General features: G+C 37.0%; 6 protein-coding genes across 12 annotated transcripts; 4 read left to right on the top strand and 2 right to left on the bottom strand.

The window, feature by feature from the left end:
- The first annotated feature begins 1,683 nt into the window (after nt 1-1,683).
- On the top strand, nt 1,684-7,926 carry eevs (2-epi-5-epi-valiolone synthase). Its single transcript, XM_079629685.1, has 5 exons — nt 1,684-2,031; nt 3,271-3,904; nt 4,642-4,878; nt 6,123-6,375; nt 7,439-7,926. Exons 1-5 carry the CDS (start codon nt 1,790-1,792, stop codon nt 7,522-7,524), a joined length of 1,452 nt encoding a protein of 483 aa, XP_079485811.1. The 5' UTR covers nt 1,684-1,789; the 3' UTR covers nt 7,525-7,926.
- Nucleotides 7,927-8,391: 465 nt separating this feature from the next.
- Nucleotides 8,392-27,379, bottom strand: mitfa (melanocyte inducing transcription factor a). 4 transcript variants are annotated; one of them, XM_079629689.1, is made up of 12 exons: nt 27,226-27,369; nt 26,185-26,293; nt 23,343-23,455; nt 22,825-22,955; nt 12,774-12,995; nt 11,584-11,679; nt 11,368-11,482; nt 11,128-11,220; nt 10,585-10,641; nt 10,393-10,468; nt 10,081-10,228; nt 8,392-9,719 (listed from the first exon to the last, which is right to left on the bottom strand). In XM_079629689.1, exons 5-12 carry the CDS (start codon nt 12,843-12,845, stop codon nt 9,324-9,326), a joined length of 1,053 nt encoding a protein of 350 aa, XP_079485815.1. In that variant the 5' UTR covers nt 12,846-12,995; nt 22,825-22,955; nt 23,343-23,455; nt 26,185-26,293; nt 27,226-27,369; the 3' UTR covers nt 8,392-9,323. The 4 variants fall into 4 exon arrangements, with proteins under 4 accessions (XP_079485815.1, XP_079485812.1, XP_079485814.1 ...); XM_079629686.1 differs by lacking the exon at nt 22,825-22,955 and adding an exon at nt 13,344-13,464 and having other exon boundaries at nt 27,226-27,365; XM_079629688.1 differs by lacking the exon at nt 22,825-22,955 and having other exon boundaries at nt 27,226-27,379.
- A 1,989-nt stretch (nt 27,380-29,368) lies between these two features.
- On the top strand, nt 29,369-86,268 carry frmd4ba (FERM domain containing 4Ba). Of its 3 annotated transcripts, none has more exons than XM_079627501.1 (24): nt 29,369-29,744; nt 49,256-49,321; nt 49,406-49,500; nt 49,975-50,067; nt 50,322-50,406; nt 52,211-52,267; nt 52,728-52,750; nt 62,329-62,412; nt 63,303-63,368; nt 63,821-63,878; nt 64,204-64,290; nt 72,786-72,862; nt 73,470-73,608; nt 73,765-73,906; nt 74,003-74,136; nt 74,236-74,352; nt 74,449-74,677; nt 74,895-74,942; nt 75,436-75,559; nt 76,155-76,319; nt 77,414-78,123; nt 78,822-78,945; nt 83,668-83,860; nt 84,996-86,268. In XM_079627501.1, exons 2-23 carry the CDS (start codon nt 49,256-49,258, stop codon nt 83,834-83,836), a joined length of 2,892 nt encoding a protein of 963 aa, XP_079483627.1. In that variant the 5' UTR covers nt 29,369-29,744; the 3' UTR covers nt 83,837-83,860; nt 84,996-86,268. The 3 variants fall into 3 exon arrangements, with proteins under 3 accessions (XP_079483627.1, XP_079483626.1, XP_079483628.1); XM_079627500.1 differs by lacking the exon at nt 83,668-83,860 and adding an exon at nt 81,584-81,814 and having other exon boundaries at nt 29,413-29,744; nt 84,996-85,112; XM_079627502.1 differs by lacking the exon at nt 83,668-83,860 and having other exon boundaries at nt 29,413-29,744.
- A 4,973-nt stretch (nt 86,269-91,241) lies between these two features.
- Nucleotides 91,242-93,241, bottom strand: arl6ip5a (ADP-ribosylation factor-like 6 interacting protein 5a). Its single transcript, XM_079627538.1, has 3 exons — nt 92,941-93,241; nt 91,751-91,968; nt 91,242-91,526 (listed from the first exon to the last, which is right to left on the bottom strand). The coding sequence occupies exons 1-3, from the start codon at nt 93,117-93,119 to the stop codon at nt 91,351-91,353; spliced, it is 573 nt and encodes a 190-aa protein (XP_079483664.1). The 5' UTR covers nt 93,120-93,241; the 3' UTR covers nt 91,242-91,350.
- A 604-nt stretch (nt 93,242-93,845) lies between these two features.
- Nucleotides 93,846-100,569, top strand: trnt1 (tRNA nucleotidyl transferase, CCA-adding, 1). Its single transcript, XM_079627535.1, has 8 exons — nt 93,846-93,974; nt 94,053-94,199; nt 94,543-94,736; nt 94,889-95,027; nt 95,160-95,286; nt 95,407-95,600; nt 97,039-97,292; nt 98,584-100,569. Exons 2-8 carry the CDS (start codon nt 94,061-94,063, stop codon nt 98,830-98,832), a joined length of 1,296 nt encoding a protein of 431 aa, XP_079483661.1. The 5' UTR covers nt 93,846-93,974; nt 94,053-94,060; the 3' UTR covers nt 98,833-100,569.
- Nucleotides 100,570-100,639: 70 nt separating this feature from the next.
- avpr2b.1 (arginine vasopressin receptor 2b, tandem duplicate, 1) lies at nt 100,640-103,404 on the top strand. Of its 2 annotated transcripts, XM_079627537.1 has the most exons (3): nt 100,640-100,774; nt 100,862-101,745; nt 102,723-103,404. In XM_079627537.1, the coding sequence occupies exons 2-3, from the start codon at nt 100,878-100,880 to the stop codon at nt 102,926-102,928; spliced, it is 1,074 nt and encodes a 357-aa protein (XP_079483663.1). In that variant the 5' UTR covers nt 100,640-100,774; nt 100,862-100,877; the 3' UTR covers nt 102,929-103,404. The 2 variants fall into 2 exon arrangements, with proteins under 2 accessions (XP_079483663.1, XP_079483662.1); XM_079627536.1 differs by having other exon boundaries at nt 100,656-101,745.
- Nucleotides 103,405-144,179: the final 40,775 nt, after the last annotated feature.

Genomic DNA, 144,179 nt, shown 5'->3' on the forward strand with positions numbered 1-144,179 from the left:
TTATTCAGCCAATAAAGTGTAGACCTGTGTATTTCATTGAACATTATGTCTAGTACTATATAAATTACAATGGTTTAATTGGCATCTTTATTTCAAACGACCCGACCGACCGCGACCCGAATATCATTAAAAATATTTTTGGATGACTCGCAACCGCGGGTGACCGCAGGCACTCGCTCATTTTGGATCATCCCGCGGATCACTAATTCACGGGGCCTATTTGTAAACCGTTATAGTAAAAAAAAAAAAAAAAAAAAACGGACTTCCAAAATAATCCGGCGGGCCAGAAAATATTGCTGGCGGGCCAGTTTTGGCCCGCGGGCCGCCAGTTGCCGACCCCTGATTTAGTGCTTTGTAAGTGATCAGCAATATTTTAAAATTTATACGATGTTTAATAGGCAGCCAATGCAGTGGCTATCAGGTGAAAAGGTATTTCTCATGCCATTGCCTAAAGATTAATGTGCAGTGCATGTTTTCTGTTTCAGGGCTAAAATGTGATTAATGTGGTTATAGCCTATATTGACTTTTTTTTCTCGAGTCTAAAATATTATTTTAGACATTACCCTTAGCTACCCCCAAAAAGAAAAAAACACATGAAGTAAGCATGAAAGTAATTCCAAAGTTCCAAAGTATGTTGGATAACTTGACATGGGATGAGCAAAGTTCAAGTCAACTTATATATTTTTAAATTTCTAAAGAAGTTGCTGCCTAAACTTTTTAAGTACAATCAACTGGACTGTGTAAGTCATTTCAACTTCAATTATATTAAAGTGAAAAAATGCTATGAATCTTGTATAACTTTTACAAAAAGTAGAAAACTGCTTAACTTATTTTGATGAAGTTAAAGTCATGTAAAAATATGTGTTGTCATAACTTATTGATCATATCATTTGTACAGTCTAAATAAAACTCGATATCTTAATGGATTTGCTAGCATTACAAAAGTTAGCAAATAATGCACTATCTACCCCCTTCAAGAGCAAACACGAAAATTGGCTACAGTAATTCCAAAGTGCATGATGGGTTACTTGATATTTTGGAATGCAAAGGTCAAGACTGAGGTCTGCACTAACTTTGCTTAAGTGTGCACGTGGACTTGTTGCTTATCAAACAGAGTCAAACCTGTTAAACCTGCTTAACTTTATGCCTTGACTTCAACAGGGCCCTTTCCCGATCTTCCTTATGTTATTCCTTGTTTTAGTTGAATTTAAGATGATTCAAAATTTTCTTATTTGTTTGTGTGCGCCAGAAAACGGTCTAATAACTGGGATAAAAAAGAAGATGCGTATGATCGTTCTCCATGCATATTACGCAATGACAGAAACAAATCATTGGCATTATCTTCGAGTATCATCACATAAAAGTTATCGCCTTCTCTAAACACGGACGTTGACATATTCCTCGGAATCAATGAATACACCTGCACTGGTGTCCAATTACTTTATTTTTGTAAATCATTAGAAATAAAAGAGGCATAATTCCCATTTATTTACTTTGTATTTTTTGTGAGTCATAGCCTATAATTTTTTTTTAAACAACTATAATCTAGGTACTGTAGCATGAAAATGACTTTTATCATTTACATAACTTTCCATTTAGCTCTCATAACGTTTCGACATATTTCATAATCCACTCGCTTCGGGGCATTTGGTGCACGTGTGGTCATCATCATATGTAACGAACGTGAGTTGTGTAAGTTCAAAGTATGTGAGACATGGTTTTGGAGAGAGAGAGAATCTTTCATAAGTTTTCCTCGCAAGCTCCTCCCTGATTCCTGCTGTTGCACCCCATGACATTATATATCGACTCTTCAAATATGGAGACACCTGATGAACCTTTAACAGTTAATACACCTGAAATTCGGCAGTCAGCTGTTCCTTGGCACCCATCCTTGCAGACTTCGACGATGGAAAACCTCAACAAACAGAAGGAAACCGTATTCAGCCTGGTGCAGGTGAAGGGGACGTGGAAACGCAAAGCAGGGCAAAATGTGAAGCAAGGAATGAAAGGACGAGTTTCAGCTGCTAAAATGTGCGTATAAATCAATACGTATTCTGAACATTTACAGAAACACGTATAGCTACTATTTTATTTCTAAGAAATATTGTCAGGTGTGTTTTATGTGTAACTTTTCAATGAACTAGTTTTATTCAAGTCAAAGGTTGAATCAACTTACATTAGGGTCAGAATTTCATCACGTCCAAATAACTCCTATTGTATTACGATTATTCTATGTATTACAAATATGTATATATTTACTACAAAGTAAAGAGTTGAGTAAAAATGTATGTTAAAGACCTATTTTCCTGGTTAATTGTGATTACTTTTGGCATTTCATAGCATTTAATGTAGGCTACCGTATTTTATAACAACACCTGTGTTGTTATTACTAAATGGACATACGAACAGAGCTACAATTTTAGTTCATACATATTTCTCTTTACTTCACACTAAGTCTCCATTAAACAGGAGGAGTCAAATGCAGGCTCTGTTTGCATATCCACAACTTATGCAAAGAAGGTTGTGTCAGGATTACAGAAAAGTGCTGTAGTGGTTTATGTTGTTACACAGTGTTTAGGAGAAAACTACATCCAAGGGGTCTTTTACACCTAAATATTTGAAAGATATTACAAAATTAAAACGTTTCTCATACAAATAGATAGATTTAGAGAAATCTGCAAACAACATGCTGAAAGGGCAAGGGCGAAAGGCCATAACTGGTTACGCGAATATGGGTAACATTTGACAAATTAAAATGTAAAAATTGTTATTACTTTTAGATTAGTGCTGTCAAATTGATTAATCGCATCAAACATAAGTTTGTTTATATGTGTGTGTATATATGAATATATTATTTATATATCAATTGTATACATTGTGTGTGTGTGTGTGTGTGTGTGTGTGTGTGTGTGTGTGTGTGTGTGTGTACATATACTATACATATGTCACACACACATATATAAGCACAAACTTGTATGTAAGATGTGATTAATCGCGATTAATCGATTTGACAGCACTAGTCAAGATATTCTTGACTATTGTAGTCAAACTCAGGATATAATAAACGGATGTAGTATATTCTTGACCTGAATACAATAGAAGGATTATTCTGTATTTTTACTGAAGTAATTATTGTATATTTTTATTAGTTTGAGAACAGAAATAATGCAGTATGGTAGCACCACTTTTTTTGCAATATATTCAATTTGACATATTTTTTAAAATCAAAAACAAGCTACAAAAATGAGTTATGAGCTTTATATGTTGCAGTTACGAAAGCACCTCCTCTAGTGGCACCACCTGGACAGTGGTCACCCCCATCACCTTCACTTATACAGTTACTCAGACCAAAAACCTTCTTGACCCCAGCAATGACACTCTGCTTTTGGGCCACATCAGAGACACTGAGCAGCTTGAGGCCGTACGGTCCAGCACCAAGCCCTTAAAACGCTTCATAGTCATGGATGAGGTAGTGTACAATCTCTATGGTTCTCAGGTCACCGACTACCTCGAGGCCAGACACGTCCTGTACCGGATCCTGCCCTTGCCCACGACGGAGGAGAACAAGTCCATGGAAATGGCTCTGAAGATCCTGGAGGACGTTCACCAGTTTGGTATCGACCGGCGCACGGAGCCCATCATTGCCATCGGCGGTGGGGTCTGCCTGGATATCGTGGGCCTCGCAGCGTCCCTCTACAGAAGGCGCACTCCGTACATCCGTGTTCCCACCACCCTTCTGTCCTACATCGATGCTAGTGTCGGAGCAAAGACGGGCGTGAATTTTGCAAACTGCAAGAATAAGCTAGGCACCTACATCGCACCCGTCGCTGCATTCTTGGACCGGTCGTTTATACAGACAATTCCTCGCAGGCACATATCTAATGGACTTGCAGAAATGCTGAAGGTACAATCAAAGTTTTGTTGTTTTTCACTATATTTATTATTGCCTTTTTTACAATCGCCAGGACCGGTTTCTCAATACTAAGGTCACCTTTTTAAACGCTCATTGCTTTCTCACAAAATACATTCAATTACAATTTCTATCAAATTACATGAATTGTTTCCTCACAACCCTCGCCAAAACTCAGGCCAAAACTATTGAACATAACTGAAAACTGTTCAAAACCTAACATATTACAAAACTGAACAAGACAGCAATTTTGGTAGCACTTTATTTTACAGTCTTGTTCCGCATGTACATACTATGTAGGCCTACTTATTATATTTATTATGGGTAACTACTTACTGGGTAATAGATAATAACCCTGAACCTACCCCTAAACCTAACCCATGTAGTTACCTTATTTTACCCAGAACCTTTTCTTAGGCAAGTACACTGTAAGTACACGCAAGTGCACATACTGTAATTATTACTATTGGTATACTTCTACCTGTTGTTCGTGTTTTTAGGTCATGAGTGAGAAAGTGTGTTTGTTGGGTGACAACCTAGTGTTATGGAAAAACAACTTGATTTGAGAGATGTGTTTTGGCACTTTTAATGTATTTTGAATGTGAACTGAACTGCTCTGCCAAGCTGAAGAGTTTTAAGAAAAGTCACCAACCTAAGTATTGAGAAATATGTCCTAGCAACTGCATTTGTTAAACAGATCTGAATTAATTTATATATTTATATTGTTGTAGATGGCTCTCATGAAGCACAGAGGGCTGTTTGAACTTCTGGAAACGCAGGGACAGTTCCTGTTAGACTCCAAGTTCCAGTCCGCTAAGGTTTTAGAAGACGACAGCATTGATCCTGCTTCTGTTTCCACCCGTGTTGCTATAGAAACCATGTTGGAAGAATTAGCTCCAAACCTGTGGGAGGATGATCTTGACAGACTGGTCGATTTCGGTCACCTGATCAGTCCAGAACTAGAGATGGTATCTACTATTACTTCTTCAACTGCACATTCTACTATTTTCAAAGGGTTGGGTGGGGTTATAAATGAAAGGTTTTCACACATGATTAATCTGTTTCGCCTTAAGGCTTTCAATATTCTTTTCTTGGGTGAGATACATTTTTCTAGGAATGTAGAGAGTCTGAAAACCGTTCTCAGATTTGGATGCAGTTTTTCCACATTAAAGTACCTGAGACTGTTCCTTACAAAAAAGAAGTATACTTCATGTTCATTTTATGAAGTATATTTTAAGTATACTTTATGTATACTAATATCAATGTACTAGAAGTATAACTTGTGAGTGTAGTGTGTCAATACTACTTGGGAGTAAGTTGACCCACTTTTTAGTCTATAAAAGTTTTTTTAAGTGAAGTGAGTAAGTTGAACACTAAGTTTTTCATTTGTACAGCAACTATATTACAAGTGAACTTGTAGATACTGATAGTTTACTAGTAAAATACTTGTAGCACATTTTTTTAGTTTATGAAAGTACACTTCAGTAAACTACTAGTTTAGTTGTTTTATAGTGCAGATTTCATTATGTTAACATAACATATTACAGTTTACTATTTATTAATATATTATTTTTGCACTTTTAGCATACTACTATATTCCTATTTTGGTATTAACTTTGTATACATATGGTATTTATATACTATTTTTATTCTAGCTTCATGCATCGTTTTTAATCAACACTTGAATATGGGTAAGTTTCATAAAAAAGAAAAAGAAGAAGCAACATTTTAAATAAAAAGCTGAGAAAATCGAATTTTACCAAAGACTTCGTCCGGATCGGTTCAGAACGATGATCAAAACATAGATGGAGTAGGTTGAGTTCATCAAAACATATGTGTTTTATATTTTATTTTTTATAAATCAATATTTTCAAAGAATGTAAGTTTATAAGAAAGGATGTAAACGTATGTGGTATTTAAATTTAATAGGCTATACTCAATCAAAAGACTAAACACAACTACAAGCCAAATATACTTAGAATACTTAATTATACTTTTACATTGTACTCAATTTACATAGATTGAGTACAAGTATAGGCCAAATATACCTAGACTTGTCTGTCAGTATGAGTATACTTAGGCTAAGTGCTATTTTAAGTATATTTCTGAGAAGTAATACTTTAGTATACTAAAGCACACTTGAATAAAATTATTTTTCCTAAGGGGTGTTTTGCATGTGAAATACTTAATCATCCCTTTTTCCATGTTTTAGAAAGTCCTACCAGCTCTACTCCATGGTGAAGCAGTGAATATTGACATGGCATACATGGTGTATCTGGCACGTGAGATGGGGTTGCTCACAGAGGACGAGAAGTTCAGGATCGTCTGCTGCATGATGGGAATGGAGCTGCCGGTTTGGCATCAAGACTGCACTTTTGCTTTGGTACAGAAATCTCTAAGTGACAGACTACAGCATTCTGGAGGACTCGTGAGAATGCCTTTACCAACAGGCCTCGGAAGAGCAGGTAATACAATACAACTAGTGTTAGTCCAAAACAGACCGTTGTAGAGGCTGAAGCAATTTCATGTATTTTAACATTGTTTTAACAAACTAATATTTTGTTTGAATTATTCACTAAATGAATAAATTACTTAACAATTATTTTGTAAATTAAATATAGATAAATCATGATGTTTTTACATGTATAAATGAGACACCTACCCTACCTGAAACTTGTCAGACTTGGGAAATGACATGAGGTTATTAAAAAGAAAAGATAAAGCACCTAAGGGGAATTTTTAAGTAATTTTTCCTCTGTCTTCGCATGTCTGTCAAAAATGGCCGGATGTTTTTTTTTTTTTTACAGTGAAATTGTTCCATATTTTAGTTCAATGTTTTTTTATTTAATATTTTTAGGGGACTTTTTTATGGTCTTAAATTATATTTATGCAGTCTGTTAATTTAGTTTTTTAGTATGGACCTGAAAATAAAATGTCTAACTTAAACTGTCATAAATCTTGAATGCTTTGGAGAACAGACTTAAGTTTGGTCTCTTTTTAAACACAACACTTGGCAGATTATTGCTGAAGTGAAAAAAGTTATAAAATGTTACACTTATTGCCATTTTAAATTTTTATATTAAATGTAGGCTATATTTCACAAAACACATTTACTCTGAAACTGTGAGAAAATAAAAGCCGTAAATCTAAACAAGTTGTGTTCCAAATTTGAGGTTGATATCTCAAAAAATGAGCTTTCAGTAAGAACTTGTTTGTGCACAGTACCAAAGGTTTCCAATAGATAAAATTCGTCTCCCATCCATTTCCAATGCAGTCATTTTTGACCACGAACTACAAGTGTGACTCTCTTTTTCAGGACCATTTAACCTTTTCGAATCATGTCCATGATTTTTTGTGTGTTCACACAGCAAGTGCCAAAACCTTTTCCAAGTTAACTTTCGTATAATTCTGATGAAGTAAACAAAAATATTGTAATGAATTTTTAGTCAAAAATGACTGAACAGCACCAGAAGGTTAAAGTTACATGATTTCGAAAAAGTAAATATACTTTCCTCATTCCTCTCTTAGAAATCTTCAACGACACTAATGAAGACACTCTGTTCCGAGCGTATGAGAAGTGGTGCGATGAGCTCAGCACTGGTTCACTTCAATGAGGTCACCTCACAGATGATCTGACACCAATGTTTACATATGGGGATCCTCTTAGCTTTAACAATTTCTACTTGTGTACTATTCTATGACAGCTTCTATTTCTTTTTTATTTTGTATACAGAAAACATCATGTACATCATGGGCATTTAAGTGTTTTACATTTAAAACAATTGCTTTTCATTACTGTTAATGCCATTTTTGTAAATGGCCGTGAATAGAAGAAGGCTGACTTGATATGTGAAGATCTTTCTATAGTTGTGTTAAAGGGGGTTCTTTCCCACCATTTCATATTAGATAAAGGGACATTTCGGTTAATCATGAAATCATGTATTAAAACTGTAATAAAGTCGGCCTAATTTGTTTGATGTAATGCATGCAAGTTTATAATAAACAATGCACTTATTAACAACAAGACTGTTATGAAGAGAAATATATTATGTTTGAGAGTCTAGATACCATATATATGTTTGGAAAACATGACACCATTGGTTTGGTATTCAATGAATGTATATTTCTCTTGCTTTTGTCTTCATTAGCCTTAAAAACAAAAACAGCACTTCATTCAGGATTTTCAGTAAGCACTTACCCTATAGTGTTATCAAGTCAATTAAAAGAAAAATGACAAAACAATGAACCTTTGAAATGAATACATTAAGGATATTACAGTACTGTATATTTAAAAATGACCTCCCAGACAGCAACATAGTGCATAGATCTGGCCAGACACTATGTTGATGTCTGGGCTAATAACAATGCATAAATAGAGATTGAGAAAACTACTACATTTGAATCTGATAATCTGAAATAAATGTTCACTCCTGTCAATTATTTGTTGCATAAATAAAACTACACCACTTTTAAGACTTTATTTGACCATTAAAAAATTGTAGTAGACTTCCATCAATTGCAGTAAGACTGCCAATGAGCTGATATAAATATAAAAAGGCAACGATTGTAATTTAGCTGTTTGAGTCATTCATGTACATTATTATAAATCAGGATTTGGACATTAATTTTACTGATAATGTTAGTATACTGTCTAAGTCGTCCTCATTCGTCATTCCTTAAGTCATCCAAAACTAAGTAATAATCACAGATTACTGATTAAAAACAGTGCCTGACTGATAAAATCTACAATGCTGTGCAAAAGTACATATTGTACTGAAATCAAACCATACAGTGACAGTACAAATCTAAAATGTTCAAAATTTCCAACAACTGTCTCATGGTTAAATTATATGACCATTAGATGGTAACCACTGGCCAAAATGTTTCATTTCATCATCAACAGACATTTGTTGAAAATAATTCAATGAATGGATTCTACCGGTTGAAAGTACTACTATCAGACCTCTGTGTTTCTCTTGTAGAGATGTCTGCAGTCCTGTTTTGAATTGAACTGTGCATGCCTAGACATGTTTTACTGCTTACTCCACCTCTGGAAAATGTACACCCCCCAAAAATTAGGTTGCATTTGTAGACAATATCAAGCCAACTCTGAAAATTACACTTTAGCTGTTTTTATTCTAGCTATCCAGTAGAAATCCTTTATAAATCAAGAAATTGTTAAAATCAGTCATTCTTAACTAGTAAACTCCAATATGATATATGAAAAAAAAAATATATACACACTAAATATTCAGAAATACAAGATAAGTACTGTACTTAAAAGTGCTCTTAATGTTACACGTGATCTGGATTGTAAGGAAACCACCTGAATGTAGCATTGGTACTGCAACATTTAATTTTATAAAAAACATCTAATCGTCTAACTTTGGTTCATCGAAGTCTGTCTGCAATGCTAACAGCCGTTTTCATGTTCATCCATACTGCTGCTGTCGCTGCTGTTAGACGGGACGGGGGAGCCGGAGGACAGCAGGGGGTCACTGCTGCCCACTGGAGACAGGGTGTTGTCCAAAAGCATGTCGTCCAGCTTGGTGGAGGTCTTGTTGGGGCTGCCGTAGACCCCCGGTTCCTCTTCCTCCGTGGGGCTGTCGTTGTAGCTGATGGTGCCGCTGTTGAGGTCCAGAGTGGTGGGGCGGGATATATCAGGACTGGGGAGGTGCGAGTACAAATCGGATGTGCAGTTCCCCATTCCGGGCTCTTGTTTGATAGCTCGAGCCACCAGGTCAGAGGAATAAAGGCTGGTAGAGGGTAAAACGGCGAGTCCATGAGCACGGGCTTGCATCTCAAGCTCCTGGACACAACCAGAAACGACAAATACACACACTTTAGGATAACACAGCGTTACTCTAAAAAAATGCATGGGTGCATGAAAAGTTGTGCGTGTAAACAGTAGGGACTTTGTGAACCAAATGCCATGTGTCAAAATGAGGGAAATTCCCCATAATGAATTACTCAAGTGTAACTTTTGAATTTCATGCAGCTGAAGCACTAAGCATAATTGATAAGCTTTCAAAGCAATGTTACGCTTGGTGTTTTGCCATCGCATTTTGTCAAAGGGCATGTCGAAACATACTCGTCTGCAAAAATCTGACTAGTTGCCATGAGCTTTTAACCAATCGCAGCGAGTAGCTTTTGTTTATCAGTTGGTTTACCTGAATACGAAGCAGGAGGTGTCTGTTTGCATGTTCTAGTCTCTTTTGTCTGTTTTCCAGCTCTTTTGCTTTCTGCTGCTCTTTCTGCAGTTTCCTAATATAATCCACTGAAGCTTTCAGGATGGTCCCCTTATTCCACCTCATGTCCCTGCAAAAACCAGAGCCAGACAGTTACGCTGGCATTTGGCATCTATGTGTAACCACAACATTTTCTGGTATAGATCATAGATGTTTAGGCTGAATATATGAATACAGAATATATGTAATTGTAAACCAAAGTTTATTTTAATTTTAATCATTTTACGGACTTACGGATCATTTGACTTGGGAATTAATGTCCCCAGCTCCTTAATTCTGTCATTAATATTAAAACGCCTTCTTCGTTCAACTGTATGGATATAAAAGCCAATAAAGATATGGTCATATGGTCATTATACATAAAATTGTAAACATTTTAGCACACATTTCAGATGTTTATGCATATAAAGTGATGATCGAACTCACTGAGGTTGTGGTTGTCCTTCTTTTGTCTCTCTTTTGCCAAGGCTCTGACCTCTGATTCTGAAATGCGTAGTTATATTAAATGAAACAATAATAATAATAATAATTATTAGTCAACTTCACAGTTTTAACATCAAGAACTTTCTATTACAGATTTCCCAGTTCCTTCCCTAGTGTGCCAACGTATTCTAATGTGTTGCTGTTCACTAGAAATTCTAAAAAGTAGAAAAATAAATGTAAGAATTACTGTATTTTTAAATTAAACTCTTCAAGTTTCAATGTGAGTGTGTAGCATATTTTACAAGTGTCCATATTGTGTGCATATACTGTCTTAAGTACACAGGTGATTTTTAACACACCATCTGTGCATTTTGAAAATATTTTTTCTTGACTTAATGTGTGTAAAGGTAATCTCAAATGTACACGCATGTTAGATCATCAAATAATATCATTTTATAGATATTAATGTACTGTGTCTGGACAAAAAAACAAAAACTCTTTATTCATGCTTACGACCTTTTAGAGGCCGAGGAACGGAAAACATACCTACTGGAAAGCCTTCAGGCCTTTGATAAGTGTCAAACTTGCCACATGGTCCAGACTTGTCCATTATGTGCATCATGCCAGGTGCTGGGGTAACTATTTAATACAATATATCTTTCATTATATTGTGCACTCAAAAGTGCACACAATATGGATACTTCCATTCCTAAGCACAGTGGGCTGTGAAATGGTAACCAAAAATTATTATTTACTCTAATGATAGATAAGACAGTGTGAATATACCGGATAATTCCCTTTTGACGGATGGCAGGTTAGAGCAGGAGTTGTTAATGTTAACCCCGGCTGGAGAAAGAGCATGATTGTTGTACATGTCCAACAGGTTTGCAGAAACTGGAATCTGAAAAATTAAAACCAAAAAGATTTCAGTGCATGTTCTGACTGTTCAGGTGATTATATGAATCTTAAATAACATGGCACTACAATCCTGAGGGCTGTTACCGCATTAGTCATTTGAAGTCCTGCATCCATGAACCCAAGAATATCATCGTTGTAGCTCGATTCCAAACTTATGATGTCTTCAATTACGTCATCCATCTGTACCAAATCATATTTTAAGAGCACAATGTGTTCACATCACCTTGTAATAAGTGCTTCAATCCCAAATAATTAATTAGATCCATGTTAGTAAGAAAGCCACAATGGCTAATAGAAATGCTAAATTAATATGATAATGGACTCTGTGGACAATGCAAGATGATCATACACCACATACATGAATAATGTCTTAGAACCTTTTTTGCTGTTTTACCCAGCTGTCACCTTTTACTTTCCTCAAAGCCCTTGCAGCACTTATGTACACTACAGTAGTCCATCAATCACTCATAGACATAGAAATGGTGAGAAACTATTTAGTCGTGCTACTTACACAACTTGCTTTTTTTTGTTGTTGTTTAAACAGGCCCCGCCATGCAGTTACTTATTACTCATAACAATTTTCAACCTTGGTAGAGTGATGTACACTACCGTTCATAAGTTTGGGGTCAGTAACATTTTGTTTTTGAGAGAAATTAATATTTTAATTCCGCATGGACACATTAAATTGTTGAAGTGAATGTCAAGACATTTATAATTTTACAAAAGAATTCCATTTCAAATGAATGCTGTTTTTTTTTGCACTTTCTATTCATCAAATAATCCTGAAAAAATAATAATGATGGTATTCACAAACATATTAAGCAGCACAACTGTTTTCAACACTGATAATAATAAGAAATGTTTCTTGAGCACAAAATCAGTGTGCGTAATGTCTGCTGAAAATTCAGCTTTGCCATCACATTAATTAATTGCATTAAAAAAATTCAAATATTATTTTACAGTTATTTTATATAGTAAATATTTAAATATAATAAAAATATGACAGTTTTTACTATTTTGATCAAATAAGTGAAAAATAATTGCAAATCTTATTGACCCCAAAGTTTTGAAAGGTGAACAATATGATGAATAGGTGAATAATATGAACAAAATCTAATGCTTCAAGGGATTCTTGTTTACCTTTGCCCTTTTGCTTATTTGTCTATGGACATTATTCACACATATTCTCAGGAAAACTCACCACATTTTGACACCATACTTTGGCAAAATCTAATCTAATTGGCACAACTGGCAATGCCAGGTTTTGCATGTACCTCTTTCTCACAGTTGAGGGTGAGAAGGGCCATAGGGCTATTAGGAGCGCTGGCTCCTGGTCCAGGGGGCATGCCGTGTTCTGTGGGCTGGCTGGGGCCGGGCCCTGTGTTGGCCTGTGGGCTTAGCTTGGCTCCCAGTGCGCTGGACAGGTAATGCTTCACCTGCTGCCTCTGGGTCTGCTGGATGTGGTATTTCGATGGGCTTTCCAGGTGGGTCTGCACCTGAGTCACAAACAGAGAGGTGATGCCAATACTAATACTGTATGCTATCTGTGCATTCATGCAAAGATAGTCCTGTTTTTTTTTCTTCTTAGAAAAGTAAGCGATTTATATTTTGAACATATCACAGACTGATTCTATTGAATACATTAGATTGTGTTATAATTGCTCTGTGTACTGCAAGCATGCTTTTAAAAAAAAGACAAAGCACAGGCTTGGCTGTGAGGCTGATAAAAGTAAATTCAAGGAACACACTAGTCTAAACAGAATTAAAGCAGACCAATCAATGCTGCAATATGTTAAAACAATATAATCGATATTTTCAAGTCAATAAACAAAGTCTCATCTCACCTGGTAATGACTGTACTCTAGCATCTCCAACATATTAAACAAGACTAATTGTTAGCTTAAATATATTCCCTTTGTGGATTCAGTTTGTGATGTGCAAGAACTGACCCGTCGTCTTAGCCAGCTGAAGATATCAATGCAAAAGAAAAGAGGAAAAATTTATTTAAGGGGCTGGGAGGGGATTGCTGTTCTCATATTGTTTTTTAACCCAAACGAAGAATTTATGCCTTTATAGAGTTCATTTGACGTCATCAGTCGAATTACACAAAAGGCTCTTTGAGATGACGGGTTACTAGTGTCTAAACTGAAACTGGCTTACGGCTAACTAACGTTTCATCTTTAGTTCCACTCGTTCTGCATAAAACATTGTTTGTTCTCAGCATCCGGCATACAATCAAAACCACTGTTAGTCTAAAAACAAGACAGTTTAAGATGGAGTTATCTCTAAAATGTTGAAGGGGGAAAGAAAGGAAAGAGAACTTTGTTGCCTGATGGGCCTTTGGTAATTGCCTTTTTTTTTTAGTTGAAATATTGTGCACACGTATGTAAGTGCGCACAAAGAAAGTCACAGACGTACAAATTCCTGTCCGATTGAACCACTGGATTAGGACCTACAAAGTCATTAAAAGTTGAGTGTTCTGTTATCTGCATACAAAGAGCTGTTCCCTAGTAAAAAAGTTTCATACTAAGACGTACTCATACATAAAGTACGATTCCAGGGTGTTTATTTTAAGTATATAAATATGTAAATGTATTAGTAGTATACTTACATAAAATAATTGTATTTCAAATACATTTTGGTATATTTCTTTTTCACTAGCGTTGGATATACTGTATGTTATGAAAACTTTCAAAGCAATAATCCTCAACCAAGCACTTCTCATGTTTTAGTATCTTTTGTTTTCATACATTTTCACAAAAAGCTAAGAAAATAAATGAAAATATAAACAAATGCTAATATGCATAAACAAAATGGTAAATGCATGGATTCTTGAAATATTGATCAAAACATTGTTTAATAAACGCAAAAAAATGTTTGTGTAACATAACATTTAGCGAGTCTGCACAAAGCATGTGCATCCAATACAATACGTATCCAAACACAAATTAAAATTGTTTGTACATGCCTATGACCTGCTTATAAAAAGCATGCCTCAACACAAGAGCCTCGGGTACTTTTTAATTTCATAAGTTTAATCTGTTTAACCACATAACTGTTGTCAATCATTTAAAAATCAATAACTGAAACAAGCCTAGGATCCTTGCACAAGGTTTATACACAACCGTGTCATGTTATTATTCTTTCTTTTTATCTTATCTCTTGATATACAAAAAAAACATGATCAAGCAAAAACGAACAGCATCTTTCTGACGGACCCTTCATTCATCTACATGACTTAGTATTCATTGCATCCACAGATGATCACAAGTGTCATATTCATTGTTTCTGTGAAAAATTACTTTAAAAAGAAAATATAACGCCCACTTAATTAGCTACATGAACTGACTTCTACAAAAATAGCATTATTAAATTTGCATATATTACTAATACAAACTTAAAGAATACTTACAATGATTGAGCATTATTAGCATGCAAGCACAATAGGATTGTGGTGAACAATTATCTAAAAATAAGTAAATGGCTCAATCTCACGCAGATGATGTCCATATTATATTAACATTAAAAAACTGCTCTGAGACGCAGGATCCAAACGCAGAATTTATTAAAAGGGTCAAACAGTGCAAACAATAACAGAGTCCAGGGCAGAGGCAGAAAAGAGAAATCCAGGGGAACAGGCAGATAATCCCCAAAAACAAGAGACATGAAACCAGGGAGAATCCTCAGAAATGCAATACAGACACATACAAGACTTAGCAATGAATGACAGAATTGACCAGGCTTATGTAGGGTGAAAAAACTAAGTAAATGAGACACAGCTGAAAGCAATGAGTGCAGATGAGATCCTTAACTAAAAGTTTCAAAGACAGGGTTAACAATAATCCAGGATTAGGCCATATAAGTAGCTTTTTCATACACACACAGGCCTTGTTATGATCCTCTATGGCCCTTTCCCAAATGGCACCCTAAACACTCGCGGTCGTCCTCTGAGTGCGCACTTTCGTGATGTAACAGCATTTTGACTGTTGGGTAGAAGTCTGCTGAGGAGCTCACATTAGTGTGCATCGAGGATACATATTATCGACCGCAAAGGGGGTGCTCGTGACACCCGTCTGAAACCTAAAATGACTAAATGGGACACCCTACAGTCAGCCATTGTAATTCCACAAACCCGAAAGTGTGCCGTTTGGGAAAGGGCCTATGGTACAACCTGGACCTATTTAGAGGAGGCCCTGTCCCGGCCCTGTAAATCTCATTTCCTGATTGGGAATCAGTTCAGCATTTCACACTATTTAACTTAAGACATGCTTTCAAATCAGACAAGCATAGCAAATTAACAAGATGCATGATTTATTAAAGATTGTATAAAGTATTGATAGTTTATACATTATGACACCACGAGACACAAACATGCTGATCATTATAGGGACAGTATTTGTCAAAACAATGTGACGATTGTTTTTCAGAATCCCTGCAGCAAAGGAAATAATTCCTGAATTTTTATGGATGTATAGATTCAAACAGGCATTTGCAGAACATGTACAAGTGGAAATAGTTAATACTTTCATTATTTTACATGCCATTTTGTTATCAGGGAAGTACCAAAATAATGAATGAATTTATATATGCATTCATATTTAAAGGTGCAAACATCATAAAAATGTGTCACGCGTGGATTCCGTGGACAAAAGCGAGCTCTGGACCATAAAAACTTGAGTCAGACCACATAAGAACACTCTTCTTTTTCTTATAAGGGAAAGTCTTTGTGCTTTTCTTTACTCTCACTGGTACTTTCCTCCTTCGGCCCAAACCCCCTGGGTTCAATAAAGAGTTCCTGCTGAAGAGAAGCAGTATTCTTTAAATGCCAACAGCTACTGTGTCTATAGAGAGATTCATAAATTCGGAGTAGTTTTATCATATTCCCATAGAAGAGTGGTTGAGTAAGGTGATAGTAAATAGTCAACCGTGTCCTTTAGGGGTTTGTGACATTTTGTTGGGGACGCAAGGCTGCTAAAGCGTTATTATCTTGAGTGCTGAATAGATGTTTATCAAAAAACGACAGACATATAGTAACACTATATACATAAAAGCAACAATTAAATGCTTTCAAATTATTATAGTAAATTAATTTAATTATTTTTTGAAGGCAGAATGGTGTAATTGACTAAACTAAATAAAAATCCCAATACTTCAGCAGAGCTTCAAAACAAATGCAATGCATTTCACTGCAAAAGGATGTAACAGTCTTTTAGAACAGCAAACTAGCAGAAGGTTATTAAATATATAAGATGTGCAAAGTTTTGAGTAACACCCACCTGTCAGTCTGAGTCATATGATTAGCTAGAATGGAACGTACTTGTTTGATAATCTTTTATGAATTATTAAATAATGAAATATCAAAACACTGGCATTGGATTGCTGACCAGCAGTAAAAATGTAACATGCAAGGTATGGATTACCTGAGGCTATAAAATTGACATCAAGTAATTGTTCCAAATACAGTATTATGTGCATTCTTTATTGAACACACCAAACCTAAAAGTACTGCAAACTATCTATATAATACAAAGAGCGATTATTTTCATCTAATTCATAATGTTTGATTCACCCCTGAATATGGACAATTAGGACTCAATTAGGACTAATTATAAATTAATTAACTTCAATTGTTTTGTCTATGAGTATATTAGTAAAGAATATTTTTTTTTGCAAAAGAGCTGCACAGCCTGAAACTGCAAAAAAAGGGGGGAAAAGAAAAAGTAAAACCAAACACCATTGATTCCACACCACATGCTGACATTAACTGATCTGTAGCCATAAGCTCATAGTAAATTAGAACTTTTATGTCAACTTAAAGACCATAAAAGATCAGTTATGGGGTCAAAGTTGAGACAACTGCCGTGGCATCACTGACAATGGTGAAAGTGGGGAGAGTAGAATTAGCTGAACCACACACAAAATGTGCATGACCAACATCCAGCTTGTTTAAGACAACAGGCACTTTGTATGAGAGAGCATTTGTAGAAAAGAATATGTGTGCATTTATAAAAGTGCACAAGCTTGTACGATGCATGTGCATAAGCGTAAAAGAAAACGTAAGTGTGTCAAACTAACAAACACAACACCAAATGGCATTTATTTTAAAAGAAAGTTAGCACAAGGACACTTTGCAAACAAATTCACCAAACTTTGATAGATTTTACATTATAAAACAACAGATAACTATTAGAATCATACAAAAGGTATTTAGGCAATTTCTGTTTGTGGAATATGTTCATAGTTAATGATAGATTACACATGGAAACTTCAGAAGAACTGACTTCATACATTCACAAAAAAAAAATCACCTTGGGACCATTTGATTAAAAAAGGTTATAAATAGCAAGATAGTGAAGTTAATTCTAATGAACATTTTAATTGATCGCAGATGCCTTCGCTTGATATTTTGTTATCTAATGCATTAACATTTATATATTTTTTTAAGCATAGCTTATGCGTCCAAATTCTTTTGGGGCCACTGAAAGCATGAAACAATTAATTTGGCAGTGTACTGTATCTTGCTATACACAAAGTGTTTAGTGTGTGTGTGTGCATGCTAACAGCCATTAAGTGACTATGGTTTAAAAGCATGCCTGAGGGGTGTGAATTAGCATTTGCCCTTAGTGAAGAGACATTCACATTACGCATAAAGGGCAATGATGAAGACACGCAGCTCAAGAGGAGGGGTCTGAGACAAAAAAGCAGCTTTTTATCCATATTCGTGCAATGTGCTTTTAAGCCTGTGGCAAGAGGCATCGACAAAAATGTCCCAGCTTCGGACCACAATGGGCAACATTGGACGATTTACAAGGGATTACAAAAATGCCCTTGCTTACATGACAGACAATACTGCTTATGTGTGCAGCTGGGCTACTGTCCCAAGTCAAGTCTGATATAAATTCATTAGAAATCTGAGACAGACCGGTTATGACAGTTGGGGGGCCAGGGCAAAACTGAATACACAGTGTACCATAATGTGGGTGTTGAGAGCACAAATATTTGTTACGGTGTCAGAGGTCGAAGAGGCCACACAGGCCAAAAACAGAATGAATGATGGCTTTATATTCAAACACATATGGAAATAAAAGGCAATTAGTCACTCTAATGAAAGTACATAATACACTGCTTACAAATCTAAGATTATCCTGCAGATTTACACAGACAGTTTGTCAGTTAGGAGACTCTTTATAGACAAAAATGAGCAAAAACCTTGTTTACTGTATGTTGTAATGATGGCATATTAGATGTTTTGACATAAAATAGCAGAAAAAAAGATTTTTTAATTAAAATATATAAAAATACATTTTAAAATGAATTAAAATAAATAAATGGGAGAAACGTGTTGCAATGTGGCAACTCATGTAACAAAGCAAATTTTTTTTTAAAAAAAATGATCTAAATTAAATCTCTGATTAAATTATTTTGTAGCTCTTTTGCTTACCTTTCCATAGCTGTTTGCATTTGTTTGGAACACATGACAATTGGGTAAAAAATACAAAGATACAGTTACATTATTATAAACACTTCCAAAAAACAAATACCTGAAATAATCTGAAAAAGTTAATTAGGATATACATTACTGTAATGCACCGTGGTACAGAATTCTAATTTCTCAATTTCGTGTTAATATTTGTGTCACGCTGTTTAGTTCAAACACTTGCTGGGAGCAGGAATCCAAATCCACGGACGTGTTATTTAAATTCAAAGACAGAAGACTAGGGAAACGCAGGAGAAAACAACGCAACTCAACAGCTTAAATAACGACAAATACCAGAACAAAGGGTGAACCAATGCTGAATCTGAAATCACCCCCTATACCCTCAAATAGGGCATTTTTGAGGGGACAGAAATTGGTAGTGGTGACCGAAAACATTATGGGCGTTATTGTCATTCTATCCCATATTGCACCGCAATTACGAGTGTACAGCCGATGTACGCAACAACTGTCCGAATTTGCTCGCTCTTTTTCATTCACTCCTTCAAGTGAACAGTATCAGTGGACAAACGTAGGGAATAGTGATTGAGGGTTTAGGGGGCGACTTTGGATTCAGCCCAAGACTGAGTATGTGTGATTGTGCAACCAGGGGTAACCAAATGAGGAGCACCTAAACTGAATGATTGAGACAATGTGTAACCATGGTGATAAAACAGGCAGGGAACAGAATATGAACAAAACGAATTAACCACTAGAAAACTAACCGGTAGGACAGGAAGGCGGTACCGGCAATATAGGGGGCCAGGGAGGTGCCGGTAACTCAGGGAGCCTGGGAAATGCCGGTATAATGCAGGGAGCCAGGAAGGTGCTGGTAGCTCATGGAGCTAGGGAGGTGCTGGTAGCTCAGGGATCCTGAGGGATGCTGGTAGTGCGGGGAGCAAGAGAGGTGCCGGTAGCTCAGGGATCCTTGGGGATGCTGGTAGTGCAGGGAGTCAGGGAGGTGCCGGTATAGCTCAGGGAGTCAGGGAGGTGCCGGTAGCTCAGGGAGTCAGGGAAGTGCCGATAGCTCAGGGAGTCTGGGAGATGCCGGTAGTCCGGGGAGCCATGGAGGCGCCGGTAGTTCAGGGAGCTATGGAGGCGCCGGAAGTTCAGGGAGCCAGGGAGGAGCTGCCTCCGTGGCCCAGACACACATAGAAGATGCAACATATATGGAAAAGACCACGTCTTTGATCGTGCCAGAACTGACAGGAAGAGCAGGCTCTAGAATTTCCCTCTCTAGAGCAGACTCTGAAATGTTACTCTCTGAAGCAAACTTGGGAATTTCACTCACTGGAATGGACTCGGAAATTTCACTCCCAGGAATGGACACGGGAACCCCAGTTTTAGGGACGGACTTGGATGGACTCTGAAATTTAACTCACTGGAACAGACCCACTCCACAAAGGTCCCCAGAGGACCATCAATGGGCAGGCGTGTGGTCCTCGAGGGTTCTTCCTTGATGTTTCAAGCAAAGCAAATGAACTGCTGGGAAATCGGTTTAAGGGTTCTGGTGTGTTAGATAATGTTAATTTTTTAAGTGTTTTATATTATGGAAGGCCCTGTGCATGTGACAATAAATTTGCAAAATTCATCAACTGTTTCATCTTGCTTCATTACAAACCCAAAACCTTTGAACGAACAATTGATTCAACTCTGCAAACCTGCCAGTAAACCAATACATACTAGCTCTCAGAAACAGACCAGCCCCTTTTTTCACAGAACAAAAGCTCTTTTTCTGCTGTCTAGGTTTTGACAGAGTACAGTGCCTCGAGCCTCATTATCTCCAGGAGCTGGTAAACAAAGCCGGAGTTGTGTATGCACACGGACAGAGTCCTGAAGCATTGCAGTTTGAAAGGTCACCCCAACCACCAACGAGCCAAGTAGACAACGGCAAGCCATTCGCACGTGGAGCTGAAATCTGATGGTATTAAAGTCATCTGTTTTTGGAAAACATTTGCAGGGCTATCTTAAAGAAGCAGTAATTACAATGGTAGCATGCAACAAGCTTTAATGCATTTTATTCAGTCACATGAAGCTATGAGAACGAATCATTGTGCCACAAAGCGAAATGATGGTCTTACTGATAATACTTTTTTTTTTTTGCCTCTCTTGAAGCAAATGCTGTTATCCACCACTTTTTGAACACCAATAAAAAAACAGAGGCTTTAGTTTCCGCATTACAGTAAGCCTCTATAATGAAATCAACTTAGCAGAAAAAAAGTTTCAAAGTGAATTGTGAGCTTTTATTTCCACATTGTTGATCATGACGTTAAACCCCGTAGACAGGATCCTGTCCTGTCACCATTTCAAAGCAGTCCGATTTTTCCCCCACGTAAATTATTTGAAGAATGGGAACGGCAGCCCTAATTATGAGCATTCTTGCTTGAATTAGTGCTGAGTTTGTGTGTGGCAGAACTGTGTTTGCCTTTGTCTTCATATCTGAGCTGATTCTTTGCTAATTTCTGGTCGGGTCAGAGGTACTTCAGCTAATTAAGGGTTCACACAATCTTTGGTCAAACCCATCTGAGCTTAATGATTTAACTTTTCTGCTTCGGCAGGCTCTGCCTGGTACCTCAAAAAAGTGTGTCTGCCTTGTAGAGACATGGACTAATCTTTAGCCTACAAAAGAGCTTGGTCTGCTTTAAAACTCTTGCCAAACATTATTACTATATTTAAGGGTACTGTGTGTGTGTGTGTGTGTGTGTGTGTGTGTGTGTGTGTGTGTGTGTGTGTGTGTGTGTGTGTGTGTGTGTGTACTCTTGTTTATGTGATTTATGAGGACACGAATTTGTATAAAGACATGCGTATTACAACTTAAACGTGGTTTATGAGGACATTTCATGAGTCCTCGAAATTCAAATAGCTTAAAAAACATAAAAAACTATGTTTTATTAAAAATGTAAAAATGCAGAATGTTTCCTGTGATGGGTAGGTTTAGGGATAGGGGCAGACACAATGTACCCACAAAGATGGCAATATCAGAAATGATTGTCCTTGTGGGGAAAAAATGTGGTCCACATGAGGAAAACACCTTATAAATCATACGAAGTGATTTTGTTTGAAAATTTACAAATGTATATATTTTTTCTGTGATAGGTAGGTTTAGGGATATGGTTAGGGTTATGGAATTGCATATACAGTTTGTACTGCATTACAAACAGTAAATATAAATAAGTATTTCATGAGCAATAATAAATAATCATATATTGGATCCAAGATCAAATTCCTGGTTGTCCCCACTAGACGTCCAATGGACGTGATTTCACCAAGTGCAACATGTTCCTGGATCAACATCTTTGTTGACAACATTTCAATCAACCAATCAGATTTGAGTGACAAGTTTACAGTTTGTCAAGTTTTGGTTTACAACAAGGTTTAGGTGCTTCTAGATCAGTATTATTCACCAATTATTTTCATCTGATTTTAGGGATTTGTTATGGGTAGGGGTTAGGTTTAGGGGTAGGGATAGGGATAGGACTACATATTTGGACAGAAATGTTTGCAAAAACAAAATATGTTGATCCAGGAACATGTCTTACTTGGCAAAATCACTGTGACCTGTGACATCCATGCTGCCATGTAATATGAGCATGTAATTGAGAAAACACAAGCACACTACTGATATTGTTAGTGTGTACTATACCAACGAATTGTCTTAAAAACATAACAGGAAGTTTACAATTTGAAGTTAAGTAACTTAAAACTAAGATGTAGTAATTTATGGCCTAACCTCCCAAATGTGTATTGAAATTTTTAACAGCCGTTTATTTTGGCATTACATATAAACCAAGTTTAAAATAAACAATGTAGTATATTCGCTACAAATTTAGACACAAATTAGAAATCCTTACCAGATCCTTTCAGCTAGTTCCTTTCTGCCAGAAGGGTCATTTTTGCCGCCAATGAAACCACTTTGTGTCTCTGTGCATGAGATTCGCACTATCCCCTTGTGTAGTCCACTCAGACCAACCAGAAATCAAAGCTATGAAAATACGTCAGTCTAGTGGAGCAAATAGGATTAAACATTTTGAACGCCAAAAGTCTGGAAACGCAGCACAAATTAGGGGAGGAATTCACTGAGTACAGATAATCCCCCCTATGGATTTAACACAGTTTAGTCTTTAAAACCAGTATTCTTTAGCCAAAGACAGAGCCCATGGAATTTTCTCTGGAGGCTGAGATCCTACAAATGGGATCATCACTGAATACTCAGTGGAATATAGCACCATTGTATCTCAAAGATCAAGACAGCAACTTTTTGTGTGCTATATTACGTCCATGTCAAAAAACGAACAACTGAACCGGATGTTAATTTAACAATCACACTTGTTCAATGGTCAAATTAGTCCTTATCAACAGAAGGCCTCACCTTCATGCTTCAATGGGAAGTCCATTGTCCAGTGTTGGGATTTATCTGGTAGAGGGCGCTCTAACATGAAGTTCTCTGTTCCTGGCATCGGGGAGTTATGGTTGATGATGGCACTGTTAATGACATACACACATACATGAGTACATATAATGGTTCGAATGTACAAAAAAACACATGGTATAGATTTAATAAATTTTTAATTAGTGACTTTTAGAATGATAACGTAAATCACACAAAAAAGGAAAATCCTCCACCTAATGAGCCAACATCCTTTCAAGAATGTCTCTAACAGTCTTAAACTCAGACTGACAGCATAAAGCATAAAATTAAATTAAATTCAAGCCTGAATGTTTTGAAAAGTTTGATAACATTGAAGAAACAATCTAACATTAATGAAGGGGCAACACACATACATATACAAGTGAGAATTATCTAATGGCAAACACATTTTTTTTTTTTTTTTTTTTTTTGCAACATATACAAACTTATTTACATGCAAAACGGCAAAAACTTATTTAACTGGTCTCGGTGAAATGAGGTCACATGCAGCAAAAGTATTTAGATTAGGCAAGAGGTTATGAAAACCAACAGAACCTGTCCAAACAACCTGTCAATACAAACTATTTGCATCACATCTAGCTGTAATGTACAAAAAAATTAACGTAAGGGAAAGACTCCTGGCTCAGGAGTGGAAAATTCCAGTAGTGGTTATCCTGAGTATACTCTTTGTCAGAACATCCGTGCTTGTGATGAGTATGAAATACAGTAGGAAGGATGGAGCATGACATGTGTATCCAGGCTTTAAATGAAGCTGAAAATGTGCCCATTTCTGTAACAAGTTGCTGCATGTTCTTTCTCCTCCCTGAATATTACAAAGCCAGACATTGGCCTGGAACCAGAGAAATCTGTGTTAGAGGAATGCTGCAGTGTAAAAACATGCAGATGCAGATTAAAGTAATGATCAACGGTCATTGTACTTTTGCAACCACTTTGAATAACTGAACCAATTCAAAACATGACATGAAACATATTTAAAAAATGGATTAACAAAATGACCACATGGTTTAAGAATTTTGTGATTTTGTGCTGTTTTTAACTTTCTATTTCTAGCGAATTTGACTCTTACAAAACTATTGTTGGTGCAACCTGATCTACTGATGTTAAATAATAAAACCAATAATTAGTTATAAATTAAGTAAATTTTTGTACAATTTTCAAATTCACAAAATTATATTTTCTAAAAATGCACTTACCGGTACATATTTTTAAAATAATAAGTAAGCTTACATATGAAGTGAAAAATTATTTTGATTTCACATGAAAAAAATGTTTTTGGGAAGTAAATATTTGATATTCAACAAGATAATACATGTACCTTTACAGGCAAATATTGTTCTATATTTTAATTTTTTTAAATAATGAAAAATAAAATCATTTATAGTGAGACCTTGAGTGAGGCTGAGGCAGCAGCCAGTTTGTCAGTTTTTACCATAAATTTAATACGATTTTTTTACAGCGAGAAATTTTCACAAAGCAACTGACATGTAAAATCAAATTGACAAATGATGATAATCTATGTATGATATGAGCACTTATCCACTTTTCTAACATGTGCATTATGCATCTTTCTTGAGGGCTGACAGGAACATGTCTCATCAGCAACCCAACCTAACGGCAAAATCCATAACACTTACAAAACCTTCACTCATCCAGAGAGACATAGACAGCAGAGAAACACCTGAGAACCATGAGCTTACTGGGGCTATTGGGTTCAGATATGTTACAAACAGCCTCAAGGAAAATACCTCAAATGAAACAGTGCTTTTTCAAGCTGAGGAGAGCAGCGCTCCCAAGCTGCAAGCTACTTGCACAATCGCCTCAATGAAAGATCATGTCAATCAAAACGGTGGACTTACATTGCTTGAGACATTGCAATAATCCCAGCTAGTGTCAGTGTTTGGCTTAAAGCAAGGGTGTTTCTCTAAAACTACTCAAAATTGTTTTAAAAAAAAGTGTTGGGTGAGTCAAAATACCAAGAATTTAAAATAAATAAAAAAATTACAAAACTTTACAATAAGGTCAAATTACTTAACGTTACTTAAACATAACTTAACTATGCTTTTACGTTTTGTTCTACAACGTAAATTACACACACCCATAGGCTAGTTAAAACGCGAATTTTGAAACATTTATGTTAATTTTTGTGTGCAGTGTACATTGTAGAACAAAACATCAAAGTATTGTCAAGTTGTGTTAACCACAAGCTTTATTTTACTCATAAATTGAAAAACTACATTATAAAACCACTATAGAAAAATCTCGAAGGAACCAAAGGCGAATTAGACTTCCGGGTTCTGACGTCATACCTGCACCACTCTATTAGGGTGTGTTGGTGTAGACTGTAAAATAAAATGGATGACGTGTCTCCACTTCCTCACACTATAGAAAAATTAAGCCAAAATATCCCAGAAATAACCGTTGACATCTAAACCAGCCTGAGTCTGTGCAGTAGTGATTGTAATAATTTTAAGATATTCTGCAGATTTTAAGATATTCTCCTGCTATTTTAATACTTTTATTTATTTATTTTCTTTTAGGGAATAGGAAAGGAAGATATAAGCTCAAACCGTTCTGTGCATGTTAGGTTTTGTAGCACTGAATTGCAGTTACTGCTTACTATTGAAATAATGATTTTCCTGTCTACCTGTCCGAGATGATCTATACCCAAGTACAGAATAAAAATAGAATAAAAATCAATCTAACTTTCATGCTGATTCAGATATTTATACTTGTTGTTGCCTAACATTTGCCTAAATTTTACACAAGAAGAGAAATCACTTACTTCAACATTATGTATGTGTCCGGAAGATGGCCTCCAATTCTGGAATGACCCACCTGCTCCACATCCACACCCATCTCCTCCAGACTCTGCAAACCTAGCACATGTACGTCTGCAAGATGTCTGTTAAAGATCACTTCATCTGGAAAGCATCTGCTGTTTACTAACATCTGATAGACATCTTTAAGATGTCAGTTTAACATACATCCTAAATCATTACATCTTAAAGACATCTTCTAAACGTCTATTTGACATCTGACAGGAAACGTCCTATATATTGCAGATGAGCAAACACTCTAAAAAATACGTCTTTCAGATGTAAATACGCACATCAAATAGACATGATGTACGTGCTATCTAGTAGTCAGAGTGACATGGAATCGTTCTGTCTACAAAGGACATTCAATAGGAGTGTGAATGGACATAAATAAACATATAAATAATTAGAATAGTTAATTAATTGATGAATTTATTATTTTTACTTTGAGCTCATTTAGAAACTCACATACACACACACATTATACATTACTGTGGTGGGAAATGGGTCATTCTTCGCAAAGGAACTGTAAAGTTTTCTGCAAGTAAATTCTGTAGCACAGACTGACAAAATATATAGGGAAAGGTCATTCAAATATTTATTTATTTTAAAAAAATAAAATAATTTCATCATTTTGTGGTAGAGATAGATAGACACACTTTATCTCACGGTGGACCACCACGGGAGAATGGTGATGATTTGAGCATCCAAGAAGAGTAGGCTACAAATTTGAAGGATGGAGAGACGGAAATGATACTTTCTCTTCCTCAAAACAATAATAATCAGATGTTTTCTGGCACTTCCCCGTGATTAACCCAACTTCAGTAACTTTAAGGCCCAAGGGTCTTAGCTGACAGTATGCTAACCTTACAACAGCAAACACAATGCTAGTAGGCCTAGCCTACCTAAATGAGTTGCATGCAATGTCGCTTTTCGTTATTTAGCTAATACATAACGTTACATTAATTAGTTCATTGTTTAAATAGTTAGCTTAATAACAAACTTGCCTTGACCAAAGTATGTCCGTGGTGTTCTTCATTCATCGAAAAAAATGTATAACCATACAGCAAAAACAACTTCTAAAACCCAAAATAATCCAAAAATGCATTTGCTGTGGCACAAGCTTAATGGATGCGCACGTCATAATGCGCATGCGTGCGTGTTGTACGTTGATATAAACCGATATTAATCTAAAAGAGGGGAAAAAATCTCTCATTGTTGAAATATTTCTGGTTATAGATTCGTTCAGTTTACAACCAAAAACAAATGTGTGTTGAAGAACAGACACCCGCAAGTTTATACATACCGTACCTACCTAGATAATTAACAAGCATTGCCGTTTCTAAACAGACACAATATAAAGTAAGTTGAATAAAAAGTCCCTTTCAGTCTTTTATTGAATGTTTCTCCAGTAGATGGTTCTAAACATTTCTGCCAGAACAGTCAGAGATGTTTTATCCACTAGATGGCAGTAAACCATAGCTTATTGTGAGGGAATGGAAGCAGAGATCCATTGTCATTTTATAAGGGGACCAGCATACAAAAATACAACTGCATAAATGCACCTAGTCTTTCATCCTATTTTATCCTTTTCATTAGTCTTTCTTCTGGTTGTTTAACAAACCAAGACTGAGAATCCAGGAACATATTCAGTGAATTATGTATTTCAGAAGGCATCAAGAAAATAAAATATATGTAGCCTATTCATTTTATTTGACAATACAACAATAACGGTTACAGAACACTGCCGAAAGAGAGGTGGGGATGTAAATTATATGTGAAACAAATGACTGCAAAATCCATCATGTTATAATGTATTTTCCCAAAAGCCACAATTTTTCTTTTTCTTTCTTTCCTTTTTTTCATTTTCTGCTACTAGGCATATTGTGTGGGTTTTTTTTGGAGAGCTTTTCTATTGTTTTGAGCACTGACACTCCCTTCCTTCCCCATCCCTCTCCCTCCCTGTTTCACAAGTCCTCTCACTCTCTTTTGCTCCCTGTGCTTTTTCAGCTTCCTGTTTTTTTTCTTTTTAGGGCATAGCCTACAAATACATTTTAAATTGGGAAACCTCTATACAGAATTTACAGTATTGTGAGGATTGGAGACTATTTGATAAACTGTGTGCTTGATGTTGGTTCAATTTGTCATTGATGTCATCAGTAAGACTGTCTACATTTTGATAAGAAAGCCCCACATGGGGTTACACTTTGACTTCAATAAAAATGAAGTTCAAAATGACATGTCCTTCATCAGGTCTTAACAAACGCGTGTTGTGAAAATGTCCACTTATTCGCTGAGGAGAGAAGTGAAACTTTTCTCCAGTGACAAGCCCAGAGAACTCATTAACCCATCTTAATGGATAATCAACGGAATCAAAATGGATGTGGAAGAGTGAACAGGCATAGTAGTGATGACTAGCCATGTGTGAAATCACAGAGCTGGACAAGAGGTGGCAATCTCACACTCATCTTTTTCTATTTCAACATAAGATACAGCACAAGTCAAGAAAAGGTTTAAAGTCATCATGAAATCAAAATGGACCATTCTTATTTTTCATGGACTATTGCTTTAATAAAATGATTTATCCACAAACATCATTGTTTAAAAAAAAAAGAAAAGTTTAATCAAAATAACTTCCCCATCCCACCTTCTTGCAGCGAAATCTCATATCTTCTCTGATGACGTGTTCTCCGGTGTGAGGGCGGGACAACCCGTCACTCACATGAGATCACAGCAATTGCAAACCACAACCACACAGCCGTCCAATCAATTCCCGAACATGTAAAATCAAGTCCCGCCCTATACATTTCTTCTTGTTTCACTCGGATATACATCACACAATAGCAAAGCAATTTTACATATTTGTGTTTTTACATATTTAGCCTACATATTTGTGTTTCTTTGGACCACCTAGTCAGAAAATGAATATTTATATTATATATAGAACATTTATATTTTCTGATGGCACAGAAGAGGAAAATACTTTTTACCATGCAAAAACATAATAATACATGATAATTTTTATATAAAGTGGATATAACAAACATTACAATATGATTTTGTAGGACTGCATTAATCATGACAAGAAAATTTAACACCATTTATTTCCACTCCATAATTATTATTAATATTATTAATATTTATTAATTTAATTTATTGTAATTTATTTTGTAGGCACTGTAGGTTCAGCCCGCGCGCGCGTCAGTGGCGTTTGTATCACCAAGGTAACGGCAGAGGGAAATTCGTCTGCTCAGGCAGGACCGACTGTAGGGATCAGATAGGGGCGGAGGAGGGGTAAATCAGTAAACGGACGGCACTCTACAGACAGAGCTTGTGTCCTCACAAAGCTGACATGAACTGTATCACCGGCTGGCTGTATTTTGCGCATCGCTTTTCCTTTTGTGTTCATGACTTTGGACGCGAGATCACGGAGACAACAGAGTCATTTTAGGCTCCGGTAACAAAAAAGACAAAAGATTTTCGCAAACCTGGGGCTTGAACACAACAATACCGACAATAAAGAGAGGTGAGTGCCCCTTGTTATTGAAAGGTCTGCGTGTTCAGCATGTTTTTTTCCTCCTTTTGTGCTTTAGGTTAATGGATTTGCAATATTATAACAACTTGAGGATACAAAGTTGGGTTTCTTTGATACACGGTAACGTTATTGATATGACGACCGTACGGTACGTAAAGCTTGACCGATGTCAGAAACTTCCCCTCACGCGTGCTATTTGTGAAATACACCAACAAATTACTTTCTCCAGGATCAGAGAGACAGCTTAGATTCAAACTTTGCGGAAAGTGTTTTCTGTGGTGAAATACAGTTAATATTGTACAGTAATATTGACAGGAGCACCTGACTCCTCTTAAATGAGCCTTCAATGGTGAATGCAAAGCCCTGTTTACTTGATAGTATTAGTTGATTCACATAGTTACTCAGTGCAAAGTTGTATTTTTTCCACAAATATAAAAACTTTAAGTTGTCATGCCTTGCTCAAACCTTGAACAATGATACTCAATGCCAAGGGACTACCTGGAGCGAGAACATGTGCATGCTTGTTTCCTGTTGACACATGTGTGAGAGCTGTTGATTAGAAACCATGGCTCATTTTAAAAGACCAAGGAAGACAGAACTCCATCAAAAAGCCATTTTCCCACCGTTCCTGCAGACGCTGATTCTGAACTTCCTGCTTCCTGAGAAAGACAAACAATAGGAGACAGAAACATGTGACATCCTGATAGTGTATGAGGAGAACGGTGACGCACTTCAGTCCAAATTTAAGGAGGATAAGCAATGCTTTCTTTGTTTTTAGGGCTTCTTTTGGGAGCAGGTGATGTTATTAAATCCAAATTTAAGGGATACGTTGGTTGTATTTTTAAAGGCAATGACTTTGTGTTTTGTGCATGTGGTTCAACAATTGATGTATGCCACAGTGGGTTATACTTTTAGCTGGTTTTATGATAAAAACACATGCACACCTTCAAACAGACATGCATAGGAAGCATTAAAATAGTTTCCCCAATTAATTTAAGCTATTAACTGATATAGAAAATTCTGTGTCTGATGGAGTCATTTTCCAATCAGGGTGCTTTAATGGACTAGGAGAAACTAGGCTTTTAATGTTCAACTATCATTAAAAGCCAGGCTTTTCTCTCTGGAGGTTTTTTAGGGTAGAGTGCTTAATTGAAGCACATTTAAACACTTCCCATCCCCCTTCTCCTGAATGCATTTCTGTCTATATGTTTTTATCTTTCTACCCAGTTGCTTTCCTTTAACACCGCTCATGATGTTGTTATATGATATAGTTGTAAATCCAGTATGTTCACCATGTGTAACCTGACAACTAGCTCACCTTCCTGTTGCACAACAAAGGAAGGCTGACCACAAAAGATAATATTCCTTGCCTGCATACACGCTGATTGCTGACGCTTCCAGAAGTGTTACTTGAAAATGGCCACTTTAAGGAAGAGAGTTTGGGCTTTTTTAGAAGGGTGTTTTTAAATGATTTCCACACTTGATTCTAGCTGAATCTAAACTTGCTTTGAGATTTAGGGATTTCATTGTCAGCTCTCTCCGTGGTTTGGCAGTTATCTTGGAAGTACAAATCAATTCAAAGCCTCTGCATTTAATGTAGCTGGCAATGCCTCAGAGGGGTATGTGGATTCAGTTCAATTCAATTAAACCAACTCAGTTACAGAGCAAGTGTGACCCGATGTCGTATAATTGATCCCTTATTGCATTAAGGACACTGGTGTCAGTCCAATTTGACCATGTCCTTAGAAAGGCATGCTGGCAAATACGGCATCAGATGGTTGAGATGTTGAAATGTACAAAGTACATTTGTTGAACAGATGAAACTAGATAATGTTTGCAGATGTGTCTAGTAATGGGTGCCAGTTTTCTCAGTAAGAGTCATATGTAAATCTGAATGTTTGTGTCAAATTAGTGTAAAATACAAAATGTACCCAAAATTTAAGTGGGTCATTGTTTTTGTGTGTTTAATAGCTGTTTCGGATTTAACTGGACTTAACTCTTAACTGGGGTATTTAAATTGTCCCGTGGCAGCTCTAAAAAACAAAGGGCTCAAAACTATAGACTTGGTTGTCTATAGACCTACTATAGACCTGTCCTCGGGATGTAAAAATTTAAAGACCTATCAACCAATTGCTATTTATCCATATTGCCCCTTAAAGGCTCTTAGAAAATATAATAACTGCTACAAAGCTAAATGTTTTTATTATGTGATGCTGTTCTGTTCCTATAATTGAACTTTAGCTTCCATGATGCCCTGCTACTGTTCTCCAGGGAAAGCCGAAAATGATCCCTATAGTTATAACTCATTTTCTCTTTTCCACTGGCAGGCATATGTTCAATTACATTCCATCAATGCCCGAGATGAGAGCGACTATTAATATCAGTCCACCTAGACACAGAGAGGAAGAGCTCATGATAATGGGCCATCCGCTGCTGTCTCGCCTACCACTACTGTTGTATGTGTGTGTGTGTGTTTCCTCGCTCTCAAGAGACCTTGGTATGGTAACATCCTCGCTGAAAAATAGACATGGCCTACAGTCTGGATGGAAATCAATAGAGTTGTATGGTGCTGCTCCACATAAGTGGTAGCGCTGGAGGGAATCATGGCTTTTCTTCAACATTTCTGTGTTTTATCAAGGGATAGTGTACTGTTCTTTTCAAGGGAGATGGCTAGAGTAAGTGCAATACCCTGTAATATGGTAAACATTATCAGAACGATGTTTCATAAATATTGGGTTAGGTTAGTAGCACATATACAGCCCTAAGGCCACAGTGACAATGAACTGCAGGCGGGACATGGGACACAGGTCAGGAGCCCTTTTCATCTAGCAGATGGTAAAGGAATTGCTTTTCATATTACTATATGAGTGACAATCAAATCCAACACATGCCCTATGCTTGTTTAATGATTATTCAGCCTTAAAGGAACATAATTTTTAGTAACAGATATGTTGCATTATTAGTTGTTCATTTGAATAATCCTCTAACTTGATGTTAGAGTTGTAACAGTTGTAGACTTCAGTTGTAGGCTAATTTGTTCATGCTACAGACATATGATACTTTAAACTGTGTGGTGTTATTGAGGAACCCAACTTATGATTTTCCAACCTGATCCCATGAAAAAACGTGACAATTTCACGAGGTGACTATTTCGTATCAATTTATTTAAATTAATAGTTCACTTAAAAATGAAAATTCTGTCATCAGATCTCAAATTATTGGCTTTTGTATCTTTGCCCCTACACTCTAAGCGACCTTGAGTTTGCAAAAAGGTGCTATATTATAAAATAAATGTATTATTATTATTAAAGCTGCAGTCCGGCACTTTTTTGGGTTTAAAAATATCAAAAAAGACATTTTTGAAAAAAAACGTAACCAGCCAGTGTTCAAAACGATCTGCTTGCCTTACCTCGATTCAAAACGGTAAGCTTGTAATAATGATTTTAATTCCAGTGGTACTGGTGGATTTCCGCGGGAATTTCGAGCATGTCTTTGCGTCATTACATCACTTCTGTACACATAGAGAAGGAGTCCCCGGCTAGCGTGTGTGGATGATGGAGGTGGAGATTTAGCTTAGCACTTGGTATGGCGGATCCCGAAAGTTTAAAGCGACAATCACCAGTGACAACTGGAGATTCACCAGTTGTAAAACCCAAAGACTTCGGACTTCAGATTGGCTACAGAAAAAAAATATTTTTCACGTTTTGACGTGATATAAGCAATCGTTAGATTTAATCAGCATGATATAGCTACTGCAATGCTTCCCCCCACCCCCCGAATTTGGTCAGAACAAAAGTGAATGTTACTTACTTGTTCAGATGACATTTTCAGATGAAAATTCTAATGTTGACACTTTCAAAAAGTATACTCTGAGATTGCTGATGACAGTAGCGACGCGGCAGCCTCAATACATTGTGTTCATCCGCGCTGTTTCATGCCGATTTACTACCCACGCACAGTTAATAATTCCGCGAATAACTGCAATTGCAGATTTCTAACAGAGATGGCGACAAAGAGGAAAAACGACGGACTGCAGCTTTAACTATGAAAACATTCCACCTTATAGAGACTTGCTAGTAACCACATTGAACACCCTAGCAACCACCTAACAACAACCAGAAACACCATAGCAACACACTAAAAACTAGCCTATTCAATGTAAAAATGATTCATTCTCAGAACTGTCCTTTGAACACGCTCTAACTTCTCTGCTACTGAAGATGACCTCTGCTTGGATAGAAACTTGATACTTTAGCTTTAGCCTTCAAACGCTGAAATATGGATGACTCAAAGAAAGAGAGATCTGACTTTTGTCACTGTAAACTGACCGCCAGGTGACTAGCCTTGGGGTGGGGGAAAGGACTTGATAAGGTCTTGACAAAAGACGATGACCTTCTCATGCCACCAATGACCAGCAAGAGGTGAATGAATTGTTGCCCAAAGGGGTTAGTAAAGCATTACAGGATTTTGTGACTAAGCCTGTTGTCATTTCTTACATCATCAGCAATTTACAATGAAGTCTTTATCTTTTTTTCAGAGAATGGTGGCAACTTTGCTGAATTTTTTTTCTTTTCTTTTTTTTTCTAAACAAAGCAAAAGATCTTTTATGACTGGATCATTGTGATACGACTGAGCAAAGAGTGCAGGTGTCATGTTGTGATCCAACTTGTCATGTCTGTGAATTACTTGCTCATGCATTTGCTTACCCCGCTGTGCCTGTCTTGTGTATTTGTTCTGACACATGGCATGTGTCTGTGGGCCATTTACCCGCATGAGAGAGGATAAAGATCACAGTTAAAGTAATTTGATTGTTCTATCCCTCTGTTTCCTGTTCGTGGACTCAGTAGAATTAAGGCAATGTTCAGAAAAGCATTTTATTGTTCTATTTTTTTTTTCAAACGTGTATTCTGTATACATAGTATGCAATTTTGCATATTGTTGCTTAAAAATGTTACATGTGTCTGCATAATACATTGTTTCACATATTATTTCACACAATGTTTTCTTGTATACTTCACAGTATTTATTTAGTAATCCATAACAGCCTAAATGAACACAAATGTTCTCATCCACCACATGTTCAAGGACTGTGAATTATTACAGGATCATTTTGCACATGTTTGGTCAATTCCAATACCAATTCTAGTGTTAAATGAGATATAAATAATTTTCCGAGAGGCTGAGTTTGTGTTCCTTGTCTAAAAAACACTTACACATGGCCTTTTACAGCAGTAGCCTTAGCTTGAACCCAGCCTGTTGTGCTGCAATAAAAATGTTATACATAACTCATCTGTATTTATTAAAACCGATTCTTCCATCTCCAAATATTTTTCCATGTCTTTTAAGCCAGAAAGGAGGAAAATTGTCCTTTTAGCGCATGGCTGAAATTAAGGTGAAATGTCACACTGATTTTGAAGGATATGATAAGAGACAAGGACATAAGGTTCAGTACAAATGTTTTTAAATGTTAACAGTGGTAGTTTGCATAATATATAGTTGGAGATGCGTTGTGAAGCGGGAGAGAACATTAAACATTAATAAGGACAAGAGCCAAGAGAGATGAAATAAGCTAAACACTTCTTATGCTTTAGTAGCACTAAGATTACAAATTCACAAAAATGCGCATGTATAAACATATCAGGGTGAGGGTTCATTCAGCTATGGACTTCAGAACGTTTTCTGTATAGTGACCGTGAGTGTGTACATCATCTTATAAGAAATTTTCAATAAATTGTGACACATACGAGGGAAAATGCAATAGGCTATGTCAGTGCTAAATGCTAAATATAAAATGCAACTAACCATATAATCAAATAAAAATGGTATTATCATTTGGGATTTGGGACATCAATGTGATGTGAATTGATTCAGAAATAATAAATAAATCATACAGGTCTGTGATTAATAGCATGAGCACATAACACTAGCCACATGAAGTGGGGAAAAACAAAATCGTAGCCTCAGGAAGAGAATAATTGAGACTGCATTAATTACGTTAATTATTTATATGCAGACAATCGTAAGCACAGAAATGTTGTGTTTTTTCCAGTCCTAGAATTTTTATTAGGAAGTCGAACATTCTTCCCATTACTTTTTGGGTTTGCATCAAAGTCTGTGCATCCATTCAAAAATAGTATTTTGGTCATCAAAAGTAATATATTAGGTGCTTAGTAGTACTATGGTACCGTAAAAATAGTTTATTTTGTCTTTGATTTCTTTATCTTTTTCACTGCTCTTTCTTGCTCTCTGTCTCAGATTTTCTTCTCTGCCATTGTCTACCCCCCCTACAGTGAAACTAAGAGAATCCATTCATGGTTTTCAGCTCTTGCAAATGATATTTAAACCCAGCGGCCCCACGTTCTCAATCTACCGTTCTGCAAAGTCCCTGCACCCACAATCCCGTGGGGACCTTATTAGAGGGGGCAGACAGACAGTACGCGCTGGGCAGAAGCAGCAGTGACCACCTCCCCCGTCTGCTCCGTGGCATCTGTGTTATGCGCACACACACACTCACACCCATCCTTTTTGTCATGGTTCAGAGGTTTCAACATAACCCAGCTCTGTGTGCTATGGCCTATATCAGCCCCAAATCCCAATCAAACAGACACTTCAATGGGCTCTCTGTGACAACGAACTACTAAAGCCCCATCACGACACATAAAGCAAAGACTTACTGTAATCGAAATGCCTCGAGGCTTAAATATTCATGAAGGCATATGCTTATATGTTTTTTAATCTTCATAAAGATATATAAATATAGCAAAGACAAAAAGATTTTTACATTTTCTGAAGAAAAAGTAAGTGGTGCTAGGTGATGTGGGTGGTTGCTAGGGCGTTGCTAAGGTGTTCTGAATATTTAGTGTTATGTAGTTTTCTAGGGTGTTCTGGGTGGTTTCTTGGTTGCTCGCTATAACCCAAGTCAAAAGAGTCTATTAATATTCATCAGATACACTACTGTTAAAAAATACTGTAAAAACAGTAATATTATGAAATATTACAATTTCAAATAACTATTTTAATATATTGTAAAATGTAATTTATGATGGCAAAGCTGAATTTTCAGCATCACTCATATTATTCAGTCACATGATCCTTCAGAAATCATTCTAATATGCTGATTTATTTGAAACAAAAACTTTTTAACATGTTTTTACTGTCACCTTATTGTTCCCGTTTTAACACCCACCAAGTGAAAATCATATGTTTGATCGTTTATGAAAGATTTAACGTTTTGAGGTATAATTTTATGATCAGCACAAACAACGTGGGATGAGTTAAATGCCAAATGCTAAGGGTTAAACTCCATATCAGAGCCCTATGTTTTTTTCCCCAAGGAATTTTAAATTAAAATACAACAGAGCTGAATTTATTAAAGCAGCCTGCTCTGATTTTGATCTCTCTGTGTTATGAAAAGCATTATTATTTTTACAGATTGTCTGATATCAGAACTCTTTTATTTCATTTCAGAATATTATTGATTTCCCTCCCAACAATCCACCTGTCAAACCATCTGTAACCCAACAGAGACCTCAGTCAGTCAGTCAGTGGGCTGGTCAAACAGCCGTTTGGTGTTGGCTCTGTACAGTGGCATCCCAGTAATGAAAGTGTAATGCAGACACTGCACTTCTCAAAGCACAGTCGTGCACACTTTTGGGGTCATCAGCTGTTGATGTGCACGCTTGTACTTTGGAACAGCTGCATACCCATCATTTCTGAGTGTGTGTGCCCTCTGGATGCATAAAATGCCTTCCCCTTTCAGCCAATTAAATATGCTCATATTGCATTTGGTAATTGATGTCACATTATTGCTATGCTGGGGGAGCGCATAGGGTGATGAGGATGGCAGTTCTGTGCCGCCCTCCTCTGGGTTCCTAGTGGAAATTAGATCATTAATACAAATCAGTGTATGAATGGAACCATGGGAGTTTGTCTAGGCACTGATAAAAAGGAGATAGATAAAGCTTGAAACAAAGAGGAAAAAAACCAGAAAAAACAAAACATTTTAGTTAATAAGAATACTCTGAATCTTAAAGATGCATTAAGGAATAGTTCATTAAAAAAAATCCCTATTTTATTTATTTAAATGTATCATTTATTCAACCTCATGTAGTCCCAAGATTTGTAGGTGTAGACTTTCTTTTGCTGAAAGACTTCTTTGACATAATATTAGGGCTCCTCGATATCGAAATACCGCAAATGTACATATCGTAGCGGCTTGCGATAACTGCATGATTTTAATACTCTAAAATATTACAAAAAGCAGACAGAGAGTAGACTGGACACGTGACTACTACATACGTGTGACATTCTTAATATTATTAAATGCAATAAGTGAAGTATTCACACGCACAAACATTATCGAATATTGCAATATTTAACTAGTTAATGCATATCACATTTTTCCTAAATATTGTGCAACCCTACATAATAGTATCATTATTGACATATGATGGTATTTTTACAAAGCTGATAACACACAAATTTGTATACGCACGGCTAGTGAGTAATAAATATTAGTAGCCTACTTTTCATTATGATTGTAAGAATGCAATTTTTTAATTCAACTGTGAATTAAATGACCACCTTTTGGCCCAGTCTATGTAATTGCTGTTATTTGAAGGACTACTTGACTACTGACGTCATATAACACAACATGCAATTGTCCTGTTTGTTTTGGAAATACAATAGGCATTTAATTACTAGCAGGGTGCCATCAAGCGTCAATGCCATTAAAATGAATAGGATCCTATGTCACAGAGAGCTTGAGTTTATGCACATGACACTGGACAATTGCCAGTGAGGTCATCATTTAAAGCCGAGTTGAAGCTGTAATTGTATCTCCGTTTCTGTGGCAATAACGTGTAACGTTTGTATGTAAAATGTATGGCTCGCAGACCAAAGCGCAACTCATCACTAACTCATAGGGCAGTTCTCCCAGATGTTTTTGCCTTTTAAACACAACATGTGGAAATTAGACTTGCCATTTGATGTTTTCCCCCCACATTGATGTGAAAGTCTTTGTTTTAGCTCACAATGTGCTTTCTTTTGAGTTTCGGCCTAAAATATGTCTTCAAAAGCTACAGCTGTGTTTACTTTTAAAGGTGCAGACAGCATGTGAACCTTGGTTGCTCTGTGTGTTTGTGAATAAAGGCAATTCTTCATTTTTTTTCGTAGAGAAGCTCGAACCTTGTGTTGTGTATGTCTTTGTGTGTTTGTACTTGCATTTCATTTTTACAGCCTGCATTTCGGAGCATTTTATGTGATGTGCATTTGATGTGTTTGTTTTTGTTCTTGCTCTCTCTCTCCCACACACACCTGAGAGGTTTAACTAGATACTTTTGTCAGATGTACCCAGAGAATTACCCAAGACTTCCATTGGGAATGACTTTCAACATCTTATTCCTCAGTGTATTCTATGCTGAGCTAAATTTATAATGTAGCCTACTAGGATTCATTAATCATCAAATTATATAACAGGAGAGTTTGTGTCACATTCACACAACAATAAAATATTTCTCAGTTTTTCAGTGCATGTGTATTTGAACTATAGGGGTATTATAGGGATAATTGATTTTGAAAATGAATATTTTTTTTCAAATATCACAGTTATACATTTAAAACATATATTTAAGGGTAATGTAGTAAAATGTTCATACAGATTTCTTATATTTATTAGTATTTTATTTTAGTATTTTTTTTAGAAATGATGTGAGAATAAAAAACTGATGCAACCATATGAGAAATTGGTTGTACAGCTTAACGGCCATTATACAGAGATATTTGAATAGAGAAATGCCTTGTTATTACATGTTAGACTATTATAAAATGTTTTTTTAAAAACTTCTTATTTTTTTGTGGAATTTGAATTGTTTTCAGCCTGGAGTTTTACATTAAGGTTGAGGGGGGTGTAAGATCGATGTAAGACTGCAGGATGTCCTGTTTCTAACCCCCGTGTTTGCTCTTACCAATGCCACAGGCTCTCTGAATTCCCAGAATGCACTTAGGCTAAACCCTTGACTCTTTGCCTCTCAGCATCCTATCAGCGCTTGACATCAATGGTTGCTCTGCTCCGTGAGGGAACTTTTGAGCAGCACTGGTCTCAACTTTGTCAGTCATGGTTAGAGGCTCTTTACACTAATGCCTTTTAATCAACAGCTTGTATTTTTTGCCATATTGCCCATACACAGACATGCATATCCTAGGAGCTTTTAATGTTTTTGAAAGAAGTCTTTTACTCTTTCCAAGGCTGCATTTATTTAATCAAAAATACAGTAAAAACAGTCATATTGTGAATTAATATTATTAAAAGAACTGTTTTCAATTGTAATATATTAAAAAATGTTGCTGAATTATTACTCCAGTCTTCAGCATGGGCCGGTTACCGGTTTCAAGGTATATCGCGATTTGTAAAAGTCCACTCTATTTTTCCGTTATACCACTCCTGCGTATGAGCTTTTTTTATGTCTCGTCCATCGACTGCATAAAACAATGGACGTACCGGTAGTGTCCTTGACGTAGGTTTCTGAAGAGCATTTTTGAAGCCCAAAGTGGGCGGAGCCAGCCATCGCCATCTTGGCAGCGCATCACTCCCATATAAACGAAAATGGGCAAAAAGGCGGGATTAGCTGAGGTGATGTGACGGCTAACAGCAGACAAACGGGTAGTAGTAACGGCAGCGGCAACCCACCTGTCACTCAACAGTGGGGGGTCTATGGGATTAGAGCCTTTCTTTTGGAGCCTGTCTCTAGCGGCCAATCGATGAATTGCAGTTTAGATCACTTCCGTGTTGGATTCAAGAGAGAGACCGGAAGGTTTCCGCTTGGTCTCGTCAAAGACAGAAAGTGCATGAATCCCTAAGGTTGTGTGCAGCGTAGAGAGTAACACGACCCCTTCCCCTCCGGTTGGTTCGAGCACGAGCAGTCTGTGTGTAGGATGGCCAAAAGAGGTGAACCCCTGGAACGTTTTCCCTAGTCGAAAAAGACGAAGTGGTGTGGCTGCCTGTAACTGTGGTGATTGAAATCGCAAAATGACGATTTCTATTTCAAGAAAATGCTGTTCTTTTGAGCATTCTATACCTATTCATCAAAGAACAGCCTGTCTTGCAAACATGCAGCCTGCAGTCTTCCTTCTCTCTTTTTTATGTAGTATATATTGATTGGCCTATATTTCTTAGTAGATTGTAACAATGGAGCTACCACTTAACTGAATTGTTTACTTTTTTGATTTTCCATTCTCTCTATGGTCTTTGTTTGCGTCATTTTGAGATTGTGTATACCTCTTGAAATTAGCAATTTTAGCAAGCTGTATCCAGTTCATGTGTCATATAGCTATTTTTCACTTACTATTAAGAGCCTGTTTGCAGCAAGTCCCTTTATATCTAATGCATTCGTTGTTTTAGAAGATTGAAATCTTTCAAACATGTAGTGACACATAAACTTCTCTATGTAAACTACTGCCAGATACGACAGCTGTGTGTGCATGTTCCTCTTTGATTTGTCAATTTCCTGCCAGAAGGACCCTTAAGGATGAACTCAACAACAATATGTGTAATGCAAGACCCTAAACTCATGCACAAACAGGCAGCAGGTGGAGAATGAAAATTATTCTTTTGTAATGCTACAAAATGAATAAATGGAAGCTTGTTTCCGCTACGGAGTAAAAAATTAAAAAAGGTTGTTACAACTTTTTATCTCACAATTCTTACTTTTTTCTCGCAATTGCGAGTTTATATCTCACAATTCTGAGAAAAATGTCTAATTTGCCAGATATAAACTCGTAATTTAGAGAAAAGTGGAAGCGGGCTTCCATAAATATCTGACATTTTGAATGTTATCTAAACCGATTTGGAACAGGAAGTGATGCTGTGGAAAAACATTTATTCCATTTTGTCCATGAAGACCTTTGAATTTCCTCTATAATTTGCTGTCGAGTTTGGCCTTTAGTCATAACACATCAGCCTCTTATATTGCGGATGGCTCAGTGAGTATTTTTATACGTTTTTCCTTTATGGAATATGTCGGGTGGAGAAGTGTTGCGTCTGGCGGAAACTACACCCTTAACATACACACTTTCGCTCGCAGGCTTCATACAGAAACAGCTAAAGGAAACCCTTACCTTCCCAGGAAAGAAGGCAAAAATAGAAAGCTGTGTTTTTATTTTTAATCGCTATGACTACCAAAACATTGTCTTTTGATTGGCCTTACATAAGTGTCTGTAAAATTTTGATCACAAAAGACATAAGCTTGTAAAAAGCCCAGAGAAACCACAACGTTTGTTTACGAGAAGGGACTGGCACGGCTGGGGCGGCCATTGTGTACAATTTGCGTAAATATGTGTGCGTATACGAGTCTGCACTTATTTGTGGTCACATTCTTTTGTTTATGAGTGTGTGTGCACTCACTGTGCATCACTGAAGTATGTCTATGTATGTGTCTCAGTCACTGTGTGTTATGAAGCCTCAGTAGGCTTGTCTCGGACTGTGGATTGTTTGTGGCCTGCCCTCTCTCTGTGCTCTCTTCCAAGGGGGAAAGTCTTGGACAGAAGCCTATATAGTATATACAGAGCCTCAAACCCAGCCAGTGGCATTCCGACCCTGGCTCTTCCAGGCTCCAGTTAGGTTACATCAGCCTCTGAGGGAGCACAGCTTCCCAGTGTGCCAAACAAACAGCGATGGCACAGGGCTTATTTTGTGGCATTGAGGATCTGCTGGCCTCTGGAAGTCAGTTAGTGTGGACTCTGACTGAACAGGTGCTGAGGAGATGCTATAGTGATGGGCTTGTGCCCTGTAGGAGGTTCCTGCAGACATGCTGTCATCTGGGAGATGTCTATCAGGTATGAGACGAGTGATGACACTTTGTTTTATAGTTTATTTGTCATAAATATTTGTCTGTACACTACCATTCAAAAGTTTGGGGTTAGTTCTATCTTTCTATCTATCTATCTATCTATCTATCTATCTATCTATCTATCTATCTATCTATCTATCTATCTATCTATCTATCTATCTATCTATCTATCTATCTATCTATCTATCAATAATATTTCATAGTATTATAATAATTCACTGTTTTACTGTATTTTCGGTCCAATAAATGCAGCACAAGAGACTTCTTTCAAAAACATACAAAAAAATATTTCTGACCCAAACTTTTGAACAGTACAGTTTATGTAAATTAAAGGGTTAGTTTAGCCAAGAATAAAAAATCTGTCATCATTTACTATGCCTTATTTTGTTCCAAACCTGTATGACTGACTTTCTTCTGTGAAACAGAAAAGAAGACATTTAGCAGATTGTCATCTGAATTTACCATGTGTGCTCTACCATTAATAACAAATAGAGCAATTAAAAGCATCATAAAGTAGCGTACAGTATATTAATTATGCGCTATATTAAGGCTTATGAAGCCATGTGATGCAAACTGAAATTATTTATCAAATAAAAATCACTTTATATAAAAGAGCAGCTTAGACATTCTGTTTTTTAATAACTCCTTTTTGCGTCATGGAAGAAAGAAAGACAGTTTGGAACAATATGAGGGTGCGTTACTGATGACAGAATTTGAATTCATGGGTAAATTGTACTTTTGGACTTGTCAAAGCACCATCTGCTCAATTCACTTAGCGTTCATGCGTGCAAGTGTCACTGTTGACTAAGGATGTTGTTCTTCTCTTACTGTTGTCAGAGCTGTGGTCTGTCTGATGTCATTGTGTCTAAGGAATGTTGTTCTAGTAACCTTAAAATGAATTCAGTCATTCATGACATCTAATATACCTGCTATATCAAAGACAGATGTGTTTTTCCAAGTCAAGCTGAACAGATGCTTGTTTACCTCTCAGAATATTAGTCGTTTGTTGTGTTTTTTGGGCACAAGCCCATGGTTTCCATTCACTTTCATTTGTCCCAAGCTTTACAAACTGGTTTTACAGCAGTGATGATGTCAAACGCTCATTGGCTCTCACTTGCTTCGTCACAGATTGCGACATGCCGTGTTTTGTGGGTGTGCATTTGAATGAGAAATGGATAAGATTCTCAGCAATTAACTTAAATTCTGCTCTGTACCTCATACAAAACTATTAGGCTATATACCGCCAGAGAGGACTGCGACTGCAGCACATTGTCATTTGAACTATACTTTTGGTAGGCCTACCGCTTTTGACATTTTTGCAATAAATACATAAATTGGGATTCCACTTATCTGTTAGGTTTGTCTTTATGCCTATATTTTATAGATTATAGATTAGCAGCTCAAAATGTTGTTTTAATGCTAATTAGGGCTGTAAAATTACACAAATGCCACAATTTGTACATTTGTCCTCCCATTGCATAAAAAAAAACATGTTTTTGTATTGTAACAAATCACGGACAAGTCAGTTGAGCATATGAATGCAATGACCAATCAGAACTTCTGTGCAGTGCGCACTGACAGCACTGCAGCAAGTGTCAGTAAGGCAGCATTGAAATATTGTGAAGATGCTTGCCAATCATGTGCATATATATATATATATGCCATGCAGTTTCCCCCACAAATATTTTGATGTACATTCATATGAATTCTATGAAAATGCATTACTTTAATAATTTTTTTCAGAATGGGCAACCCAAATTTACATTCAGAAAAATGGAACTTCTGTGGTTGACTAGCAACATTTTCTGAAGATAAAATACTATTTGTTGACAAAAAAACAATTGTCAATAAACTTCTGTCTGCAGAGTTTGAAAAAAGATGTGGTAATAATATTCCACTGTGACTTTACATACTTAAATTTGGCATGAAACGGAAGTTGTGACAGTTTTGTTTTCCCTATTGTGATGTCGGCCTATATCCGAGTTCTCGCACAAGAAGAAATGTAGGGCGGGATTTTGATTATCAGCAATTGATTGGATTGTTGGATCATTGTGGTTTTCTGTGCAAGATCTGTGATCTTATGTGAATAGCCCCGTTTCCATTACCCTTCAAATTGCGCAAATTGTATGTCCTAACTGCACACATTTCTATGTGGATATAGGCTACATCATACCCTTGTGTATGATGTAGATGATATAACGATGTGAATATGTGCTCTAATAAAAATATTTGAAACAAATTGCGCAAATTGAAATTGCGAATTGAAAATCCGCTCAATGGAAACGTGTCAATTGCGCAAAAAAGTTTTTCGCAAAACAGTTTTTACGCTCACATGAGGTGTTTTTTTCAGGCAATTCTAAAAAAATATTTAGCAAAACTGCAATGAAACTGTTTTTGCGCATTTACAGGTCACCTGACGTAGATAACGCAATGTGTTTGGACAGAATACGAGACAGAGTTTATTAAATTCATAAAAGACAAAAGAGTTACAGGAATACTGGATTATAAACCTCAAAGAAATGTCACAATCAAGACCTCGAAGCAGATATGAGGGAGAATATATTGTATAACACGCATAAGTCTCCTTCGATTAATAATAATGGCTATTGTGGTGGCTGGGATATACATAAACCTACCAACGTCCGTTGCCATGATTTTTGGAATGACTTATCACGAGAGGAAAAAATTACGTTTTAGCATTGAAGTTTTGTGCAAATCTGTAATGGGAACGCACCTAATGACAGGTTGTCCCGCCCTCACGCCAGTAAACACGTCATCAGAGAATAGAAGAGATGTCGCTGCAAAAGGAAGGGGAACCTATTTTGATTTAAGATTACGAGGGCACTTGCATTTATAAAAAAAAAAGATGTGCATGATAAATTATTTATTTTACAAAAACAAACATAAAAGAAGTCAATACTATTTCAAGTTTTTTTGATAAGCCATATGATGAATTTGAGTAAAAAAAAGGATAAAAATGTAACCAAATTTTATTTCTTTAAACAACTTTATTTAGAGTCACTCCACAGTTGAGTGATATTTATATCCAGACAGATCTTCTCTCCAGAGGTTTTCTCTCCAGAAGTTCTTTGCTGTAGTTTTTTTTTAGAGCTGGTAGGTCTGAGTCATTTAATCTTTTTGTTTTTCTTGTGACTCCCTGAGATTGCATTGTTTGTGTAAATATTGGACTTGAAAATCACACTCAAGCATGGTGGTTGAGGAGGTTTGGAGCTAGTGGTATATCATTTTTAAAATAGAGATAAAAGCATGTGTGTGTGTTTTTGGAGAGGGAGTATGGGGCTTTGTTTGAACTCAGATTATAATTCAGGGTGAATGACCCTTATGTCAAGAGCATTGTCACATGACATGACCCTCTTTTTTTTTTTTTGCATGATCAGTGGTCACTCATTCCCTGCCCCCATAGGCACATAGGCTTAGTTCATTCACAAATACAAATCAATTATGCTCCTCTTCAGATACTAAAGCCACAAGTTTAAATATTAATTTACAGATCCCAAACTTTATACTAACTCATTTGTCTGTGTTCATCCACAACATGAGTTAACAGACTAATATAGCGGCCACTCTGTGCCTGGCACAGTGATGACCTTATAGTCTGACAGCACACAAAACAAGAGAGATTTCTGCATGAGTAAATCTATACCAGACAAGCAGAAAACACACAAGTGGATGTTTTTTTCAGGGATAAGTGGAGGGCTTTTTAGGGGGGCAAGAAAGTATTATGGGGGCAGGGAAGTGATGCCGCATTAAGCTTAAATAATGCTGATGCTGAGTCTGGTGTAATGCACATTCAAGTGCATTGTTTTTGGCAAGGTAAAGTTTAACCCAAAGCCAATGAGGCTTCCTGCATTGCTGGTGGAGCAGATGTTTCTAATGTATGAAAATCAGTATTGACTCTTGTTGTATTGTTCTAATCAAAATTAAAATATTAAACTAAACATTTATCTAAGCAAAACATTGCTTACGCATGAATTCCAAATAATGTTGACTGCAACATCAAAAAGATCTATTGTTGCATGCATGTTTAATGTGATCTTTTATTTTTTATTAAAGCATGCTTGAATCATTTATCAGGCTGCTAGTCCTTTAAATGGTTTCTATAGTGACTAATCCAAGCTTAGACAATGGAGCCTGTGTAATTAACAACACCAATAATTCTCTCCATTAAGACGGCTTAAATGCAAGTCCTTGTTTTTTTATAGCGACTAACGCTCTGCTTTTTTTTCTCTTATTTATTATTACTTATTATAACTCTTGTTTAGTCACAATTACATTTAAGAAATGTTTTCTCTTCTAGAAATATAATTATATATATAATTATTATATTATATCAATCATAAGGTGTGAAATTTGGTTAATTCACATGAGAATGGCTGAGAATTCTGGTTAATTAATCAACTGTTATCAGTACATGGCCACTGGTGGATCTGGTGAAGAGAGATAGTTTGGTTGGTTCTTCCTAATTAAGCAGAATGACTCATGACTGTTTTAATTCATGAAATAGAAAAGTTAATTGTGTGTGTGCAATTGATTTAGTGCAGTATTAGAGATAAGAGGGCAGATTGATTATACAGTTGTGATCAGAATGAATGGCTCCCCTGGTAAATATGATAAATAAATCTGCATTGTTTATCCTTTAGATCTTTCATTCAAAAAATGTGTTTACTTGTTAAAAAAATTTTTTAATCATTTACCAGGGGTGCCATTAATTCTGACCACAACTGTATATAATTATAGTTGTATTATTATGATAAAGCTTATCAGGAGGCATCTTTCAACAATGAAAAGATTTGCAATTTCACATGGCTATGATTCACTTAGATTATATTAAATTATATTAGGGCTCAGTCTTGGGCTTTCTGCTATGTAGCAGCACAGCCCTTGTGTAAGAAAGAATGATGTACAGTAAACCGCCAAAAATAAATATAAGTGTTGTATTGCACATGGTGAAGGGAACAATGTGACCTTACAAGTTTAGGTTTGCATCAGTTTAAATTTCTTTAGGCCCTCCTGTTTAAGTCTCTCTTGCACATTGGATGCATCTGAAAACTTAGGCAGCTGATTTGCCTCACTGCCTTATCGGGCAGTGACTTTGTGGGCTGTATTTGCGCATGAAAATACCTCATGAAACTGATTTCGGACAGACTTCTAAGGCAGTGTAATGGTTTAATGATCTACAGTTGAGCTTTGGTGATAACTAAGCAAATATTTAATTACAACAATCGTAATTACACGCTATAATAACATCAGAGGTAGAAAATTTTGGTCAAAAACGTACATATACACACAAACTGACCACCGACCTCAACTTTCAGACAACAACTGTCATTGTTGGATTGTGGGATATCAAAGGTAGCCAATGATACATCTATGCTGCCTTCAAAAAATCAATCAGATGAAGGTATCTCAGGAGGAGTCAGGGGGTGCTTCTCATTTCTTATTTGTGCATTCTTGATTTCTTTCCTCAAGTCTCAGCTCCAGCCCCTTAGGATGCGAGAGAAGGATACCGGTCTATCCCCGATCATGACTCCTCAGAAAGCTTCCTCACTCCTTGTTCCTCGCAGTGCTATTAGAGAATTGAGATGCCCTTTAAGATGGCTGAGTTTGATCAGTTTACGGGTCACGGGATGGAGGACGGAGGAGCGAGGAAACGAGGAAGCATCAGTTTGAGTATCGAGAAGCACCCTTTCTCTCTCTCTCTCTCTCTCTCTCTCTCTCTCTCTCTCTCTCTCTCTCTCTCTCTCTCTCTCTCTCTCTCTCTCTCTCATTCTAAATCAAGTGCTACTCTCTAAGATTAATACATAATTAGTACTTCAGTTCAAATGTAGGATATTAAGAATAAAGATTCTGTACATAATTAAATAATAATTGTGTTCATAATTTAACTGTTTAACAGTTTTCTCTGACGTTGTTGAATACTAATACTAATGTGACCCTGCCAAGAGGCTGCCAAGATAACATCTAAATCCAGCTGACTGTACACAGAGATCAATCTTCCCAATGGGGAAACCAATCCAATTTATCAACCCAGTATCAGAGGACACACTCTCCTGTCTCCTCACATCATTAGATTAGTATAAGTATAGCAGTAGGTTATGATTGTGTCTAAATCTGTATTAAAGGTCATGGAAGAGTGTGTTCAATATATACATGCACTTACACAGTGACACATACATACATTGTCAATACAAATGTTAAATTCACTCCTGTTCAAAAGTTTGGATTTGAAAGTTGCTTATGCTCACAAGGCTGCATTTATTTGATCAAAAAAAACTATATTGTGAAATATTATTACAGTGTGAAATAACTATTTTCTATTTTAAAATATTATTTATTCCTGTGATAACAAAGTTTAGTTTTCAACAGCAATTAATCCATTCTTTAGTGTCACGTGTTGAAAATGTTGAATATTTTTTATTTAATAGAAAGTTTAAAGGAACAGCATTTATTTGAAATGGAAATATGGTAACATAATAAATGTCTTCAATTTAATGCACCCTTGCTGAAAGTATTCATTTCTTTTTCAGTATTCAAACTCTTGAACTGTAGTGCACACTATTTTATACATGACAATATTTATGTGAATCATTTATTGAATATAATAAGATGAACTGGATGTGTGTTTGACATTGGCAGATGACGGAGGGCCGGCTGTGTCAGGTGCTTCTGCTAGATGACAGGCAGCTGGAACTGCTGGTCCAGGTAAAGCTAACTCACCACACTAACTCAAACTGTAGATACAAAACAGACACGTTATTAACAGTAACACCCGTTTCCCTAATACAGCCAAAACTGTTGTCCCGAGATCTCCTGGATCTGGTTTCATCACATTTCAACCTAAAAGAGAAAGATTATTTTGGGATCTCCTTCACTGATGAGAGGTAAGTTAGTGATTTGTTGTCATTGTGTAGAAATACGTATTTATTATTGCTTATAGCATACTTCACAACTACAGACTCCCCCAGTAGATCTTCAGTTACAAAAATAAACTAAAATCCCTGTTCATACACACATTGAAGAAGTGATAACCAGACTCCCTCAAATAATAAGTGAACTTCTAACTGCTATAAGTCTGTCAACTCGCAAGCTTTCGAACAAAAGGCTTAGATTGGGGCTTCAGAGGTATTCCACTTTTACAAGGAGCCTACTGTTGTTTTATGATTTTTTTTTTTTTAAATACTTACTTGCTTTTGATCATTCATTCAGTCAAACAAAGCACATATAGGATCATACACAACATGTGAGGTTTAATTATGTACAACCATAAATAGTTCTTACAAGTCTTTCAAAGACATTATTATGTTTCTTATGTGATTTAGCCCAAGTATTGAATTTGACTTATTGCCATTTATCAGGGGTCAAAAAAACTGGCTTCAACTGGATCGCAGGGTGCTGGACCATGACTTTTCCAAAAAGACTGGACCACTTGAGCTCAAATTCCAAGTCAGGTTAGTTCAGATTCACTCATTTGCATGTCCAATGGCTAACCAATAGGGGGCGCCACCAGTACAGCATGAGGCATGCTGGTGCAACTTCAACATACAAAAGCAAGACATACAAGATTTGGCATTGAGATTTACTATAATTTCTCATTCATAACTCTTTATATTACTTTGTATTTTATTCTATATGCAATGATTGTTAGTATTGGTTTATCATAGGAGTTCATATGTTCCTCATTGATTGTCGCTGTTTTCTGTAGGTTTTACATCGAGAGTGTTGCATGTTTGAAAGATGCTACCACTGTCGAACTGTTTTTCCGGAATGCTAAGATATCTGTCTACAATGTAAGTGATCCAAGTATTAAAATCATGTCACAGATCAAAACATCCAAAATCTATTAAAGATTACAATACTGTTATTTAGTAGTGCAATGTAGTGCAGTATTCTTATGGTTTAAACTACAATTGTCTGTGGATGATTTTTCCCTTTGATTTTTTTTCTTTCTTTTGTGAGGCTTTAAAAGAGCTTGGCAGGTGGCTTCCATTAAGTTCTTTTTGATTACGGGCATTTACAGATGACAGCCCTGGCACAGCAGGATGCTGCTGGGTTGGCTGGTTCCTCTGTAGCCTCTTTCAACTGTAAAGGCCATTATTGAACCACCAAATCTAACTCAACCTAACACATTTGATAAAGAAAGAAGGTAGTATGAATTTAGCTTGCTCTGACAGACTTCCTTTTTTTTTTTTTTGTCTAAATAGAAACCATTAGAGTTCACATAGGCTAATTCCAAAATAATCATATACGATTACTATCTTATACTGCTTTCTGATGCTCTTCAACTTCAACAACAAAAAATAAAAATAAAATAATGAGGTGGAAAATACTAATGATTTGTTACTGGAGCAATTTGGAAGCAATTGGGTGTATATGCAGTGTGATTTTGTTCTGATAGCGTTTACTATTCACTTATCTTTTACAAAGATAGAATTGTTTACATCTACTTTCTGTAAATGGGAATAAATATGGACATTTATGAAATGTCAAAAATAAAGAAAACAATAACTAAATGTGGCATTTAATAAAATGGGTTTATGTGAAGATTGTTTTAAGTTGCCCTAAATTAAAACTGTTATATTTTTTAAAGCTTATTAAATGGAAAAAACAATAGATTTCAGTTATATAGTGTTGGATGGCTGTAATTACACATTTAATCCCCAGAAATTTAGCTCTTTTTTAAATTTATTTTTTTATAGAGACATCAGTAGCAATATTGATGATACTTGCCTTCATTCCTAGTAGCTACTTAGTAAAAAGATGCCATCAAACAAATTAAATGTGTTGTTGTAATAAAAGTTATGTAGCCTATACAATATAAAAAATATATTACAAATGTTAATGTTAGGAGAGATTACTCGTGATTACAGAATTATTTAGTTATGTTTAATCGACTGACATCACTATATAAGTAAATATTTGCAATATTGCTGTTAATCCGTTCTTTGTGGTGTAGATGGTGTGAGGGGGCGCTGCATATCATATCATGGAGTGGTTGAGGGATTTTCCCCCTCGTTGCTGTACAGCGCCCCCATGTTGACTGATTAATCTACTCCTGTAGAACTGTAGTACTACAGCCACAAACTTCTTTAGAATTCTATTTAAAATTAACCCTGCGCGAAAGTGTGGCGAAAACCATTTTTTAACCATATAGTTTTTTTATATAATCATTTGCGTTACTCGCGAAGAGTAACTTCTTTTGATGCAAGTTGTTGAAACACAAGAGCGCTGAACCTGCTCCCAGATTGTACCATGTCATCCTGGGGTGGTCCAAGTTATGTTGCACTGCAGTCATATTAAATATTAGTGTCTTTTATGTTTTTAAAATACTAAATTCATGTGTTATCATAATAATATGTTAGTCGTGTAATGATACAGTGCGTGTAAGGTAGATAAAGTGATTACTTTTGTACAAACACCCCGTGTCTGTTTACAAAGATGGTATCGTCCACTGTGGAACCTGTCCTGTGTACTGGTGGTGGAACTGGAAACGGTTGGTGGTGGGATAAATAGTTAGATTCGGTGTGTCTGCCGAAAGCCTTACGTGTAAAGTGATTTAATAATTTTTTACTCCGTTCTTTTTAATACTTACAGGAAAACATTGAAGTGGAGAGTGAGATCGTTTTTAAGTTAGCTGCATACACTGTTCAGGTGAGTGAGAATTTGAGTTCTGTGGGTTAGTTTTGACAGACTCGCTGCGAGTAATTTTCACACGCAATTTGTATCTCCTGAACTGATTTTAAGCTGCTTTGAGAATAAACCAGTCACAACTCGCAACGACATGGGTAACGTTACTGATGTTTTTTTACGCCAGAATTTGCATTTATCTTTTCGCTAAACTAAGTTATTATCAAACGACGTTCTTTTGTTGCATGTTTGTATTTGTGCGTTGAAGTGCTTACGATGCAACTTAACTGAATATATCAACATTTCATTATTTGGCAAATGTCTAATAGTACAAAGTTTAGAGACTTGTGGTCTGTAGTAAACCCACTCTGGAGTTAAGCTTCTTACCGCATTGACTCAAGCATGTAACTTAACCTTAACGTTATAAAGGTTCAGTCTGACTCTGAAATGATTAATCAACAAGCACTTTTTTCTCTTTCTTTAGGAGGCAAACGGAGACTACACAAGGTAAGAGAAAACTTAGATATTGAAGACATTAGATCAGGGGTAACCGACCTTTACAGTCCCAGATATAAATAGTTATCTATCTTATCTATTTACCTATCTAGAGTTTCTAAAGTTTTTTTTTTGTTTGACTTTGAATAATTAATAGATATTGTTCAAAATGAAGACAACTTTTATATATCAAGTTTATTTATCACCTAGTAAAAGTAACACTTTTTTGTCTAACTTAACGGAACAGGCACCTGATAGGACACCTGTGTGAAGTTGAGGGAAAGTTTAATCTACTAAAATGACCTTGGAACCAGGTGGTTAACAGAAAATGCAATATTTGAAAGTTGAGGTTGATGAGATGAGGTTAAGGATAATTTGTAGGGTTAAAATTTTAGGCGCATGTAGGAGTGTGGCTGAAGTTTTCAGTGATGATACTTTTTGCCTCACTGTACACACTACTTTATTTTGTATTTATATTTACTGATATGTCTTGTATTTGTTGGGATCAAAACGTTAGTTTTAAGGTTATGTTTGACATTGGTATTACTGTCACCATAGCTTAAGCTTTCTGTTCTTACAGTTTAGCCTTATACAATTTAATAGAGACCATTAATCAACAGCAAGTAACAGGCGTAGGGGGGTTACAAAGCTAAACTCTTTAGATATTTAACCCTTGTGCATTGTTCAAATTCCCATCCTTTCGTTATGTTCGTGGCTGAAAACAGCCACTACTTTAAACTGCTGTAAAAATTGATCAGATAAATATTTTTTTGCCATTTTTTTTGCATAAATCTATTAATCAACATCAGTCCTGTTCAAAACTACTAAATGTTTTTAAAAAAATCAAGATTTTAACTCTTTAATTGCCAAATTCATAAATTATGTCACTGATTTGGGAGGGAAAAAAACACAAAATTACTTATTTTCAATATAAAATGTGATTGTGGACTGGATTTTTTTTAACCTTTTATCACAGTCTTGGACATGTCAAAGATTAGAAACAACATTGGTTTTGATGCATTGTTAGTTTTTGTGCAGCATCAGATTTTAACGTTTTCTCCCTCATTTACTGTTCGTGGCTGTTTTTGCCCCATTGACTTCCATTATAACCACATTTTTTGATTGCAAAGCCATGACACCATAAAATCATGCATTTTTGATTGTTGGTGGTTTTCCCTGTTGGGAAGAGGTAAAATTAGTAATTTTTACTGTTGATAACCAGGTGGCACCATTAACCCTTTAGGTAGGTCTGTGCAAAAAAAAGCTTAGTTTCTGGCTTTTACATGGAGTTATATGGAGTATAATAGCATAATAAAGTGTGTGTGTGTGTGTGTGTGTGTGTGTGTGTGTGTGTGTGTGTGTGTGTGTGTGTGTGTGTGTGTGTGTGTGTGTGTGTGTGTGTGTGTGTGTGTGTGTGTGTGTGTGTGTGTGTGAGAGACCTCACCTTGATGCGTCTGAGAAAATCAAAATATGCACCTCAGCTCTCAAAACTACATGGAGTAAACAAAAACAAAGTAAGTGTATTTATGCATCTGCCTTTTGATGGTGAGAAATGCAGACTAAACAAAAACTAAGCAAGTGTATTGAAACACTTGCATGCAAGCCTGCTGGTCATTTGATGATGAGAAGAGCAGCAAGCAACATGAGAAAGGGCTTGACTTGTAGTGAAGTTTTAGAGATGATTATGCATGTCTTCTCCCTCTGACACCACAGACTCAGGAGAGGCAGATCCTGATTTGGATGTGGCACCCTCATCATCCTCTCTAGCTTCCACTGAAGGCAAGGAGGATTCGGAGGATCCTGGGTCTGGGTGGATTGGGAGAAACGGCGAAGTGTGGTTTTCCACCAACCCGGAGACAACTCCCTTTCTTCAGCCTGCCAGAGTCGTGACTTCATGGCCGACGCGCTATGCCATCGCAAGGGTCCAGAACATTGATTCTGTGTTCAATCTGTTTTTTACGGGCGCCGCACAATGAGAAACTGGACCGGGGTGGACTCCACAGATCTCCGTGCCTACATGGGGCTACTGATTATGGCCGGTGTCTACAGGTCCAGAGAGGAGTCCACACGTTGCCTGTGGGATGATCGCAGTGGTCGTGCGATTTTTAGAGCCACCATGTCCCTCTCAAGATTCAAGAAATCAGCAGAGCTCTGCGTTTTGGAGGTTGGTCATGCTGACAATGAGGTCAATCATCTCGTCGGCCATGAAGTCACGCCTCTGGCAGGCTGAAGAAAGGGAGTTGTCTCCGCGTTGGTGGAAAACCACACTTCGCCGTTTCTCCCAATCCACCCAGACCCAGGATCCTCCGAATCCTCCTCGCCTTCAGTGGAAGCTAGAGAGGATGATGAGGGTGCCACATCCAAATCAGGATCTGCCTCTCCTGAGTCTGTGGTGTCAGAGGGAGAAGACAATACATCCTGCAGCTCGCTGGAGGGTCAGGCTGCAGAATCATCTCTAAAACTTCACTACAAGTCAAGCCCTTTCTCATGTTGCTTGCTGCTCTTCTCACCATCAAATGACCAGCAGGCTTGCATGCAAGTGTTTAAATCCACTTGCTTAGTTTTTGTTTAGTCTGCATTTCTCACCATCAAAAGGCAGATGCATAAATACACCTTTTTTGTTTTTGTTTACTCCATGTAGTTCTGAGAGCTGAGTTGCATATTTTGATTTTCTCAGACGCATCAAGGTGAGGTCTCTCTCTCTCACTCACTCACTCACTCACACACACACACACACACACACACACACACACACACACACACACACACACACACACACACACACACACACACACACACACACACACACACACACACACACACACACACACACACACACACTTACTTTATTATGCTATTATACTCCATATAACTCCATGTAAAAGCCAGAAACTAAGCTTTTTTTTGCACAGGCCTACCTAAAGGGTTAATGGTGCCACCTGGTTATCAACAGTAAAAATTTTACCTCTTCCCAACAGGGAAAACCACCAACAATCAAAAATGCATGATTTTATGGTGTCATGGCTTTGCAATCAAAAAATGTGGTTATAATGGAAGTCAATGGGGCAAAAACAGCCACAAACAGTAAATGAGGGAGAAAAAGTTTAAATCTGATGCTGCACAAAAACTAACAATGCATCAAAACCAATGTTGTTTCTAATCTTTGACATGTCCAAGACTGTGATAAAAGGTTAAAAAAAATCCAGTCCACAATCACATTTTATATTGAAAATAAGTAATTTTGTGTTTTTTCCCCTCCCAAATCAGTGACATAATTTATGAATTTGGCAATTAAAGAGTTAAAATCTTAATTTTTTTAAAAACATTTAGTAGTTTTGAACAGGACTGATGTTGATTAATAGATTTATGCAAAAAAAATGGCAAAAAAATATTTATCTGATCAATTTTTACAGCAGTTTAAAGTAGTGGCTGTTTTCAGCCACGAACATAACGAAAGGGTAGTGAATTTGCCCAGAGTGTACTGTTAAGTTTTTGAAAATTTTCAAAGCATTTTCCTAAAATATGTGTAAAAATAAGCTTTGTCACCAAAAATCATTCCATTTGCTGAAACACGGAAAAAGTTATGGCCAAAATAAGACTCAAAAATACCCCATAGTGGCTGAAAACAGCCCCAACAGCACATAAGGGTTAACTTTTATTACTGCTGTAAATTACATAACATTCATAACTCAATTAAAAGTCAGTTCCTTTCCAGACTAAACTTTCAGCCACATTCAGTTTTTGGACTGGTGTTCAATTGATTATAAATTCCATCATACCTTACAAAATAAATGCAAAAAAAAAAAAAAAGTCATGTTCTATTTTTATTGGTATTGCTAAAATTAGTGTCCATCCAACTTGGTGGTGGTGGAATTGTTTTTGCGAGTTAGATCCATCTAAAAGTAAGCATTTTTGAGTTAATGTTCAGGTTGTGTTGATCATTTCCAAAGGAAACATTTAGGCTAATGAGTGAAGTAGAACTGGCAGTCAATATATGTGATGACGTATATGTCCATGGCTTAGATATTTCTGGACTCAACTCTTAAAAAAGGACCCTTGACAGTTGCATTTCATGTACGACAGCATAATTCAATTCAGAGCTTTTTGTTGTTTATAAATGTTGCCCACTTTCTAAGCACATTTTTACAGTCATCATCATGCCAGTTGGCATATTACCTAGTTTTCCATTCATACATTTTCAGGAGGTTTACTCCAAGTGATTAGTTGTTGTGAGCTTGTGTCGTAGTCTGTTAACATGTACTTGAAGCAGTGAATGGGATGCATTGGGATAAAGCAATCTGTTAACGAAACCATAACAAATGAAAGGGGTGAATTGGTCAGCAAGGTTTGAACATGTGTTGACCACTCTTTCTCAGTAGCCTTGCAGTTCATTGTTGGGGAAACAGAGCTTGTCCACTGTTGAGCAGAGTGAGAACAGAGGTGTGCAAACAGCCCCTTTTTTACTTTGAAAATGTTTACCTTGCAACAACGACTGCTTTTGTTTAGCAGTGGGTAACTTGTTAAATGCCTCGTGAAATGGCTTGACAAGCTTTGTTTTCATTCTGTGCTTCGACGTGCTTCTGTCGAAATGGACTGGAAGGGACATAGCCTATTGAAAGGGCTTGTTGGGAAATGGGAGGTTTGAGTACACGGGTGGCATGTTAGGCATATGGCATAATATTTTTTTTTTAATATAATTTTATTCAGCAAGGTTACAAAGGATTTACAAATAAATTCTGTTCTTTTGAACTTTCTATTCATCAAAGAATCCTGAAAAAAGTATCATGGTTTCCACAAAAATATTAAGCATTAAAGGGGTCATGACATGAGAAACCAAATTTGCCTTGATCTTTTGGTATATAAGAGGTCTTTGTACCATTAAAACGTCCTGCAAGTTTCATAGCTTAAGACGTCCTCCCCATTATAAACGAATCATTTATTTAATCAAGCTCTAAATACAGCTCGTTCTGGATCCATGGTAAGAAGTGACGTCACGGTACGAAGTGACGTACCAGCGTTTGCATATGACCGCCTCCAGCGCAAGACAGCTACGCTTAAAGCGCAAGACAACTACGCTCACTTCGTATCGTTGTCGCGCCCGCGCGCCGCGCGCCTCACAAGTGTTCAGTCGACGGACAGCGAGTGGGTCTGTGTACAGGGAGATTACGACGCCGCAGATGTGCTGTTCCTGGCTGTGGACAAACTACATCTTTGAATACGCTGCGAAAGATCCAGTCGTCAGGGAAAAATGGATGCACTTTATTTTTTGCGGACGTCTCAGTCACGGCAGTGTTAGTTTAAGCGTTTGTTCTATACATTTTAAGGATGACTGTTTTGAGCTTTGCCAGAAAACTGTTGCTCAAAGATAAGTCCGTGCCGTCTATTCTGGGCTCAACAACGACGACGCAAACTGTAAGTAATGTATTTAAAACTTTAAACTACTTTTTAAATACGCTGAAAGATCCAGTCGTCAGGGAAAAATGGATGCACTTTATTTTTTGCGGACGTCCCAGTCACGGCAGTGTTCTATACATTTAAGGATGACTGTTTTGAGGAAAAAATCCCAATATGATGCTTGGCTTTGCCAGAAAACGGTTGCTCAAAGATAAGTCCGTGGCGACTATGGGCTCAATAACGACGACACAAACTTACTTTTTACCATGGCTAATATAAACACATTTGTATAAGAGAATCTTGAAAATATGTCGCCTTTCTAGTAGGCCTACATGTGATAGAAAATTAAAAATGTTGCCTTTATCAATGCTGCATCTTCAAAGATGGCCTGTCTGTGCATGCATTTTTGTCTGTGGTACACCCTATCATTTCATTTGGAATTAGTTAAATAATGTTAAACTGTTAGCAAATGAAGCTATAGGATAATTATGCAACAATAATTCGTTTTCAAGTGTCTCGGGTTAATTTTTTTTTATTAATTCAAAATAGTTTCACTTTCCATGTGGACACGGGCTGATCCAGTCTTCGTTGTTGTGGTGATCGTTCATTTTCCTCTGATTCCGGCTCAAACATAATAAGGTTTTATCATTGCAAGAGCCATCGCTTCGCATGCATCACCCGCTATTAAACAGTTACGCCGAATCCGCAAATGTTCTGGCTGGGGGCGTTAATAATTGATGCATAGGCACTGACGTTAGCCAATCATAACAGTGGGCGTTAACACTGAACTCTTAAAGGGGAAACACCCCCAAAACAGACTGTTTGAATCAGAGGATGAGAAACAGGGTGGGAAAAGGTCATAAATCACTACATTTTAAAAGTTTTTTGTAAAAAAAACTATAGTAATACTATCATTGCACCTAAGGGAACATAATAATAAAATAAAAAAAAAACATGTCATGACCCCTTTAACTTTTTTCAACATTGAACATAAGAAATGTTTCTTGAGCATATTAGAAGGACCATGTGACTCTAAAGACTGGAGTAATGGCTGCTGAAAATTCAGCTTTGCATCACAGGAATAAATTACATTTTAAAAAATATTCAAGAAAGTGGTTATTTTACATTGTAATCATATTTCACAATATTCCTGTTTTACTTTATTTCTGATCAAATAAATGCAGCCTTGGTGAGTATAAGATACTTTTTAAAAAAAGCTCTCGATTTTACAGCCCCCAAACATTTAAAATGGTAGTCTATTCCCAATGTTAGGTTTTTGGTTAAAGATATAAGTGGGTCATGTTAGTACATTTTTATGTCTGATATGCCCTTCACTATTTATTTGCTGGCACATAATTAAGCAGTTCTGGTAGCAGTGTATCATTACTTATAATATAAGTGGGCTTAACATCAGCAAACCCAGACCTTCTCTTCCTCTAATTTCTGTTATTTCATGTGAATGAAGCTCCCAGATCTCATAAAGCCAGAGCAGTTGCATTTGGAGGCCCAGGGCTTTAAGTTTATGTAGGAAGCTAGAAGACCCCCACGCCTCTTCATATAAACCTACCACTCCTCCTCTTCTCTGTTAAGACTGCATAGATGTTAGTGGAAAGGGAGTGGAGACATCTCCCGTTGGCAGACATAGGGCGTCATGCAGGATGCTGATGTCATCTGTCTGCAGTTTATGTCAGGGGCAACCACTCGAGTTCTTCCTATACAATCCCCTCCTAGTATTTCCTAGTTCTTTAGAGAGAATATGGAAAGTTTAAGAAGTGGTGTCACTTTTAAAATAAATATTAATCACTTATTTTTTAAATACTGTTATGAAAAACCTTGATCCTGTTGAACCTGAATTCTAAGTAGAAATCACTTACGTTTCAAGGACGTTGACATCAAGACCTGTAGAGTGCAGTAGTCGGGTTCTGGAAGTAAAAATTCCACACATTTTCTCCATAATGAAATTAGTTTTTAACGATAACTTTTATAAGCCTTAAAATATATATCTACTCTGTGTTCAGAAGATGTTAATCATTGTTATATGCTTTTATTGAAGCCATATATATTAAAATTAACTTTAAAATATAATGTTTCTCTATATATGATCAACAGATTTAAATATTTATATATTTCTCTATAGTTTTTTATTTGATTGTCATTAGCTTCAGTAGTGAGGGAAAGTAGTTCTTCCCCTCACTAAAGCCCAAAGTATACTTCGACTGTCTGCGCAATGTCCGCGTGACACAACCAAACCTTAAAGCAGTCACGTACACATTTTTCTACCTTTTGTCTTTTTGTCCAATTTTCAGATTTGTTGAGCTTCGAGTAAAGGTTTGTAATGTTGTGATTCACCTCTGAGCTAGTTTGCTTGGATCATGGCTTTAAAAAGAAATCTTTCAAAAATCCCTATAGGAAAAACAAATGGAAAAAATACTTCCGGAACCAACGCCAGTGATAAAGTGGGCGGGCACTTATGCACTCTATGTATACTCTTGAAAAAGCTGACACATGGCTCTAACTCCTCCATGCATTGCTTGTGCTGGGTTAAGCTAATGTGCCCGCCCTTCCTTGCCAACTCTTTGATAGTGCAGACAGCATAATGAATTCCAGATTGCTGACAAGGCATTGCATTCTCAGGGAACCAGCTTACTGTATTTTACCACATCATCAACCCAGCCTGCTAGATTTATACCTTCAAACTTATCATAAATCGCTGAACTGCAGAACCAACTGGCTTGGAAAGGGAAGAGCGCCAGGGAATATAGTGGTGCTTAGTCGAGCAAGGTATTAATGGGCTGATAAGCGGGGCTAGAGAGGTTTTACATTATCAATTCTGTAACCTGTTTCCTTTTGTCTTCAATTAATTTTCAAAGTATTCTGACTCAGATGTTGTGGTTTTAAAGTGTTCTGCACATTTAGATCAGTTTTTGCCCCTTGGTTTTCTGGTAATTGCTTCCTGTAAAAACAATATCGCCCACTTCACTCTCTCAACATGGTTTTGGAAAAGATCAGATCAAAGCTCGCTTGAGCAGGTCAGATATCTGGAAACAAATGACATGAGGGTTTTCTATAACATTGCTGTCCTGTTTTATGAATTGAATGAAATGTCTTTCCTTAGTTATTGCTAAATTTAAATAGAAATTCTGTAGATGCCATTTGTCCATGCAATTACATGCTCTGTTTCAGAGAAGAAAGTCATACGGCTTTGGAACAACATGAGCATGAAGTATACGACAGAACTATTACTTTAAACATGCTTTGTAATTGAAATGCTATAACTGTATATTCAGGTAACAGACTTTGACATTGAAGTATAGTACAGTCTCTCCACTGAGATAAGATGCTATTAGCTCAAGTACTATATCATCACTATCACTAACTTCAGCTTAAATTTTAAACCTTACATGGGAAATCTGTTTTACATTTACATCTAATCTTTAAATATCTGCTCTGAGTGACTATAAAAAGTCAAGCTAAGCCAAGATGCAGAATAGAAAGAAATGCAGGTCTCATAATGATTTGTATTTTAAACACTAATTATTGGTTTAAAGTGTAAGAGCTGTTTGCAATGGGAAGCCCATCTATCTGGAAAGGAATTCCAGCATGGATAAAAGATAAAAATGGTGTGCTCCTCAAACATCAAGAAGCTCTAAAAGAAAAATATGCAAACATCAGTCAATCTGTGTCGTCACTTATCACCTTAGTTCTATTTCAAAAGAATGAAACATGCTCTTCTCAAGCAAACGTCATCTCTATAAAAATATAATATAAACGTAAAAATATGTAATATTTCAATGTTTCAAGTAACTGCACTCGACTGTTTATAATAAATTTTTTAAATAAGAAAATGTATTAGCTTTCCTGATGGTATTGACGGTTTCGTATGGTATAGACTGTTTGTAATTCGATTTTTAAGGGTGTGTTTTGGAAAATATGTTCAAAAAAATTTGTCAGTAAATGTTTTTAATTCATTTAAACAAACACTTCATACATTGCTTTTAATGCCTAAAAGGAAATTTGATGAAGCAAGTCTTTTAAAAGAAATTCTTGTTTGAAATCTATGAAACCAAACTATAGTCTTGATACTGTAGTCATACGGTACAACCATGTTTGGTGTTTTATGCACTAGCATGTATTTAGCTAGGAAGTATTTCATTTTAACACAGTTAGTGATGTTTTTGTTTGTTTCAATCTTTTAGTGATGAAAGCACAAGATCAGACTTAAAAAAGCTTCCCGCTTTCCCTACTGCGGTTTTAAAGGAGCACCCATCATTAGCGTTCTGGTAAGATTGCATTTTTGTTTCTGTAATAAAGGCAGGTATCTTCTGTAATATGCCATTTTTTCAGAGTAAAACGCAAGATTGAGAAGAAAATTATGTTGGCGAGACTTGATTGTATCCATCATGATCATATTTTTCAGAACATTATTCAGTCTAAAACCAACATATTCCATAAGTGTGAATATATGTGTTATGAGTCTTGAAACTCAGACTTTAGTGCAGCCAGGTTGTAGTGTGCAAGCTGTAGCCTGTTTATTTCAAACAAACCTTGCTAATTAACTTGCTTGTTAATGATGCCTGGCCTCTGGCTACTGTAACCCTAGACGTCTAGATGTTGAAGTCTACCACCTTAAAAGGATTGATGTGGCAGCTTTAATCAATGGGTATTGAGTGTTGGGAGCAGTAAGACAGTAAACCAGTTAACTGACAGCATTTATTGAAGTGTGTGAGTGGGAATGAGTATGTTAGGAAACAGCTGTGCGTTAGTTCAAGTTTTTAAGAGGCAGCTGTGTTAGTTTATAAATAAATTTGTCTATATTTTGTCATTTTATTAGTGTACAATTACTGTAATGTTCATCTGTCATATTAATGTCCTTCTTGCTGTTTCATATTAATAGTAGACATGAATACTTAGCGTATGTGTGCGTGTATATGTGTTTGAGGAAGCGAACCAGTTATTAGGATAATTTGCCACAAACAGTGTGTGAGTGTGATTCACTGGACAGCCAGCCAGATGGTATTTCACACATGGGTGCACCTTGTGTAATATCTGACTAGTTAATAGTCTGACTAGCCTCGTCATTTAAATGGCGCATTCACATATTGGTCTTATGCTCAGTTATTATTTTGTTGCAATTGTGCGGATGGTAACGTTTCTCTCTTTTGCCCTCTAGTGAAGATAAAGTAATCGAGCATTATAAGAAGCTAAAAGGACTCAGTCGTGGACAGGCTATCGTACGGTAAGTACAATAATAATTGATATGCCTGAAATAAAGGACCTCAAGGAATGTACAGTACATACAGGAACTGCGAGACTGAGCTTGTTGCCCAACCTCTGAGAACTGCTGCACAGTTGTTTGTGGAAGAGCGAAACTGTAATTAATTAGACCACATTACTGAAAGTGACCGCTTTCAACCGGTCTAATCACACTGTCCCACTTTATTTTTAGCTCATTGGGATGAGACAAGGTCATTTCTGTCAGCTTGATTTCTGCTCCGGCATTGATATATTGACATTGTCCCTCACTGTGAAAGCAGCAGGAGTTTGTAGCGCTACTGTCAGTGACACATTATAGATGATTAACTAGGGTTAAAATGTTGTTCATCCTTGTTGTTTTTGTTTGAAACACTATCTTATTAACTTTCTGTACTATACTGTCATTTACTGGACTGTTGTAACTTCAATCAACAGGTATCTGACCTTAGTCGAGTCCTTGCCTGCATATGGAGTTCATTACTACAAAGTGAAGGTATGTGGTTTGATTTAGCATGTGGTATTTAAGGACATAAATCTAGACATTATAAATACTAAAGCTGACATAATTAGTATGTCCTTTACTTGATTTATGATTGGTTAAATAATTATCCACTGTGTGGTTGAATTATAATTGTGCTTAGTTCATTAGAAATGTCTCTAGAGAACAAACAGTGCTGTTTAAATCACTGCTACTGTATGTGACTGGCTGTGTTGGTTGGACCAATTTGATGTTTTTATTTCTCTACCACGCCAGACAAAAGCAAATAGTAATTACCTCTCCTTTAAAAAACAACAACAACAACTATTTTCTTTTACAGGACAAACAGGGCATACCGTGGTGGTTGGGGATTAGCTACAAAGGCATTGGCCAGTACGACCTTCAAGACAAGCTCAAGCCACGAAAGGTTTGCTGTTTTGTTTGTTTGTTTTGTTTTTTTGCTAAGAGCAGTACACAGTGAGTAAGAGTAAGCAAGAGTACAGTGGTAATGAAGAAAATTCTATGGTTCTTTCTAGGTTCAAACTCCTAATTTAGGGGTGTATTTATCTGAATAGGGGACCTATTATGCTGAATACATTTTTATAAGGTGTTTGAACACAGATGTGTGTAAACAAGCATATAATTACAAAAATCCACCCAATACTTTTTTTTTATAATCTCCATAAATAATTAACAATCTCTCCAAATGCCTGGTTCTAGATTTCCCCCTGTTCTTATGCAAGAGTAGGGAAACTCCGCCCATGACTGGTGACGATCTGCCCTATTAGCATAGATCCCGCTCTAAGTGAGCCGCAGCAGTCCACCATTTCTGTTTACTCGCTGTAGCAGCTGGGGATATACAATGTCTGTGCCGAAAAACATAATGTTTTTGTTGGATGTACCAAGGAACATAACAGTCTCCATAAGGGGCTTTTGCACCGCAGGAACCTTTTCTTAGAACTATTGGTGGAGGCTCCCGGTTTTTGGCGCGTTCGCACCGTAGAAACAATTTTAGTTCTAGGAACTCCTTTTAGTAATAATAATAATAATAATAATTCATTACATTTATATAGCGCCTTTCTGGACACTCAAAGCGCTTTACATTGAAGGGGGGAATCTCCTCAACCACCACCAATGTGCAGCATCCACCTGGATGATGCGACGGCAGCCATATTGCGCCAGAACGCCCACCACACACCAGCTCACTGGTGGAGAGGAGACAGTCATGAAGCCAATTAGTATATATAGGAGGATGATTAGGAGGCCATGATGGACAGAGGCCAAGGGGCAAATTTGGCCAGGATGCCGGGGTTACACCCCTACTCTTTCGAAAGACATCCTGGGATTTTTAGTGACCACAGAGAGTCAGGACCTCGGTTTAACGTCTTATCCGAAGGACGGCGCTCTTTGTCAGTATAGTGTCCCCGTCACTACACTGGGGCGTTAGGACCCACACAGACCACAGGGTGAGCGCCCCCTGCTGGCCTCACTAACACCTCTTCCAGCAGCAACCTGGTTTTCTCAGGAGGTCTCCCATCCAGGTACTAACCAGGCTCAGCCCCGCTTAGCTTCAGTGGGAAACCAGAAACTTATGTCACTTCAGAGTTCCTACTGGTGGTGCGAATGCAACCAGAAAACGTTCCTATGGGAATTATTAGTTCTCGGGGAACCACCCTGGTGGTTAGTTCTTAGATCTATCCGGTGCGAAAGCCCCTATAGACTCCCGGCAGAGTCACTGAGGACACCGTGGTTGAAGTTGTTACTTGAGGAGTTACCAACTAGTTGGGATCCAGTTTAGAGTCTCCGGATACTGGTCACGGCAACAATGAAAGGGAGAGCGGTCACATTATTACAGTTTATCGGAGTTGTTTTACGGATATAAAGTTTACCAGTTTATTAAGCACCCCTGAAAAAGAATAAGGCCTGTATATATTTGTTTACTGTTCTAACGAGTTTTTTTGTGTAATTCGCTGTGTATGTTGATAATGAAAGGGAAAGAGAGAGTTTATGGATAAGACGTTAATGCGCACTCGAGCTGAACACTGCTGACAGTTTCTGACATTTTCAATGTGTGAGATTGTCCTGTTTTGTTGCCATAGAGCTCATGAAGCTCTGCTGTCTTCTAGAAAGTGGACCGGGAGCAGCAGCTCTTTTGCATTTAAAGGGATACACGCCAGAACGGCACATTTTCTCACCCCCAAGAAGTGGCAATTTTAACATGCTAAAAACTTTTTATCTGTGGGGTATTTCTAGCTAAACCTTAACATACACACTCCAGGGACATCAGAGACTTATTTTACATATCTTAAAAATGGGCATAATAGGTCACCTTTAATGCTTACACCACCAAGGCCAGATTTACCCTTTTATTGTGAGGGTAAAATAAAATTCTCCCTGTATATTCCTTCAGAATATTTCTAAAGGATCATGCGACACTGAAGTAATGACTGTTGAATTCAGCTTTGCCATTACAGGAATAGTTTATGTATTAAAACAGTTGTTTTAAATTGTATATTTAGGGGCCAAGCACTGAAGGTGCGGGCACCTATTGTATCTGTTCCCGTTCTTATTCTTCTTTTTCTTTTTCTTTTTTTTCTTTTTCTTCCGACTGGGCGTCTATGGCAGCCTATAGAACCGTTTGCGGGAAACAAATTGGCACAGTGATAGAGGACAGCCTGAACTATCACCATAGCAAATTTGGAGTCTCCAACTCATTCCCTCTAGCGCCACCAGCTGTCCAAAGTTTCACTCATGTTTATGCTAATAACTTTTGAACCACAAGGGCTAGAAACAACATTCTTTTTTCCTCTGATTCCTGAGCTCACGACGATTCGACTGCACCCTATGACGTCATTTTCCGTCATAATAGTTTTCCCGCCATTTTGAATTTTCCGAAAAACCTACTTTTTCGAACTCCTCCTAGGCCGTTGCTCCGCATTTCACGATAAATGAACCAGATCATCTCCAGACTATGACGACCAAAAGTTATGGAATTCAAGTTGATTCGAATTACCGTTCTCGAATACCGCGCAAATAAATTTTACGTAGCGCTTGCAAAAACAGACGTAAGGCCGTATCTCCACAACGCTTTATCGGATTCAGACCAAATTTGGTACATGTCGTCACAAGCATGACCTGAGGTTACTTGCTGCGTTTCGGCGCAGCGCCACCTACTGGTCCGGAGATATGAATAATTTATGTTTTTGCTTATAACTTCTGAACGGTTTGTCCAAAAATCACAAAAGTGGTCTCGTTAGATTCAGGGCATCGTGCTGAGTTGACTGATATCCAATTTTCCCATATCGGCCATTTTGGCTGTCGGCCATTTTGAATTATGTGCTAAAATGCTGTATTTTATGAACGCATGAACGTATCGTTACGAAACTCAGTATGGGTCATCAGTACAACGCCCTAAAAGTACTCAAAAATTTATGAGACAGCGCCACCTTTTGGTCAAAAGTTATAATGAAATTTCCAAAAATGCTAATAACTTTTGAATAAATTTGCCTATAGTAATGACACTGATCTCAATAGATTCCTTGGGTTATGCTGAAAACATAGATACCAATTTTGCCATAGTCAATCAAAGTTCCTGTCCGCCATCTTTATTTTCTTTTAAAACCTACTTTTTCGAACTCCTCCTAGACCGAACGTCCGATTTTCACCAAAATCGGATCGTGTCATCTCCAGACTGTGCCGAGTAAAAGTTATGGATTTCGTGTCGATAGACAAAACCGTTTTCGTATACCGCAGTGGCAAAGTTGAGGCATGATGCCAAAATGACTATTCAGGCTTTATATCTGCAATGCCTTGACATATTGACACCAAACTTTGTATGTGTCATTGTCACTTCACTCTGACCACATCACATCAGTTTCGTAACTGCGCCACCTATTGGTCGAAAGTGATAATCATATTTTTAGTTATTGTATGTGATTTTTCAACCATTTTGCCAAAATTCATCTTCAAATGTCTTTAATTGCTCCTTGCTGCAGTGGGTCTCACACTCCCAGCCACTTTGGCATGTCTTGTCGTCTTGCTTGCGCTTGGCCCCGGTGATTGCTGCTTGCAGCTATATTTCACAATATTACTGTTTTACTGAATATCTGATCAAATGAATGCAGCCTTCGTGAGCATTTTGAGACTTCTTTCAAAAAACATTTAAAAACATCTCACCGACCCCAAACCTTCGAACGGTAGTGTACAATTCTGCTTGTGGACATCTACTCTAGTTTGCTTGCTACCAAGTGCCTAAAAAATGTGAAATAACTTCCAATTTCAATTCCATTAAGCTGGCAAATCCATTGCTTAGTTCATCCTTAGAAGCAGTAATAGTATTAACCCAGTACCTTGTAAACCTTTTTTTCCAAGTGGATTGGTGCACCCTAAATACCAGAGGTTGTGCCAAGTCAGCCAATCGGATTTTTTGTGTGCAATATGGTTTTCCCCAAAATGTCATATTGAGATATCTCTTAGCTTTCATTTTGTGTTCATTGGCATTTTTAATGAACATTCTTATTTACCACATTTTTTTATCACATTTCAAGGATATGAGAGATTAGTAACCATTGCTCTTTTTTTATGAGGACTTCTATATTTCACCCCAACCTCACTGATTAAAGTGTCTGTTAATTGGCATCCATTACACCAATGCTTTGTAGGATGCAGCTGGGTGTGTATGTATATTCAGTGCTATGCCAGAGTGTTAATGGGCATGTCCCACTCTGTAACCCTGCTGCATGGCTGCAATGAACACCAGCCCCTCCCTGTGGAGGGTGTAATTATGGAGCTTCATGGGGAGCAGGAACTGGAGCGATGCCAGCAATGTGATGTCTGAAGGGGGATTGGCTCCATTGACAGAACCCCAATCAGCTCTTCTCCTGGCAAAACTAAGACTGCTACTTGAGGGTTAGAGAGTAAACATAGAAATCTTTTCTATTTCTCATTTTGTCTTAACAGAAAAATGTGGTGGTACTGTGGTGGTTAATAGTGGACATGAATACTTACAGCGTGTGTGTGTGGTACAGTGAATCTATCATATAGGCTAGTATTACCAGGATACTTTGATATATATATATTCATAGATGCACAAAAAATTCACATTTTTACAAGGTACCATGACCAACAAAAGGTAACACATTTGTTCATCTTCTCTCTCATTCCCTCCCTCTCCTTTTTGTGTGTCTTTTCCCACTCGACTGAGTGTTTTAACTGTCTCTTTTTGAAAGTACACTAGGCCCTGTCAGAGTGCAACCCATCATCTGGCCAGTATTGATTGTGCTTCCTGCCAAGAGGGCAGTTTTTGTGTCCGCCCGCCCCCCGATCTTCTTCCAGCACGCCGGGCTCATTATGCAAATCTGACCGCCATTGTGCATTTCACTCAGGCCAGACAATTGATCAAGCAATAAAACACAATTAGCCTAGCAGGGGGCCATAAAGGAGAGCGAGGGGTCTCGCGGCTGTAACTCCTCCACAGGCAAAAGCTATTGGGAGTCTTCAGTATTAAAAGAAGCTCTGAAACTTTTTGTCTGAACTTTCCCGGGCTCTGAACTGATGCCCTATGAAAAAACTCCAGTCATTAGTCTGTCCCCAGTTTTATCCCAATTTTGAATAGGAACATTTCTGTAGATCTTGACATATTGCTTAGCAGATGTTGGTTAATAATTTCTCAATTTTGGTTGTGTTTACACTGAATGCTCTGCTCTTGTATATTATTTCACTGGGACATCCTCTAATGCAGGATCTTTCAAACTTTTTGCTGCCAAAATCTGATGATCCCCTTGCAAGGGATTCCTTTTTAAAATATAAAAGCAGCAAATGTGATTATTATTATAAAGATAACCTGTTGTTTTCTAAATTGAAAGCAAATTAATAAAGTATTACCTGAAAAGTAAAAACCTGCAAGTCAAGCGCTGCTCGCTCATATTTCTTTCTAAACAGTTTACTATTTATTTGTGGTTACCTCCATAGGGATTGTGTGTGTATGAGTGTATCTTGTCTGAGAGAGGAGGATGCAGAATAGATTTGAGTCATAATTCAACGCTGACAATTGCATATGGATTGTCTGTAAATATGGTGATGATAAATCATAGACGCATTAGAGATTTTAAGACTATGCCAGGCAATACAGTTTTTGGTTGCAACGTGCCTTGAAAGAAACAGCATTTCATACATGAGTTCATGTTGGATCATGTGTATTGGTGGTGTCTGGTGTGGCTTCTTTGTTATATTTAAAATAATTTGTTCCCTTACTGTCTGAAGCGTTAGTCTTTTTTTCTTTTCTTTTTGCATAAATCTGTGCTCTTGAGTAACGTTTGATGTTTCATGGCCAGGTTCACATAGTCAGGGTTTTTGAGATTGACAACTGTATTTTCCTAACAGTTTTTATTTTTATTTTTATGGATTTACCACTCCAAAAAAGGACAGATAACTGCATTTCACTTCTGTGAACACAGCTTATTTTGAAGATCTAGTGATGCATCATGAGGGTGTGTCAATATTCCCAACATATTTATCCACTACATCATCATTATCCAAATGACATGAATGAGTTTAAGGTGTGTATGATAATAAAATAATACTTTGACACATCCAGATGCATGAGCCTGTTTTTAGATGCGTGTAATGCCGATTTGAATCCACAATTTTTGATACTGGTGCTAAACAAATCTCTGGTGCTAATTGGTATCACATGTTACATTTACATCAAGATCAGTGATACTTTAGAATACATCATCTGTAGGGTTTGGGTCTGCAAGTTAACTAAATAAAATAAGCTTTTTAAAATTATATTCCTTTAAAAAAGTTTAGTTTTTTTTAAATTTTAGTTTTTCCATTTTTACGTGTTCATTTTTAAAATTATTTTATTAAATTATTTTTTTTTTCTTTTTTTTTTTTTCTTGTTCATTTTAATGTAATTTCAAATTTATTTTAGTTAACTTCTTCCAACTGCCCAGATGTGCCTGCCTGTCTTGCTTTATCAGTCACAGACAGTCTGAGGTGTTGAGGATTGTTCCCATTGTCTTTCCATTTGCATGCTCTCATTTTCCCCTCAGACTTTATCTAGTTATCTCTTATTTAATTGGCTAAAAGAATTATGCTGAAATAGCTTATCTTACTCAGCATTCTAAATGACTGCTGTTCATGTATTAACAATAGTTTTCTCTTACCCTGTCCTGGTTTTAAATTAGCTGATTTTGCACTTAGTATTTCTGTGTCACAAAAAAATACATTATAATGGTTTATCGCATGTTTTTGTAATAATAAACCAGTATGACTTAAAGAAATATTTTGGGTCTGTCGTGTGTTTATACTGCTTATTTTAAGTAATCAGTACCACCTTTCGACATAAGAAGTATATACTTTTAGGTTTTGTTTTAAATGTCACAGAAAGGTCAGGGAACTCTCATGTTGTCAGATAGTGAGACATTCCCTGTTGCTGTCGCTTTGGCTATTTAGTCACTGTGAGAGAGGCATGCTGTTTTCACCAGGAGGTGAAGAGTGCCATGGCCAGCCATTAATGATTACAAGAAATTAGTAGATTCCTTGCATATTTGCCTTGGGAAGCGTAAGGGAGCGAGCATCCAAACAAACAGGTGATGGATTAAGATTCAGACTGTAAAAATGAGACCCATCAGGAAAAGGAACACAGTTTAATGAATACCTATTGAAGGGTGTACATTATGATCAATGCCCTAAATCCCCTCCCAAAATGAAACAAGAGGAATGCCATTCTATGTGTGCGTATTTCAGTGAGACTAACCTGTTTGTCTGGTTTGACAAGGACAGGAAGCGAGTATCAGAGTAAGAGGGAGGTGACTGTAAAGAAAGAATGAAGTTGCGAAGGTTTAATTACATGTGTGAGTTAGAGAGTTTCATAGAGATAATGGCGTAGTTGGCTGGCGGAAACAGAGTAGTACTTGTACTTAAAGAGAAGTCTTGCTCAAGGTGAGTAAGAGCAGAGTGAGGTGCTAGTGATGTCACAGAAAGAGGGAGGGAAGAGGCGGGGCTATTTTTTCTGAAACTCTTGCAACACCTTTTGGTCTCTTTGAAAGCAGACAAGCGAGTATTGTTCAAGGAAGCCACAACACTGTGGGAAACTTTAGATCAGGACTATACTAAACCTGTCCAACTATCAAGGGATTTTACAGGCTTACTAACTGATCTGGTAAGGTCCATTTTAAGTTCTTTGAAATTAGAATAAGTTGTCATTATTAGTTTTGGTGTTTTTAAACATGACTGTCAAAAATATGTTAAGTTTTAATATGCTCTTAGCAGTCAAATCTATTGTACGATCCATGCTCGGATCATATTGTTTCCATGCATATTACTCGGTGGTGCATTGGAGCAGTACCTGGTAGGGAGCATTTATTAACATTCCTAGTAAATCCTCACCCCCGCATGCTGATAGTATTTGGATATTGTACTTTCCCTGCCCTAAGCTGGGAAAAGCTATGACGGAGCTCTAGAAAAAAGCTCTGAAAGGATAGTTCACATGAATGGCAGATGTTTTGGCCATGTATTTACCACAGACCTGCTTTTCAGTGCTCTCCCTTTAGGGCAAAATTGAGGTGCAAGCTCAGTGTACGCTTTGCTTCTGTCGTGTTTAGATTGTATTGTGTTTATACCTGAAGCAATTGTCTCGTGCTTCCAGCTAAATATATCAATATCCATATGATCTAGTCATTGTTTTAGTGAGCGAATTCAGCATATATTGTTTCTAGGAATTAATAATGCATTTTCCCCCGATTTGACAGAGAACGCAAAGAAAAATAGCTGAAATACAAGGATGTAAAAGTTCTTGATGAATCTCACAAAGAAATATGCAAATCATAGAAATGAATGCTCACTGAAAATAAATGCTTTTTTTTCTGTGTTCCTAATATAGTTCTTGTCTAAATCTTATTCCCTTTTTCTCTGTAGCTCTTTCTGTGGAAACAGCTTGAAAACTTGTATTTCCGTGAGAAGAAGTTTGCCGTAGAGGTCAACGACCCTCAAAGGTGAGAAAATGACACAACTATACACTAGGTTGAGCCTTAATATACTTTAACAGGACACAAACCTGAATGAGATAGACGGAAGCACTCAATGAGCACAGTTTTTGATTTGTTTTTACTGTAAAACGTTCAGCATTATTTTTGCGCCTTCAGACTGTAAGACATGGCCTTTGAATAGACTAAGTAAATGTTTGTGATGCAAAGCCTTTTTGACGTAGCTGATGGGTTTCCAACGCTGAACTGAAGCAGTGAAGCAATCGGTCACTTTACGCTGTAGTAGTAATACGGGCTGGGGTTGCTCTGTAAACAAAGATGATATCACCACTGTACATTGTAACCGTACTAGTGTCACCAACCTGCCTTATTGTCAATTGGTATCAAATATCAGGTAACCTAGTAAACTGCTTTATGTAGTGACATTCAATTTTATTGGTTTTATCAATTTAAGAACTATTTAGTTTGACTAAATCAACCTTTTTAAGCATATAATATTTATCTTTGAATACCATGCAAAAATATTCGTTACAGAAACTAACTTTCTCATTGACACTAAATAGGATGAGGAATGTATTTATGGTTGACTTCAATGTGCACATGTGTTAATCCATAGAAGAACAGCTTCTAGACGCACATTTGGTCAGTCTGGTCAGGTCATCCACACGTGGTATGCCAGCCACTCTCTGATCAAAACCATCTGGGTAATGGCAATCAGCCAACACCAGTTCTACCTGGACCGCAAACAGAGTAAAGTGAGTATGCATTAGCATTAGTGCATCTTTAATACGTAATACTCATACATTCAGAAATGCACAAATCATTGCTTTGTCTCTCCGCTGATATCATGCAAAATTAATTGAGATGATGTCATAACCGCTTCTTCTTCTACTTTCTTTTTTGACCTAAAGGCTAAAATAACTACAGCAAGAAGTTTGGGTGATCTTGCCATGGATCTTTCAGAGACTGGAGCTCCAAGGAACAGTAAGCTGGTCAGCATGGAGAGTAAAGACAAGCTCATCATGGCCAGCAATGGAAGTTTGGTCTCTTCCAGTAAGAAAATCGCTTTCACTCATTCCAAGAACAGCCTAATGAACTTTGTCGTTCGAACTGATATCATGATTGAGCTTGCTTTTGCTTTCATTTTAGATTCTGCTGACAATGATGTGAATGAGGAACAGAAGAAAGAGAAGATTGCAGAACTGAAGAACAAACAGAAGAGCTTAAAGGAAATTCTGGCACTAAAAGAAGAAGAGCTGAAGAGAATCTGCCTCCGGGAAGCTGTTAGTGGCTTGTCATATATCCATACAGTCTTTTAAGTTTGTCAATTTAAATCGTCCTATCTTAAGATTTTTCTTTGCTTTTTATTTTTATTTGACCAGGAGCTGACCGGTGTGTTACCTAAGGAGTATCCTTTGGCATCAGGAGAGAAGCCCCCCACTGTTCGAAGGCGCATGGGAACTGCTTTCAAATTGGATGATCTTTTCCCTTATGATGCGGTAGGTTGTCTCATTCATTCTTCTCAGAAATACTGCAAGAACTCCTCGCATTTTGTGTTCTTCTATGCTAATTGAATGTTTTTTTTCCCCTTTCAGGACCCTCATTTGAGAAACATGGAGGGCTCCTTTGCGCTCCAGAAGAAGATTGTGGAGGCAGCGAAAAAACTTGCCTATGAAGATGAGCTCTGTAAAACTGTGAAGAAGAAACGCAGGAGAAACCTTCAGGATGCTACCAAAAAACTTCAGGCGATTGAAAATGAGATTAATGGTTACAGAGTGAAGATTGGCAAGGAGCCCACACAAAGAGCTTCCGTCATCATTGCTGGTGCATATCTGGTTTAACGATTACTCATGATTATATAAATGTATTGGTCAAAATATGTGGGACACTGAAAACATGCATGCTTATACTGCGTATGTAAACTTTGCTCTCTGTTGACAGTTATAGTTGTATGCTTTACTTATTTAATGTTTTAGGCTAGTTGTAGTAATGGATCATGGTGGCAAGGAAATGTTCATTATAATCTTAATTGTTTTTGCAGATGATATGAACCTTGACAGCCTTTCTGACCGCCTAAATTTGGAAGATGGTGAGTACTGTTGGTGTTTAATTCAGGTACACGACCGTTTAAAAATTTGGGGTTGTCTTTTTTTTCTTATGCTCACCAAGGCTGCATGGCAAAAAAAACTTTTTTCAGCAGTCATTACTCCAGTCTTTAATGTCACATAATCGTTCAGAATGCATTTTTATATGCTGATTTGGTGCTCAAGGTATATTTTTTGTTGTTATCAATGTTAAAACAGATGTGCTGCCTAATATTTTTATGGAAACTGATTTAAATTTGTTCAGTATTCTTTGATGAATAGAAAGTTCAAAAGAACAGTATTTATTTGAAAAATAAATATTTTGGAATATATACATGTCTTTACTTTTTGTCAATAAAAGTATTATTTTCTTTTGAAAAAAAAATCTCATTGACCCCAAACTTTTGAACAGTAGTGTATAAATACCCGTAAGCCCTTATCGCTGTAGGCTAGACTCGGCGGCTACTCTCTTCATCTTGTTAACTTGTTTTGTCTCAGATGAGCCATCGCAGAGACAACGTTCACGTTCAGTACAGTATTCTCCACGTCCTAACTCGTCAAACTCCTTCACTGCATCATGCAATTCAGATCACGGAAATGACGACCACCAGAACTACAGCAGGTGAGAGGCCCACCAACCACAGCTCTTTAGGATTAAGCTTATGCACTTCTTACCTTTCCCTGCCTCTGGCCGTTGTTTACTTTTGGGCCAGTTGAGCTAGTAGAGACCTGTGATCAAGGAATCAGCCCTGCATTCCAGTCTTCCCTTGCCTCGATTTCTTCCTTCACAGTCTCCTCTTATCAGCCCAAACACTCACAGTGTTAAAAATAGTGCCCCAGGAATAAGCATGTCACTGCTTGACTGCAAAAACTCTAGCAATAATCGCAAAGTGGGGGCGGAAGGGCCATAAGCACACAGGAAAGCTGCTCTGGAAAATCTCACAGGGACAACGGGCGTTAATAAAATGAGCCAGTGAGGTGGAAGTTCAATGAGACCAAACGGCTGAAGTCTGCCCGTAAATTGAGATGTAATTCAGTCGTTTGTTATTTAATCATTTGTTCCTTAAAAACCAATGAGCTTTTGTATTAGATCTAACTAGGTACAAGGGTGGTATAGTGTGAAAAGTTTTTCTGTACTTCCTTGGAGGCTTTGTATGCGGTAAGAACTCCGCCCAAGAAGGAAGTTTGGTAAAGTGTTGTTCTTATCTGTGTTCTAGGTTAAATTATGGCGAAGTCCAAGAACCTGTGACCTATATACATGGAGACAACTTATCAACACACAGCAGCCCCTACCATCAACCCTCACGGCAACCCTCAGACTCGCGGAGCATGCCCCCCACCCCGCAACTTCCCCGCAACGCCTACAGCAGCATCCAGCTCAGGTACAGTACACAATCAACCCTTCTTCATCACCCTCCCACTAGCATGCCCCCTGAGTGACAATTGTTAAGGAATAAAGACTTTCCATGATCGTGGGAACACTTTGTTCCTTACTCTGTAAATGTCAGGGATTTCCAGGCTTCGAAAAGTAATGGAAATGTGTAGATTTGAAAAAGCTGTCTTTTTTATTTTTATTTTGCTCTGTTCTAAAATATTTAATGGACCCTTTTCACAGAATGTGATGATACCGTAAATCATGGAAAGTTTTTAATATATATATATATATATATATATTTAGTTAATATATATAGTATATAATATATATAGTTAATGCTGCTTTGAGGGTTTTTCTAATACCGGTACAAGCTGCTATGGGAGTGACAGTAAAAATGGCATGTTTCTTCTGACTGCCATTATCAGTCTCTCTCTTTTTTCCCCCTCTTTTTGAAAGTTGTGAAAACACTATTGTGGGGTTTTCCGTTTGCTATTTGAGCCTATGGGAACACACAAAAATTTTTTTTTAATGTAGTCTCTCATTTACCGCTATAGAAGTTTACCCAACTATGACAACTTCCGCTTTTGAGAAACCTGGAAATGTAAAAAAATTGTGTATTGCAAAATTGCCACAAACCAGTGTGAAACATTATTCGGTCATATTAAGGGTTAGTTCACCCAAAAATGTTGTCGTTATTTACTCACCCTCCAGTTGTTCCAAACCTATATGAGTTTCTTTGTTCTGTTGAACACAAAAGAAGATATTTTAAAGAATGTTGGTAACCAGACAGTTGACAGTAGCCATCGACATCCATAGTATTTTTTCCCTACTATGGAAGTTAATGGCCACCGTCAACTGTTTGATTACCAACATTCTTTAAAATATCTTCTTTTGTGTTCAACAGAACAAAGAAACTCCTACAGGTTTGGAACAACATGAGGGCGAGTAGGTGATGACAACATTTTTATTTTGGGGTGAACTATCTCTTGTCTCCTGTAAATACAATTGTTTTATTTAAGTCATTTTAATTTTATTACATTTATTTTTAGTTATGATTTCGATAAGGTTTTCATGAATTATTTTGCTTCTTCCTGCATGAAGCACTCATTATCGGCAGCGCAGTGGCAGTCTGGAATCTCAGACACAGTTCCTTACGGAAAGCGAACCATCCGAGCCTGTCTTCACCATCTCTTCTCCTCGTCGAAGCAACAGCTCTGAAATACTTGACGATGGCTCCTCCTACACCAGCCAGTCCAGCGTGGAGTACTCTGTACCCGGCTGCCATTCCCGTGCCAAAAACCGGCATCGGAGGAGGCAGGGCAACATATACGCCAACACTGGAAGCATGCCTAACCTAGCACAGAATGACTCGCGTGGTTATACATCCCATCCTCGGCAACAGCCAACCACCACAGCCTATTACGTCACTGGATATCCGCGGTACGTGGAACCTGAAGTGTATCCAAATGGACCGTATATGTATGAGACTGAGATGGAGGGACACTATAATGTTAACCCCTCCTACCCCAGACATGACCCTCATGGGAACTACGGCCATGATGAGATGGACGGTTTGGCTCATAACCCTTATGCCACGTTAAGGCCACCAAGGAACCGTCCTCCATCCAGGAATGAGAATTTTGCCAGAAACATGCAAAGGGCTGAAGTGGTGGAACACTTGCGTGGGTGGTACAGCCGACAGAACAAACAATCTGGGTATGATACCTACAGGGGGCCACAGCAAAACCTAGGCTACAGAACCATGTCATCAAGTTATGTACGCAGTGACAGTACAGCTTCATACTCAACAGGTGAGAAGTGATGCATAAAAACACCTCCTGTTTCCTCTTGTTACAAATACTTCTGAGCTTCAACGGGCATCTTAAATTTGTGAATCTCGAGAATATTTTACACCAACGTGAAAAGTATTATGCATAAGACAAAAGAAGCCAATTCTAGGACCATTAAGGTGGTTTTCATTGTGACCTTATTATCAGAGCAATTGATCACAATTTATCAGTAATGCAATGTTCTCTTACTGTTTAGACGGAAGGATTTTATTTCAATCAAAATTATTATCCCTCAAATGTACTTCTTATATTTTAAATATTTATATCAACATTTATTTTCAAATATAGATGCCTATATTTAGTGAACACACAATTATTAAATTGTTGATGGCAAATGAGGCTTTCACAAAATTGCTTTAAATGAACACGTGTTTTACATATTTACATAGATAGTAAACATTTTCTGTTTTTAATATTTTTATTACAAAAAAAGCTATTGGTTGGTAGATTTGAAGGTGTCTTAATGGACATCTTTTTTTTTAAATCTGCCAAGGAGGTATTTCGGTAAAATATCGGCTATTTAATCAGCCTAGCTAGTCTAAAACCTTGGGTGTTTTGGTTGACTTGAATGCAGAATAATTTTCTTCTCTCTTGAACAGCAATGTTATCTACATGAGGTTCTCTTTCATTAATTTCCTTTCATCTTCATGTAATCGCAGTTAGTTCGGGAAACTGGCACAGTCGACCAGTCATGGCAATGTCAGAGTATGAAATGCCTCTCACACACCATCATCAGTCCTACGGCTACAACACTGTCCATCACAGCCACCCGTTACACAGCAGGTATGACTCTTCTGTGCACCATCATCCTTTACTGATTAGCTCATTAGTCTTTATCTGAACCGTCTTAACCAGAGGGATGCCAAAAATGGCATGCTTGGTGATTCTATAGCGCTGCACACTAAAAAGGATAAAAATCCCTTAACGGAACACGCCGACTTTTTGGGACTTTAGCTTATTCACCGTATCCCCCAGAGTTAGATGAGTCCATACATACCCTTTTCATCTCCGTGCACCCACCGTTAGCCTAGCTTAGTGTGTCTCATGTGACCTTGTTATTTGTACACGCTGTGACTATACAAATCACAACATGTAAATAGGAAAATGTTGGTGTTATTTTGTCACTTATTGGGAGCAGTATGCTAGCTGGAGCCATTTACCTCCAGTCTTTGTGCTAAGCTAGGCTAGCGGTGGGTGCGTCAGACAGAGTTACGGCATGCACGGAGATGAAAAGGGTATGTATGGACTTATCTAACTCTGGGGTAGTGTTGTCACGTAGGGCTGGGCGATAAAACGATAACGATAATTATCGCGATATAATTTTTTTCGATAAAACGATATCAAGAGTTCGATAAATGTTCGATAATGTTTTTGCGCCAAAAGCGGAACGAATCTCATTTGAACCGCGCGCGCCACACGGACCGTTTATCCGCTCGGCTCAAAGTCCAAACGGCAGCGCAGCGCGAGCTCACTCGAGCAGACGCGTTTACTCTGATCGGTCTCAGACACGAGATCCAGTGAGAGCGCTTGAATTCAGCGAGGAACACAAATGTCTCAGTGATTTAAACCAGTTTAAAGGCAGATGAAACAGCGCTGACGAACATGAGAAACACTGTGCGCAACGATACAGTCAGAAGCTTTTCCGTCGACACATTCCCATCATTTACCACGGATTTAACGTTACTGTAACGTTAGCCTAGTAATATTAACTGCACCATGAAATGTGCGTGGGATATATATATTGAATTGTATAATATTATTAATGTAGACAATGTATTAAAGGACTAATGGAATATAATTACAGTTTTTAATAATGTATTTAGGCTACTGGTTTTCATAAATACCATAGAAACCATAAAGTTACATTTTATCTGTGGTTATCATGATCTAAATGCATGATGCTGGATGACCAATGGTTAATTTTAATAAAACTAAAGAATATTACATTTTACCAAATAAAAATAATGTTGTTACTTTTTTTTAACAGATGTTACTGTTTTTGTTAATGAACATAAAAGTAAATCTGCATCCTAACTCAAGCTAATACTACTGAAATAAAGATATTTATTTTGTTAAGGAAAAATGTCAAATGTTTGATCTACCTCGGATTTGTGAATGTTCACCTGTTTGGCAAGTGTTTGTCATGATATGTTCTGACAATAAAGAGTAGTTTAAAAACACAACGCTCTGGTTTCTACAGCTTTCACGTTGGAGTAAAAATCTGTCTTTAAACTTGAAATAAATAAAGATTTGACATTTATCGATAATTATCGATATCGACTGATATAAAAAAAAATATCGTGATATTTTTTTTTGGCCATATCGCCCAGCCCTATTGTCACGGTACCAAAATTTCAGTATTCGGTACCGATACCTGTGAAAATCCACGGTTCTCGGTACCAATTTCGGTACCAAAGCTAATTTTGATTAAATTTGCATATATTAAAGTGTATATCCATTTGTTAGATAACATTAGATAAAATGACCTAACAACAGTTATACACTGAAGCAATTATTCTCCTTGGGGTAATTTAAAAATGTAGCCTACTAATACATTTTTAAAATCAAAAGTTGTAAAAGTGTTTGTATTAAATAACATTCACAAACATACATTATAATACTAATGCAAGGGCTAGAAATCAATTAATTTTTTGATGATACTTCCTCGTCATCATGGAGAGCGCAGTTTGCACCGCTTTCTCCTTTCCACAAGCGCGTGCCTTCCTGTTGCGTCTGCCGTTGCTATGCAACCATGAACAGAGGCGCGCCTGGAAAACGAATTTGCACACGCAAAAAACGCGCTGTGAACGGCTCTTTCCTCCTTTCTGGTCAACAAGTGGATTCAGAGCCGCCGCATTAGCAGCGCCGCCGGTCGCATATCTCAGTGTGTTTATGAAGAGGACGCAACTGTGCACCGTTCGGACAGCGCGTCAAGAACCGGATTAATCCGATACTTCGGTACCACCGGTACTTAAGAAAAGCTGGTACCGTAACCATGTAATTTTTTTAGTACCGAAATGGTACCGAAGTACCGGGTCTTTTGACAACACTACTCTGGGGGATACGGTGAATAAGCTAAAGTCGGCGTGTTCCTTTAAGACCCATTTTGAATGAGTGTCCCAAGCTTATAGTGGGCTCTTTTGACTTGGCCAGTAAGCACATCCTATAAAACACCTTGAAATGCTCTAGCAACCACCTAGATATTTACACTTTCAAAGAAAATGCTAGTTTGAATAATGTATTTTTTTTTTCTTGAGGTTTGCCATAGCGTCCACTATCTAGCTGAAATGCAACAGTTCATTAAGGCATGTTCAAGCTAACAGCTTGCCTGACACAATGCATCTGGTTAATTCTGCAGGAGTGCTGGTGCAGTATCTGCTCTCACGCTTTGTTCTCCCTATGACCGTTCTTTTCCTCACAGACATGACTCCAGCTCACACCCTAAACGCGCTTGGCACTACCCTGCCAGCCCTCAGTACTGTCCTCCTCATTTCTCCCAAGCTTGTTCTTCCTCACTCCCTCCTCCTCCTCCTCTTCCTCCATCCTCCTCTTGCTATCAGATGAAGCAGATGGGTTTGTCCCCGCCTCAATCTGGTGGTGCAAGACATGCAAGGGTTAATAAAGCTTCATTTGCTAAATGTAGCCCTTGATAGTAAGTAAAGCGCCAGCCGTGTGGGCTTGCTCTGTCTGTACTCGGCGTGATTGATGTTTAGTCAGCGTCTCAGGATGTCTGGCTTGTTGTGTGTTGTAAAAATATGACTGCATGGCTTTCTTTTACATGTGCTTGTGTTTCCTCCAAACAACTTTTAAAGGAGTAGTTCACACTTGTGTACTACTCACCCTCTGCCTCATGTCTTTCTAAACTTGTATAAGTTTCTCTCTTCCATAAATATGCAAATAGAATGACCAGAGTGCTTACTTTCTTAATAAGTCTTTTGAAGTCAGTTTTCGTCACAAGCTGCAACATTAAGGATTTTTTTTCTGCTGACCTATTAGGGTGACAATGTTTTCACTGGCCCCAACACATAATCTACCATTCAAAAGTTTGGAGGGTTTTTTTTAAATCATTTTTTGCTTTTATTAATCAAGGACGCAATCAATTGATCAAAAGTTCCAGTAAAAACACTTACGATACAAAAGATTTCTATTGCAAAGAAATGTTGTTATTTTTCTATTCATCAAAGAATCCTGAAATAATTTATCACTGTTTTCCACAAAAATATTAAGCAACTGTTTTCAACATTGATACAGTTTTTTGAACACCAAATCTGCATGTCAGTATGATTTCTGAAGGATCATGCACTGAAGACTGGAGTAATGATGCTGAAAATTAAGTTTTGCCATCACATGAATAAATATATTTTTTATATATATTCAAATAGAAAACACTTGTTTTAAGTTTTAATATTTCACAATATCACTGTTTTACTGTATTTTGATTAAATAAATGGAGCCTTGGTGAGCAAAAGAGACTTATTTACAAAACTTTTAAAAAGTCTCACCGACCCTGAACTTTTGAATGGTAGTGTAAAAACATATTTTATATTTATTACCCTACATTTATCAATTTATATATATAACTAATTTAATATCAAATGTTACATTTTCTTTTTAAAGAAAGTAATAATAGGTAGTATAATATTACAAAGGAAACTCTGAGATGGCCATTAACTTAAACAATTTTGCTGGCAAATTAGGCAATCATTTAATCTAGTTCACATATGGCCCTTTTCCATTACCAGTACCAGCTCAACTCGATTCGCCTCGGCTCGCTTTTCGCTCCGTTTTCCATTGCAGATAGTACCTCCACAATAGTACCTGGTCGTCATAGCAACGCCGCAGGAAACTACCGTGACGTAATCTTCTACGCGACACACCCGCTACCCCCACACACAGGACAATGGAGGAAATCGAGTGTATGCTGTTTTGCATAATATTAGTAATGGGTATATCACGCAATCTCTGGCCAAACTATTTAAAAATGGCGGGGATACTCCGTCTGGTGCGTGCAATGATGACGCAGTGAATAGTGACGATTCTCTCTGACCAGAACCTCGCCGGAGGTGATACGAAAAAAAAGTATCTGGAAGCAGGTACAGGTACAACTTTTACACAGTGGAAAACCAAACAAAGGGGAGTCGAGGCGAGGCGAGCTGGTACTGTGTAGTGGAAAAGCGCCTATAAATTGCAAATGTTTAAGTGTTTAAAGCATAAAAATACACATACATAAATAACAAATGTAAAATACGATAATGCAGCACCGGCCCTGCCTGAGTCCATTATGACTAAAGACACTTTACAAAATAGCATTTATGAGTTCTAGAAAGAAAGTCATACGTGTTTGCAACAAAATAAAGAGCGAGTAAATGGCAGAATTATTATTTTTTTTCTGGGGTGAACTTTCCCTTTAAGCATCAATATACATCAGGTCGTCTCTCTCTTGCTGTGTGTAATGAGCACACATGAACACCGACTGACTGCTGCTTACCCTTCCTCCCAAACCAGCCCTGACCCCCATCTGCTGGCTCCGCCTCCTGACCCTCTATTGGACAGATACCCACCCGAGTACGGGTGGATGACTCCAGGCAGGAGAAGCCCATTGCCCGTGCCTTTAGAGGTGCCTGGTGCTGTTGCCAGTGGTTATGACCCGGAATACTTTTACACTCATTGCTAGTGACAGACAACACGTAAAACAGTGGTGAGATATGAAGGACTCGCATTCGCCTCTCTAACTAATGGCCAATCACTCAGGGGTTAAAAATACTGCGGTTACCGTCTTTTCCACAGCACTTTCTACCGCTTACTCACTGGTGGTGGGATGGCTCAGTGTTTTCTTCTAACAAAAGGGTGAAGTATCGTTTTGAGGGGAAGCATGTGACCCTGCGCTTCATGTTTTTGATTGCTGTGTGCAAGTTATGACAAGTATACGTGTGTGCTTTTGTATGGTCTGCTTCAGGTGTGTGAGTCTTTAACACTGTTCAGTGATGTTGTGTCTCTCAACCTACTCAACACGTTCAATAATCAAAAACAATCATCAATTTGGAAACTAGGCCAGTTTCTTGACCAGATATACTGAATCCCTTTGCACACAATGCTGAAAAACCAGCTGCACAAGAAGTTATTTTTGTAACATTGTTGTTCCTGCAAAACCATTGACCCTGACTCTGGTTTTTGGTATATCTGGTGTTGTATTTATATACTACACTGCACGGTCAAAATAAAATAAACTGTTTGGATTTATATAGGTAAATGCTTAGTAGTCTATGATTGGACCAAAAATTGGTGCACATCTTGATGGAAATAAATGTTGTGATGTTATTTCCATCAAGAGGTGCATACATTTTTGATCTTGTATTGTATTGACAATGCAAGAGTCCAGCTCTCTGTGAAGTTTCCTCCAGCACATCCCAAAGACTTTCAATGATTTGAAAGTCTGGACTCAGAGGTGCCAATTCATGTGTGAAAATTATTCTTCATGCTTCATGCTCCCTCCAACCATTCTTTCACAATTTGAGTCTGATGAATCTTGATATTGTCATCCTGGAATATGGCCATGATGTGTTTTCCCTCCATCAGTTAGGGTTTGAAGAACTGTTGCCAAACATATAACATGCTAGAAATATAATATTCACTGCAATAATTATCCAATCATTGACTCTTTAAGCATTTGCCTATTTAAATCCAAACAGTGACTTTTTTTGTTTTGTTTAGCCGGGCACTGCAGTGTATGTTCCACTGGGGTTTAAAATATTCAATAAATCAGTGTATTTGTAAGTCGTTGTCCATATTTCCTGTAGATTATTCAAACATTTTGTTCTCTTTTCTATTTGCAGGTCCTATATAGACGTGAGCCACCACGATTCCCACACGAGCAGCCCAATAGACAGCAGTTTTGACTCTGAAGACCAGCAGACGCTGCATTGGCATGAGGACTCTAAACCTGGAACCATAGTGTAGAGAGTGAGAGAAACTCTTTCCTGTTCACTCTCATGTGCCTTGTTCTCATCCCATTTGCTTATTAATAGCAATGAATTCCAAAGTTAGGAATGTTGCCGGACAAGAGCCTTAAAACATGCGTGTGATGATGATCCTGCTAGACGACATGAGAAGGGACAATGCATTCTCTTCGTGAACAAACTATGGGATAGCACTTTGAGACACAGCTGCTGTGGAAACTTATGGTGCTGTGGGCAGAATGAACTGGGGACATTGTCTAACCCTCAATACACTCTGTGACATTGAAGGATATTGCAACATTAATATTTCATCAGGCACAAGCTAAAAATTATATGAAGGATTGAAACCAGATTTTTCTCTTGTGCTAAACCCTCACCAAAATATTCCACAATGCTTTTTCACACTTGGATTGTTATTGTTGGTGATCTCATCTTTTCTCGTGTTCATCTTTTACAGTGTTTTTTATGTTCATAGCCCAAAATGGGATGTGATGGTGCAACAACAACTTTTTCATTCAGTATTTTCACTCATCACTTTCAGTTTAAGTGCATTCCCAATAACAGGCATTATTCTTTTCTGGCTTTGTACTGGGCTTTACACCTGTGTACCATTTTAATTTGGTTCACAACCAGCAATGCTGTTTTTGATCAGTCCGCAACTAACATTTGGTCCAGTCACAAGAAGAATGTTTTAGCACATGCCAAGTACTAGTAAATCATGCCTGTCTACATTCTACTTTGCGTCAGACATTGCCAAGTATTCTGTTAGTTTTCTAATCCTGTTAAATGGTTTGCAACCGCTCTAATTGAAACATGATTATATGGGGGTATAATTGTTTTAATACTGTCACTAACAATTAATCAGGTACAATAGTTGTTACCATTTACTGCACTTTTATACCCTAATAGACTTTGCTCACTCGGAAAGATTGGAAACCGCGACCGAGCACACTGCGTCTCTGAACTGTATATGTATTTGTAAATACTGTACAAACATTTGATACATTTTTCACCTTTTAGAGAGATTTGTTTTTATCATTTTGAAAGATTTTGTTTTGAAAGCATATAATATATAGTTTGGATTTATCAAGCTGGTTCTTAGTAATTTGTCTTACAAAAAATTCATTGGAATTAAAAAAGAAAACCAACATGCATTGCCCTTGTTTTTTGTTGGTTTTGAATGTGAATGATTTGATGAGTGTTTATAATAGTAAATGTAACTTTCTTATGGGCTCACAAGGAAATACCACCTGCTGAGATGCAATAAGGAAGTTGTGAGCTTGCAGCTTATAACAGTAAGCAACCATTAGGATTAAGAAGTCAATTGTTTGCAATGTTTACAGACATCCGGGGGGAAAAAAGTAGTAGTAGTACTTCATTAAGTGATTCATTATAAATTTGTCTTTGTAGTTTAAATATTTAGTTGAATTAAAGTTCTCGCGTAAAAACAACCACTTGCATTACAGCTTCACACTCAGTTTATTTTCAGAGAATTACTATTCTCAGGAGAACAAGCAGCTCGTCGTCAATCATGCACGGAGGGTAAAACCAGAAGAACATGTTTTAAAACTCCGAGCACATGAGCCACTCCCCTAAAGATAAGCAATCTGCCATCTGTGTACATAATGAGGTATGAACAGATCATGTGGCTGGCTTTTTATGCTACACCTTTGATAAATATACTGTACATAATGCACTTATTTATGTTCGCACTTAGAAACACTGTTTAAAATGCCTTAAATTAGATTAGTTTGTGCCCTCTAACATCATTCTTCACTTGTACATATATAAACGAAGCCACTGTCATACTCACAAAATATATTTTCAAAAATATAATGCAAGACTACCATATTTCAATCTAAAATGTTTTTTCAGTGGAAAAGAATGAGTTATATCAAAATACCCGTAACATATAAAAGTATATTAAATATTTTATTATTAAGTCTTTACAATATTTGTTGCTCACTTCATATTGACTGTGCTGGGTGATTTTCAAAACTATTACAGTAATGGCATTATTTTTTTTCACATTGAAATGATTTCATAATTCAAAACATCTTGGGTCGTCATTTTCTTTAGTTCCTGTTTTTTTCTTTTGATTTTCTACAGCTCTTGAAGTAATTTGTCTCTCCTCACATCGGCCGCTGCTCTTGGCTCTGAGAGAGATGCAGTCTTTGTTCTGATGAACTGTGTCCCGGGGCCGTCCACCCTACACTACTCCTGAAGTATGCTGCAGCTGTACCCTTCTGTCTAACCTCCCCTAGCTCCTGTAGCCAGCTGTACAAAGATATCAGCCAGGTCATCCACAGCTGACTCAAAACCCAAGCAAACAATGGCCATCTATTAGTCCTTCATGAACACACACTCCTTCCAGTTGTCAAGTGGGTTTGTGGTCACGCACACACTTCAACTTCACAGTACATAGACAAAATATTGTTGTAATACAGTCATCTGACTAACTGGTGTTTTATTTACCTAGTTTTCAATGAGCCTGTATAACCACACAACTGCTCATCTAAAATCGCTTCATTTAAGACACTTCACACACTTTTACTTTTGGCAATTACACTGGCTGCATCTTCTGAGCTCTTTGTTTTGTGTTTGTGCACTCTTTTATTCCAATACCTCTGTGAACTGAGGAGAGGAATTTCATAGTGGTGTAAAGTTTTGCAACAATGGTCAACTTATACACCTGAAGGTCATTAGAAATGAGGTCATGTTTAACCTTTTGAGGTGGGGGAGGGTAAGGCAGAGGCTAAAGATTTACTGTGGGTGTCTTTTAGAGACCCTCATATATATAAATCAGGCTCAAATCTACTCTGACTGATGTTAAGTAAATGATAGATTTAGATTTTTAATGATAATGAAAGTGAGGCTGTGAGGGATCGATTCATATCTTCAGTGTGTTGAACTGTTATTTAATGTGTTTTTGGAATGTTCTGCTGATGAAACTGCAAAAATATCTTCCCAAGAAATTTCAGTACTAAAAAAAACTCCAATTGTACAGCTTTTTACAGCGGATACCATTAAAAACACGGTATCCCTCACAGCCTCTCTTTAATGGAGCTGCTCATGCACAGAGCAGAGGAATTGCTATAATTAGTAATTACATATCAATATAATATAACATTATGGCCACAAGTGACAATCTCCGCAAGTTGGTTTTGAAAAGTAGAGAAAATGATCAATATAAGAGCTGTAGGTGAATTTCATATGGCAGTGAAGAGCTGCGCTCTCTGTTTTCTGCTTTTGAATGTGTCACGAAGGTGAAGAACAACCGAAGCTTGGGTTACGCTTTTGTGACCTAATTCCTCAATAGGTGATGCCATTATAGCTATTTCATTTATGAATGGCTTTATTGTCAGCAACCGGCCATTGAAGGTTGCTTTCTCCCAGGGAGCAACTCTACCGCTAATGCTGGAAAAATGATAAGAAAACTCTTTCCCGGTCAAAAAAGAAAAACTTGGGCCTAGTTTTTATATTTTAAAAAAATAAGAAAATCCTTAGTTATAATTATAAATTAATAACCAATTAACTTAAGAGGTTTGTTGCAACCACCTGTTGAACCTTATCCCTGCTGCTATTGAAAAAAAATCTGAAACCAATCCCCACTGATGCTGCAAAAAAGAAATCTGAACCTTATCCCGGCTGCAAAAAAAAAGAAAAGAAATTCCTTCTTGGCTATTTTGCTCAGCATTTTAAAGGGCCCAGTTAAAGAGCTCAGATTTGGGTCTGTTTTTAAATGTAAACACATGGAGGTGAAGGTGCTGATTCAGCAGGAACCCAGCGAGATTTACTGCAGGTACGTTTGCAGAGATGTTGAGAGCCGCTCTGAAACACACTGCAATCTGGAGAGAGGAAAGTTCCTGTGCAGATTTTACAGTTTAAAGACTCTTCACTCTGAGAAGTCCACAAGTTCAGTCATTCTGCGAGTCTGTAATGAGAGTCAGCTGTTGAAGTTTACAGCTACTTTGCGCAGTCGTATACATTGTTCGCTGCACTCCATTTCTTTTCTTTTCTTTTCTCTTTAAATTTTTTTCACATTTAAAGTCATGTACACTTGAAGGAGATAAAGACTCCAGTCATATCAGTAGCCTAATAAAAGCTGATCACATGACCGGTTTCCAGAGGTGGACAAAGTCTACACAACTTCCTTACTTGAGTGAAAGTAGGCCTACAGATACTGCTGGTCAAAAATGACTCCGTTACAAGTAAAAGTTGTAGAGACTGATTTTTAGTAAAAGTAAAAGTACAGAAGTACTCGTCTTTAAGTATCAAAAGAAAAAAGTAAATGTCAATGCATTGTTTTATTATTGTTGCATGCAATACGTATACCTTATTGCCTCTGAATCTATACAGTACCCTCATATCAATATCAAATTTATTTCTGGAACACAGTTCCAGTAGTGGGATTGAATGTGAGATTGAATAAGTGCACTCAATAATGTCCACAATGGTTCCCTCAAATAGTGCCCAATATAAAGTTTTTTGGCTTTTAGAATATGTTTGCCTTACTGTTATCTATAAGCTAGTGTGCTCCAAAACAATTGACAAAATTCGCATTTAGAAGACCAAACCCAACGTTGAAAATGAAAATCAGGTTGACGTCAGAATCCAACGTCAGATTTAATCTCCAACGTGGACAGAAGTTGTTTTGTTGAAAATGAAAATCGGTTTGACATCAACCCGACTTTTATTTCCAACTAACGCCAATCCGACATCGGGTTCTGACGTCAATACGACTTTCATTTCCAACCAAAATGCAACCCCTTGCAATCAAAATCATCCCCTGCTGATGTTACTACTTTCTACTCAAGGACATTCACAGAAATGTAGTGGAGTAAAAAGTATGATATTTGTCTTTCAAATGTTGTGAAGTTAAAGGAAAAGTTTCCAGAAAATAATAATACTCAAATAGGCTACAGTACTCAAGTACTTTGTTACTGTCCACCTCTGCCGGTTTCATCACGGTAACCCCACTATTTTCAAAACTTTTGATTTTGGAACAAATTGATTATGACTGAGAGTGAAAAGTTCCAAATGTTGGGAAAGTTTTCATCATTTTTAAATCGATTTGACAAGATTGTTTATACCTTTTGCTAAATAGGCCATTCCAGGATGACACAAGTTAATTCTTTTTTTATTTTTTTATTGTTGTCATTATGCCTGAAGTAGGCCCTATGTTTTATTAGATTGTGCTGGGTTCAATACGGTGAGAAACCTTTTTTTATTCAGTTAAAACTTTGGAAGCCATTTAATTTATTTTAAATTGTACACAAGATTTACAGACCCAATAGTTACACCTGATATAGTTTACCATTTTTAAATGAAAATAGCCAGAAGCTAGCACGGCATAAAATAAAATAAAAAACAAGCAAACCACAGCAATTAATTTGATTTCAATGTATTTCTTTATTTAAAATAAAACACATGATGGTACCAAAATGTGACACTATTAACCCTTTTTGCATAGATTTTGGAGTACAGCATCACACAAAATTCAACTATGACTTTTACCTAATAGGTGACAACAAAACAATGAACGACTGTGCATTACAGTAAATTTCCAAATGTAAGGGACGATCTTAGCCATGATACAAAAACAAGTGTCTAAAAGGCCATTTCCTATGGTAAAATCATTGTAATGCAGACCTCAAATTGCTTATTGCTTTTACAACACATCTGCAACAGTAATATTTTAAAAGACATAAATTTTCAATAAAGTTCACATCAACAACAAATTATTAGTAATTATAGCTCATTATAACACGTTTCAGTTGCTATTCATTTTAGTCCAGACCATGCAATCTTTTATTCGTATAATTCCAGTTATTATCATCACACTGCAGGAAAATTGGAGATATTAGATCTTATAAACCTGATGACATCTTATGTAATACTTTAAATTTTCATAATGTAAGAATGAATGTATTTTGAAAGAAATGAATGCTAACACTTTCGATAAGCACTTATGACACATTGCCCAACAGGTTACAGAAAAAAAAAGACAAATTGAAAAACAATTTGAATTGCACCCCGGCATTTGACCTGAGACGTAAACGCAAACATCATAAAACACTATTTTTTTTTATACAATTTGTTCATCCCTTTACATGGAGGGAATTTGCCAATTATGCATGTTGGAAGAAACAGTGGATTTCACAAATTGTACGAGCTGAAAGAAGTTCCTTCATGCATTGGTGAGAACCTCAGAGAGACACTATCGACGGAGTTAATCCTTCAGTTTGCTCTCCAGAATGTCATGAATTTTACTGAGGTTCTCTTCTTGTTGACCCAGTGCTTCAAGTATGATTCCCATGGGTGATTTCTTGAGTCCAGCGCTCTCCATCTTATTCTCCAGTTTGTTTTTCATGTTCCGTAGGCGAAGCGATGCATGTGCAAAAATCACTGAAACGAAAAATGACAGAGTACTTTAAACCTCCAGATGCTAGGCTGCATGTCAAAAACCTTTAAATGACATAACATTTTTTAATAAACTGCTATGTTGTGAATTTCTTTTTTCATTCCATCTAAGTTCCATCGAATGAAAACTTTTGAAATGAACTTTTTTCCTTCTTTCATTTTCGCTAACAATAGATCTACGGTACTGATACATTTCTTAAGAAACTTACACAGAAGTGGGAGTTTGATTCCAAGCAGGAATACCAGAACTCCACCGAAGAGCGACATAAGGAAGTAGCTCACGACCATCACCAGGAAAACAAACAAGGTAGGGTTCTCCTTCTTGAAACTTTTAATGATTGCCTTGTTCTCCCCTGCCCACACAAAGCCAGTGAAGACAGAAGTGACCACTAATGCCCCTGTGAACATGCTCACGGGGTTCATTAACCTGTGGACAGAGAATCCAATGGTGACAGGACGTTATTGAGGCCAAAATTGTGGTGATTATACTACAGTTCAGTTGTGTTATTTTTCAGTTCAGTTACTTTTTCAACTAATGCATCAATGTCTTCTTAAAAATAAGCATTGTACACATTTAATATTCCCTCAGTTCTCAATTGAATTTGTCCTGCCTTCTAGATTTGTGAGAATACAAGCATATGTCAATGGTGACACCTAATGGCTATAAAGTGTAAACACAAAATATTGCTGACGAAAGAAAGTTGGTCTGAAAATAAAATAAAACGACGAATAAACTTGTCAGTTAAATAATAAACTGAACTTTAAAATATGAAAATAGACATCCACTTTAAGAATGTGAAATGAGCATTGCTAAATACTGCCCTTTGCTCTTGGTCAGTGTCATGTGATTACACCTTAAAATATTGTTCAGTCTTAGCAACTAGCTATAATATTAGAGCCAAACCATAATCTCCCAGACATTACACTGGCATTCATTTTACAAACACAGCTGCCCAAATATAATTAACAATCCACAAACTATATTTAGGAAGACATGACTTCATGTTCTAATTTGGACAGGAAAAATAACTTTTTAAAGTTTAACGCAGCTTATTTTTTTCAGCACATGACATTTCCTTACAAAAAGTACAGTGTACTAAGGTATAATTTTCATTTAGCATATTATTTACAATTGTACTCCAAAATGGTAACGTTATGTCCAAACAAAAATCAGTTGGGCTACCATTAATCAGAACATTAGTTACAGTGCATTTATGTAATTTAAAGCTGAATTAGTCGGCATTACTTCTCGCGATACTTTCTGTAATACGATGTTTGTGTTGACGTTTTCAAGACATGTTAGAATTGAAATGCTTGAAATAGTTATGCTAGTCTAATAGAATATCTGTTTACAGTTCAATCCAATATTGTGCATGCATGATCAAATTAACCAACTTACCCTACAAGCATGAATACAATGATTGCCACCACCAGATAGTTTGTTTGATAATAGAGGAGGTTGCTGACCACTCTGTTGTTCCATTTCGCCAAATCTCGCGTGTCTGGTTTGGCGAAGCGGTCCGAGCCTGGATAGAAATCATCCCAGCCTCTCAAAGGGGCGATCTCCACTTTAGCCATTAAAACCGAATAACCGGATACACTGGCAGCTGCTCACAGCTTATGCACTTCCTCACTCTCGCGATGCGCTTTGGCTTTAAATGGGCGGTTACCGGTACTTCAATTGTAAACAAACCGTCATGTTTGAACCTGGTTTGAACATTTAGAACTTGATGCAATCAGACATGCTTTTTATTGCTCATCGCATGTTTACTGCCTGATTTAATCAACTAGTATTCAACCAAGAATGAGTGAGCGAGCACAAGATAATAATTTGTGGTGTAGGATTTTGAAGCTATTCTAGTTGAAGCGAGTCTCTGTTCATCGTTTAACAAGAAAGTTGCTAAAACTGTGAAAAGAAAATGTTTTTTTATGGGTTACCACCTGATAATCTCCTGGAGGAGGGGACAGCTTTTTTAAAAAAAGAAGTTGCTTTAGAAGTTTCTGTAATTACTTTCTTTTTTTAGTTGAGTATCCCAGTTTATTGTATCTTTGCAAATTTATTTTAGTGCCTTGCTTCAATTCAAGTAACTTGTTCTCTTAAGTGATCTTTGTGGTATATGTATCCCCTAGGTAAAGGTGGAGAACCTAGGACTTGACTGATAAACATGAATAAACATAATTTTCTGAAAACATTCAAATGCGTTTTCTGCCAAGAGATGTAAATCGTTTTTTTATTACTAAAGGCAGCATGTTGGGTGGGAGCATGAAAAAAAAAGCAAATAAACCATTTTCATTGGTTGCAAGTGTCATTACGTATCTATCCCGGAAACGTTGCATAGTATGGCCACGCCCCCTTACGAATATCTGTCATGGCTGCTCACGGTGGAAGTAAAACTGCCGACATGCTAAAATAGCATCTGTTGGTTTCCTCAGGTGAATAAATATGAAGTATTTTATGTTGCGTTTGATACATTTATTGTTCCTTTTAGTAACTGAGTTTGTTGTCTTTAGGTTCACCGATGTGGGCTAAATTATTTCTTAGCCCCAGGTTTATCAACAGAGTTCATCTCACGTGGAGTCACAGATCATTGATCACAATGCAACTGAAAACTAAAGAGTTCGAGTCTCTATTTACCGACGGGCTGGTTGGCCTGGCTGGTAAGCTCACTTTATCTTATGCCATCATCAACCTTTCTTTCTGTCTTTTCTTAAACCGCAGTGGTGGTACAGTGATGATATCCCTATTTACCATTATCACTTTGATATAACGTTACAGTGCCAGTGAGAAGTTTGGACAAACCAACTCATTCTCTGTTAATAGCTTTTTCATATTTTAGAATAATAAAGTCACCAAAATCTATTTTGCATGTTATAAGGTACATTCAGTCAAGCGTCACATGTCAAAACTTTTGAATGGTTACCATTTTCATGTTCAATGCTCTTTACTTTTGTACTACCAAGGAACATGTCCAAAAAGCATTGTATTTATTACGATATATAGAAATATTTGAAAAGAACCAGTTTGAGCTGAGGATTGCAGGAGGGGCGGTGCGGGACCTTCTGTCAGGAAACCGTCCCGAAGATGTAGATTTTGCCACCACAGCCACTCCAGAGGAAATGAAGAGCATGTTCCAGACAGCAGGAGTCAGGATGATAAACAATAAAGGAGAGAAACATGGGACCATTACTGCCAGGGTAAGGTGAAGAATTTCATATGTATATTCCTCTAAACCTCTTACACCGTTATTATACTTTTGCAGTGGGCTTAGGTGATCTAATTTTCCACATAATGTCAACGTTATGACTACAAACTGAAACATGACACTTTATACATTATATACCGGTAGCTTCATAACGAGAACTTTGAAGTGACCACTTTGCGAGTGGATGTGCAGACGGATGGGCGGCACGCAGAGGTGGAGTTTACCACTGACTGGCAGAAGGATGCAGAGCGCAGAGATCTCACCATCAACTCTATGTTTCTTGGTAAAACAGAAAGAGTTCCTAACGAGACATTTCACCTGAATGAGCCTCGCAATTTAATGAATTAATTTCTCATTAATTTGATGTTGACTTTCACAGGATTTGGAATCATTAACATTTATTGTGATTTTACAGGGCTGGATGGAACTCTATATGATTATTTCAAAGGATATGAGGACCTTAAGAACAAGAAAGTAAGGTTTGTCGGCAGTGCCTCACTGCGGATCCAAGAGGACTACCTTCGAATTTTGAGATATTTCAGGTAATTATGCACTTTTACAGTATTTTGACTGAAAGTAGCTAGAACGAATGTTTGGAATGATATGACTGTGTATAAATTATGATGGAGTTTATCTTTAAATATTCTGTCTTTGCTCTGTAGATTCTATGGGCGGGTGGCAGCTGAGCCTGTGCAACATGAACCTGAGACTCTGGAGGCAATAAGAGAGAATGCCAAAGGATTGGCTGTTATCTCAGGTGAGAGGATCTGGGTGGAGCTGAAGAAGATGCTGGTTGGAAACCATGCTGGCCACCTACTGGAGCTTGTCTATGAGTTAGGCCTAGCCCAGTACACAGGTGAGAAATAGAGATATTTGTTAGGAATTGTGGTCTATCTATCTATCTCAAATCTAGAAAAATTCTCTTTCAACTTTATTTAACTGACAAAAGTTCAAAGAAAAGATGTTCAGTGTTTTCACTGAACGACTCAATTGTATTTTCTTAATATAATCATGATTTTAATGGCAGCAGAACACTCCAATAAAAGTTATCACAACTGTCAAATGTCATTTCCTTTTATTTACACTTTTTAATAGTTTGGAGTTGAGGATACTAATTGTTGCAGTTTTGCAAGTGGATTTTTTGCCCAATCTCGCCTGACACAAGACCGCTGCTCAACAGTCCATGGTCAGCATTCTCCTTTTCATGATGCGCCATACATTACAGATCTGGACTGCAGGCAGGCAGTCAAGCACAACCCTTCTACGGTGTTAGTTTCATAGAGCACACGCTGAATGAGGCCTGACATTGTCTTGCTTCCCAGGAAAGATGTCATCTTGATGCAATTAATTGTCTCTGCACAATCCCAATATATGCCTCTACCACGTCAGTGGTACCTTCACACACATGTAAGTCACCCCTGCCGTTTGCACTGATGCACCCCCAGATGTTTGCTTTTGTACCTGCTGATGAAAGTCTGAATAGTTCCTTTCGTCTTTGGGACTGAGAACTCAATGTCCATTTTTCCCCAAAATAAGCTGAAACGTGGATTCATCTGACCGCAGCACACATTTCCACTGTGTGTTTTTGGATCATCAAAGATGAGCTCGGGCCCAGAGAACTCGCCGGCATCTCTGCATAGAACTTGTATTGATTTCTCCTTGCATAACAGAGATTTAAGTGGCATTCCTTGGTGCAGAGTCAGACTGTTTTAAGTGAAAAGTCCCGAGCCCATGTGGCTATATTAAACAGAGTAGCACGACGGTTTCTCATGCAGTGCCATCTGGGGGCTCAAAGGTCATGCACATTCAACCGCGGTTTCAACCTTGCCCTACATGTACTAAGATTTCCCTGGGTTCCCTAAGTCTTTTCACAATATTATGTATGGTAGATGGAGAAAGACCTACATTCTTTGCAGTCTTTCATTGAGAAATGTGATTTATTTTATTTTATTGTTTGACAATTTTCTCATGATATTTGGCACAAAGTGATGAGCCATGACCTAATATTTGCTTGCAAAGACTGAGAAGCTCCTTTTACACTCCATCACGATACTCTCACCTATTCCTGATTCACTTACTTATTGTGGACTGTTTCAAAAGAGATTAACTTAGATTTTCTATAAGCTTTCCACTTTTATTTTGCATCTGTCCCAAGTCTAGTCTAGTGTCTAGCTGCCATCAAAATTAAAATCTGTTTATATTTACAAAATACAATATTTAATGGGTTGGACTTAATATAGACACATTTTAAATAATTTATGGCAAATATTCTGACTTAGTGTGTTTCCCTGCAGGTCTTCCAGCAGATGGCAATATTGGAGAGATGAAGCAGATCTGGCAGAGGGCTCACGACAGCTCTCCTAAACCCATGACTATCCTGGCTGCTCTTTTCCGAAACCAGGAGGATGTGGAGAAGCTGGATCTGCGACTGAAGATGTCCAAGGAAGAGAAAAACCTGGGCCTCTTCCTGGTCAAACACAGACGAGATCTCGTTAAGGGACGGGATCAACACGACAGCATGAAACCATACACAGATTTCATAATTGATGTATGTACATTTCCTTCCTGGGCTCTCTCTAATGTTTACTACAAAAAAATCAGTTGTACATTGATTTAATTAATTTAAAGCATTTTAACATTCCAAAAATGTGTCAAACAATCGAACCGTAGGAAGACACAATTTATCTTCATAATCATTAAGACTCAATCATTAAGAATTCATTATGGATTTTCTCAATTTTTTTTTAAAATATTTATTTATACATTAGTAGTTTTGTTATACTATTATGTTATTTATTCATATATTGAATTAGCTTTTCATTTTTAGTCATTTTAATTATTATTTCTATTTTTCTGTTTTAGTGATTCATTTTTTTTTTAGTTAGTTAGTTAGTTAGTTGCTAAGGCAACATTTCTAATTTTCGTTTGTTTTTCATTTATTATTTTTATTTTATTTTAGATTTGTTTCAGTTACCAAAAACGATTTTTTTATTGTTTTAGTTAATAACAACGCAGACTTTTTTTCACATCTTTATTTCCACATTATAAAGATGTGATATTATATAGTTTATTATATAACATTATATAGTCTATTTATAAAAAAAAAAAAATATATATATATATATATATATATATATAATATTTATAACTATATTATACATTTTTATACCATGGTCTGTCTGAATACTCTATTCTGATTGGCTGCAATAAATCCATTAATGCACGGCAGGAAGTTCTAAGTCAGTTTAATCACAGGTTATTATTAATGCACTGTTTTCATTGAAGCGCACACACACACACACACACATACAGTATGTCACTCACACACAGAGAGTGGAGATCGCGCTGTGCACACTGGAACTTATCAATGCTGCCCAGTGTCTTTTATTAATAAAATAGCTTGGCTACTGAATCACTACATTATATTTCTCAGCTTACATCGCTATTCTGAAGTAATTAAACTCACAGCTTCGTTGTTAATAGAGAGAGAGAGACACTGAACAGACACATGTACGCAACTTCCTCTTTTGATAATTCAAATAAATGCTATGATTCATTCAAATAAATGTAATCTTATGCACTACTTTACCTCTGTGTCTGATTCAAAACGGGCAAAATGCAAGAGCTAATGAGCTGTAACTGACGGAAATAACCATCAATTTTAGCCTTCCAGTCAAATATTGAGCTTCAAACATCAATAACAGCTTTAAGCTTGCTTCGGGCGGTTCTTTGCCTCCACAAAATCGTTTAATGCACAGCTAGCCATGGATTATCCCTTACATATAAATATATAATGAATATATTTATATAAATTATTATTTTTTTTTTTTTCATTGCAGTCTCGAGAGCCAGACTCGCAGAGTAAAGTACTGGAGCTTCTGAAGTATCAGGGAGAAAATAAACTTTTAGATGAGCTGAGAAGGTGGTCCATCCCCCGCTTCCCAGTGAATGGGCATGACCTACGCAAGCTGGGCATTACCTCGGGTAAAGAGATTGGCACCATCCTTCAGGAGCTCAGGGACATGTGGAAGAAGAGCCGCTATGAGATGAGCAAAGAGGAACTTCTGGCCACCCTCAGCATGTCCTGATGTCAGATAAGGAAACACACTAGTGTCAGAAGTGCTACTGTCTCTGCAAGCATGTTCTATAATGCATTATGAGTCTGTGTACAGAAGGTGCACCTCCATAGTGTCAACGAGTAGTGTGTGGAGGGACCATCAGGTCTGTATGGGGCACTTATAAACGCTTATTATTTTTGTCCTGTGGCTTTGCAGATACAATGCTACCAAAAGCTGAGGAATATCTATGGCTGCTATCTTTGGAATGTTTTCGGGATGCAGAAAATGTCTTGAAAATATTAAAGCGAACATTGTGAGATTTAGAATGCTAAACATCATAAACACTTTCCTATCATTTTCCTTTTATAAATGGTGATTTAGTTTGACATAATATCATTCATTTATTCATTAATATAATTGGTTTGAACAAGGATGCATCTAAATTGAATGGCACAATCCAATTTCATTTTGAATTAGTTTTTTGACGTGGGATTTGTCCCTTTCAGAAGAGTGAAGTGGTGTAATTAGTGAACTGGTGTAATTATTATAGTAAAGGGAGTAATTTAGCTCTCCCGCAGAGATGACAGCTCATATATGAAGCCGTAGCCATGGTTTCATAATGGGGAAAAAAATGATATTCCTTTTGTCAACAGTTCATAGTTATTAGATGGTTATGTAACCAACTCTCCAGGTGTTTACTTTGAAATAAAGTAGCACACATTGCGTATTACAGTGTCGTGGTGTCTTGCTTTAAATCCATGGATGGTAATCTATAATGGTTTGATATATATATTTCGGGTGGGCGATATGACCAAAACATATCACGACGATATGAGTAATTTTAAATCACGATAATGATATACATCACAATATAAGGTTTTTATGATATCAAAATGTATTGATACCATTGAAATTGTATCATTCTTGTCACCATTTTCAATATCACAATGCAAGTATGTGTATTTAACTGCTCAAGCCCAATTAATCAGCAAAAAGCACAGTTCAGTTCTCACACGCTTCATGAGCAGTGGCTTTATGTGCAGCGTCTCTCAGACAGCAAGAAAGCATGAGAAATAGCGCTTGAAATTCAGCACTGAGAAACAGTCAAACAGCACTTGCATAGGGGGATGAGTTGTCTTTCGCTCCTTACTGCGCTTCAATTGTTTAAAATCACTTGTTTTTGAAACCGCAATACTTAAAAAAACGCACGATAGGCTTTCGTGACTCAGCACAGTAGCACAGTCCAAAATCTATACCGGTTAATCGTGTCTACCGGTATATCTGTGTTGGGAACCAATTGACCCCTATTTGAATTTCAACTGCTTGCAACACTAGTTAAACTATTTTTGAAATGTAGTGAATATTTTTCATTTAGGGTCATGTGCATGCAAAGTTACACCCCCAGTATTTTCTGGAAAGGCTTTTCCTTTATACTTGTATAGTTATTTGCACCTCAGTGAATGTGGTAATAGTCACCACAAGTAGTTGTAACAAAGTCATCTTTATTTATTTCGTGTTTATGCAGCAGAAATTTTAACATAAAAATATGTAGGGTAAAATTGACCCTAAACACAATAGATAGAATACAATAGAAATAAATGGGAATTATTAAATTTCTCACATATTTTATATATTTTTTAGTTTTTTCATGAATATTTATCCTACTGTTTTGCATTGTGTCGATTTTGTCAAACTGCATGGAAACCATGAGTCGATGTATTTTCAAGACTTATTTATAAAGTGAAACTGTCTAGTGAGTGAGTGTCTTTGTCTAAAAAAAAAATCATACTTCATCTTTTCATCATGTGGATTTCTGAATGCCATTTGGGGTTCATGAGTAGTTTTGAATGAAGAACCCACCCTCCATCCAGCAGACCCACATATAAAACCTCTAGTCTTCTCTTCACTCACGCGCGCACACTACAGATGCGCAGACGTGTGAATTACTGAGCGCCAGTCTTGAGTGCACAGGGTTAGTTGGACTGCAGGTTCGGAACTTGAATTATTTTTAAGACTCTTCACATATTAAGATAATGTCTCTCTTCACATTAAACTTAAGCAATTTAACTTTGGAGATGGAAGTCACCGGAGACGAACCCCGGAACGAGCGCTTGGCTAAAATCGAGATCGCGCTGCTGAGCGTCATCTTTCTCTGCGCATCAACTCTGAACTTCGGTCTGCTGATGGTTCTGTGGAGGAAGAGACAGCAGGTGTCCAGGATGCGTGTGTTTGTGGCCCATCTCTGCTTGGCAGACCTGATGGTCGCTTTCTTCCAGGTGTGCCCTCAGCTGATGTGGGACATAACTGACCGTTTCATCGGTCCTGACCTCGTATGTCGTTTGGTCAAGTATCTACAGATCGTCGGCATGTTCGCTTCCACTTACATGATAGTTGTGATGACTGTGGACCGTTATCAGGCGATCTGCAACCCCATGGTGACTTTCCAGAGGAGGCGCGCGCGCTGGAACCTGCCCGTGTGCGTCGCGTGGCTTGTGTCGTTTGTCTTCAGCGTCCCGCAACTGTTTATTTTCTCCAGGGTTCAAATCGCCCCGGGTGTCTACGACTGCTGGGCAGAGTTTATTCAGCCGTGGGGACCGAAAGCGTACGTGACGTGGACGACATTGGTGATATTTCTGGTGCCCATCGTAACTGTGACGGTGTGCCAGGTGCGCATCTGCCGCGCGCTCCAGATCAACTTGTACCTGAAGACGCTGCAGCAACAACAACAGCAGCAGCAGCAGCAGCAGCAGCAGCAGCAGCAAAGAGGTGATGGACACCCGAACTCTCTTTCCTCCAGAGCCAGCAACGTGGTGTTTGTTTCCAAGTCTCGGATTAAGACGGTGAAGATGACAGTGGTGATCGTGCTCGCCTACACCGTGTGCTGGGCTCCGTTCTTCACCGTGCAGCTGTGGTCTGTGTGGGACGCCGACGCTCCGACTGAGAGTAAGAGCAATTCTTCTAGCAAACACGTTTTAGTCATTAAGTGTTAATACATTACAAATGCCATCTTAATATAAAGGTAAAAATTGTTGATAGTTAAATGCCTTTACTAGAATAATAGGGCTGTGACAGGTTGATTTTGGAAAGCAAATATTTCTACAGTTGTCAATAACCAGTTTTAGAAAATTATCTATCTATCTATCTATCTATCTATCTATCTATCTATCTATCTATCTATCTATCTATCTATCTATCTATCTATCTATCTATCTATCTATCTATCTTTATCTATCTATCTATCTATCTATCTATCTATCTATCTATCTATCTATCTATCGTATCCATCCATCCATAATTAGTATTTTGTATTTAAGTGTTTTAGTATGCATCTAACAGTCAAAAGTTTGGATTTAAGTTTTTTTCTTTCAATGTTTTTGAAAGAAGTATCTTATATCATCAAGGCTGCATTTATTTGTTCATAAATTCAGTAAAAACAGTAGGCTAATATTGTCCTATATTATTATATATGATTAAAATAACCGTTTTCTGAAGGATCATGCTGCTGAAAATTCATCAAAGAAACAAATTATATTTTAAAATATATTTAAATAAAAAAAGTTATATTAAATTATATAATAATTGTAGGCTATTTCACAATATTAGCCTATGTTTTTAATAACATTTATATAGCCTACTTTATTATATTATTCAATTCATTTCACATTTAATTATAATAGCACTTTTCACAATTCAGATTGTTTCAAAGCTTTACAGAAAATGCATGTTTCTAAATTACCATTTAATTTGTTATCAGAGATCAGAGTTATCTGAGATTACATATTGTTCATATGAAATATAGAGTTATGAAAAAATGGTAATACAAATCATGTAGTTAGCTAACATCAAGGGCATTTATTGAGAATGTGATCCAATATAATTTCTTGTATCTAACCAATAATATGATCAATTTTATTTTTCAGCTGCAATCTTCACCATCCTCATGTTGCTAGCCAGTCTGAACAGTGTTGCCAATCCATGCATCTACCTGCTTTTCACTGTGAAGCTCCCCAAACTGTTGGGAAGTCTCCTGTGCATGAAACACACAGACATGAAGGTGCCGCTGCCTGAGGAGACTACGATGGTCAGCTCTCTGTATTTGAGCTTTAAAAACTCTGACACGCGGTGAAAAAGAAACAACAAACTAACACTAACAAACATGTTCATTGGCCAGACATGTTTTTGGACATTATGTGCTGTTAGTGTTCAGTACCATACTGTAAATATCAAAGTACCATGATTTTACCATCTGCCACCATCACTGTACCATGGTACTAACACAGTACATTTATGTAAAGAAAAAAATGAAACCCGCTAGACTCCGCGTACTGAAGCATTTCAAACAATGTTCAACTCCAATTTTACCCCCACTTACATTTCCCTTCTATCGTATGTTGTTTTATTATTTCTTTTAACTGTAGGCCTACATAACAAGCAGGAAAATAAATTGCTCACAGTGTGTGCTGTCCTAATCACAATCAAAATAATGTACAAAATATAGTGTCTTTAAATAGTGAGAAAAACATCTATTAGACTATTAGTGTGGTGGGTGATGTTATGAAAGGTCTGTACAGTACATTCTCACTGTTGTCAATAAAGTGCTTTAAAAATGAAATATTTGGTATTGAAATCAGTTCTAACATGAAGTATACAAGATATGGTCATTTTTAGGCGACCATATCTTGGTTAGAGTTTTAAAAAGTGCACAAATAACTGATAGTATTATTTCAGCTGATAGACTATTTGTATGTGTGGTCTGACCCTCAAATTAAAGTATGAGGGCATAAAGGGCATTAAAAAAATTATGTGCATGGACAAATTATTTATACTAAATACTGCAATATTCAATAACAAAGAATTGTCTATTTTGATTTCATGCTTTAAAAAGAGCATGAACAAATAACGGTATTATTTCAGCTGGTAAGAGTATTTGACTGTGTGGTCTGACCCCTTTAATTAAAGTTTTAACCCCCATCCCCAAAGGAAGACAAATCAAAGAGTTGTGTTGTCTAATTCACATAAAAAATGAAAAAGTAAGAGTTCACCAACCACCAAGTTTGGCACACAAATTGGTTATTTTGGTCGTTTGAGTTAAAAAAAATTGGGGTTAGTATGATTTTTTCAATGTTTTGTTTGATCATGAAAAGTAATATTGTGAAATATTATTTCAATTTTAAAGAACAGTTTTCTATCTGAATATATATTTTTAATATGTCACATATGATGACAAAGCTGAATTTTCAGCATCATCCAGTCTTCAGTGTCACACGATCCATCAGAAATCATTCTAATCTGCTCAAGAAACATTTACTATATTCAATGTTGAAAACAGTTGTGCTGCATATTTTTGTGGAAAACGTGATACTAGGATTCTTTGATGAAAAGAAAGTTCAAAAGAACAGCATTTTCTTGAAATAGAAATCTTTTGTAACACTATAAATGTCTTAACTGTCACTTTTGATCAATTTAATGTGTCTTTGCTGAATAAAAGTAACAGTTCCTTTCATAAAAATAAGTCTTAACTTCAGAACTGTAGTGTATTTTCACCTGGCACGAAGACCTCTTCTTTTTCTTCTGTCGATAACATACAATTATAATAATACACTATTGTTGGCGTATTTGCCTTGTTGCAAGGCAGACAACTATATAAAAGAAACGATATGTGGAGCATGGTGCACAGCTATTTTCATTGTTGGTTTGAATCCACTCTGACAAACTGTGGAGCTCTGAGTGCTTTTGAGAAAATATGAAGTGGTCAGATGACAGAAGCGCATTCTCCCGAGCAATTGATTGAAGTGCTACATTGGTAAGGAGCAGTATGTTATTTTTCTGACTTTGGGTAAAGTTCTTGACATTGGTGCATATAAACCAAGACACACTTAACAATCATGACTGTTTTCTTTCCCTTTTAATGCTCCATTTCCAGTAACATCAAACGAATTGAACAAAAAAAGCATTCTAGTAACCAGCCTAATGGCAGATGTGTTCCTGACCTATATCAATGTAAATAAGCATGCTTTTAAAGAAGCTTGCCTGTAGATCAAGTGATTAGGAGATTAGAAATTAAACATGTTTGTATGGGAATCGAAAAAATATACTGTATACATCAATTGGGCTGTAATCATTTCTGCCAATGGGAGTCTGCCTTTGATGGCTTAGACGGAAACCTTGTAGATATGGCGGCACAGAGTGATTTATCTTTTCACTCAGCAAACCTTGCATTTGTCATCAGCAGCAGGCTTATTTTTTATTCGTAGGCTATACACAGAGATGTCACAGTGGAAAAAGTGAAAAAGTGATTCCATCACGACCCTTAAAATTATGTTTTAGTAATGTAGTTAAATATTTTCAAGTGAATTATTTAATTATTATTTTATTTATATATTCATATGGACATTTTTGAAGTCACCAAACACAACATCTTAGTGAAAGTGATGTGTAGCCAAGTATGGTGTCCTCTATTCGGAATTTGTACTTTCATGGAAACGGTTCTGTGATCATTGAGCATTGAATTTAAGGAAGCACATGGCATGAAATTACTACCACAGAGGGAAGAGATGGTCATAACATTGTGATGTGAGATCCTAAAGGGAGACTATCAAAAATTGCACTTTGATATAAGCCTCTCTTGTCAAAATCATCAGTGCAACATGAAACGACTTGGTTTTTGAGTCGGTGTATAAGCACTTTATCTTTCTCAGGACAGGGTTTGTGTTGGTGTCTGTAGAAAATTTGAGAGAAAATAAATATATAATAAAAAATATCTAATCTTTATTTGTTTTATTTTAGTATCATTGAGATACTATTTCTTTTTAATTTTAGTTAAAGTTTTAATAATTTTGTTGTAATTTTTATTCGTTTTTTGGTATATTTTATTTCTATTTATGGTTTATTATTATTTTTATTTAAATTTAGTACATCATTTGGTACAGTGTATCTTTCGGCTCCATTTTGTGGAAGAACATTGTTGTGGTTGTGCTTCAACTCTGCATGAATGTGAATATGACCCTTCACAATACATAACGCTTTGCAACGAACTCTGTTAAGAGAACTATGGCAATTTATTTTAATCAATAAAATACCTTACACACCTGTTGAGTAATAAAAATCCCTGCGTTGCTTTAACCAAATTTAAAATCCCTAAAGCAAAGCTACTGTTGATTCTCTTTTTATTACGAGCTCCGTCGCATTCTTTTTATTCCAGCAGACTCTCCTTGGTTCAGCGCTTTTTAAAAACGTGTGATTCCCCGAGGCTGGAGATTTAGCATGCTACATGTCAACCTTTCTCGCTCGTTGTGACAACTAACCAGGGCTTGACATTAACACCCGTTAACCTGCCAAATGAGAGAGGATTTCAGCAGTGGTGTGTAACACAGTCACTAGCCACCTTGTCTGGTTGAAATGTATGTATACATTTTTGTCAAAAGAAAAAAAAAGATAATGAAATATCTGAAACACTTCCAATACTAATTTTCCAACAGAATAGATACACGATACCAGCTGTGATTTCTTGCTCTCTCATCTCTCCGACAGCCAGTTGACACACAAACCCGGCTCTTCTCACTCACTTGTTTCATTTGCACCAGATGAATATTGTTGGTGTTGAGTTTTGGCACGGGATTGCGCGGATTGTGGAATTCCTTTTTAAATCTTGACAAGTATTCACGTAAACATTCCCGTTTTGACATTTTAAGTGAATGTAAATAGTTGAGAAAGAAAACGTATGTGTAACAGTATAATGGATCTGTGTGTCAGGTCTTAAAGTGACAGCAGCCTAATATACTTGCTGCCAAATAAAAATACCTATACATGGCAGTTTTCCCCCATGGTATCGATTATCAAAATTGTGGCCAGTGAACATGCTAAGTCAGTGGCTAGTAACTTTGGAAAACCACTAGCCACAGTGGCTGATGAGTAAAAAAGTTAATGTCAAGTTCTACTAGTCTGCAACTAACCTGTGCCACTCCCACACCATCAAAGTAGCCAGCACAAATTTTCTCTATTTTACAGATATGACAAAACACGCATGGGCGAGTGACGTACACAATTTCCCAAAACATCTAAAGTATTAACTCTTTTAATAGGTTTACCATCTAGCTGTACCATAGGCTGTGTTCGAAATGGCACACTTACTTAGGGGAGCGCGGGGCACAACCTAACGCGGGGCTAAATGTAACACGGACCTTTTACGTAGTTACTCAGGGTCACGCGGGTTGTGTTTACGCTCTTTTTCTCTCGCTGCCAGAAGACGGTCTCCCGTGGATTTGTGAAAAGTTTTGGTAATATTTTGTGAAGATACGGGACAAAGAGTGTTTTGACACCATCTAAGTATTTTTTTTCATCATACGTATTTTTCTGTTTCTGAGTTGTGTGTGTACGTCACCAAATCTAACTTTATATTGCCTTAATCACTGTCTTGTTGGCTAAAACATGGCACCATTTTGAAACATGTCAGCAACTCCTAGCAACTGTTAGCTAGGTTTAAAATATTTTTTACACAGCGGGGTTAGTTGTAGCACAGTGTTACAACTAAGCCGCCAAGTGTTCACAATATTGTAGGCTATGGGATTTGTTTACTATATTGATCACTTGTTTATTTATTTATAAAAAAAATATTTAAAAATAAAATAAATTATTTTATTTTTTATTTATTAAAAATATTGCCTGTTTTCATGTAATAAACACTTTAAAATGTGATTTTAAGCTTGTTTTTATTATTATTACTGTTACTATTAATAATAATAATAATTTTGTATGCAAAACTGTGCAGCCCTTTCCTATATCTCTATCCATGATATTGATCTATAATAGAAGGATGATTGGATGAGGGATGGATGTATGGATATCTATCTATACAGATGTACAAACAATATCAAACTATACAGATAAAATAGTACTGAATTATGTGTGTTACACACAAGTGTTACAACTAACCCCTCTGTCTGTTACAATTAACCCCGCATATGGGGTAAGTTGTAACATTTGCACTTCTGTCACTTTCAGTGCAACTGTACGAAAATGGAAGGTCCTAGAAAAAAACTTTAAGTGTTCATTTGTAGCAGAGATGTGTATGTTTCTTGTGTAAAAAAAGAGATTAATCTAACTGTTAGAAATATCTGTTTTATATTCCTATATCCCTGCATGCTCTCAGACCTGCATATATGCAGCATAAGCATTCCTTTATGTTAATGTAATGGACACATCTGTTATACATTAAGAGGGTTCCCATTGCTCAAGTGGAGAGCTGTTTCGAGGGTCTCCTATTCTTTCCATTGGAGGGTCCCGTTCGGATACACATGTCTTTGTGGAGCTTTGACAGGAAACTGACCATATTTAGAATGTGTTATATAACTAGGCTATATGATCCTATATGATGTAGTGTATGGTCTTATTGGTGGAAGGGCTTTTACTCCCCCTTCTACTTTTCTATATCTGTGCTAAACCATTGTCTGAGTTGAGAGAATCTTCTCTCCGCCAGCGCTGGACGAATTGTTTATTCATTTGCCTGAATAAAGACAGAGACTGGGGGGACACTTTTGTTGGAGTCAATTCATTTCTAACAACTTGGGGGCTTGTTCCGGGATATCTCCAGATGGTAGGAATTTAAATTTTTTCTAAAGAGAAGGTTGATTCTTACTATCTGTTGAGAAAATATTTTTGATAATTATAGTGCCGTGATTTTGCCATATTTGGTAAACTCAGGTATCCTCGTGTTTTTAACTAAACACGGGAAGAACGCAAAAAGAGATTTGATCTCCTCTTTTTGGTTACCTCGTAATCATTACGGGATGGTTATCCTCGCATTCTGAATAAATGTGGGAAGAGCGTGTAGGGAAATTGATCACTTTCCTCCGTTTGGTGAAATCCTTACGATAGGGACGTAAGAAGAAAATAGATTTGGAGCTGAGACTTTTTTTTCTCTCTCTCGCAAAGCCTATTTCAATGTGAAGTCTCTGTCTTTTGGGCTATGAATGAATAATACTTTGAATTTTTTTTCTCTCTTTTCTCTGTCTCTTTATCTCTCTCCTTTTTTTCTAATGTACTAACACAATTAATCTGCAAAATCCAGATTTGTTTTCTTTGTTTTCTATTTGGCTATTTTGAAAGTTGTTTTAATTTAATTGATCTAGAAGAGAAATCTTTGTGTGTTAACAATGGGGAATAAAATTAGTCCACCATTATTCGATGAATCGCCAAAAGATTTTATGATTAGAAATAATCAAGCGTTCTTCACAGAACCATATTTGTCAAATTTAGTGGGTTGGACGGCTGGCAAGTCACAATTGTCTCCGTTCCCCAGTGAGGGTTCATTTAAAGATGACGATTTGCGCGCAGCAAAAGATATGGTCTGTGGAAATTGGGGAGATCCAAATTGGGATTACGAATATATGAAACATTCTTATAAAATTTGGAATGACATGAAATCATATTGGAATCGTGGTCCGGCAAAAAATATTGACAAAAACCTTTCTGCTTCTCCGGCTGCACGGTGTGAGACAGAGCAGATTGTCTCGTCCGCTGTGCACCCGGCTGAGCGAGAGGAAAAAAAGGCAGAACAGCCTTCTGTGACTATGCCGCTCCCTCCCCAATACGAGAGCATACAGACTGCTGCAGTCTCTAAACCTGTAAAGAATAAATTGTATCCAGATTTAAAGACGGCGACTGCGTTTCCCTTCGTGGAAACATCAGATGGATTTAAAGTCCACGCTCTTAATATCACCGAAGTGATGGCAATTTGCAAAGAATTACCAGACCCTGCTCGATCTCCGCATCACTATGTGTCGGTATTGAAACGTTTGACAGCATACAGTCAATTGACTGGTCGAGATTACCGCTTCATTCTGACTAAAACATTGCCTGCCGAAATTACAGAAGAGGAGCTAATTGAAGGAGTGGAACTGTTAAACCCGCAAAATGACGCACCGCCTGCTCGCAACATTGTGATAAAAGATTCAGAACCGATTGATTTGTCTAGACCTTATCGCGAATTGAGATTGGTAGATGATGAAGATGATGAATTCTTCAATGAATGGGCGTGGGCCAGTCCGGGTAAGCTCAAACTTTTTTTCAAACAATTAACTGCATTTTTGCTGAAGTTGTCGTCTGCTAAACAAGACATTTCACATGCAGCTAATACTAAACAAAGAGCTGGCGAGAGTCCAGTTGCTTTCTTTAATCGATTTAAGCGTGCCTGGATCGAAGAGTCTGCCATTCCTGTTGATGACGATAATTGTCTGTTGTTTGTGAACACGTTTCTAAATAACATGCACAATGAAACTGCACAATTGATTAGAATTACAACAACGAACATTTCTAATATGAATATAGATGATCTGGGTAGGAGACTTCGGGAACTTTCCTCTGCCGGAGCTTTTGATTCCCCCAGAGGAAAAATTCCAGCAATGCTTCAAGTTAACGCCGTTCAAAACCGTCCGTTAGCGAATAATAAAAACCCTATAAAGTGTTATTGCTGTGGCCGTTCTGGGCACATCGCCAGGTTCTGTAGGAGCAAAGCTGAGATGCAGCAGCCTAATAGGAACCAGATGTTCCGGCGCTCGGATGGCTATGGGCCAAAAGCCCCCACCTTGCGCTCTCCTGGCCAGCAGTTTCCGACGGAGTGGAGAAAACAATGACGCTATCCACAGATCACCGAGCCTGAGTTCTCAATGATTTCCATGAGTTATCCTAACAGAACAAATGTTTTGCCATTTATTGAATTAAACGTTGATCATAAACCATATGTCTTTTTGATCGATTCAGGTGCTTCTATATCTTCAATCTCATCTGTTAAGTACTCGGGCTCCATCACGGGGAAGAAAATCAACTCTGTGGGAATCGATAACGTCCCCGTGAAATGTGAAATGACACCAACTTTGCCGGTTACTTCTAATGACATACCGTCATTGTTCAAAATGCATGATTTTGCAATAATACCAAATTCTCCTTTTTGCCTGCTAGGTAGAGATCTGATGCATAAATTGGGTATTACACTTGAATTTGACGCTGATTCTCTGACTCTTATGTTTCCTGCAGCCTTTTCCATTTTGACTGACACAGGAAGTGCTCTCCTCAACGATCTGCCTGCAACTGTGCTGACACAGGAAATACCTGATGTTAATCCCAAATTGTGGGCGGGACACAAGGATGACGTAGGATTCATTGATGTACCACCCTACAAGGCCAATTTGACAACGAATAGGCCTGTGTTTCAAAAGCAATATCCGCTTTCAAAGGAAAAAGAGGAGGGAATTAAACCCCTCATTGATCAATTACTGGCTCAAGGCATTCTGGTCCGCACTCATTCACCTTATAACACACCAATTAATCCAATCAGGAAGGCAAATGGTTCTTGGCGTTTAACGCAAGACCTGAGAAAAATTAATGATTTGATAAAACCACTTGCTCCTATTGTGCCAGATGTACAAACTATAATTAATTCTATCCCTTCAGAACATACATTCTTTTCTGTCATTGATTTAAGCTCCGCCTTTTTCAGTGTTCCTGTTGATCGTGAGACTCAGCCACTGTTTGCATTTTGTTTTCAGAATTGTCAATACATGTGGACGAGATTGCCTCAGGGGTTAAAGGACGCGCCGGCCGTTTTTTCCGCGGTCGTGCACGCGACTCTGAAAGATGCCAAGCTACCTCCTGACACCTGTCTTCTCCTGTACGCTGACGACATATTAGTCACTGGTGCCTCGGAGGACATGTGTGCTGCTGCCTCCACAATTGTCTGCAACATTCTAGCTGAGGCTGGTTTCAAGGCATCTAAAGAGAAACTCCAGTGGGTGAAAAGAAAAGTCACCTACTTGGGCCATGAACTGTCACAAGGCAAAGTCTGTCTGTCTGCGGACAGGGTCAAAGCCATTACTGGCTTCAAGCATCCATCGACACGGAAGCAAATGCAAAGCTTTCTGGGACTGGTCAATTACTGTCGAGGATGGGTGCCTAATTGCTCCATGTATGACAAAATCCTGCGAGAAGCTACGCTGGGTGATAAAGAGGACATTACATGGACAACTGAGATGGATCAAGCATTCAGACATTTGAAATCCTCCCTTTTGAGGCCTCCTGCCCTTGGCCTCCCATGCTACACAAAAGACTTCCATCTGTACGTGCACGAGGGTGGGGGAACGGCCGCCGCAATCCTGGCCCAAGACCATGGGGGTACATTTCGTCCTATAGCTTATCTATCTAAAACCCTTGATTCTGTGGCTAAGGGACTCCCTGCCTGTTTGCGTGCAGTGGCTGCGACTGCGATCATGGTACAGGACGCTGAAAGGGTTGTTTTATCACATCCACTCACAGTACACACTTCTCATCAGGTGGGAGCCATTATGCATAACATTTCAACTCAACACATGACTGCCCAACGCCGCTCAGGCTATGAGGCTATATTGTTAGCTACTGCTAATTTAACGTTGAAAGTAACTTCTGTTATTCATGGCCCTACTGTACATTTGCACAGGTTGCTGACACAGGGTGAATTTCAGAGTGACGACCACGACTGCCTGTCCAGAATCCAAACCTCGACTGCCTGCAGGCCAGATGTGTCTACATCTGTCCTGGAGGAGGGGAGACATTGGTACATCGATGGATCCTGCTTCAAGCCAAATGACAATTTATACTTGTGTGGTTACGCTATTGTTGAATTACCTGATCGTGTAATTGAGGCGTATTCTTTGCCATATAAATCAGCACAAGTAGCAGAGTTGATAGCTTTAACGAGAGCTTGTCAATTGGCAAAAGGTCAGTGCATCAATATATACACTGACTCCAAATATGCGTACGGCGTAGTCCATGATTTTGCTAAATTATGGGAGGAAAGAAACTTCAAAACCTCCGATGGAAAACCAATTTCACACCATAATATTGTTTCCGAGCTCATTAGTGCAGCACAGCAACCATCGAAACTTGCTGTCATTAAAGTAGCTGGTCACGCAACCGGTGAATCGAATGAGGCTAGAGGAAACAGATTTGCAGATGAAGTAGCGAAATGGGCCGCAAAAGATGTAATACTTAGTCCGCATGTAAAAGAAGAAAGCACCGAAGTGCCGATGATGAATTCATCACTGATTAACGATTTGGACATTAAAGTACTACAAGCTAATCCTACACAAGCTGATTTGACGCATTGGGCTGCCAATGAAGTAAAACCAGATCAATCTGGCATTTTACGAGATAAACAAGGTAGAATCGCACTACCAGCATCCGCCGTTGTAATGCTGTGCAGACATTATCACGGTGTATCACATGTGTCAAAAGAAAAAGTGATACAAAATTTGAATCAATCATACTGCATAGCAAATGTTCGAAGGAATACTTTGTTGATATTGGATGCTTGTCTGGTGTGCGCACAAACAAACAGGCACAAGGCAACCAGACATGACGCTCTTCCGCATCCTGAACTTCCTTTCCAATACTTGCAGATCGATTTTACACACATGCCACCATGTGGGAATCACAAATACTTGCTCGTGATTATTGATCGATTTACTAAGTGGCCTGAAGCTTTTCCGTGTGGTAAAGAAAACGCGCAGACGGTAGTAAAGGTTCTTGCAAAAGAAATTATACCGCGATTCGGCATTCCATCCGTTATAGCAAGTGATAATGGAACTCCGTTTGCGTCAAAAGTCACACAATTACTAGCTAAAGAGCTTAATATTAATTGGCACTTCCATATTCCTTACGCTCCGCAGTCATCAGCGAATGTCGAAAGAACCCACAAGACGATAAAAGAACGTCTCAATAAGGCGTGTCTAGATACGGGTCGAAATTGGGTTGATTTGTTGCCGGCCGTATTAACAGAAATAAGGATGTCCCCATCAGCAACCACAAAAATGTCTCCATTTGAAATCCTCATGGGTAGACCTTTCCCGACCCCTTGGGTCAGAGGTCGCGCTGGCAATCTTTCCACAGGTGACACGGAGGTGATCATCGCGGATTACGTGGATTCCCTAGTTAGAACTTTGAATGGCATAAATGGTGATGTTTCTCTCTCTCTCCCTCTTCCATCAGAAAAGCCGACTCATCCTTTCGTTCCAGGACAACCAGTGTTGATCCGGTGTCTGAAACCCACGAAACTCGGGGAACCAAATTATCTGGGGCCTGCCACGGTGATTGCTGTGACGAGGACCGGTGTGCTGACTGATTTCCAGCCGCAGTGGATCCATGCTAGCAGAGTGAAGGCAGCTCCATCCCTGGGGAACGCATAAGCCTATGCAGAGTGGACATCCAGCACTGAGCGGAAGGACCAAGAAACGTGGAAGAAGACGAGGAAAAGAAATTGCTAATTAAGAATCAGCAATAATTATCATTGAATCCAGTCAGCCATGCCTGCAAAATTGATCTTGTACCTGTTCGTGCTGACAAATGTACTTATGCACACACAAGCCCTTATTAGCAGTGGTAATGAAACTTGGCTGAAGTACGAAGAAGAGCCACATGCGTTTGCAACTAATATGTGGTGGAGATTAGCTAACTTCACTGCTAAAGCCGGAGGAAAAAAAGGTGACTGTTATGTGTGCACAAAAATGCCACAAAGTGCTTCTGGACCACACGTAAGTGTTAGATCACCAACAACGAATGAAGAATTGGAATGTCCTTTATTCGTTAGTATAACTGGATTGATTGCACCCAAAAACTCATCTGCAGTATGGAGTTGTGGTGGTAACAGGACAATGACTGTTGCAGTACAAGTACATGTTAAAGTGGCAACTGTAGGTTCAATTCCTGACTCATTGATATGTCTTGAAAGAAGAGTAGGAACTATGAAAATGGGTTTAATTCCTGAGAGTAAATGTAATCGAACATATTATCATTGTGAAATACGAAACAAACCCTGTTGTATGAGTTGTATTTCGGGAAAAGGACAATTTAACTCGGAAGAATGTATGAAACAATCTCCTGCCCCTCTATCCACTATGACTGCTTATGGATGGGCAACTCCCGAAGTTCAAGAACTGTAAAGTGTTAATGCTTTGAAAGAAATGTTTGAAGGATGTTTATTGTATAAGAATAGGCATGCAGAATGATATGATATGATAGGATAATTATATTATATGATAATTCTCTATCAAAGGGGCCATTGTTAGAAATATCTGTTTTATATTCCTATATCCCTGCATGCTCTCAGACCTGCATATATGCAGCATAAGCATTCCTTTATGTTAATGTAATGGACACATCTGTTATACATTAAGAGGGTTCCCATTGCTCAAGTGGAGAGCTGTTTCGAGGGTCTCCTATTCTTTCCATTGGAGGGTCCCGTTCGGATACACATGTCTTTGTGGAGCTTTGACAGGAAACTGACCATATTTAGAATGTGTTATATAACTAGGCTATATGATCCTATATGATGTAGTGTATGGTCTTATTGGTGGAAGGGCTTTTACTCCCCCTTCTACTTTTCTATATCTGTGCTAAACCATTGTCTGAGTTGAGAGAATCTTCTCTCCGCCAGCGCTGGACGAATTGTTTATTCATTTGCCTGAATAAAGACAGAGACTGGGGGGACACTTTTGTTGGAGTCAATTCATTTCTAACACTAACCTAATTCTTTTTTAAATAATTGAGCCAAAACCAAAATGCGTTAGGTTGTGCCCCGCTCTCCCCTACTTCATGCACAGTACACAGTGCGTACTGCCAACTATTTTTTAAAGAATAGTGTATGAAATAGTATACAATATCATATGCTACAGTTTCAGAGTAGTATGCTACAGTGTTGCCACATGACCAACATTGAACACTAATTCAGCACAGCGGTCCAGGTTATATCCTTACAAATAAATGTGCTAACCATTGTTGTTGCGGCAAACACCCGCTGTCACGCCCCTCGTTACGCGGGAATGAATGCCAGGTGAAGCTGGTCTCAATCAGCGTGGCATGCACCTTGGGCTTTGAAATGGTGCTTGCACCGCTCATTTCATTGTGTACTGTGAGCAGCGTGGACGCAGTGGAACGTTGGGTCAAAGACTTTTATTTAAACTGCACGGGGTCATGTTGATTTCTGAAGAGACTGCCGGTAAGAGGAAATGTCTGCGGTGCGCTAAGCACTAACAACTGCGTTTGGTGGCTTTATGTAAATATGCATGTTATTATGCACTTAAGTTATTTATAGTTGTTATAGATTCGGTATTTGTGAATTTGGATTTGTATTTAAATTGCTGAGTTAAGCGTGTAGTATTGTTAACAGTCATTTTAAGAGTCTATTATGAAGTTCATAGTCAATTTGCTCATTTTGATTCTGTCAAATTCATTGTCTTAATGTGCAATTAATTAGTTAGAATATTTATGGTAAACCTCGTTAAATCTCCTAATGAAAATGCAAGTCTGATGATTAAAAACTACTTTTAAACTTATTTGATTTGGTGTAAAATGGTATTAGTAAAAAGAAATAGTATTGAGTTGATGCTTACCAACTTAAACCTGTGTAAATTGATGTATGTACAGTGTGAGATTGTGGTGGTTTAATTATTGTGCATTGTTGTAAATATTTACACTGGTTTATTGTGCATTGTTGTAAATATTTACACTGGTTTCTATGTGGTTTTAAAGGTTTTTCACCTACTGACTACTGAGATTAAATAAATGTGATTTTTATGTGAAAATTTTTATGTGAAAACCCAAGTCAAAATGTCCTACCTTTGACTGTCCTCACCAACGGTTGATCTGAAAAATTGTTTGTTGGTGTAAAGTCAAGTTGATTCCTTGAAAATCTGTTTTCAAATCAATTGATTAGATTTGATTTTGTTCAACAAAAAAAAAAAAGGACACTGAAATTGGTTTGGCAAAAATGTGCTTGGTGTGGTAACGTTAATTAACTGGTTTGAATCAAGTAAAAAAATATAATCAGCCCATCGGGTTTTAATCTGTCACAGTCGCATTCAGTTTGTTTTGTTTTCATTCAGTCACTTGTTTCCTTTGTCTAGTTTCCTGCCACATCAGTTGTCATGGTTACTGATATGATTAGTCCTCTTAGTTTAGCTGTGTCTCCTTATTGGCCTTGTTTGTACCACTACTTAAGTTCAATTGGTCCCTCAGTGCATTGTCGGTTATTGTTCTTATGTTGGCTTGTTCATAATAAATCCAATGTTCATTTATAATGATCTTTGTCTTCTGTGGATCAAAGCGTTACAGAATCGAATAGACTACATTAGGTTCGCTAATTTTAAGGGTTCAGGTAACAATATAGCTCATTACATATACGATATGCTAAAATATTGTTTTATTTGTCAATTGATAATATTTGACTGACTCAACCCAAGCCAATAGGCTATGTGTGCTCCTTAAAACTCATGGTCATGAACAACTATACGAATACACTTGACTTTGTGCGTAGATCATAAACCATTGCTATTGTTTAATTTTGGGACACTTGTCTCTTGGGATGAGAATGCAAAAAATTTAAAAGATTCTTTTATATTGAATGTAATGATCTGAATAGCCTAAGTGATATAAGGCTTTCTGTAATTTACAAAGGGTTCAATTGATCGTACTATTAAGCAACGATGGTGAATTTAACTTATTTAATAATTGATGAATAGTTACTGAACAGATTTGAATAGACATAAACGGACTTCACCTGAACAATGACACATCTTTTTAGAGCTCTGTTGAAGCAGTGAACTGTTTTCATCAATGAATCACTATTTTCCGGTTTATCACTGTAAAGCTGCATACATCAGATTTCAGCAAATGTAGTTGGTAATCTGGGAATTCCACAGAAAATTCACATACTATTCACAGTATACGCATTGCATACTGCAATATATTAGGAGTTGTATGGTAGTATGTCATTCTGAACACAGCTTCCATACTGATTTCAGTGTTCATATTCAATGGCAAATATAGTAAGTCATCCGGGTATTCCATGCACACAGAACATTTTAATATACACACAGTTTACATACTGGATACTGCAGAAATATAAAATAGTAATATGAAAGTAAGCCATTTAGTGCACCTTTAAACTGAGTAAAAATTAAAAATGTTGGTAATAGCTGAAGTAAAATAACCATATTTTATATTTTATTTGATTTCAGTTTATTCAGATTTCCGATTTTTTTTCTCCTTCAAAAATCGGAGAAATTCCGATTTCTCTCGGAATCTAGAAAACGGCACGCTGATATTGATCCTCATTTTAGTTGTCCCTCACACCTGCTCACAAATCCCGGTTCCTTGGTTAAAATCGCAATTTTCTCACGATTTACAAATAGTTGGAAACATTTGGGATATTGTAAGTAATCAACTAAACAAAATATATAACACTGGCCTAGTGGTTTTTGGATATTTTACTGCAAAAATCCTACATAGTGCACCTTTAACTATAACCCTGGTCTGCATATTGTAGGTTATTTAATTCCTTGCATATAGTAGGCCTACATACAGTATGTTCATAATTAGTTTGTCTGTAAGCCTATATTGGTTGTATGGCTCTATACTTGCTTTAGAACAATATTTACAGTTAAATAAACTTTTCAAATACATTTGCATTGCATTGAATTGAAAGTGTTTTCTATTCTTTATTACGATATCATTATTTTTTTTGACGATAAACAAGCTAGAATGAGAACATGAAAACACATATCAGTTCACCTACCACTCCCACCCAACTTAAGTCCGTGGTCTCTTTACAATGGGTATACATAATGGATAGAAAAGTTAACAGAAAAACAAAGCCACATGAATCACAATACATTTTTCCATTAGTTTAAAATTGACTATCATGTTGGTGGCCATGATTGGACCAAAAGCTTGCATACATGCTCTCCTCTATCTCTCCAAGGAACCCCAGAGAGCGGGTTGAGCCAAACCTTAATGCATTTTATAAGGCCCTATGATAATTAAAAATTTGGAAGCGCTAATCCCTCATTATGTTTTGCTCACTCTAGTGTTTAAAATTTCAATCTGGGTTTCTTACCATTCCAGATTCATTTACGAATCACAGTATTGAGTTTGTGCCTACATTTTTAAAGGCCAGTTAAGGGAACCATGGAACTAAGAAAATCGATTTGCGGCAAAATATTAATTTTAACACTTGCTATTCTGGCATGTAATGATAGTGGCATCGAGGTCCATTTTTGTAGATCTTGTTCCACCCTGGTTTACATTAGTAGATAGTTGGCATCAGGTAAAACATGGTGGGATGAATGAACAACAATGCTGAAGTTTGTATGGAAATATTACATGACAGTCTAACTTTTTTAGCCATATTGGAAGCAAAGAGAGTACTCTTTTTACCCAGAGAACATACTGAACTTTCCCCCCAGTATCGGGGGAAATACATACTGTATGTTGTTTGTAGGGTTAACTGAAATTGAACAGACATTTTCCTGCCTTATCAGTTGGGCTAGAATTGAAAGTGTTTTTTATATATCTTAATAATTGGTTTTGGCTTTAGTACAGTGGTAAGAAAATAGGCCTTTCTAATTTTGGAAACAAGTTGTCTATAACGGGTATTACTTTTTCATACACAGCATAAACAAGTCTTTTGTAGTCTTATATATATAATCCAGACTCGAAAAGCAGCATGTGCTGAACGCTCCCAAAGGGACAATCACTTCTAGGCTACAAAATGGGGAATCGATTTACAATTTATGTGAGAGCAGCGTGAGGCACGTGTTGTGACAACTGCTCCTGTGTACCGTTTTCTCTGTGTGACTCGTGCCGTGGATAATGTCTGCTGGGCTTTCAGACCTTCTGTAGGATGAAAATGTGAGAAAGTGTTTCCTGTGGTTTGTTCAATAAAATGTTTCCTCCATATTGATGGTTAAGCCTACCTACTAGTGTGGCAATGTTTGCTCGTCCTACGAGCTGATCTCGATTCAAACACCCACCCACACGATCTTATTCCTAAATGACAATGATTCCTCTATGTCCATGACGCTTTTGACAAGTAAGATCATAGCTAACATTCAGATCTGTGCTGAATGGCATTGCCGCTGAGCCAGAGAGAGCAGTTGTCATGTATGAAACAGCTTCACAAACAGTAGGCCATTTTCAACCGCATGCACAGTATAATTGTTTCTGTGTTGCAATCATTCAAATTATCACAGAAGTACTGGTAAAAGCGTTTAGTTTGGATATAAAAACTGATGTCTACAGTAGCGATCAAAATAGAGTAAATCGCATTTTGAAAGAAACATGACGCTTCAAATAAAGATTGTATCAATTTCGTTACATGAGTAGAGGTGGCGACAAGTGACTGTTAAAGAAATGATTCATCATTGAATCATTCATTTAAGAGATTCGTTAAAAAATTCAGATTAATTAGGTAATTTGGTCCCACTTTATATTAAGTGGCCCTAATACCTGTGAACTTACATGGTAACTACATGTGTACATAGTATGTAACTACAGTGTAAGTACACATTGGTACATAGTATCTACAACTGTATTATTAGTGTAACTACACGTATGTAACAACCCACGTAATGGTATGTCTAAGTACAAATGTGTAACAGGACATTTGTAACAACACTTTTTTCAGTGTAACAGGAATTATGTAACTACATTTTGTAACAACATGTAGCCTATTTGTTGTTCCACTTCCACATGCAGTCTTAGATACTGCAGTTACCAGTTGATGTACTCAACAATTACCTTAACAATTACACTTTATATTAAGTGGACAGTTCCTGAGGAGTTACCATGTAACACTGGTATCACAAGGTGAAACTTTAGTTGTAATTCAACATTAGTCCTGCCAGTCATAAATACATGTATTCCAACTGGTAACTGCAGTATCTAAAACTGCATGTGGAAGTGGAACAACAAATAGGCTACATATTGTTGTTACAAAATGTAGTTACATAATTACTGTTACACATGTGTACTTACTGAAGTGAAAAAATGTTGGGTAACACTTTATTTTACGGTGCCCGTGATACAGAGTAATTACATAATTAAGTACTTAGTAGTAGATGTTGTAATAACATGTAACTACATGTACTTAACATGTAATTAAGTTATGGAACAGCCTGTACTTACACATTGTAATTACACACATGTAATAGGCAGCTACTGTTACACATATGTAACAAGCCGGGTCAGTTACATATGTGTTACCAACTTGGTACAATGTAATTATATAAGAAAGTACTTAGTACTACACAATGTAACAAAAAGTGTATCAAGACTGTACTTAAGTGTACTTCATGTGTATCTACATACCTTATCCATCTGTACTGTAGTTTGGATTAACTCACTAGTTCACAGCATAAATACATGTAGTAGCTTCCTAATTACATTGCAATTACATAATATTACACAGGGATAAGCTACGTAAAATAAAGTGTATCAAGAATGTACTTAAGTGTACTTCATGTGTATCTACATACCTTATCTGTACTGTAGTTTGGATGAACTCAGTTCACAGCATAAATAGGCTACATGTAGTAGCTTCCTAATTACATTGCAATTACACAATATTACACAGGGATAAGCTACGTAAAATAAAGTGTATCAAGACTGTACTTAAGTGTACTTCATGTGTATCTACATACCTTATCCATCTGTACACATGAAGTACAATTAAGTACAGTCTTGATACACTTTATTTTACGTAGCTTATCCCTGTGTAATATTGTGTAATTGCAATGTAATTAGGAAGCTACTACATGTAGCCTATTTATGCTGTGAACTGAGTTAATCCAAACTACAGTACAGATAAGGTATGTAGATACACATGAAGTACACTTAAGTACAGTCTTGATACACTTTATTTTACGTAGCTTATCCCTGTGTAATATTGTGTAATTGCAATGTAATTAGGAAGCTACTACATGTAGCCTATTTATGCTGTGAACTGAGTTCATCCAAACTACAGTACAGATAAGGTATGTAGCTACACATGAAGTACACTTAAGTACAGTCTTGATACACTTTATTTTACGTAGCTTATCCCTGTGTAATATTGTGTAATTGCAATGTAATTAGGAAGCTACTACATGTAGCCTATTTATGCTGTGAACTGAGTTAATCCAAACTACAGTACAGATAAGGTATGTAGATACACATGAAGTACACTTAAGTACAGTCTTGATACACTTTATTTTACGTAGCTTATCCCTGTGTAATATTGTGTAATTGCAATGTAATTAGGAAGCTACTACATGTAGCCTATTTATGCTGTGAACTGAGTTCATCCAAACTACAGTACAGATAAGGTATGTAGATACACATGAAGTACACTTAAGTACAGTCTTGATACACTTTATTTTACGTAGCTTATCCCTGTGTAATATTATGTAATTGCAATGTAATTAGGAAGCTACTACATGTATTTATGCTGTGAACTAGTGAGTTAATCCAAACTACAGTACAGATGGATAAGGTATGTAGATACACATGAAGTACACTTAAGTACAGTCTTGATACACTTTTTGTTACATTGTGTAGTACTAAGTACTTTCTTATATAATTACATTGTACCAAGTTGGTAACACATATGTAACTGACCCGGCTTGTAACATATGTGTAACAGTAGCTGCCTATTACATGTGTGTAATTACAATGTGTAAGTACAGGCTGTTCCATAACTTAGTTACATGTTATTACAACATCTACTACTAAGTACTTAATTATGTAATTACTCTGTATCACGGGCACCGTAAAATAAAGTGTTACCAAATGTTGTTACCAATGTCCTGTTACACATTTTTACTTACACATACCATTCTGAGGGTTGTTACATATGTGTAGTTACGCAAATGTTACAGCTGTAGATACTATGTACTAATGTGCACTTACACTGTAGTTACATACTATGTACACATGTAGTTACCATGTAAGTTCACAGGTATTAGGGCCACTTAATATAAAGTGACCGGTAATTTATTTAAATGAATTACATATTTTTAGACTGTAGCAATTGCCATTTTGTCAGAACCTCTAGTAAATTACATGTTAGGCTATTTTGTTCAATTGTTTATTCAGAATTGTGCATTGTTATCTCTATAAAAAAAAAAAAAAAAAAAAAAAACTTTTCAATTAATCCAAAAATGAGCAGTCTGTATCATCATGAGTTTCAAAGAAATTACATTCTGTTAAATCTAACAGGTTTATGTCTAAAACAACAATAGGCTACCATTTGGATAAGAAAAAAAATCATTCTTTGAGAATATAAATACACACATTATATATATATATAGGCTATACATATATATATATATATGTACTGTATAATTACACACACACACACACACACACACACACACACACACACACACACACACACACACACACACATTTTGAATAAAGCATCGCACAAAAGCATTTGTTCAGACAGACTTTTAAATCTTCCATCTATTCCACTTCTACATAATTCTACATACATTTTAAATAGACAAAATATCAGCTTTGCTTAACCTTTTAGCCCTTTTTTTGGTCTTATCATTTATCAGAGTATGCTTCGGTATTGAACTTGAACACTGGAGTTAAATAAGGCTATATCGTTACTGAATGTGTTTGCAAGACGCATTTGCCAGATTTAAAAATTATTTTTTTTTTGCAGCAATTACAATTAGCACAACATTTAGGAATGTGTTAAAAATGTATACTGTCCAACACAAGTCTTTCCTTTGGAAGTATTGAATCATTGAAATGTTGTTGAAAGTGTTTTACTCAGAATACAGCTGTTGTTGCTTTTAACTCTGCTGAAATAATTACATTTACTGACCCCACACTCAATTATTAAAGCTGTCTTCTCTGATAATACAAATACTATATCAGTTTACATAACACACACTGAAATACGTTTAGACAGGCGTTTCCAAATTATCTTCCCTTGTGCTTTTGAGAAAAACTAGGGCCCCATTATTAACTTTTGGGATTTTGATGACAGGTCCCGGGTCATCATTTTTTTTTTTTTATATATACTTTTGGGATTTTGACGACAGGTCATCGTTTTTTTTTTTTTTTTTTTTTTCATACTGTCCTATCATGGTTAAAAGGCAAAAGATATTCTTTAAACTGATGGCAGTTAAGCTCCACCCACAAAAAAAATTGAATCAGCCTTTTTTTAAGCCACTTCATCAAAACCTCTCATAATGAGGGTGGGGGAACGGATTCCGACAGCTGTTTTTTTGCCGTCGGATTCTGTTCCCCCGATCTCAGGTACCGGGCCATCATTTTTTTTTTTTTTTTTTTAATACTTTCGGGATTTTGACGACACGTCCCGGGTCATCGTTTTTTTTTTTTTTTTTTTTTTTTTTTTATACTTTCCTTTCCTATCATGGTTAAAAGGCAAACGATATTCTTTAAACTGATTTCAGTTAAGCTCCATCCACAAAAAAATTGAATCAGCCTTTTTTTAAGCCACTTCATCAAAACCTCTCATAATGAGGGTGGGGGAACGGATTCCGACAGCTGTTTTTTTGCCGTCGGATTCTGTTCCCCCCCTCTCATTTTTCTTAGCAGTGAGGTTCAAATACTCAACAAACTTTTGTTTTCCTGCTGTCCCCTGTAGCCTAGTGGTCTAAGCACAGCCATTTAACACTTTTGGGATTTTGACGACAAGAATTCAAGTCCCGGGTCATCGTTTTTTTTCATTTTTTTTTCATACTTAGCAGTGAGGTTCAAATACTCAACAAACTTTTGTCTCTCAGTTCTCCCCAATAGTCTAGTGGTCTAAGCACTTACATTTAACACTTTTGGGATTTTGACGACCAGAGTTCAAGTCCCGGGTCATCGTTTTTTTTTTTTTTTTTCATACTTTTGGGATTTTGACGACAGGTCCCGGGTCATCGTTTTTTTTTTTTTTTTTTTTTTTTTATACTGTCCTATCATAGTTAAAAGGCAAAAAATATTCTTTAAACTGATTGCAGTTAAGCTCCATCCAAAAAAAAATTTAATCAGCCTTTTTTTTAAGCCACTTCATCAAAACCTCTCATAATGAGGGTGGGGGAACGGATTCCGACAGCTGTTTTTTTGCCGTCGGATTCCGTTCCCCCCCTCTCATTTTTCTTAGCAGTGAGGTTCAAATACTCAACAAACTTTTGTTTTCCAGCTGTCACCTGTAGCCTAGTGGTCTAAGCACTTACATTTAACACTTTTGGGATTTTGACGACCAGAGATCAACTCCCGGGTCATCGTTTTTTTTTCATTTTTTTTTTTCATACTTTTGGGATTTTGACGACAGGTCCCGGGTCATCGTTTTTTATTATTTTTTATACTGTCCTATCATGGTTAAAAGGCAAAAGATATTCTTTAAACTGATGGCAGTTAAGCTCCATCCACAAAAAAATTGAATCAGCCTTTTTTTAAGCCACTTCATCAAAACCTCTCATAATGAGGGTGGGGGAACGGATTCCGACAGCTGTTTTTTTGCCGTCGAATTCTGTTCCTCCCTTCTCATTTTTCTTAGCAGTGAGGTTCAAATACTCAACAAACTTTTGTTTTGCACTTGTCCCCTATAGCCTAGTGGTCTAAGCACTTACATTTAACACTTTTGGGATTTTGACGACAAGAGTTCAAGTCTCGGGTCATCTTTTTTTTTTGTTTTTTTTTCATACTTTTGGGATTTTGACGACAGGTCCCGGGTCATCGTTTTTTTTTTTTTTTTTTTATACTGTCCTATCATGGTTAAAAGGCAAAATATATTCTTTAAACTGATGGCAGTTAAACTCCATCCACAAAAAAATTGAATCAGCCTTTTTTTAAGCCACTTCATCAAAACCTCTCATAATGAGGGTGGGGGAACGGATTCCGACAGCTGTTTTTTTGCCGTCGGATTCTGTTCCCCCCCTCTCATTTTTCTTAGCAGTGAGGTTCAAATACTCAACAAACTTTTGTTTTGCACTTGTCCCCTATAGCCTATTTGTCTAAGCACTGACATTTAACAATTTTGGAATTTTGACGACAAGAGTCAGTCCGACTGCAGTCAGTCCGACTGCATATTTATTGCAGTTCTCGGACATTATAAAATCAGTTAAAACTAATGAGCTTGTTATTCTTGGTGACATAAATTTAAATTGGATTGATAATTCTTCTAAACTTCTGAAGACAACTGCCATAAAATATGGTCTTCATCAATTAATTAAAGATCCCACTAGATTTGGTAAAACACGAAATTCTATTTTGGACCTTATTTTTACTAATCAACCCTCTAAGTATGGCATATCAGGACTGATAAATACAGCAGTTTCAGATCACTCACTCATATATGTCATTAGGAAATGTTTTAAACAGCCAAAATGTCATAAAAATAATTACATTAAAAAAGTACCAAACTCAAAATTGTCTCAGTTTAATGCTGAATTTGCTGATACTGATTGGAGCAACGAGATGTTTTTGCAAAATCCAGATCATGTACTGTCAAATTTCCATAGGAGAGTGGAGACAATACGTCAAAAATATACAACTACCTGTAAAATACATATTAGACAAAATACAGTACCTTGGTTAACTCCTGATATTTTACAGCTTCTAAAAAATAAGACCTCTTCCTTGAAAGCTTTCAGATTATTAAAAACACCTGAAGCTAAGCTTATTTTCACACAGCTTAGAAATAAGTGTAATTTTGAATTATACAAAGCAAAACAGTCTTATTACGAAAATCAAATTAGTCGAACAGTTTCCAACCCAAGAACATTATGGCGAACATTGAAATCTATAACTGGTGAAGATAAAATTAAAAATAATAATAGTTTACAATTATCCATAAATGGTACTCTTCTTACTGATCATGATAAAATTGCTAATTCTTTTAATGAGTATTTTATTGCATCTGTACAAGAACTATCCTCTAAATTTACTATTCCTCTGTTTCTTACATCAGTACCAGCATTATCTCAGCAATTCTCTTTTTCTGAAATTGTACAAAATGATATAACTAATATTTTGTGTTCTCTGAAAACTTCTCATGCTTGTGATATAAATAATTTAAACATAACTTTTCTTAAAACTCATGCCAGTACTCTTATACCACTCCTTCATCATTTAGTTAATTTGTGTATTAGACAATCTGTATTTCCTGCCATGTGGAAAACGGCCCAGATCACCCCGATGTTTAAATCTGATGATCCAACTAATATTTCCAATTACCGTCCAATTGCAATTCTACCAACCATTTCCAAGTTGCTTGAAAAAATATTATATAATCAACTAATTAACCACCTTGAAAGCAATAACCTGCTCAGTGATTGCCAGCATGGCTTCCGACCCTTGCGGTCAACTATGTCGGCCTTGCTGCTTCTCACTGAGCAAATACGTGCGTCTCTAAACAAGGGTCAGATTACTGGAGTTATATACATAGATTTTCAGAAAGCTTTCGATACAGTCAATCATCAAATTCTGTTAAACAAACTTCTTTCTTTTCATTTGTCATCTTCCGCAATAGATATGTTTACATCATATTTAAGTGACAGATCTCAGACTGTAAGAATCGGCACAGTGACATCACAGCCACGAGTGTGTTCAATGGGAGTTCCACAAGGCAGTATTTTAGGTCCTTTACTTCTCCTTATGTATATTAATGATCTCCCTTGTGTTTTGAATTTCTCAAGTTCTTTGCTATATGCTGATGACACTGTTATTTTTCTTTCTGGTTCTAATATCGACACAATCAATTACAAACTTAACACGGATCTGCAGCATTTACAGAACTGGTTGCAAGATAATCATTTAACACTTAATGTCAAGAAAACACAATGCATGTATTTTTATTCATCTAGGAGACAACTATCCATATCCAATCCTATCACTTTTTCTAATCAAACGCTTTTAATTGTATCAGCATATAAGTATTTGGGAGTCTATCTTGACTCACATCTTTCTTAAGAACATGTTCAAACCCTAACCAGAAAGTTAAATCAAAAGTTATATGTTTATAGCAAAATTAGACCATATTTGTTGCTTTCTGTTTCAAAAACCTATCTTCATGCCATCATTCTATCCACTTTGTCGTATTGTTTACCTGTTTGGTCACTAACAACAAATGAGATTATGGAACCAGTAATAAGACTTTATAATAGAGCTCATAAGATCCATGTCAGGCTTCCAGGCTGGACTCACCACTGTACTGCACTATCTTTGTGTAATGCCTTGACATTTCAGAACTATAAAATAAGCCATGGGATAAACCTGTTTCATCAAATCTCAAATGGACACACTGTAACTGCTCTAACCGAATTGGTTCCGAAACTCAGCTCAAGGTCTGAGCGCACTACGAGATCTTTTACAAATGGACTTTTGCCTTTACCGGCTTTTAGAAATTGTTATGGACAGAGATCTTTTTTTCATGTGCTCACTAAAACCTGGAATGAGATCCCTCAGCACATCAGGACTATCACATCAAGAAGACTATTTAAAATAACACTTGCTCGCCATTTAATGGACGGGTATATCTGTGACCATTGAGATGGCTCTATAGCCCCTCCTGTTGCCCAATATCTTGGTTTTGTGTGTCTGTTGTTGTCTTTAGCTGTCTAGTGTGTGAGCTTTGTTGTGTATGTGGTTTTTATGTTCTGCAGAGCAGGAACCTGCTGAAAATCAGTTTTATACTGAGCCAGGCCCGATTGTCCTTAATCTTTTCCTGTTTAAAAAAAAAAAATAAATAAATAAATAAATAAGAGTTCAAGTCCCGGGTCATCGTTTTTTTTCATTTTTTTTTTCATACTTTTGGGATTTTGACGACAGGTCCCGGGTCATCGTTTTTTTTATTTTTTTTATACTGTCCTATCATGGTTAAAAGGCAAAAGATATTCTTTAAACTGATGGCAGTTAAGCTCCATCCACAAAAAAAATGAATCAGCCTTTTTTTAAGCCACTTCATCAAAACCTCTCATAATGAGGGTGGGGGAACGGATTCCGACAGCTGTTTTTTTGCCGTCGGATTCTGTTCCCCCCCTCTCATTTTTCTTAGCAGTGAGGTTCAAGCACTCAACAAACTTTTGTTTTCCAGCTGTCCCCTATAGCCTAGTGGTCTAAACACTTACATTTAACACTTTTGGGATTTTGACGACCAGAGATCAACTCCCGGGTCATCGTTTTGTTTTTGTTTTGTTTTTTTATTTTTATACTGTCCTATCATGGTTAAAAGGCAAAAGATATTCTTTAAACTGCTTTTTTTTTCTTTTTTTTTAACAGCTGTCGGAATCCGTTCCCCCACCCTCACCATCAGTTTAAAGAATATTTTTTGCCTTTTAACCATGATAAGACAGTATGAAAAAAAAAAAAAAAAAACGATGACCCGGGACCTGTCGTCAAAATCCCAAAAGTGATAAATGTCAGTGCTTCTTTTTTTTTTTTAAACAGCTGTCGGAATCCGTTCCCCCACCCTCACCATCAGTTTAAAGAATATTTTTTTGCCTTTAAACCATGATAGGACAGTATGAAAAAAAAACAAAAACAAAAAAAAACCATGACCCGGGACCTGTCGTCAAAATCCCAAAAGTGATAAATGTCAATGCTATTTTTTTTTTTTAAACAGCTGTCGGAATCCGTTCCCCCACCCTCACCATCAGTTTAAAGAATATTTTTTGCCTTTTAACCATGATAGGACAGTATGAAAAAAAAACCAAAAAAAAAAACCGATGACCCGGGACCTGTCGTCAAAATCCCAAAAGTGATAAATGTCAGTGCTATTTTTTTGTAAACAGCTGTCGGAATCCGTTCCCCCACCCTCACCATCAGTTTAAAGAATATTTTTTGCCTTTTAACCATGATAAGACAGTATGAAAAAAAAAAAAAAAAAACGATGACCCGGGACCTGTCGTCAAAATCCCAAAAGTGATAAATGTCAGTGCTTTTTTTTTTTTGTAAACAGCTGTCGGAATCCGTTCCCCCACCCTCACCATCAGTTTAAAGAATATTTTTTGCCTTTTAACCATGATAGGACAGTATGAAAAAAAAAAAAAAAAAAAAAAAAAGATGACCCGGGACCTGTCGTCAAAATCCCAAAAGTGATAAATGTCAGTGCTTTTTTTTTTTTTTTTAAACAGCTGTCGGAATCCGTTCCCCCACCCTCACCATCAGTTTAAAGAATATTTTTTGCCTTTTAACCATGATAGGACAGTATGAAAAAAAAAAAAAAAACGATGACCCGGGACCTGTCGTCAAAATCCCAAAAGTGATAAATGTCAGTGCTATTTTTTTTTTTGTAAACAGCTGTCGGAATCCGTTCCCTCACCCTCACCATCAGTTTAAAGAATATTTTTTGCCTTTTAACCATGATAGGACAGTATATAAAAAAAAAAAAAACGATGACCCGGGACCTGTCGTCAAAATCCCAAAAGTGATAAATGTCAGTGCTTTTTTTTTTTTTGTAAACAGCTGTCGGAATCCGTTCCCCCACCCTCACCATCAGTTTAAAGAATATTTTTTGCCTTTTAACCATGATAGGACAGTATGAAAAAAAACAAAACAAAAAAAAAAACGATGACCCGGGACCTGTCGTCAAAATCCCAAAAGTGATAAATGTCAGTGCTTTTTTTTTTTTTTTAAACAGCTGTCGGAATCCGTTCCCCCACCCTCACCATCAGTTTAAACAATATTTTTTGCCTTTTAACCATGATAGGACAGTATGAAAAAAAAAAAAAAAAAAAAAAAAAACGATGACCCGGGACCTGTCGTCAAAATCCCAAAAGTGATAAATGTCAGTGCTTTTTTTTTTTTTTTAAACAGCTGTCGGAATCCGTTCCCCCACCCTCACCATCAGTTTAAACAATATTTTTTGCCTTTTAACCATGATAGGACAGTATGAAAAAAAAAAAATGAAAAAAAAAAAACGATGACCTGTCGTCAAAATCCCAAAAGTGATAAATGTCAGTGCTTTTTTTTTTTTTGTAAACAGCTGTCGGAATCCGTTCCCTCACCCTCACCATCAGTTTAAAGAATATTTTTTGCCTTTTAACCATGATAGGACAGTATGAAAAAAAAAAAAAAAAAAAAAAAAAAAACGATGACCCCGGACCTGTCGTCAAAATCCCAAAAGTGATAAATGTCAGTGCTTTTTTTTTTTTTTTTAAACAGCTGTCGGAATCCGTTACCCCACCCTCACCATCAGTTTAAAGAATATTTTTTGCCTTTTAACCATGATAGGACAGTATGAAAAAAAAAAAAAAAAAAACGATGACCCGGGACCTGTCGTCAAAATCCCAAAAGTGATAAATGTCAGTGCTTTTTTTTTTTTTGTAAACAGCTGTCGGAATCCGTTCCCTCACCCTCACCATCAGTTTAAAGAATATTTTTTGCCTTTTAACCATGATAGGACAGTATATAAAAAAAAAAAAACGATGACCCGGGACCTGTCGTCAAAATCCCAAAAGTGATAAATGTCAGTGCTATTTTTTTTTTTTTAAACAGCTGTCGGAATCCGTTCCCCCACCCTCACCATCAGTTTAAAGAATATTTTTTGCCTTTTAACCATGATAGGACAGTATGAAAAAAAAAAAAAAAAAAAAAAAAACGATGACCCGGGACCTGTCGTCAAAATCCCAAAAGTGATAAATGTCAGTGCTTTTTTTTTTTTTTGTAAACAGCTGTCGGAATCCGTTCCCCCACCCTCACCATCAGTTTAAAGAATATTTTTTGCCTTTTAACCATGATAGGACAGTATGAAAAAAAAAAAAAAAAAAAAAACGATTACCCGGGACCTGTCGTCAAAATCCCAAAAGTGATAAATGTCAGTGCTTTTTTTTTTTTTTTTTAAACAGCTGTCGGAATCCGTTCCCCCACCCTCACCATCAGTTTAAAGAATATTTTTTGCCTTTTAACAATGATGGGACAATATGAAAAAAAAAAAAAAAAAAAAAAAAACGATTACCCGGGACCTGTCGTCAAAATCCCAAAAGTGATAAATGTCAGTGCTTTTTTTTTTTTTTTTTAAACAGCTGTCGGAATCCGTTCCCCCACCCTCACCATCAGTTTAAAGAATATTTTTTGCCTTTTAACCATGATAGGACAGTATGAAAAAAAAAACAAAAAACGATGACCCGGGACCTGTCGTCAAAATCCCAAAAGTGATAAATGTCAGTGCTATTTTTTTTTTTTAAACAGCTGTCGGAATCCGTTCCCCCACCCTCACCATCAGTTTAAAGAATATTTTTTGCCTTTTAACCATGATAGGACAGTATGAAAAAAAAAAAAAAAAAAAAAAAAACCGATGACCCGGGACCTGTCGTCAAAATCCCAAAAGTGATAAATGTCAGTGCTTTTTTTTTTTTTGTAAACAGCTGTCGGAATCCGTTCCCCCACCCTCACCATCAGTTTAAAGAATATTTTTTGCCTTTTAACCATGATAGGACAGTATGAAAAAAAAAAAAAAAAACGATGACCCGGGACCTGTCGTCAAAATCCCAAAAGTGATAAATGTCAGTGCTTTTTTTTTTTTTGTAAACAGCTGTCGGAATCCGTTCCCCCACCCTCACCATCAGTTTAAAGAATATTTTTTGCCTTTTAACCATGATAGGACAGTATGAAAAAAAAAAAAAAAAAAAAAAAAAAACGATGACCCGGGACCTGTCGTCAAAATCCCAAAAGTGATAAATGTCAGTGCTTTTTTTTTTTTTTGTAAACAGCTGTCGGAATCCGTTCCCCCACCCTCACCATCAGTTTAAAGAATATTTTTTGCCTTTTAACCATGATAGGACAGTATGAAAAAAAAAAAAAAAAAAAAAACGATTACCCGGGACCTGTCGTCAAAATCCCAAAAGTGATAAATGTCAGTGCTTTTTTTTTTTTTTTTTAAACAGCTGTCGGAATCCGTTCCCCCACCCTCACCATCAGTTTAAAGAATATTTTTTGCCTTTTAACAATGATGGGACAATATGAAAAAAAAAAAAAAAAAAAAAAAAACGATTACCCGGGACCTGTCGTCAAAATCCCAAAAGTGATAAATGTCAGTGCTTTTTTTTTTTTTTTTTAAACAGCTGTCGGAATCCGTTCCCCCACCCTCACCATCAGTTTAAAGAATATTTTTTGCCTTTTAACCATGATAGGACAGTATGAAAAAAAAAACAAAAAACGATGACCCGGGACCTGTCGTCAAAATCCCAAAAGTGATAAATGTCAGTGCTATTTTTTTTTTTTAAACAGCTGTCGGAATCCGTTCCCCCACCCTCACCATCAGTTTAAAGAATATTTTTTGCCTTTTAACCATGATAGGACAGTATGAAAAAAAAAAAAAAAAAAAAAAAAACCGATGACCCGGGACCTGTCGTCAAAATCCCAAAAGTGATAAATGTCAGTGCTTTTTTTTTTTTTGTAAACAGCTGTCGGAATCCGTTCCCCCACCCTCACCATCAGTTTAAAGAATATTTTTTGCCTTTTAACCATGATAGGACAGTATGAAAAAAAAAAAAAAAAACGATGACCCGGGACCTGTCGTCAAAATCCCAAAAGTGATAAATGTCAGTGCTTTTTTTTTTTTTGTAAACAGCTGTCGGAATCCGTTCCCCCACCCTCACCATCAGTTTAAAGAATATTTTTTGCCTTTTAACCATGATAGGACAGTATGAAAAAAAAAAAAAAAAAAAAAAAAAAACGATGACCCGGGACCTGTCGTCAAAATCCCAAAAGTGATAAATGTCAGTGCTATTTTTTTTTTTTAAACAGCTGTCGGAATCCGTTCCCCCACCCTCACCATCAGTTTAAAGAATATTTTTTGCCTTTTAACCATGATAGGACAGTATGAAAAAAAAAAAAATGAAAAAAAAACGATGACCCGGGACCTGTCGTCAAAATCCCAAAAGTGATAAATGTCGGTGCTTTTTTTTTTTTTTTTAAACAGCTGTCGGAATCCGTTCCCCCACCCTCACCATCAGTTTAAAGAATATTTTTTGCCTTTTAACCATGATAGGACAGTATGAAAAAAAAAAAAAAAAAAAAAAAAAAAACGATGACCCGGGACCTGTCGTCAAAATCCCAAAAGTGATATATGTCAGTGCTTTTTTTTTTTTTTTAAACAGCTGTCGGAATCCGTTCCCCCACCCTCACCATCAGTTTAAAGAATATTTTTTGCCTTTTAACCATGATAGGACAGTATGAAAAAAAAAAAAAAAACGATGACCCGGGACCTGTCGTCAAAATCCCAAAAGTGATAAATGTCAGTGCTTTTTTTTTTTTTTAAACAGCTGTCGGAATCCGTTCCCCCACCCTCACCATCAGTTTAAAGAATATTTTTTGCCTTTTAACCATGATAGGACAGTATGAAAAAAAAAAAAAAAAACGATGACCCGGGACCTGTCGTCAAAATCCCAAAAGTGATAAATGTCAGTGCTTTTTTTTTTTTTGTAAACAGCTGTCGGAATCCGTTCCCCCACCCTCACCATCAGTTTAAAGAATATTTTTTGCCTTTTAACCATGATAGGACAGTATGAAAAAACAAACAAACAAAAAAAAAAAAACGATGACCCGGGACCTGTCGTCAAAATCCCAAAAGTGATAAATGTCAGTGCTATTTTTTTTTTTTTAAACAGCTGTCGGAATCCGTTCCCCCACCCTCACCATCAGTTTAAAGAATATTTTTTGCCTTTTAACCATGATAGGACAGTATGAAAAAAAAAAAAAAAAAAAAAAAAAAAACGATGACCCGGGACCTGTCGTCAAAATCCCAAAAGTGATATATGTCAGTGCTTTTTTTTTTTTTTTAAACAGCTGTCGGAATCCGTTCCCCCACCCTCACCATCAGTTTAAAGAATATTTTTTGCCTTTTAACCATGATAGGACAGTATGAAAAAAAAAAAAAAAACGATGACCCGGGACCTGTCGTCAAAATCCCAAAAGTGATAAATGTCAGTGCTTTTTTTTTTTTTTAAACAGCTGTCGGAATCCGTTCCCTCACCCTCACCATCAGTTTAAAGAATATTTTTTGCCTTTTAACCATGATAGGACAGTATAAAAAAAAAAAAAAACGATGACCCGGGACCTGTCGTCAAAATCCCAAAAGTGATAAATGTCAGTGCTATTTTTTTTTTTTTAAACAGCTGTCGGAATCCGTTCCCCCACCCTCACCATCAGTTTAAAGAATATTTTTTGCCTTTTAACCATGATAGGACAGTATGAAAAAAAAAAAAAAAAAAAAAAAAAACGATGACCCGGGACCTGTCGTCAAAATCCCAAAAGTGATAAATGTCAGTGCTTTTTTTTTTTTTGTAAACAGCTGTCGGAATCCGTTCCCTCACCCTCACCATCAGTTTAAAGAATATTTTTTGCCTTTTAACCATGATAGGACAGTATAAAAAAAAAAAAAAACGATGACCCGGGACCTGTCGTCAAAATCCCAAAAGTGATAAATGTCAGTGCTATTTTTTTTTTTTTAAACAGCTGTCGGAATCCGTTCCCCCACCCTCACCATCAGTTTAAAGAATATTTTTTGCCTTTTAACCATGATAGGACAGTATGAAAAAAAAAAAAAAAAAAAAAAAACGATGACCCGGGACCTGTCGTCAAAATCCCAAAAGTGATAAATGTCAGTGCTTTTTTTTTTTTTTAAACAGCTGTTGGAATCCGTTCCCCCACCCTCACCATCAGTTTAAAGAATATTTTTTGCCTTTTAACCATGATAGGACAGTATGAAAAAAAAAACGATGACCCGGGACCTGTCGTCAAAATCCCAAAAGTGATAAATGTCAGTGCTTTTTTTTTTTTTTGGTAAACAGCTGTCGGAATCCGTTCCCCCACCCTCACCATGATTTTAAACAATATTTTTTGCCTTTTAACCATGATAGGACAGTATGAAAAAAAAAAAAAAAAAAAAAAAAACGATGACCCGGGACCTGTCGTCAAAATCCCAAAAGTGATAAATGTCAGTGCTTTTTTTTTTTTTGTAAACAGCTGTCGGAATCCGTTCCCCCACCCTCACCATCAGTTTAAAGAATATTTTTTGCCTTTTAACCATGATAGGACAGTATGAAAAAAAAAAAAAAAAAAACGATGACCCGGGACCTGTCGTCAAAATCCCAAAAGTGATAAATGTCAGTGCTTTTTTTTTTTTTTTAAACAGCTGTCGGAATCCGTTCCCCCACCCTCACCATCAGTTTAAAGAATATTTTTTGCCTTTTAACCATGATAGGACAGTATGAAAAAAAAAAAAAAAAAAAAAACGATGACCCGGGACCTGTCGTCAAAATCCCAAAAGTGATAAATGTCAGTGCTTTTTTTTTTTTTTAAACAGCTGTCGGAATCCGTTCCCCCACCCTCACCATCAGTTTAAAGAATATTTTTTGCCTTTTAACCATGATAGGACAGTATGAAAAAAAAAAAAAAAACGATGAGGGGGGTCCTGTCGTCAAAATCCCAAAAGTGATAAATGTCAGTGCTTTTTTTTTTTTTTAAACAGCTGTCGGAATCCGTTCCCCCACCCTCACCATCAGTTTAAAGAATATTTTTTGCCTTTTAACCATGATAGGACAGTATGAAAAAAAAAAAAAAAAAAATTACCCGGGACCTGTCGTCAAAATCCCAAAAGTGATAAATGTCAGTGCTTTTTTTTTTTTTTTAAACAGCTGTCGTAATCCGTTCCCCTACCCTCACCATCAGTTTAAAGAATTTTTTTGCCTTTTAACCATGATAGGACAGTATGAAAAAAAAAAAAAAAAAAAAAAAAAACGATGACCCCCGGGACCTGTTGTCAAAATCCCAAAAGTGATAAATGTCAGTTTTTTTTTTTTTTTTTTTAAACAGCTGTCGGAATCCGTTCCCCCACCCTCACCATCAGTTTAAAGAATATTTTTTGCCTTTTAACCATGATAGGACAGTATGAAAAAAAAAAACGAAAAAAAAAAACGATGACCCGGGACCTGTCGTCAAAATCCCAAAAGTGATAAATGTCAGTGCTTTTTTTTTTTTTTTTTAAACAGCTGTCGGAATCCGTTCCCCCACCCTCACCATCATTTTAAACAATATTTTTTGCCTTTTAACCATGATAGGACAGTATGAAAAAAAAAAAAAAACGATGACCCGGGACCTGTCGTCAAAATCCCAAAAGTGATAAATGTCAGTGCTATTTTTTTTTTTTTAAACAGCTGTCGGAATCCGTTCCCCCACCCTCACCATCAGTTTAAAGAATATTTTTTGCCTTTTAACCATGATAGGACAGTATGAAAAAAAAAAAAAAAACGATGACCCGGGACCTGTCGTCAAAATCCCAAAAGTGATAAATGTCAGTGCTTTTTTTTTTTTTTTAAACAGCTGTCGGAATCCGTTCCCCCACCCTCACCATCAGTTTAAAGAATTGTTTTGCCTTTTAACAATGATAGGACAATATGAAAAAAAAAAAAAAAAAAAAAAAACGATGACCCGGGACCTGTCGTCAAAATCCCAAAAGTGATAAATGTCAGTGCATTTTTTTTTTTTTTGTAAACAGCTGTCAGAATCCGTTCCCCCACCCTCACCATCAGTTTAAAGAATATTTTTTGCCTTTTAACCATGATAGGACAGTATGAAAAAAAAAAAAAAAACGATGACCCGGGACCTGTCGTCAAAATCCCAAAAGTGATAAATGTCAGTGCTTTTTTTTTTTTTTTAAACAGCTGTCGGAATCCGTTCCCCCACCCTCACCATCAGTTTAAAGAATATTTTTTGCCTTTTAACCATGATAGGACAGTATGAAAAAAAAAAAAAAAACGATGAGGGGGGTCCTGTCGTCAAAATCCCAAAAGTGATAAATGTCAGTGCTTTTTTTTTTTTTTTTTAAACAGCTGTCGGAATCCGTTCCCCCACCCTCACCATCAGTTTAAAGAATATTTTTTGCCTTTTAACAATGATGGGACAATATGAAAAAAAAAAAAAAAAAAAAAAAACGATGACCCCCGGGACCTGTTGTCAAAATCCCAAAAGTGATAAATGTCAGTGTTTTTTTTTTTTTTTTTTTAAACAGCTGTCGGAATCCGTTCCCCCACCCTCACCATCAGTTTAAAGAATATTTTTTGCCTTTTAACCATGATAGGACAGTATGAAAAAAAAAAAACGAAAAAAAAAAACGATGACCCGGGACCTGTCGTCAAAATCCCAAAAGTGATAAATGTCAGTGCTTTTTTTTTTTTTTTTTTAAACAGCTGTCGGAATCCGTTCCCCCACCCTCACCATCATTTTAAACAATATTTTTTGCCTTTTAACCATGATAGGACAGTATGAAAAAAAAAAAAAAACGATGACCCGGGACCTGTCGTCAAAATCCCAAAAGTGATAAATGTCAGTGCTTTTTTTTTTTTTTTTTTTTTTATAAACAGCTGTCGGAATCCGTTCCCCCACCCTCACCATCAGTTTAAACAATATTTTTTGCCTTTTAACCATGATAGGACAGTATGAAAAAAAACAAAAAAAAAAAAAAAACGATGACCCGGGACCTGTCGTCAAAATCCCAAAAGTGATAAATGTCAGTGCTTCTTTTTTTTTTTTAAACAGCTGTCGGAATCCGTTCCCCCACCCTCACCATCAGTTTAAAGAATATTTTTTTGCCTTTAAACCATGATAGGACAGTATGAAAAAAAAAAAAAAAAAAAAAAAAACGATGACCCGGGACCTGTCGTCAAAATCCCAAAAGTGATAAATGTCAGTGCTTTTTTTTTTTTTTTTTTAAACAGCTGTCGGAATCCGTTCCCCCACCCTCACCATCAGTTTAAAGAATATGTTTTGCCTTTTAACCATGATAGGACAGTATGAAAAAAAAAAAAAAATGATGACCCGGGACCTGTCGTCAAAATCCCAAAAGTGATAAATGTCAGTGCCTTTTTTCTTCTTTTTTTTAAACAGCTGTCGGAATCCGTTCCCCCACCCTCACCATCAGTTTAAAGAATATTTTTTGCCTTTTAACCATGATAGGACAGTATGAAATTTTTTTTTTTTTTAAAAACCGATGACCCGTGACTTGATCTCTGGTCGTCAAAATCCCAAAATTGTTAAATGTCAGTGCTTAGACCACTAGGCTATAGGTGACAAGTGTAAAACAAAAGTTTGTTGAGTATTTGAACCTCACTGCTAAGAAAAATGAGAGGGGGGAACAGAATCCGACGGCAAGAATCCGACGGCAGTTAAGCTCCATCCACAAAAAAATTGAATCAGCCTTTTTTTAAGCCACTTCATCAAAACCTCTCATAATGAGGGTGGGGGAACGGATTCCGACAGCTGTTTTTTTGCCGTCGGATTCTGTTCCCCCCCTCTCATTTTTCTTAGCAGTGAGGTTCAAATACTCAACAAACTTTTGTTTTGCACTTGTCCCCTAGCCTAGTGGTCTAAGCACTGACATTTAACACTTTTGGGATTTTGACGACCAGAGTTCAAGTCCCGGGTCACCGTTTTTTTTTTTTTTTTTTTCATACTTTTGGGATTTTGACGACCAGAGTTCAAGTCCCGGGTCATCGTTATTTTTTTTATTTTTATTTTATTCTTTCATACTTTTGGGATTTTGACGAGTCCCGGGTCATCGTTTTTTTTTTTTTTTTTTTTTTTTTTTTTTCATACTTTTGGGATTTTGACGACCAGAGTTCAAGTCCCGGGTCATCGTTTTTTTTTTTTTGTTTGTTTTTTTTTCATACTGTCCTATCATGGTTAAAAGGCAAAATATATTCTTTAAACTGATGGCAGTTAAGCTCCATCCACAAAAAAATTTAATCAGCCTTTTTTTAAGCCACTTCATCAAAACCTCTCATAATGAGGGTGGGGGAACGAATTCCGACAGCTGGTTTTTTGCCGTCGGATTCTGTTCCCCCCCTCTCATGTTTCTTAGCAGTGAGGTTCAAATACTCAACAAACTTTTGTTTTACACTTGTCACCTATAGCCTAGTGGTCTAAGCACTGACATTATGGAAGGTTTAAAAAACATGTCAGCTCAATGTAAGTGCAAACGATCATATCTGATAACAGTGCACACTGTAAAAAGTAAGAACATGCAATTGTTACTGACTTTAAATGACTTTCACTGATATAAGTTAGTCAGGTTATTTTAGTCAGGTTGTTTCAGTTTTAAATCATGTTTTTGACCTCAAAACAAAACAAAACACAAAATACAAATTAGATGCTTGCTGTATTTGATGGGATAGAAAAGTAGTATTGAGAATAACCAGACTGGAACAAGCCTATGGACTTACTTATCTATTTGCAGTTTAAAACACAGTATTGCATTAAACAATCAGTTGGGAAAATAGTCATTAGGCTACATCCTGAGTTTAAACTTTAAAATAGTAGTCTGTAAGACTGAATGCATGGATCTAATAATGACACGTATCCAATTTCTTTCCCAACTGAATTCACATAAGACATAACTGACTGTCTTGTAAATACTCGCCAAGATGGACATTTTGACATTTTGACATATTATTTTCGGTCCGCCGGGAAACAAAGCGCAGACGTGTGATTGCGGAAGAAAAACTGTTGTGTTTACATGAGTGACAATGAGCATTTATTAAGATCAGCTAAACGTATGATTCTCAAAAGTATATGCGAGGTTCACGGCATAGACTCTTTAAGAGATGTCCAGGAGTTTTGTTTGAGGCACTTAGTGGAGACTTGTTGCACGCCGGTCTGTTGTTGTGGGGACATTTCCTCGCCCCGAAACGTGACGCTGAACGAAACGAACTGTAATTGGTTGTTTGACATGTCGGTCAAACGGCCTTATGGGCGGGCCTTGGCCAAAGAAAGCTGCTATGAATTCCAGACCTTCAGCCGTCAGTCTGAAGGTCTGGCTACGCGAGACTATCCTCGCGCTAACAACTTAACCAGCCAATAGCACCTCATTTTACTGACGACTGCTTCTCAAATCTCAGAGTTCAACACGGGATTCACAAAACGCTTACTCTTGAAAGATGGGTCAGTACCCAGTTTATTTGGACCATGCTTGCTCCTCAGAATCATAAACTGTATTGATGTTTATATTGTATTTTCTACTGGGTGTTCAAAATACAGGTACATTGTTTTGTGTTTCATATTGTGCAAGTTTCCGGCTAGCCCGCTAACTCACTCACGTTATTACTGTCTTAGTGAAATACTTCTGTTAAGCAGCTGTGGCGGGCCACTATTACCTAAAACTGTGTCTGTCTACGTAATGCAGATTGCCTGTCGTTCTTACTACTTTGAGTAAAGATAAAGGATGGATCCAGATTTGTTTTATAAATGTTTAGTCAGTCATCCACGTTAGTGCTCTGCTATGCGCTGTTATTGATGCAGTTCCCACATGTGCACAGCAAAAAAAATTGAAATATACACACATCGGTTTGTTGATAGACATACTCTTGTTAATGCTGATGGTGAGGAATTACAGCTGCATCATCTCATAATGTACCTCTGAGTAGTGTAGAGAAACGTCCTGCGAGAGTCGTCCTTGCGATAGAGGTTCGGGTTGAATAACAAGTTCTTCCAATGTTTGATATGATGATTGATACGGTAAAATCGACGTCATCATACAGTCTTTACAGTGTGTACAATCGTTGAGCTTTAGGAAGCCTCTGGAAGGAGCTGAAGTTCAGCTAATTGACGTTTAGCTTCTGACACATCAATACCAACAGACTGGGCCTTCTGGCCAATCAGAGCAGAGTAGCTCGCAAAAACGAGGAATTTAGAGAGACTGATTAATCTGTTGAGTCGTTTGAGAATCACTGAAAAATGTGGTGATGTGCAATGTATATTATAAAAAAAATGAACTGTTGTAACTGTTGTAGGAGACCTCAAAAACAATATTAGGAGCCTTTAAAATAGCATAATAGGGGAACTTTAAGTGTACGCTTAAGGAGGGCGGGGTGAAAGCACACTACGTTAAAGGAAAATGACGGCATGCGGCACAATTATCATTTTATCTTGATTATCCCATTTTTATAATCGTTGGAAGCCAAGATCGAAACTAAAATTTGATTCATCGCACAGCCCTACTGCTGTTGAATTGTTTTTTCAAATGCATGATATAATTTGGCCAGTCAGCACAGCCATCTAATAGGCAGTCATTGTTGTATTTTAACATTATTACCAGGACATAAAAGAATCACAATCATTACTATTTGCTTAAAAAATTGTAGATCATGGACGTCTTCAAGATCGATTAGGATATAAAATTGTCAGATTGCCCACCCCTAACTCACAACATAACATTCAATGGATGAGTTGATTAATAATGTAAACACTGATCCAGAAATGCAGTTTCAGTTAAAATCCTAAAACCAATGGCTTTGGTTCAAGCTCCTGTACCCTATGATTTAAAGTGTGTCAGTGAAGATGGACCTCAAAATTACTTGAGTTCAGAGGAAAATGATAACAATCACTCTCTGTTCTGACAGACAGTATAAGAGCAGAAACTGGTTTCTTCTGTGATGCATCTTACATAAAACTCCAACACTTTGCAACTGCAGTTCAAACAGTGTGAGATTCATTAAAAAGCATGTGTGACATTTGTGCAAAGATTTGGTACACGTGCCTTCTGAGTATCTGAAGAAAAAAATGTATGTTCAACTGCATCCAAAATACTGTTTATATTAAGTCAAGTCAAGTCACCTTTATTTATATAGCGCTTTTTACAATACAGATTGTTTCAAAGCAGCTTTACAGTGATAACAGGAAAATAATGCAACAAACTTTGTTTCTAGAAGAAAACAGTGTTATAGTCCAGCTTAAGTGATGGTTAATTTTTTTTTTGGAAAAAAGTTATTAATTTAGTTCATTTATATATATAGCCGGAGAAAACAGTGATGTCATCGTCCAGCTCAGTTCAGTTCTCATATAATGGTGTTAATGCAGGCAGATCAATAATATTTTTGAATTATTGAATTATTGAGTATAAGAATTATTAAGTAAAAGCATGTGGGCTTGTGATTCGCCAAAAAAAAAAAAAAAAACATGACACCACTGAGCCACGTGTTCTGCATAAAAGTGCCACCGCTATTATCCTTATTTTTTTCTTTTTTTCTCTTTTTTCTTCTTCTTAAATATTACAAATAAAAGGATTACAATGTAAAAGATTAATATTGTGTACATAAAGATATGTGGAATCCGGCTTGTCCCGTATGGTCTGCTAGAACCTTTAACTCTTTAACCGCAGGAGCAGATCCGTTTCCTCTCTGGAGAAGCATACAACTGGCTTTTATGGGAATGGGAGATGAGACTCTGATTGGTTTATTGCACGTTACGCCCAAAACACACCCATTACTCATTAAGAGAATAGAGACAACCCTTTTTAGACTATTTTTCCTGTCTTTAAACTAGCAAAAGTGGATTCGGACCAGTCTACTAATACTCTACTAACACTCTAACGAGAGTTAGATGTAGATACAACATTATAGTCAACAGAATGTGTTAAAGGGACTATCAAAATGAAGTGAAACCCCATTATTATCTTAGAAATAATAGTTTTGCTAAAACAAGACAAACATTTGAGTAGAATTGTACTGGGGCATGCGGAATTAAAACATTTAAATAAAAAAAGGCTGTGACGTTACGGAGGAAGTGAGACGGAAATGGGTTTTGGGGATAAAAATATCTGATGTGTTCATAAGACTTTGATGCCTGCTGACACCATTAGCTCTTGTCATGATGGTATATCAGAGGCTTTCAAAGAAAAGGATCAATGAATGTGACTCAATAAGGGCTTTGAAAAGTCCATACAAGCTTTGAATGTTGTGATGCATTAATCCACTGAAAATGGAGATGCAGGAGGGCACAAGGAGACAAAATTATGTCTGTCAATTGATCTCTGCTATTATTTTTGATTACTTGTATTTAATATTTAACCTATGATGAAAGAGCATTCAAGATCATGCATAGCCTTTATGTTTGATTGACAAAAAACACACACACAAAAAACAGTATGGGTTTTATGAAAAATTGGCCAATTATGCTTTTTTCTAATCCACAAACATGACATGAGATTTCAAATTTGATCTTTGAACTATTAAAACATCCTTCATTTTTCATAGCTTAAAATGTTCTCCTCATTATAAACAAAGCATTTATTTAATCAAGCTCCAAAAACAGCTAGTTTTGATAGTATAGAATATGTATAGACTTTGTGTAGCCCTTTTCAGTGCTGTGCTCATTGTGTTCTCTCTTCCAGTTTGTATTTCCACAGCACAAAGATATATCCTACGGAATTATGAATGAACTGCTCGTTTAAAAAGATTTTCCTGATCTGACATCTGTTATAATATCCACTCCAACACCATTACAATGCTCATGATAACTTTTGTTAACTCCATAATAAGTAAATCCACTAATTACTGTTTGAAAGCAATGCCAAATAATACAGAGCTACCGCAAAAACGGAAGTTCAAAGAAAACGGAAGTTACACCGTTTAGACAGAATGAATATAGCAAAACGTCCTCAATATTTGTTTATCCATATAACATAACAGATAGACATTAAAAAAATAACTTCATTTGTTTATTTAAACTCTGTTGCCACAAAAGAAGTTATTTGTTTCCACTTCAAGGCCATATAGTCCTACTCCATCATCCCCATGTTT

The sequence above is a fragment of the Phoxinus phoxinus genome, assembly GCF_949152265.1.
Source record: "Phoxinus phoxinus genome assembly, chromosome: 11".
NCBI lineage: Eukaryota > Metazoa > Chordata > Actinopteri > Cypriniformes > Leuciscidae > Phoxinus > Phoxinus phoxinus.

Excerpts from the sequence above, each read along its gene's own strand:
- eevs (XM_079629685.1), top strand. The coding sequence starts at position 1,790 with ATGACATTATATATCGACTCTTCAAATATGGAGACACCTGATGAACCT. Across the intron at positions 2,032-3,270 it reads CGAGTTTCAGCTGCTAAAAT|TTACGAAAGCACCTCCTCTA; the intron begins GTGCGTATAAAT and ends TATATGTTGCAG. Across the intron at positions 6,376-7,438 it reads AACAGGCCTCGGAAGAGCAG|AAATCTTCAACGACACTAAT; the intron begins GTAATACAATAC and ends TTCCTCTCTTAG.
- frmd4ba (XM_079627500.1), top strand. The coding sequence starts at position 49,256 with ATGACGGAGGGCCGGCTGTGTCAGGTGCTTCTGCTAGATGACAGGCAG. Across the intron at positions 52,268-52,727 it reads TAGCTGCATACACTGTTCAG|GAGGCAAACGGAGACTACAC; the intron begins GTGAGTGAGAAT and ends CTCTTTCTTTAG. Across the intron at positions 76,320-77,413 it reads TACAGCAGCATCCAGCTCAG|CACTCATTATCGGCAGCGCA; the intron begins GTACAGTACACA and ends TCCTGCATGAAG.
- arl6ip5a (XM_079627538.1), bottom strand. The coding sequence starts at position 93,119 with ATGGCTAAAGTGGAGATCGCCCCTTTGAGAGGCTGGGATGATTTCTAT. Across the intron at positions 91,969-92,940 it reads ATTGTATTCATGCTTGTAGG|GTTAATGAACCCCGTGAGCA; the intron begins GTAAGTTGGTTA and ends CTCTGTCCACAG. Across the intron at positions 91,527-91,750 it reads AATCAAACTCCCACTTCTGT|TGATTTTTGCACATGCATCG; the intron begins GTAAGTTTCTTA and ends TTTTCGTTTCAG.
- mitfa (XM_079629686.1), bottom strand. The coding sequence starts at position 13,376 with ATGTTGGAGATGCTAGAGTACAGTCATTACCAG. Across the intron at positions 12,996-13,343 it reads TAGAGTACAGTCATTACCAG|GTGCAGACCCACCTGGAAAG; the intron begins GTGAGATGAGAC and ends TTTGTGACTCAG. Across the intron at positions 9,720-10,080 it reads ACCTCCTGCTTCGTATTCAG|GAGCTTGAGATGCAAGCCCG; the intron begins GTAAACCAACTG and ends GGTTGTGTCCAG.
- trnt1 (XM_079627535.1), top strand. The coding sequence starts at position 94,061 with ATGTGGGCTAAATTATTTCTTAGCCCCAGGTTTATCAACAGAGTTCAT. Across the intron at positions 95,028-95,159 it reads CATCAACTCTATGTTTCTTG|GGCTGGATGGAACTCTATAT; the intron begins GTAAAACAGAAA and ends GTGATTTTACAG. Across the intron at positions 97,293-98,583 it reads ACACAGATTTCATAATTGAT|TCTCGAGAGCCAGACTCGCA; the intron begins GTATGTACATTT and ends TTTTCATTGCAG.
- avpr2b.1 (XM_079627536.1), top strand. The coding sequence starts at position 100,836 with ATGTCTCTCTTCACATTAAACTTAAGCAATTTAACTTTGGAGATGGAA. Across the intron at positions 101,746-102,722 it reads CGCCGACGCTCCGACTGAGA|CTGCAATCTTCACCATCCTC; the intron begins GTAAGAGCAATT and ends TTTATTTTTCAG.